The 107163-nt window shown below is 39.7% G+C and overlaps 6 protein-coding genes and 1 non-coding gene across 19 annotated transcripts in view; 4 read left to right on the top strand and 3 right to left on the bottom strand.

Moving 5' to 3' along the window:
• The window catches only part of zgc:113278 (Translocating chain-associated membrane protein 1-like 1-like), a 17450-nt gene extending 5260 nt beyond the window's left edge, over positions 1-12190 (bottom strand). The window contains exons 1-6 of the mRNA XM_023154920.3: positions 11783-12190; positions 10938-10998; positions 9987-10105; positions 9100-9216; positions 8958-9016; positions 6484-6568 (exon numbers count right to left, since the gene is read on the bottom strand). Of these exons, the coding sequence (XP_023010688.1) occupies positions 6484-6568; positions 8958-9016; positions 9100-9216; positions 9987-10105; positions 10938-10998; positions 11783-11902 (561 nt within the window). The 5' untranslated portion in view covers positions 11903-12190. The remainder of the gene's footprint in view (positions 1-6483; positions 6569-8957; positions 9017-9099; positions 9217-9986; positions 10106-10937; positions 10999-11782) is intronic.
• Positions 12191-13464: 1274 nt separating this feature from the next.
• On the top strand, positions 13465-30693 carry LOC101480753 (MYND-type zinc finger-containing chromatin reader ZMYND8). Of its 6 annotated transcripts, none has more exons than XM_012917765.5 (23): positions 13465-13495; positions 14690-14745; positions 14952-15128; positions 15227-15462; positions 20333-20403; positions 20981-21144; positions 23131-23274; positions 23575-23688; positions 23816-23908; positions 24071-24158; positions 24237-24292; positions 24394-24471; positions 24598-24713; positions 24852-25327; positions 25454-25582; positions 25701-25850; positions 26171-26683; positions 27404-27832; positions 27950-28095; positions 28205-28285; positions 28366-28444; positions 28585-28824; positions 29484-30693. In XM_012917765.5, exons 4-23 carry the CDS (start codon positions 15449-15451, stop codon positions 29657-29659), a joined length of 3357 nt encoding a protein of 1118 aa, XP_012773219.2. In that variant the 5' UTR covers positions 13465-13495; positions 14690-14745; positions 14952-15128; positions 15227-15448; the 3' UTR covers positions 29660-30693. The 6 variants fall into 6 exon arrangements, with proteins under 6 accessions (XP_012773219.2, XP_012773216.2, XP_012773217.2 ...); XM_012917762.5 differs by having other exon boundaries at positions 23053-23274; XM_012917763.5 differs by having other exon boundaries at positions 14952-15132; positions 23053-23274.
• On the top strand, positions 14011-14083 carry trnak-cuu (transfer RNA lysine (anticodon CUU)). Its single transcript has one exon. It is a non-coding gene; the product is annotated as a tRNA-Lys (tRNA).
• Positions 30694-36749: 6056 nt separating the features above from the next.
• On the top strand, positions 36750-67847 carry si:ch73-181d5.4 (uncharacterized). Of its 4 annotated transcripts, none has more exons than XM_004546210.4 (17): positions 36750-36854; positions 40114-40198; positions 40282-40363; positions 40445-41606; positions 41725-41956; positions 42124-42417; positions 42569-42746; positions 57470-58004; positions 58423-58582; positions 58670-58786; positions 58925-59029; positions 59189-59345; positions 59456-60068; positions 60175-60328; positions 60438-60527; positions 60632-60827; positions 60977-67847. In XM_004546210.4, the coding sequence occupies exons 3-17, from the start codon at positions 40315-40317 to the stop codon at positions 67021-67023; spliced, it is 10089 nt and encodes a 3362-aa protein (XP_004546267.1). In that variant the 5' UTR covers positions 36750-36854; positions 40114-40198; positions 40282-40314; the 3' UTR covers positions 67024-67847. The 4 variants fall into 4 exon arrangements, with proteins under 4 accessions (XP_004546267.1, XP_004546265.1, XP_012773211.1 ...); XM_004546208.4 differs by having other exon boundaries at positions 42121-42417; XM_076878432.1 differs by lacking the exon at positions 36750-36854 and adding an exon at positions 36880-37057 and having other exon boundaries at positions 42121-42417.
• Positions 67848-67987: 140 nt separating this feature from the next.
• On the top strand, positions 67988-73429 carry LOC101479216 (uncharacterized). Of its 5 annotated transcripts, none has more exons than XM_076878433.1 (8): positions 67988-68658; positions 69701-69787; positions 69887-70272; positions 70368-70524; positions 70627-70693; positions 70808-70964; positions 71854-71995; positions 72407-73429. In XM_076878433.1, the coding sequence occupies exons 1-8, from the start codon at positions 68596-68598 to the stop codon at positions 72527-72529; spliced, it is 1182 nt and encodes a 393-aa protein (XP_076734548.1). In that variant the 5' UTR covers positions 67988-68595; the 3' UTR covers positions 72530-73429. The 5 variants fall into 5 exon arrangements, with proteins under 5 accessions (XP_076734548.1, XP_076734549.1, XP_004546262.1 ...); XM_004546207.2 differs by lacking the exon at positions 67988-68658 and adding an exon at positions 68891-69385; XM_076878434.1 differs by lacking the exon at positions 69701-69787.
• Positions 73430-73478: 49 nt separating this feature from the next.
• col9a3 (collagen, type IX, alpha 3) lies at positions 73479-89596 on the bottom strand. Its single transcript, XM_004546204.3, has 32 exons — positions 89320-89596; positions 88495-88563; positions 87193-87228; positions 86567-86638; positions 86378-86431; positions 83243-83278; positions 82792-82815; positions 82550-82603; positions 81614-81667; positions 81392-81433; positions 81231-81287; positions 80668-80721; positions 80102-80155; positions 79917-79970; positions 79777-79830; positions 79593-79646; positions 79460-79513; positions 79322-79375; positions 79180-79233; positions 79033-79077; positions 78890-78943; positions 78718-78771; positions 77930-77983; positions 77776-77847; positions 77194-77229; positions 76955-76999; positions 76407-76439; positions 75647-75793; positions 75481-75535; positions 75178-75360; positions 74427-74504; positions 73479-74251 (listed from the first exon to the last, which is right to left on the bottom strand). Exons 1-32 carry the CDS (start codon positions 89383-89385, stop codon positions 74067-74069), a joined length of 2037 nt encoding a protein of 678 aa, XP_004546261.3. The 5' UTR covers positions 89386-89596; the 3' UTR covers positions 73479-74066.
• A 3662-nt stretch (positions 89597-93258) lies between these two features.
• On the bottom strand, positions 93259-101641 carry ogfr (opioid growth factor receptor). Its single transcript, XM_004546203.5, has 7 exons — positions 101340-101641; positions 100752-100817; positions 100574-100655; positions 100396-100474; positions 97830-97896; positions 96722-96870; positions 93259-96632 (listed from the first exon to the last, which is right to left on the bottom strand). The coding sequence occupies exons 1-7, from the start codon at positions 101463-101465 to the stop codon at positions 95525-95527; spliced, it is 1677 nt and encodes a 558-aa protein (XP_004546260.2). The 5' UTR covers positions 101466-101641; the 3' UTR covers positions 93259-95524.
• Between the last annotated feature and the right edge of the window lie 5522 nt (positions 101642-107163).

The following is a 107163-nucleotide window of genomic DNA, read 5'->3' as shown; positions in this document are numbered from 1 at the left end:
TATATATATATATATATATATATATATATATATATATACATATACATATATATATATACATATACATATACACATATACATATACTATGGCATGCCCTTTAGGAAAATATTATATATATATATTCCAACCAAAGTCTGAATATATAGAATGAAACTTGAATATATAGGATGAAACTTGAATATATAGAATGATCTTTTGAATATATAGAATGAAGCTTGAATATATAGAATGAAACTTGAATATATAGGATGAAACTTGAATATATAGGATGAAACTTGAATATATATAGAATGATCTTTTGAATATATAGAATGAAGCTTGAATATATAAAATGATCTTCTGAATATATAGAATGAAACTTGACGTCACGGAGGCGCTTGCGCCATCTAGTGTTTTCCTTGTTTGTACCTGCGAGGAATGGCACTATGAGCCAGTCCGCACGGAATTTTGTGGCTCAAATTCTAAGTAATGAGGAGCTAATTAACACCCTGGCAAATGCATGTTCTGGGCAACCTAATATTTGTACTAGTGTACCGCATCGTACTACTGATGAAGAAATTTATTCACTTTTTCGTCGTGGAAGACCAAATGCAGTGAACCTCTCCGGTCAGATAACCCCTGGTTATCCAGCTAACGTTACTGCGGTCAAGTGAGCCCTCACTTACGAAGTCGCAGTCAAGCTAGCCGCCCCGCCAGCCGCACCTAAAATGTTGTTGCACTACTCTTACGCATATTACGGTATAGGTGCCGACTGGCTTAGAAACGCAGTGTTTTCTGTCCTGACACTATTTTACTTCACAATCCACTCCCAGTTTTGGTTAATCTCCACTTTCACCCCTGTGATCCACAGCCCAAATTACTGTATGATTCAGAGAAAATTAACAATAAAATTTACCCAATTTACTCAACTATACTTTTAATGTCCTCATCTTTGAGCTCAGATTACAGGAAAACTGAAAGAGGTGACGCAGATATCTCACTGGATTCTGACTCTGGGTGACCCCCACTCTGCATGCTGTGATCCACAGCCAAAATTACTGTACAGTTTTTGAGAAAATTGATAGTAAAATCTTCCCATTTTGCTTTACTGTACTCTACATATTGACATCTTTGAGCTCAGATTACAGGAAAACTGAAAGAGGTGACGCAGATATCTCACTGGATTCTGACTCTGGGTGACCCCCACTCTTCACCCTGTGATCCACAGCCAAAATTACTGTACGGATTTTGAGAAAATTGATAGTAAACTTTGCACAATTTACTCTACTGTACTCTATATATTCTCATCTTTGAGCTTAGATTACAGGAAAACTGTAAGAGGTGACGCAGATATTTCACTGGATTATGAATCTAGGCCATCTCCACTCTGCACCCTGTGATCCACAGCCAAAATTACTGTACGGATTTCTGATAAAATTAAATCCTATTCCATTACCAAACAAAATGAGTTCATTGAAGTATTTGCTTAGCTACAAGAAATGTCTTTCCACACACAATTTAAATTTTTCAAAATGTCATTCACACACCACCTCAAGTATCAACTTCAGTTTTAGACATTATTTATTCAGTGCTTAATCACAACAATAGTCAACTTAAGGCACTTACATAATAAGTTAAACCTTACAATAATACATACAGAGAAAAACCCAACAATCATATGACCCCCTATGAGCAACAGTGGGAAGGAAAAACTCCCTTTTAACAGGAAGAAACCTCCGGCAGAACCAGGCTCAGGGAGGGGCGGCCATCTGCCTCAACCGGTCAGGGTGAGAAATTACATTTCTCAGATTACTGATTTCTCATATTACTACTACACAGTTTAGATACACTCAACAAAAATATAAACGCAACACCTTTGTTACTGCTCCCATTCCCCATGGGATGGACGTAGAGACCGAAAATTCATTCCAGATACACAATATAACCATCCCTCCCAAACAGTGGTCACAAATCAGTCCAAATGTGTGGTAGTGGGCACATCTGCCATATTGAGATAATCCATCCCACCTCACAGGTGTGCCACATCAGGATGCTGATCTGACATGTGTACCTCAGACTGCCCACAACAAAAGGCCACCCTGGAATGTGCAGTTTTTTGCGCTATTGGGGGTCTGGGGACCCAGAACCGGTCAGTATCTGGTGTGACCACCATTTGCCTCATGCAGTGCAACACATGGTCACATGGAGTCTATCAGATTGTCAATTGTGGCCTGTGGAATGTTGGTCCACTCCACTTCAATGGCTGTGCGAGGTTGTTGGATATTCGTGGGAACTGGTACACGCTGTCGTATACGCCGGTCAAGCACATCCCGAACATGCTCAATGGGTGACATGTCCGGTGAGTATGCTGGCCATGCAAGAACTGGGACATTCTCAGCTGCCATCTGCCCTGAACAATGTGAACCATGATTCATCCGTGAAGCGCACACCTCTCCAACGTGCCAGACGCCATCGAATGTGAGCATTTTCCCACACAAGTCTGTTACGGCGACGAGCTGGAGTCAGGTCAAGACCCCGATGAGGACGACGGGCATGCAGTTGAGCGTCCCTGAGACGGTTTCTGACAGTTTGTGCAGAAATTGTTTGGTTGTGCAAACCAATTGTTCCAGCAGCTGTCTGGGTGGCTGGTCTCAGACGATCTTGGAGGTGAACCTGCTGGATGTGGAGGTCCTGGGCTGGTGTGGTTACACGAGGTCTGCGGTTGTGAGGCCGGTTGGATGTGCTGCCATATTCTCTGAAACGCCTGTGGAGACGGCTTATGGTTGAGAAATGAACATTCAATGCACGGGCGACAGATCTGGTTGACATTCCTGCTGTCAGCATGCCAATTGCACGCTCCCTCATTGCTTGTGGCATCTGTGGCATTTTGCTGTGAGACAAAACTGCACATTCCAGGGTGGCCTTTTGTTGTGGGCAGTCTGAGGTACACCTGTGCACTACTCATGATGTCAGATCAGCATCCTGATGTGGCACACCTGTGAGGTGGGATGGATTATCTCAATATGGCAGATGTGCCCACTACCACACATTTGGACTGATTTGTGACCACTGTTTGGGAGGGATGGTTATATTGTGTATCTGGAATGAATTTTCGGTCTCTACGTCCATCCCATGGGGAATGGGAGCAGTAACAAAGGTGTTGCGTTTATATTTTTGTTGAGTGTATCTAAACTGTGTAGTAGTAATATGAGAAATCAGTAATCTGAGAAATGTAATTTCTCACCCTGACCGGTTGAGGCAGATGGCCGCCCCTCCCTGAGCCTGGTTCTGCCGGAGGTTTCTTCCTGTTAAAAGGGAGTTTTTCCTTCCCACTGTTGCTCATAGGGGGTCATATGATTGTTGGGTTTTTCTCTGTATGTATTATTGTAAGGTTTAACTTATTATGTAAGTGCCTTAAGTTGACTATTGTTGTGATTAAGCACTGAATAAATAATGTCTAAAACTGAAGTTGATACTTGAGGTGGTGTGTGAATGACATTTTGAAAAATTTAAATTGTGTGTGGAAAGACATTTCTTGTAGCTAAGCAAATACTTCAATGAACTCATTTTGTTTGGTAATGGAATAGGATTTAATTTTATCAGAAATCCGTACAGTAATTTTGGCTGTGGATCACAGGGTGCAGAGTGGAGATGGCCTAGATTCATAATCCAGTGAGATATCTGCGTCACCTCTTACAGTTTTCCTGTAATCTAAGCTCAAAGATGAGAATATATAGAGTACAGTAGAGTAAATTGTGCAAAGTTTACTATCAATTTTCTCAAAATCCGTACAGTAATTTTGGCTGTGGATCACAGGGTGAAGAGTGGAGATGGCCTAGATTCATAATCCAGTGAAATATCTGCGTCACCTCTTACAGTTTTCCTGTAATCGGAGCTCAAAGATGTCAATATGTAGAGTACAGTAAAGCAAAATGGGAAGATTTTACCATGAATTTTCTCAAAAACTGTACAGTAATTTTGGCTGTGGATGACAGGGTGAAGAGTGGCGAGATTCAGAAACCAGTGAAATATCTGCGTCACCTCTTACAGTTTTCCTGTAATCGGAGATCAAATATGTCAATATGTAGAGTACAGTAAAGCAAAATGGGAAGATTTTACTATCAATTTTCTCAAAAACTGTACAGTAATTTTGGCTGTGGATCACAGCATGCAGAGTGGGGGTCACCCAGAGTCAGAATCCAGTGAGATATCTGCGTCACCTCTTTCAGTTTTCCTGTAATCTGAGCTCAAAGATGAGGACATTAAAAGTATAGTTGAGTAAATTGGGTAAATTTTATTGTTAATTTTCTCTGAATCATACGGTAATTTGGGCTGTGGATCACAGGGGTGAAAGTGGAGATTAACCAAAACTGGGAGTGGATTGTGAAGTAAAATAGTGTCAGGACAGAAAACACTGCGTTTCTAAGCCAGTCGGCACCTATACCGTAATATGCGTAAGAGTAGTGCAACAACATTTTAGGTGCGGCTGGCGGGGCGGCTAGCTTGACTGCGACTTCGTAAGTGAGGGCTCACTTGACCGCAGTAACGTTAGCTGGATAACCAGGGGTTATCTGACCGGAGAGGTTCACTGCATTTGGTCTTCCACGACGAAAAAGTGAATAAATTTCTTCATCAGTAGTACGATGCGGTACACTAGTACAAATATTAGGTTGCCCAGAACATGCATTTGCCAGGGTGTTAATTAGCTCCTCATTACTTAGAATTTGAGCCACAAAATTCCGTGCGGACTGGCTCATAGTGCCATTCCTCGCAGGTACAAACAAGGAAAACACTAGATGGCGCAAGCGCCTCCGTGACGTCAAGTTTCATTCTATATATTCAGAAGATCATTCTATATATATTCAAGTTTCATCCTATATATTCAAAAGATCATTCTATATATATTCAAGTTTCATCCTATATATTCAAGTTTCATCCTATATATTCAAGTTTCATTCTATATATTCAAGCTTCATTCTATATATTCAAAAGATCATTCTATATATTCAAGTTTCATTCTATATATTCAAAAGATCATTCTATATATTCAAGCTTCATTCTATATATTCAAAAGATCATTCTATATATTCAAGCTTCATTCTATATATTCAAAAGATCATTCTATATATTCAAGTTTCATTCTATATATTCAAGCTTCATTCTATATATTCAAAAGATCATTCTATATATTCAAGTTTCATCCTATATATTCAAGTTTCATTCTATATATTCAAGCTTCATTCTATATATTCAAGTTTCATTCTATATATTCAAGCTTCATTCTATATATTCAAAAGATCATTCTATATATTCAAGTTTCATCCTATATATTCAAGTTTCATCCTATATATTCAAGTTTCATCCTATATATTCAAAAGATCATTCTATATATTCAAGTTTCATCCTATATATTCAAAAGATCATTCTATATATATTCAAGTTTCATCCTATATATTCAAGTTTCATCCTATATATTCAAGTTTCATTCTATATATTCAAGCTTCATTCTATATATTCAAAAGATCATTCTATATATTCAAGTTTCATTCTATATATTCAAAAGATCATTCTATATATTCAAGCTTCATTCTATATATTCAAAAGATCATTCTATATATTCAAGCTTCATTCTATATATTCAAAAGATCATTCTATATATTCAAGTTTCATTCTATATATTCAAGCTTCATTCTATATATTCAAAAGATCATTCTATATATTCAAGTTTCATCCTATATATTCAAGTTTCATTCTATATATTCAAGCTTCATTCTATATATTCAAGTTTCATTCTATATATTCAAGCTTCATTCTATATATTCAAAAGATCATTCTATATATTCAAGTTTCATCCTATATATTCAAGTTTCATCCTATATATTCAAGTTTCATCCTATATATTCAAGTTTCATTCTATATATTCAAGTTTCATTCTATATATTCAGACTTTGGTTGGAATATATATATATATATATATATATATATATATATATATATATATATATATATATATATATATATATATATATATATATATATATATATATATATATATATATATATATATATATATGCGCGCTTTGTGAAGGACAATGAGAAATTTGTCAAGCAAGTGATCTTTAAAGTATGTAATCCTTAATAAAACACATAAAACAGAACGCAGAGATTTGAAAGAGCACTGCATTAATAGCAAACATGTCTCTGTGGTGCAAATCACTGCATGACTCAGGACAATTTCAGAAAAACCAGTCAGTGAATCAAATTAAAATAAAGCTTCAGAAATGCTGCTTCATTCTTTGGGCCTGAGGCGATGTAAAACTCTGTCTTGTGGTCTGATAAATCAAAATTTGAAACTGCTATTGGAACTCAGCTCAGCTAAAAAATCCCCAACTCATAAAACCAAAATGTATTTTTATTGGAATTCGATCAGTTTTAGGAAGGAAAAAAAAAAAAAAAAAAAAAAAGGAAGAAGGGGGAAAAAAAAAAGGGAAAGACATCCTTACCTTCCGTACTTTTTGAAAGTACAGCTCAGGAAGTGCGTGGAGCCAATACGCAATTTGGCAAATGTAGAAGAACTTGACCTGAAAACTAAACAAAGGACAGGTTGTGTAGAGGACAAGAAAACCTTTCAGCACGGAGTCAACAGCAGTAGGGCACGCAGATAATTAATTAGGCATTACATCACATTCCCTAACTCAGACTGAAAAACTGAGAAATGTAATAAGTTGTGAGTTTGTCACATTTTATACCCATTAGGAACAATTATAACTACGCCCTTAAAAATGTATGCAAGTCCAATGCTTCTCTCACATGTGAATTGCTGTTTTACCAGTTGGACACAGACAGACAGCAAAGACTTCAGTAGCAGGATTGGAAAACATTTGAAGAAAAAGGTTAAATTCAGCATTTTGAGCATGATGATGTTGTCTTCCTCACATTTCCTCCTGGGGGAACCCAAGTTGTTCCCAAGCCAGACGTGATACAGTCATGTGAAAGGAAAGTTAACCAAGTATAACCTTACTGCTTCTGCAGGAATTAAGAGGGCGAGGAGCAATCACATAATGCTAATCAAATAAACTTAAATTAACTTATTATCACAAACGTGGACACCTCTAGAAATGTTTGGACAGTTGGCTGGTCTGGAACATTCAGCTATACGTTAATGCATGTGTTAAAACTCCATATTACTGTAAGTATTTATGGTAAAGGTGCTTCTACAAGCTTCTGGATCATAGTGTGTACTTACTTTCTCCCCATGACTGCATATAGCCCTATAAAAACCTTTTCATATGACTGAAAGTCAGATAATGATAATGAGCAGGTTCTGGTTTCCTCCCAGTTGAACATGTTCAGAAAACGTACAACGGGGCACTCAGGAGGCATCCTAACCAGATCCCCGAACCACCTCAACTTAGGGCTGCTCGATTATGGCAAAAATGATAATCACGATTATTTTCACTGAAATTGAGATCACGATTATTTGACGATATTTATTTAACCCTTTAAGACCTACTATAGAACCAAGTCCACCAGAGCTTATATTATTTTTTTACATGCTGTAGTGCCATTTGTGGGAGCATTTCAAGTTGCTATACATCAATACAACTGTTATAGCCCATATTTTAATAATATGTATGCATTAAGTCCATAGTAATTACATAAATTGCAAAAAAGTGCAATAAACTACAAAAAAAATTGAAAATCGCTTTTGTTTTGTTTACATATATTTCTACTTGGAGAAATTTAAGAGGTTTATCCCTCAAAACTTTAAATACAATAAAGTTGCAAAAAATAGTTTACAACAACAGGAAATTTATTTTGAGTGTCTTCATAGTTTTATTTTGGAGATACAGCAATTTTTATATACTGCAGGAAAAACAAAAAACAATCCTATGATGCAAATTTGCAAAGAAAACAGCAGGTGCATCATTTCACTGTGGGAAGTGTTACGAACAGCTGATCGGATCGGCAAAGCGTGTTTCTGGAATATTATGTTTTTGTTCCTGCAAGCGCTTTTTATGCAATTTTTGCAAAGCTATATGTGGAAGGAAACCGTGACCGAGGACAAGCTGATGGCATCAGATGTAAGTACAACTCCTCCGGTTTCATATGCAAAACAAATTATTGCGCTAGCTTACACGGTTCAGGTTCTACAGGGATTTAACAGTAGTTACGCAAAACGGAGTGTGCTGCTCTGACCGGCTTTAAAGGGTTAACAATGACTTTAAAAAAATAATATAAAATAGTGTGCAACACCACTGAAGTTTTTTTCTTTTAAACTCTCTTTTCAACCAACGGCAGTCACTCTCCAAATAACTTCTGCTTAGCTTTCCGAGCTTTCCGAGCTTCCCTCGGGTCCTCTTAATCAGCGGTCTCCAACCTTTTTTGCGCCACGGACCGGTTTATGCCCGACAATATTTTCACGGACCGGCCTTTAAGGTGTCGCAGATAAATGAGGGAGGGGCTAATAATCGGCTCAGTCATTTTTAATGATCGTTGAAAGCCCAGATCGTAATCGTGATTAAAATTCGATTAATTGAGCAGCCCTATCTCAACTGTCTCCTTTCGATGTCAGGAGAAGGAGTGGTTGGACTCTAAGCTTCCTCTAGATGTCTGAGATCCTCACCCTAGCTGTAAGGCTAAGCCCAGCTACCCTACAGGAAATTCAATTTGGCCGCTCGTATTTGCAACCTTACACTTTTGATGGTGAACCAGTACTCGTGGCGATGTTTTCCATTTAGGATTTCATCTACATTTCAACCCTTTCTTAGGTGGAGCCAGTCCACCTCATGCTCCACCTTCCTTGTGGAAAATGAATAAGACAAGTACAATACTTGATTAATTTTTCATATTATTAAAACAAAAAGGCTGAAAAGTCTCAATGAAAATATCTCATGAAGGTACGTTCTTCTTTAGATTAATCATTCAGCTTTAAATAATGAGTCTATAGTATGTGGAGGAGTGTATAACTACTTACACCATGCGAGTATGTGGGTAACCCTCCCATAAGAAAGTAGGATTTGTTGCAAAGTCCTCCTGCGTGAGAAAGAGAGACACTGCATGAGATGAGGTCTAATGCAGGCTGAGACAATGCACCTCTTGGTTTCTGATGCTGGTACCGCTGTTAGGATGCTGCAGCCCCAGATGAAGGAGAACAGATAGAACGCTGCGAGCTGCCCGGACTCATTGAACTTGCTGTGCTTGGTTTTTGACAGGTGCAACCTCCTGTTCATTTTCTGAAATAAAAGTAAAAACAGACAACCTAATGAACACAATGCCACAGACCTAAGTGTTAAATTAAAAAACAAAATTGGGCTGACACTTTTTAACTCTACCTGGTAAAGACAGGAGTCAGAGTGGGGTGACAAAGTCCCTGCTTCATAAACTTTAAGAGCATTAGGAGTGGTTCTGCTGACAGTCAGGATGAACTGGAGAAACTCTGTGATTTTAAAACCCGTTTAAAAATCATGGGCTATTGTTTTAAGAGGTATGAAAATTGCGATTCTATCCTTTAAGAGTAAAGGACCAGAAAAATTTACCCTTCTGTTATATCTGTTACATGTTGTCCAAAAGAGATTTTGAGGTAAAAATACATCTAACAACATTCTTTTCTCCTGCTGAGAACGATTATCAAAGCCATAAGCTGTCAGGAGAAACATGAGCGTTGTTTCAGTCACTGTGCTTTAATGAACGCACAAGCAAGGACGGAAGGATGGAATTTGATCACCAACAAAAAGAATAGGGACATAACGGAGGCGACACATGTGGCAGTGGAGACTCTGCTACGTTGATCCTTTTGAAATGAAACTCTAAAGACCATTGTAAAGTACTGTACGCACGGGTTCCTTCCGCCATTGTGATTTGCTTTAAAAGGGCATGTACACAAGCTGTTAAAGGGGAGACCGAGTTATTGTTAAGCACAGTTCTGGTTTTATTTACGACATCAAAAACAAGCCCGTTTTAAAAGAGGGAGAAAAAAGGTCAGGCATCAAGCCGATGTACTCACGTCGAGAATATATTCTTGTATCAAGGCATGAAGGATGACTGCAATAAGAAGGTAAAAAAACACAGTGGCCACGTCTTTAGGGCCATACTGGTAAAGGTTGACTGGGTCGCTTTTCTCATCTGCAAAGAGGACAAGAAAAGAAAAACAAGAAAAAACATAAATAAGGTGAAGCACTTAAAACCTACAAAGCAGTGTTTCATTTTATTCAGGTAATTTCAGGCTTAACCCTGGTTTTTCAGTACCACACAGGTGGAACACTTCTTACCGGGAAGTGAACCAGCTATGAAGCTAACCTGTTATGGAGCAGGTCAAGTTTCAGTTTAGAGATCAACAGGTATGAAATCACCACCTACTGACTAATGAATTCTCCAGAATGTACTGACTCTGTTCCTGGAAGACACCTTTGACCTATGTGCTCAGATAGCAGGATACCTGTCTTAATGACAGAGCTGTTATATTGATACGCGTGTTAAATTATACAGTCGTTATTCCAGCTTTCTTTCCTGGCTTTGAATGGGCCAAACTTTATTAATAGCGCAGCTGCTTTCTAGTTTTACTGACCAAAGTGCTGATAACACACTTTTACAATGTGAGTCTACAGCGCTTTTCTTCTCACACACTGCTGTTTTTTTTCCCCCCCAGTGTGCATTTTGTGTTCAACCTCTAGTTTCATCTTTCTTTAGAGTGTAAATAAATAAAAGTTTTTGCCAGAACACTTATAAACAGCTGTGATTGGTCAGATGCTGCCAACGTGTGACTGTGCAGGGGAAACCCTGGGTTAACTTAGAGAGTTGATAACTAGCTTTGTGGGACTGCTTAGCCTGGCTTCCAGCGTTAAGCTGAGTTAACCCAGATAACAGAAATGTATCCTGGGTATGTTGAACTCACTTTGTAGCACAGGCCTCAGAACAGTGAAAGGGTGCAATAATAGACAGAATAATATAGGCTCACCAAGAACTTGAGTTACGTTGTACTGAACTGTGATGAACATGATGGCAAACTTTGCTGTGACCTGTAATGACAAGAAAACACTTTGATTATTGATGAATTCATTGGGATGCAATGCAGTAAACTTTACCTCAATCAGAGGTTCACAACTGAATCGCACCAATGCATCTAGCTCACAGTTTTGTTATCAGCAGTGAAAAATGAAGAAATGTGAGGAGTGCTGCAGAGCAGCTACAGCATGTGGAATTCCACTTATTCTCATAATTGGGGTCTAGAGACCTCCAGGAGCTGCCTGCAGGGGCTCCCAGGGGTCTTCACCACCACTGGCACAATGACTCAGTATAGGTGCATCAGGGAAATTCAGCTAAGATGTTTTTAATTAATAAATCATAAAATTCAATATATTCACACAGAGTATTAAAAAAAAAGTTGATTTGGAAAGTGGAGAGACATTTCCCGTCTGGAAGCAGGGTTTGGGTGTGGACATGTTTGATGAAGGAAATCCATCTTAGTCCTTTCAAATATGGCTAGGTACTAGTCAGCTGTGGCGAATCAAAAGGCTGGTAATCAAATGTGTGGCACGCAGGCAGATATTTCCTGACCATCCTGTTGTCAAAAGCCAGAGAGAGGAAGTGCATTAGTCTAGAGTGGTGGTAAGATGACCTGTTAGCTGTGCCAATGGGCCTCCTTACCATCTTCTTTGGCAATCAGTTAGACACATGAGAAGGTAAGGAGAAAGACACGCTAGCGCCCTGTCACTGGAGTGCTGCTGTCATCCCAGCTAGCGAGAGTTAGCATCAGCTAACATAAATCGACTAAGTACAACAGCTCGTCCAGTCACACTGTACCTCAAACATCAGGCCAAGGAGGATGATCATGGCCAGGCACGACACCATATCGGCGTGATTCTGGATCACAAACTCGTGGCTCAGCACCGGTGGGCTCTTGTTCTTCTTGCGGAAACCCATGGCTCACCGACTCTGCCTGGCTCCGGGCTGCTGTCACTGAGTCTAAGCGGGGTTGGAGCTAGCTTCCCCTGCTGCACTGCTGCTGGCCTCAACAGACGGATGCTCGCTCGCTCTGCTCTGGGACGATCCCTCCGCCGTAGTCCGCAAGCACAGTGAACCGCTGCTCGTGTGTTTAGTAGCAGACATGAAGACGCATCGCACCGAGCCAAACACCACAGCACAACACCCACTTTATTCCTGCTGCCCGCTGAAGTCAGATGACGGGCCCTCCCACTTCGAAACCCCATTCATGAACCGCCCAGTGTCATTGACGTAGAAGGAGAACCCGGGCCCGTGGTGCCTTCACGTTCCCCACGTAAGCGCGCTCCAGGTTTCAGGAAATGCAGGCAGAGAGATGCTAAATCACCACGTATGGTGATGCATTAAAGACTTACTGTTATTTTAAATGATTGGCGTGTTTGAAAATTATACTGTCTACCAAAATAGCAGCTGGTGATGACTAGTTACACTCCCGGAAGCCAGCAGGGGGTGTGACCAGATTTTTTTTTAAGTCAAAGTAGGCCAAAGAATATGTTCCTGTGGACAATTTGACAAATGGTTGCAGAAAACTTTCACACAGTCATTGTGTGGGGCACGTTGTCGGGTTATCTGACAAAATAAATAGGTACAAATTATGCAGGATAGGGATTAAATGCATATTTCTAACTTCTTGAGGGCATAAGTGGAAGCAACAGTGTGCTTTATGGTTTGTGATGATTTTTGTACACTTTTGTTTTGCAGTAAGCGTTAAAGCTATCATCTTCGAGTTTCAATAGGGATGCATACCATGTCATCCTACTCTCTCAATATGTGTATGCAGTTTCAAACGGAGCTGGATACTTACTTTTGAATCATGTAATCATATACAATCAATTATATTCAATCTCTTTCAAGCATTCAACTCTGTCTCAATCATGCTTGGAACTCAGAGTCACAGGGGGATTTTTTTTATTGTTATGTGCCTAACATTATATTTAAAGAAATCCGAATTATTGTGATGCTGTGGAACCCCAAGTAAAAAGCATCTCATTCTGCATTTGCATCTTTAACATATGAAACAATCTGCTGAGTTAAAACCTCTGCACACCTTCAAATGACTGCTAGTCACAGATACAGCAGACACATTTCCTATATGCTGACCTAAATTGTGTCCTATAACTGCACTTATTGTTTGGTGTCCACTATTTTATGTAAACACCAGTAAATTTACATTGTGAATATTGTTTAAATTACAGTTATTTAAAAAAAATTAAATAAATTCCTCTTTTCAAACTGTAGTTGAGGATATGTAAATGTAAAACGCTTTAATATGGTGATGATATGTTATCATATTATATGAATTAATTCATAAGATGATTTATTAAGTAAATAATCCACTATATAAAGGAGTAATGTTGTGGTGAGGACAAATATATTTTAAATACATTTCTTACTTAAATCAAGCTTAAATCATTTTAAGTTTTAAATAGAAATTGTCGGAGAGACCGGAAGTTAAATTTGGTAAACGATGGTATAATCTGAAAAAGGTCAACTAGAGGTAAAGTCGCTTGCCAGGTAGTAAGTCTTTTGATTCTGTATTTAATGTTAAGAATATATTGTTTGTAATTATAATATAATTTCTTCTAATTTCAGAGGGATAATTTTGTGTCAGAGGTTAGCAAACATGTTAACACATGGTCGCTTACATTTGTGACAGCTAACCGTCGACAATTAATTTTAACCTTCATTGATTTTTATTTTTTAATTTAGTTTTTATCGGCGGTGTTATTCGTCTAAAGAAGCAAGTCCCTATATATACACAATTCTATTCGTTTTTTGTTCAAATCCAGGCGCTGTGTGTTTAACACTAACGTGTTTAGACTTGTTAGCTAACTTCCCAACAATTTAAACAGAATTCCACGTTCATTTTATCTCCTTGCATCATGGCACCAGAGGGCAGTATGAGACAGACCGGAGAGAACTGCACGTAGCCGTTCGAGTACAACGTGTGTACAAAAGATATAATGTCTAGTTCAGGTCATTTTCTCTAATTTGGGTGAAATTTCTAAACGGCGATGTGTTTCATCATCGCCCGGCTAGCTCAGTCGGTAGAGCATGAGACTCTTAATCTCAGGGTCGTGGGTTCGAGCCCCACGTTGGGCGGAAGTCTTTTTTTTCCTTCTGTGTGCTTCACTTCCCCAAATCACAAGAACACAGGCCTCCATTGTGCTTACACGGAAATCAGAGACAAGTTCATCCGCCGCGAGTCTGCTCTGCTTTATAACTAATCAAAAATTACTTGGCCATAGTTTGTGCAAGTCTTGGTTGTCTTTTCAAATTCATCACCCTACTTTACAATGTTTGAAATGTAAATTAGCCTTACTTGGAGGAGAAAAATGTTGCTGAAAAAAGCCCCCAAAGTGGTTAAAGGAAGTTCAAAAAAGATAATTGAGGTGTAATTTTTAGTGCTTGTAATACCGATAAGCAACATATGGCAATATTTATATATCAGGACATATTTTATGTTTAATTTAATGAAGTCCTATGCATTGAACACATTTTTCTAGTATTCAAATACTGCTTTGAATTCTACATAAGAGTATATAAAAATAGACTTTTCATCACATCAAATTAAAGCCTTACAAATGACCCAAGCTCAGACTCAACAAATGAGATAAAGCAAAAAGGAACGTGCATGTGTTCCTCAGAATGAATTGTTATATTGTATTGCCTAATAATCTATATATTTTACTCTTTATCTGGTCATAGATGGGTCTGCTGAAAGTCAGACGGGACCACATCTGGTAACTGATCAAGCTTATCAGGTAATCACTCGTAGACAGTATTTTTGCATATGGTTTGTTTAACTGGCCATTATTCATATATACATAATAAAAAGCGAGGGTTAGCTTCTTTAGGATTAAATACAAGTATATCATTTCTTATATAATTTTTTATGGTGTTCTGTTTTTTGATGGCTGAAATGTCCGAATAGAATAACAGCTTTAGCCTCTCTTTTCTTTGGAATAAGCCAAGAGGGAGGAGTTTAAACAAAGGCCCTTTCCACATAAAAAATGGAAGCTTGTGCAGAGAAGCCATGGTGTCCTGCTCTCAACACTACATGCTGCCGTTTCTCCTTCTAAAACCTTCAGCTAAGACGGTTGTTTCCTGATTCTGCTGTTGGAAGCTACAAAGCATTGTTCCATGGGTTTGTATGTCAGAAATACTCGCAGTAATCACAATATTTTGTGGTTTTAAGACCTAGCTCTGTGCTTATTTTTCTTCCCCTGTCTCTGACTCTCACAGTGCTGCCCCTGCCTGCACTGAACAAAGATAATTACTCAGGAAACATTTCGGCCAATCAGGCGCGGCCTTGCATCTTGCTCGTGAGGAAAGCGACCAGTCAGGATCTGGCTAACATCACCGGGGCCTGATCGCCTTGCCTGAAGAGCGGAGCCTTCCCCGACTGAGGGCTGAGAGTGTCCTCCATGTTTTATAAGTGTTGACATAACAGTGTGTCAGGCAGCCATGCATCCACAGAGGTAAGCTCTGTCTTTTTTATCTCAGACTTCTGATAACAACATGGCTTCCTTCTTCGTGTTGTGCTGACTGTTGGTTTCTAATGATGAATGCGCACACCTTAAAGTCAGTTTAGTGTGCAGGAGGAGGAGGAGCTGGGGTGGATTGGAGGCCTCGTAAGGCCTCTGTGCTCCACAGTGCTGAGGGTGGGAGGGTGGGGGTTGGCTAACGACTCTCACCCTTGTTCTCTCTCTATGTCTCAGGGTCACATGAGTGCCCCAGACAACCAGCCTGCCATACAGGAGGCAGAGTGGACCATGAAAAATCCTTTTATTTTTTTAGAATGCAAAAGAGAGTTGGATTTTAAAATGGCACACACATCTCCTTTCTGTTGTGGGAGTGTTTGTGGGTTTTTTTTTTAGAATGGCAGAGGAAGAATGGGGGATGGGCAGTGGAGGAAAGGGTGTATTATGTACTGTTTCTAAGTGGATTGGCTCTGTGGTGTTTTCTTGTGTCATGCCAGGATGGGGACTACATGCAAAGGGAAACAGAAGTGCATGCTAGGAGGGCAGAGTGCGCAGGGCATCACGTCATTGTAACATTTTTATGTACACATATGTGAAAAATATCTAGAACATGAAAACTGTAGCACAGTGTATACACATTTAGGAAAGCTGCACTAAGACTGGGTTTTCTACAGTCCATACTAGTCAGAGGCCACATTACATACAAACACTTTGTGACAGGGGTAATCCCCTTCCAGTTTTTCCAGTGTAATCTTTATAAACTGGTTGCCTCTATTTACACTCATAGGCCTGGAGTTTATTGCCCCTGGCTTCTGCAATTCCACAGTGCTGTTGTGAAACTGCTTCCTACGCTCTCAGCCAGGCAGTAGCCATTTTGTGCTGCTGTCTTCACAGATCACACGGCATAAGCAAATATAACACACTACTCGTGGAAATAACATAAGACAGACATATTTTTAAATGTTTCAAGTCAAATCAGTTTAATGTGAATAGCACATTTCAAACAGAGTCAAGCAGAATGCTTTACATAAGTATCAACTGCATTTGAACAGCTGCTAAAAGTGTCGTTAAGAAGGATTGTTCCTTCCAATAACCTGTCATGCTGTCCACATCATAGTCGGTACGTTGTGTTTTGTCATGTTGCACCATTTTAGCAGTCTCAGCTGTGCCGGGGAAACAAAGAATGATTTCTTTTTCTTGTGGCCTGACGCAAGGCTTTTTTTTTCATGTAGGCAACATTCAGAAGAGAGTAAGGTTATAATCAGGAAATTACTCGTAGTTTAAAAGATTGCTATCTGTGAAACCAAAACCAAAACCTTTACTACGCCACAATGCCTGATTGAGAATTTATGTTAAAATGTGTAATTATTAAATTTTAGATGGATATATGTGGGGCAAAGCTCTGAGCCTCTTTCTGTAGCATTGCAGGCTATAGAGAGGGTGACAGAGGTTGAATAGCACAGACACTGAGTTGTGCATGACAGCCACAAGGCTTTTTAAAAACATTAAAGGAAAACAAAAAGCCCCCTGGTTTTATGCTGTCATAATCACAAATTATCAAACAGAACCGAAGGAAAATAAATCGTCTGAGGCAGAGGGAAATCTCTGCATTGCAGCAAAAACGCTTTTTAAGAGGAAGAGGGGAGCCTGCATACTGTGATCTGTGTGGCATAACACAGCGACCAATAAAGTTCCACCCTGTTGGCCCTCCAGCCAATTGCAGCTGCAGTTGAGGTTAAAGATTGACAATCCGAGGGAGAGCAGCAGGGAGAGCAAGGCCTTCTGGAAAATTCCACAGCCATCTTTGATTCACCCTTTACAGCCTTTTATAAGATCCAGGTCATTTTTTTTTTTTCTTTCGTACAGAATACGCTGTGTATACTAGCAGTATACTGATTAAGTGCTGGGAGTTGTGCTAGATCAGGCACCTTAATTTACTTAAAGTCATTGTTTAATGAAATGCTTTTATTTCCCAGGAAAAGCAAAAGCTAATCCTATTCATTTCTTCAGTTGTCTGCATGTGTTTGTTGCTCTCATGAAAGCCGGTTGTTTCTTGTCGTATTGCTAAATCAAATAATCTCTCTAGGGTTTTGTGTAGCAGACCGTGTAGGATACCTTTTCTTTTTCGCAGATGTTTTCAGTGGCATCTCTAATATGATGCAATATAATGAGTGCAGTATGGTGTTCGCATTCAGTTGCATTTCTGGATTTCCAGACGGAGCCAGATATTTATCTGTTTAATGTGTGAAAATTGTTTATTGTTTTTACATGTAGAGAAGCTTTTCCATGCAGCTTTTCCAGGACCTGACTGTGGTTTTAGAGTGGTGGTCTGTGTTTCTTAAAAATGAAATCTAATTATTCCATGACAGCAGTATTCACACAGAAGGAGGGAAGCCAAGATTGAATACAGGGAACAAAAAAAACAAAAAAAACCCCAACACACACGGATGAGAGCTTCTGACTTTGCTGGATTTTCCTGTGTCTCCCTCCCTGTGTTTCGCCTCTGTCTCTGTCATTGGCCGTGAGGCTTTGCCCCGACATAGACCATGTTTTTTCGTAATGTTGGACTGTAATCTCCACAGATCTCTCTGGTCCTCCTGCATGGATGTGCCAGTGCCCGAGTCTCAGCCTTGGAGTGGGGGATGGGGGAGAGGGGGGAGGGGAGCAAGCTGTGGCCTCCATTTTCTGTGACGAGAGAACCCTGCTCGTCTCTCACAGGAGTGGAATCTAAAGACATTGATTCAGTGTTGTTTCCTTTTTGTCCGTCAGGTACTTCAGTACTTACTGAGTGGGAATACTGTGTTTTCTTGCACCTGACTATTATGGAATATATCTCAGAACCTGCTAAGGATTTATTTGTTTAAATCTTCTTATTTGATGGATCATAGCTCCTAATCTGAGAATGCACTTTGGATCTTCATACTTTTTTCTTTTTCCTTTTAACGTCTGCTAATCCTGTTTTCTTTGTAGTTGCATAAATGTCTTGCCATTGGTGTTGAGAATTTGTATTATAGGGTTATTTGGCAGCTCAGGGCTGCTTGGTGATGGCGAATGTTCTTTTATAGGGCTGTGGCACACGTAGCAGAGTGAACTGGCTAACGGTTTCTTATTTTCATGTGGGCCTCATTTGTTCACGCAGTCCGGAACAGGAAGGCCCCGGAGGGGTTGGGGTGTGTGTGACTGAGGCTGTGTATGTGCATTTGAAACTGCAGGCTAGATGATACTAGATACCCAAATGCCACGAGAAACTCTGCTCAACCCATGTTTGTCACTTTTTCAGACAATGCAAGCTATGCTTGTATTCTCTCAAGTTTCATATAAACCATCGGTGACTTGAATGTTTTTAGGAACTGCTGGTGATTGTGAGCCACAGTGTATTTTCTTTTGCCACAGTGACAAACTTTAATCTTAAACCCCTTTGTCGATACATCGTGGTTTACTTGGTGTTATGAGCAAATGTTTATGAGTAAGCGTAACATCCAGATGAACAGAATCAACTTTTTTGGATAACTGAGCATGCATCAAGACATTACAAGCATAGGTTTACTAGCCATTATGCTCATATGTAATCGTAATTTGTTTCATTGATCAAACTCGTAGGATTTGCATTTTGAACCCTCCTTGCCTCTCAGTGAGCTGACATTTGTTTTAACTTTTTAATGGAATGTCTCTTTAAGGATGGAGGAGGGGACATGCAGAGCATTCCTTTAGTTTCAGAACTGGAAAAAAAAAAAAGATTATCCCACAAATGTGGTTGACCTTTGAGTTCTACCCCGAAAACCACTCATCCTAGCGGGAAACCAGAGCTGTAGCCAAAGCTATGATCTGGTCAAGTGTGTGACCTGTCAGGGGTCTGTGGGTGGGTTTTCTTCTCTAGGCTTTTCAATAAAGGCTACATCCTTGGAACTAGGCCCTCTGTGGCTCTCACAAAGGAGGAGCCAAACACTCAAAGACCTTCATTTATTGCCAGACCCTCTTTATTCCTGTCTTTTTTTTTTTTCTTTGCCTCAGAGGAAGTGGGGTGCTACGCAAGAGCAAAGGGAAATCAGTCATTTCCAGTGTTGCATTTTTAGGTTTTGGATTTATTTATTAATTTAAAAAAGTGTTTGCCACTTTATAAACAAAGACATAAAATAGTGCCAGAAATGACAGAAGATTTAATGTGACCATAATTAGGATCTAGGCCAGAAAGGTGTTGTCAGATGAGCGTTTGAAGTTTATTAGATATATCTCTTCCTACTGGTCTCTAACAATGGGCCCAAATCCTTCAGGGGTATTCTGTTGTTACTGAAGGGGCTTGAGAGGTGCTGTTATTTGCCATGGGGGGCTGTCCCTTCAGTGGTATGTACCAACTCTCTGTGGATTTTTCTTTTCTTTTTTTGTTGCTACAGATCTATAGCTCTATACATTGTATGTCAAAGAAAGCACTGTTTGAATATTGTGACCTAGTTGGACTAAAATGCTATGACTGCAATGTAAGGACAGAGGTGCAGGGTAATTACAGCTAAATGGCCCTACGTGTTGTTGCAAATCTCAGCTTGTGCTTAGCGGAGATCAGCGTTACCATGGTGATATTTATCATCCTTTCTCTTGGAGCATAAAGAACATTTGCAGACTCCATTGTAGATGATAATATGGAAAGTATTTTAATTTCATGAAACAAAGTGGGAGATGTTGTAAAATCAAATGAAAACAACAACAATGGAAATCAGCAGAGTCCCTGTTGACAGATCCTCTGGGACCCGGGTGCCTTAGGTGGTGTTCCACTTGTTTACTGCTATGCTGATGTGGTTTCTGAACACCCTTTCTGACTTTGTGTTTGTCTCTCTTTCTGTGTTTCTGTGTGCTCCTGTTCGGTGCTCTGCAGTCTGGCTGAGGAGGAGATAAAGACAGAGTCTGATGTGGTAGAGGGAATGGATGCATCTGTGCGATCCAAAGGTAAGTCTCTAAGGCCGAGGACCTCACATTAGGAGCCAAGCATCCAACACAGCTCAGTTACAGTAAATAACCTCTACCTTCTCTGTATGTTTTGAGGAGAAGAATCTTACGGTAATACGTTTTGCTGGTCTCTTAGGATCCATTTTTCCTGACAGTCTGCCTGCTGAATCTACACGGGGTGTAGTTAGTTCTGAGGAAACCCTCTAGCCATTTATTATGATGAAATAGTAATTTGACGTGTATAAGTGTTGTCTTCAGTAACTGCTTTTCAGACTACTGTGATTGCTGTGTTAGATGGAATATTAGATGGTTAAAAATAATAGTGCTGAACACTGAATCTATTGTACTGCTCGCTTGAAAATTAATAACTTCAAAATACTGTTCCTCCCTCGGTTTCTCAAGGGAAGACGTGTGGGTCGATGACAGTGATGTATAATAGTTTTATAGTTTTGTTTTTTTTGTCCTCTTTTTGGTAATTATTTTTCTTAAGCTTGTGTAATGTGTTGGCTGTAAATACATTGAACATTACAAGCTTGACTCCTATTGTGTGATGACACAATTATCTTTATGTATTCAGTCCCTGATCCACCAGGGTCAGCAGAAAGATCAGTGGCACCACAGAAACGAAAGGTGTCGAGTCCCACCCATTCCTCCAATGGGCACTCTCCCTCAGACACCTCCCCCAGCCCTCTTAAGAAGAAGAAGAAGCCAGGGGCCTTGAATTGTAACAACAAAGACCAGGTAAGGGCTCTTGTAAGTGCAAGTTCATTTTGAAATCAGGTGTGTTCTCAAAGGCTATTTCTTTATCCAATTTCAATAATGGGCCATATACTTTCATAGAATGTTAAGGCCAGGGTTGTGCCTGAAAAGAACCATTTCATATGATGTGCTATCTGACCACATCAGAAATCAGATATGTTTATGGTCAATCTAACCGCTGTATAAACACAGCCATGATAAAGTGTATTTTCAGGGTCTTGAATGGGAAGTGTTTAGTGTTATTTATTTTTTGCCTCATGCTTCCACAACTAATGTGTACAATATATGGAAAAAAAAAATTGCACTGCATACAGTTGGCAGATTATACCTTCCACTTCTGGAAGTCTGCTAGGGTCTGTTCGAGTGACGTGAATTTCATCATCAGACAGTTAGTGGGAGGATTGATGCAGATGTCCGTGTACTTGCGTTACAAAGCACCAAGTACATATGCTTCCCAGGCAGCACAGTCCAAGTAGACGTTAAAGATGTATAACAGGATTGACTAGTTGGCTTTCGGGTCTTCAGCGGTCTGTGTAAATGCCAGGCTTTAGCCAGTTGTTGGTTTTGAACATGAAGGGTGAGACGGAGACCTCCTTGTCCATCATCAAAGGAGATGAACTAGGGGGAGGGGGTATCTGAGGGTATTCAACAAGAATATGTTACCAGATGTACTGGTGCTATAGTCCCAAGTCAGAATTGTCAAATAGACAACTCAAGTTGGTTTTGCAGCTCGGAAAGTCAGAGCAGCCCCACCAACAGTGACTTAACAATCCAAGGTGGCAGCTGTGAATGTAAACCGTAGTAAAATTTCAGAGTTTTATTAAACTATACTGCCACTGTTTTGTATTTGTGATTCGCCAAATAAGGTAAAGCAGCAGTATTTATTTTTAAACTGCAGAAATCAAGCATTGCTAGCTTGATGCATAAATGGCTGTCTTCCTAACAAGCAAAGCAAAGCCTGTTTTCCTTGTCTTTCCAACTTTACTGGAATGGTAGTGAGCTTTGACATTTTTGACCAGCGTTGAGTTTCAAGGTATACAGAACCCAGCAATAGTCTAATCTAAGTGCCATATACTGCCTGTGAGAACACACTGATTTTGATCATAATCTCTTGAATACTGGCCATTTTTAAAGTAGACCCACCATACAGGAATGTGAGCTGCCACAATTCACATGAATATATTATTTTGGAAACAAGTCGTTTAATGCAACGTGAGTCGCCAATGGTCATTAACGTTGACATTTAGTACCAAATAGCCTAGATGGATATGGTTTTTATTGTTTGCTTGGTGGATAATGTAGTGTTGCGTGATTCCTTTTAGTCCTGTGTTGATCTTACATGATATTGAAAGCTAATTTAGCCCCTCTTGTATAATTTGACAGGTATCTGACGTGCGCATAGTTATGTCTTCGTGGCACTGTTGGAATACATGCTTTGGCTCTCTGGGAAAGGTCAAATAAGTAGCAGATGGATTTTAACACCACTCAAATTGAATGCCAAAGACTTGAATTTGGGCAAAGAAAGACTCTTTTGAGCCATCTATCAACTTGTATTCATGTAGTAACATGTTAACACTAAGATACCATTTAGGCATTTACCAGAGAGCCACATCATGCAATGTTTACTCTTTAGGTTTAAGGTGAGCCATGTCTCAGCTTGCACTGTAGAACCTGTTTGGTTAGTATTGATTTTATTTGAAGCCATTACATGACTAGATGTTCAGACTATTAACTGATTTTCTTAAAACAATTTTTTTGGACTGATTGTCTTTATTACCTTCTATGCTGCTTACCCTGCTTATCCCAGCTTGTTTCTGTTGCACTGCACCTTTTTGTGTTCCTGCGTGTTTTTTGAAACCTGCCCCCTTGTTTCTCTTGCCTGCATTTCAGTCAGAGCTAAGACATGGTCCCTTTTACTATATGAAGCAGCCAGCACTCACCACAGACCCTGTTGATGTTGTACCGCAGGACGGCAGGAATGACTTCTACTGCTGGCTGTGCCACCGCGAGGGCCAGGTGCTCTGCTGTGAGCTCTGCCCCAGGGTGTACCACGCCAAGTGCCTCAAACTACCAGCTGAGCCCGAGGGCGACTGGTTCTGTCCAGAGTGTGAGGTATCTTGCTGTAGTCATGTGCATTTATGTGGGTGTACACAAGTAATTGTGGAACTGTGTGCCATGAACAGCAGAAACTACCTTTCAAACTCATGGCTCATGCTTCTGTGAGCACAAGAGACGACATTAGAAGATTAAAGTTTCACTTCTACGTGTATTTGTTACACAATTCTTCAATTTGGGATACACTAACTGAATCACAAAAAAGTGATTTAAATTTTACGCAGTTTTAGATATGAATAGTATGTCTTTAGTTTACCAATTATTGTCTTGTTTTTTTTTATTATTATTTTGTTGCAGAAAATTACAGTCGCTGAATGCATTGAAACCCAGAGCAAGGCGATGACAATGCTGACAATAGACCAGCTCTCCTATTTACTCAAATTTGCACTCCAAAAGATTAAACAGCCTGGGGTAAGGGGTTTCTTCAAGTCTTTATATGCCCAGTTGCGTGTTGCAGATTCAACCAAAGATTCTGGAAACATCCATGAGGAAAGTGTAATTCATGTGTGCTTATTTCCTGTTTGTCTAATCTGAGCAGACTGAGCCCTTTCAGAAGCCTGTATCTCTGGAGCAACATCCAGATTATGCAGAGTACATCTTCCACCCCATGGACTTATGTACTTTAGAGAAGGTACTCGTATATAGATTTTTTTTTTTTTTTTTTTTTCTGGAGAAGTATTAACAATAAAAAAACAAAACTAGAATTAGAATGAAACATGAGGTAAATATGCATATAAAATGCTGGCAAAAGTGCAGTTGCTTGACTGATATTATTATTTTCACTGTACTATAGAATGTAAAGAAGAAGATGTATGGCTGTACTGAAGCTTTTCTTGCTGATGTGAAATGGATCTTGCACAACTGCATCATCTATAATGGAGGTAGGCAACTTTGATGTACGTCATTACTCCCTTTACTGTCGTAAGAATATATAAATTAAGCTTGTGCGTCGTTTCCAGGCAATCACAAATTAACAGCAACTGCGAAAGTCATTGTCAGGATCTGTGAACATGAGGTAAAGCAACTTTAATTACTTGGTGACATTTTTGTAAATGTGTCTTATTTATGGACTTGCATCATCTTCATTTAATACTTTTTTTTCTTTTCTTTTTTTAGATGAATGAGATTGAGGTGTGTCCAGAGTGCTACCTGTCCGCATGCCAAAAAAGGGACAACTGGTTTTGTGAGCCATGTGTAGGTCTTTACATTAATTTAAATCCATAAAAGTAACAGATTTTTTTTTACATTTTTTTTATACGTTTTAGCTTGGATATCAGCTTTGTGAAGCACAGTATTTTACTGTTTTGCTCTATCCAACAGAGTCAACCCCACCCCCTGGTTTGGGCTAAGCTGAAGGGCTTTCCATTCTGGCCAGCAAAAGCACTTCGTGAAAAGGATGGGCAAGTAGATGCACGCTTCTTCGGGCAGCACGACAGGTGAGATGAACCTTTTGGGCACTATAGAGGAAACTCTCCTTGTTTTAGAGGTTTAGAAAAGACCCGAGTTGCTGTATCTCCACTGGATATTAAATGTATTAAAACATTATTTTGTTCTGTTGTTGCATTTCCACATAGGGCCTGGGTTCCCATCAACAACTGCTACCTCATGTCCAAAGAGATCCCTTTCTCTGTAAAGAAAACAAAGAGCATTTTCAATAGTGCCATGCAAGAAATGGAGGTCTATGTGGAAAACATTCGCAAGAAGTTTGGAGTCTTCAACTACGCACCCTTCCGCACTCCGTACACCCCCAACAACCAGCTACAAATGCTGGTGGACCCTTCCAACCCCGGTGCTGGTACAGTGAAAACAGAGAAATCAGATAAACTTCGTTTCAACTTTGATATAACCGCTTCTCCTAAGATGGTCCTCAGCAAGAGTAGCACACCCAGCAGTATGAATCAGCGGGTCTCAATGACAGACATGCCTCGGTCTCCCATGAGTACAAACTCTTCGGTTCACACAGGGTCTGATGGAGAGCAAGATGTGGAAAAGGGCAACAGAAATCCTGCACTCCATTACAGCACTGGAGAGGAATCAATGGACTGTACTGGTAAGTCTTCTCCACTCTGGTTGCATTAACTCTATTTATGTGATTTTTAACTTATTTTATTCACCATTATAAGCTTTTTTTCTTTTTGTTGCTTTTTAAAAAAATAAAATAATCTTTTTATTACAGCATCTCCTGTTTCAGGGAAGATGGGTCCTGCAGGCAGCGTGTCAGGTAGTCCAAAGCCCTTTAACCCTGGACTGGTGCCAAAGCAGGAGAGGACTGCAGGGACAGGTGGCATCCTCAATCTCAACCTGGGTCAGTAACAAAAAAGCAAAGAGAGACCGCATTTATGTTCTTACAAAGGCTAATAATCAAAAAGTACTTAATAATTAATGAATTTGTGATTAAACAAACATTTACATGTTCATTTCAGATCGAGTCAAGGCTGAAATGGATCTCAAAGAGCTGAGTGAGACTGTTCAACAACAGCAGCAACAACAAGGAGTCCCTGCGCCCCCTTCTACTCCAAAGAGACCCATCAGGAGCTTGGACAAGACTATTGAAAGCTGCAAGGCACAGCTTGGTACATACAAAACCAGTTTGTGACATGACTTGCTGCAGAACTCTATTCTTGTCCTGTACAAGTCATTTGAACTTGCCAATGTAATGATTAATAACAAATCTAGGAAATTTAAGTTGTGGATTATTTCTCAAGACTAATTTGAATTTGGCAATTTTACAAATGCATCACGGCAGTTCTGACTCTCTAATCAGTGGCGGTCATGTCTGTGTGACTGCTGCTGACTAGGGTTTATTAAGCTATTACCAGAGAAAGGGTTCATTATTTCTTTCTATTTGCTTCTGACAGAAAGAAATTAACACAATGTCCATTTCTTAATATAGGTATTGATGAGATATCTGAAGATGCGTATAAAGATGTGGATCACAGTGACTCTGAGGACTCTGAGAAATCAGATTCAAGTGACAGCGAGTATCTCAGTGATGAGGAACACAAGCCAAAAAGTTCAGCTCAGGAGGACAAGGACAAAATGGAGAGAAAAAGGTCTAAAGCAAGCACTGATGGAGAGAATAAGGAAGGAGCTGTGGCAACGGGGGATAAAGCCACCCCGGAACCCCCACTCAAAGAGAAGCAGGGTAGCAATGGCCCAGATAGAGACCTCAAGGACAAGCCCAGAACACCCCAGTCTCAACCCCTTGCTGACAAACCCAAAGCCCCAGAGGATGTCAAAGCAGCTGCTAATACATCAGCAGCTGAGCAGGACTCTGATTCTGAAAGAGAGCTTGTGATTGACTTAGGGGATGAACATGGAGGTCGTGACTCAAAGAGGGCGAAAAAAGAGCTGGGATCTTCCACTGCCAAAGCTGCCAAAGAGTCTAATGTTGCCAAGCTGGAAGGTGAGGCTTGTTGTTTTTTTGTTTTGTTTTTTTGTTGTTGTTTTTTTTGGGGGGGGGGGGAGGTTATACGAAACATCAGTGTCAGGTATGGGGAATTGCACAAGTTAAGGCATGATGTGAAAGACCATGAAAACCTTCAGATTAAACTGTGCAGTGTTTCTCTGCTAGGTGGAAGACTATGTAGGTGACGTAAGGGTAGTCATGAGCTTATTGATTGAGTTGATGCACAAACAGGGTCTACATTGAAGAATTGTCGCAATCTTAACTGCGATTATCACAGAAGTCGACCTCTAAAGTCTGCAAAACAACATCTGGATAAGCTGGAATTGTTTTGGAAAGAAGGGCTGTGGGCAGAGGAAGTTAAGTTTGAGTGTTTTGGCCACAATGACAAGCAGGAGGGTGGGGGGGGGGGGGGGGGGGGCGGAAATATAAAACTGTGGCTTTGTTTGGCAGTCAGTGGCAGAGAAACAGTACTAAATGGAGAGGACAATATATTCCAGTAATTATCAGGAAGCTTTGCTTTCAAATGCCATGCATTCAGACAAGAAACAAAGTGACTGGGTTCTATGTCTACATAGTGATCTCAATCATACTTTGAAATGCTCTAAATAAATATAATCTTATATATGCTATAAAATGTTAAATCTGTTTAATGTGGCTGATTTTGAAATGCAGAACGCCTCACCGATAAGAGACTTTTTTTTTTTTTTTACTGCTTAGGCAAACTGCCTTCATCTGCTACATCAGTAGCACCAGCACGTGATGTTACATCCAGCATGAAAGACTCGTCGCAGCCTTCTGTCACATCGGCGCTCAACCTCGTTTCCTCTGCCGCTTCTGCTCAGCCCAGTGCCACGACCACCACCAGTGGATCCACCAGTACACCTTCTACTGTCTCCACTTCTTCACCAGTGACTACAGCTGTAAAGAAACAGCGTCCCCTACTGCCTAAAGAGACTGCTCAAGCTGTGCAGCGGGCTGTAGTTTGGAATCCAACAAAGTTTCAAACGTCTTCTCAGAAGTGGCATATGCAGAAGATGCAGAGGCAACAGCAACAGGATGGAGAGCAGTCGGCTGTGCAGACGCGCAGCCCACAACAGCAGAACTCTTCTTCAAGCACTCGCTATCAGACCAGACAAGCAGCCAAGGGTATATACACCAATACAATTAGTCATGTCCACGTTAGTCACCATAACAAAATAAAAAGTGTACTTGAAGTTTTATAATTTCCCTTTAATTTTTTGTTGTCATCATCATCCTCTGCAGGGCAACAAAAAGACCCACCTCTGAGTGCATCCTCATCAACATCTGCCCAGGTCACATCTGGTAGCTCTCCTTTTATGTCTGGTGACTTGCAGATCCCCACAGTCTCAGCTGATGTAGCTGCAGATATAGCTAAATACACAAACAAAGTAAGTTGGAGCCTTTTCATATAAATTAAAATTCTACTCTATTAACTTTGTTTGCAAAGGTTATAACTGAGTTCAACAGTAATGTCACATTTTTACCAATACTTTGCAGATTATGGACACAATAAAGGGGACGATGACCGAAATCTACAATGATCTTTCCAAAAGCACATCGGGAAACACGATTGCAGAGGTAAAGATTGTCAGTCAAAGCAACACTTTCTGTGGTAATAATACGTAAGTATTTATCATCACAGTGTATTTTTACCACAGATTCGACGGTTAAGGATAGAGATCGAGAAGCTCCAGTGGCTCCATCAGCAAGAGTTGTCAGAGATGAAGCACAATCTGGGTAAGATACCCATTTACCTCTGTCACTCCGCAGAGCTTATTTGATCTTCAACCTGCCTTTTCCTCGCCATCAAATTTTAAACAGGTGTCGACATGGTATACAAGTTTCAAGTTTTTTGTTTTGGTGTCTTTTAAATGCAGAACTAACAATGGCAGAGATGAGGCAGAGTTTGGAGCAGGAAAGAGAACGACTGGTGGCTGAGGTGAAAAAGCAAATGGAGTTAGAAAAGCAGCAAGCGGTGGACGAGACCAAAAAGAAACAGTGGTGTGCTAACTGTCGGAAGGAGGCAATCTTCTATTGCTGCTGGAACACCAGTTACTGTGATTACCCCTGCCAGCAAGCCCATTGGCCAGAGCACATGAAGTCCTGCACACAATCGGGTAAGACAAAGCATACCTGGGATGATGGATGTAATTTTATTTTATTTTTTTAAAGCGTTAAACTATTAGTAAAACTAAGCTAAAAGTGACTATGGTGACGCCTTCTATATTTACCTGTCAGTCAGTCATTCGTTGGTCATGTAATCACTGCATCACACTTTTTAGAAGGAATAAAGTTGCCCACTGAATAAACAGACCTATAAATGACACAAAAGATTAAGAAATTGGTTAGAAGAAGCAGGGTAGAAATGGTTAGGAGCTTTATTACAACAGACTTGTCATCAGTGTTTTGTTTAGTTAATGTAAGTGCTCTTCAGTTTCAGTGGGATATTCTTTTTCTTTTGTATTCTTACATTGTATTCCTATTTGGTAATTTTAATGTGATGTCAGATTTAATGTTAGATTTAAATTCAACATGAAATCGTCTCCAATTTTGTCCGTTTTTCTTCCCCACTCTTATTTGGTAGCTCAGCCCCCTAAGGTACAGTGCAAATGTGAAATCATAAACACAAATGCGTTACATCATTCATGAGAATTGTAGACATTTTTTCCCTTCTTACCTAACCAGTGGTTTAAGAAACAAACTGTGCGAAGATGATTTAGACAACCTGTATATATTCTCTTCTTAAATTATTATTATTTATTTAAAATATAAACAGCCACAGCGCAGCAGGAGCCGGAGGCAGACCCCAACTCAGAGCCGTCAGTCAAACCATCAGGCCACTCTCCCGCCACGCAGACCGTGCCTTCAGGCTCAGGATCAATATTGGACAAAAGCAACTCTCCCACATATATGGACAAAAGCAAGGACAGTGCTGGTGTTACTGTGACCTAACTGCTACACTATGGGCACATTTTGGGAGGTCACTGTGGGACTCCTTGTTTCAGATGTGGTGCCGGAAGGCCCACACCTCTGTGACAAATCGCTTTTTCCCATTCCCTTATGTACACCTAGTTTTTGGTTCAAATGTCATTCTCAGTTTCCTCATCTATGTTCAGGTGGATTCACCTTGTGAAAGCTGTCTGTCTTGAGAAATAAATGTGAGTCAATATGTTTGCCATACTGTAGTTATGTTACAGCTCTCTCACCACTTTCTCATCTCTGAGCAAGATTGTATGAACCCACATAAAACTTTTGTCTTTATCACATCCATTGCTGCTCCTTCAGGGTTGTTTTTTATTTTGCCGACAGTTCACCATATTGTGAGACAAAACATTTGAAACAGCCATCAACATTTATCATGGTGCCATCAGAGATCTTTTGACTGATGCAAGTTTTATCTTTGGTATAAACCACCACTTCATGCCAACTAAGGTGTTTGGGTTTTTTTGTTTTGTTTTTTTAATTTAGCAATGCAAGTTTAAAAATGGTTTCAGCCATGTACTCTTCATGTCAGTGGTGGCATTTCTGTCTCCTACCAGTTTTGTATTGTAGTTTTATGTTGTATAGGACTACAGAAAGAGATCCAATTTATGAAAATGAACTAAAAATTTAAACTGTACAAAGTTTTTTGTAAGAAGATACCTGAACAATATTTATAGTGTTATATGTTTTTATAGTATGTTTGTTGGAATTACATTTCTATGTGTTTAAAAAAAACAAAACAAAAAAAAGTTATTGGAAAGTATATTACTTTATATGAATGTCAGCTCTAAGCAAAACCAGTTTGACCAGATATCCAAAGTAAATCCTGGTCAGACTGCTGCTAAGAACTGGGTAGACATTAATAGAAACTGCATTTTGGCTGGATATTACTGCCTGTGAGCATGTCTGTTTTGAGCTTGTGTCTCGTTCTTGTTTACATATTGTATATAAAAATAAATGGATCCGTGAAGAAAAAAAAAATAAAAAATCGTCAGTTTGGTGCATGAGTTGTTTTGAGTGTGATGTGAGAAAGATTTTGGTGGGGCGGCACCAGGGAATTATTTGTTTTATTCATTCCTAGTTCAGCCCCATTTACCAGCACAACCAGTTTGAGGTGGCTTTGGATTGAGAAGTCTGCATGACTTTAAATCTACTTTCTCCACAATTAGTTGTTTGTTAGTAATATTATATTACATATTACTCTGACTGCAACAGCGAAACTGCAAGGAGTAGATAAATAACTGGGGTCAATCTAAGGAGCTTGGAAAGAAAAGCATTTCCTTGAAGACGCTTCACCTCTCATCCGAGAAGCTTCTTCAGTTCTAAGAACAATTGGTGGCGAGTCCCAGATGACTGTCCACCAATGTGTCCTTCACAGACAAACTAGGGTCAATCATCCAAAGCAATAGACAGTGCCGCAAGAGAAGTGAAGAGAATGCAGGCAAGGTGGAGGGGGTCCTTTGAAGTATAGTTTGAAGAGGGTGGCACTGACATAAGGAGACAGAGCTGAAATGCCAAGATATTCACTGGGAGTGAACAAAATTAGGAATGAGTACATCACAGGGACAGCGGTGGTTGAGCCCTTTGGTGACAAAATTAGAGACAAGGCTGAAAAAAAAAAAGTTAAAATCAACACAAAAAAACCCCGAAACACATTCACTTTAGAAATTAATAGAAACCACACTGATAAAAAACAACAACATAAAACTCGTAATGGAAAACTAAAATAACAAAAGCATTAAACATATTTGACGTTATTTATGTTAGCACAGTAGACCTCAGTGTTGGACATCCTCTTCAAACCCATAGAGATTGAAAAGGTGACGTCATTCAGGGGTAAAACCGCTAAGGATTCTGGGAACGAGTGGCAAGCGGTACTAGCGCACGCAGGCTTTCACATGAAAACAGTCAGTCACACAGCGATAAAAAGAAACACAGAAAATGGCAAGAAGCTGTTGTATTATTAACTGCAATAGCCGGTCGCATGACAGCCACGGGAAGCCTACGGGTAAAGAGATCGGTTGTTATCGGATTACGTTGTGGAGGAGAAATTGTTTAAGCCGTGTTTCCAAAGCAACAAAGAGCTGACGGATGGCCTGGATTGCAGCCATTCCAAGACCAAATATAACGTTCCAGAACACTCCAGCTTACATGTTAGTCTGCTCCAAGCATTTCCACTAGTGATGTGCGGATCGATCCTGAAATATCGATTCCTCCGATACCAATCATTTATGTTCTAGAATCGATTCTCACATTAAAATATCGATATTTTAGTAATTTAGAGTAAATTTGTAGTTTATCATTAACAGGAAAACAGTGGAAAGAAACTATAACATTCGGATTATCTACATTCAAAGGAACTACTTCCTCTTCCGCCTTTCAAAGTCATGTGCGAAATACAGCGGCATAAATGTCTCGCAGCCCCTTGGCGTGCGCACTCACAATTGCTGATTGTAATTGTGCGGACGTATTTTACCTTCACAAACAGCTGAGACGTGGTTTGCCATACATGCGGCAAAAAAGTGCTCCAAGAGTGAGGTGTTGTGGCCGTACTAGGGAGACATTCAAAAGAGCTGTTGGGGGGGTGATAAATACATTTTACAGGGTTTATTTATCGGATAAAATACGTTAAATGTCACCGTTATTATTGGCCGGCCCGGAAACAGCTGGGGTGTCCAAATTCAGAGGCTGCTTCCACCTGAGGACCCGGCCTTCGTGGTCTAAAGAAAGCTGGGTAGAGCGATCATGGCTCAAGAGTTGGGAGTTCGCCTTGTAATGGGAAGGTTGCCGGTTCGAGCCCCGGCTCGGACAGTCTCGGTCGTTGTGTCCTTGGGCAAGACACTTCACCTACTGCCTACTGGTGTTGGCCAGAAGGCACGATAGCAGATGGCACGATATGGCAGCCTCGCTTCTGTCAGTCTGCCCCAGGGCAGCTGTGGCTACAACTGTAGCTTGCCTCCACCAGTGTGTGAATGGGTGGATGACTGGGTGTGTAAAGCGCTTTGGGGTCCCTAGGGGGGACTAGTAAAAGCGCTATACAAATACAGGCCATATACCATAGTACGTCATGAGCTCTGCTCCTTGCTATCTAAAATATAACCAGGCACTGACGTAAACTCTTCTGTTTAATCATTTTCTGTTTGACGTTTATTCAGCTGTGTGAAAACCCCGGAGGAACCCTCCCGAGGGATTAATAAAGTTAAATTTAATTTAATTTAATCTAATCTAATAACTTTAATCTCAGCCAAACCGATTTACTCACTAACAAATAAAACACTGAAAAAGCCAAACAATAACATTTTTAAGTTATCAAAGTGACTTATATATATATATTAACCCGAGTAGCGAAAGACCGCGGGGGTTTGAAAACGATGTGTCGATTGGCTCAGATATTTGAAGTTTACACAGCTACATTCTCACCTGAAAATATGTTAAAAGTTTTTTTGCGACCCAGAAAGAGAAATAAGAGTAATATTAAAACTAAGTCGCTGCCGCCATTGTTGGAAACCGGAATTGGCTGGGCCCGCTATGAATTCTGCAATATGGTTTTTCAATTTTGTTGTCCGGGTGGAAAATCGGGAAAAATTTGGGAGAATGGTGGCTCCAGGAGGGGCACTGAAATTCGGTATTCTCCGGGAAAAATTGGGAGGGTTGGCATGTATGGTTTATGGTTGTGGCAACATCACTAACCTTGTCAAACACCTCAGAGTAAATCATATCACAGAATATGACGAGCGTATGTTGAGGTGAACTGAAGAGGAGGACAGGGACAGGTGCTGCTAGGGCGAGACAGATGTCTCTCACGGAGTTCTTTAGTCCTGCTGGCAGGCAAGGTGTTCAAATAGCGCACAACTTCAGGTTTTTTATTTCTATATGATGAACTCTGCATTATTAAGTGATAAGAACAAGTAATCTGATGTCCTGCAATCATTATGATGCTATAATTTGAGATACAATAAATAAAATAAGTTTTTGTACAAAGTATCGGTATCGGATTAGTATCGTCGATACCACCCTGAATATTACTTGGTATCGGATCGGAAAGGAAATAAGTGGTATCGCACATCACTAATTTCCACCCTATGCTGCGTTCACTGTGGCTTTGCGGGATAATGTTTGTTGTGTTTTGTAGGAAAACCACCCTACAAAATGCTGGAATGCGATCCAGACTGGGCACCCTCTATCAACCTGGGTCATACCGAGTGTAAAGCTGCTACCACAGCGATATTTGATCGGTTAAGAGACAGAGCGATATCAAAACAAAAAAAAAGTATGCAAAAAATATGGAAAAGTCCCGCATATATGTGCCCAGGTGTTGTATTGAAGCAATCAAGTGATGAATAACTGTTTTCCAGTATGTTGTTTTGCAATGGGTTTTTTTGCATTGTTGATTTGTTATTTTACCGAAGCAGCTAATAAAGCACAATGGAATACAATTTTGCCTCTTTCTTGTAAGATTCTATAATAGAAAGAAACAATAATGCCAGTTATTAAAGACAATAAATTGAATGAATTACGACACACTCAAAATTTTTTCTATTAGATCTGAAAACGTTGTGTAATACTACAACCTGAAACAATAAATAGATTGCGTTGGCCTGTACATGAGATAAAGGGAAAGAAATTAACAACACCTGTGAAATGGAATAGTCCAAATCATCAAAGTCAACTGGACCTGGGCTTGTTGCAGGGATCTGAAGTTATTAAACATTTTGTGAGTGTATGCACTAAAACTTAGGACCATATAATAATAAATATGTGCGTGATGAAAGTCGGGCAGCACGCTAACGTCCTTACTCCACTCTGTATGCTCGTATGCGTCTAACCCTTTCACTAGGGTTGCCAACTCCCTGAAAAATAAATAAGGGACACCTCGTGGCCAGGGCCGGGCAACCTAGTTGTCTTCACCCTTCCCAGTGTGGTAGCTCTTTTTTGTGTGTGTGAAATTATTTTTTAACCATTTGACTTGAATTTGATTTAAGCAGATGCATATTCTTTGTGATATGACCATATGGGAAACAAATGATCATTTAGCCATTTATTTTTAGCTCAAAATGACAACATTAACACAGTAAAACAGGTCTCTTTCTTAAACAGAAGCCTGTCATGCTTAACTTTTGAGAATAAAAGTAAATCTTTCTTTAAAAGAACTCTGTCCTGCTTAACTTAAAATTATATAAATTAATAGAAAGCAATAGAACGAAAAATATTCTTGTAACTGTGCACATTTAGTGCATATAGTACAATTGGCTTCAGTTGAGGTATTATTTCAGCTTTTCTAATGCTAATCAGCTGCTCCTGTTTGTAAACCCACTTGTTCCCATGATTACGCATCATAACTCATCATCATTATTCATCTATGTATTACTTTTATGTATTAGTCATCTATTTGTTGTAATCATCTATCCTTGCAGTTGTTTATTACACAAAATAAATTATATTATCACTGCACATGCCCATATTAACCTTAACCAGAGGGTTTAAAAAACAAACCAGTGTTTACATACCATATCTGCTTCTGCCGTGGCCTGGTGGACAAGAAATTGGTTAAGGGTTCCCTGAGCTTTCACGCCCCTCATGTTCTTCATGTGCCCACCATTAGAAGCATGCCTATGGAAAAAGTGCGCCGGCACACAGTGCAGTGCGCTTTATAGGTGTTATGGTGACCTTTTCCAGCCAGGTGTTTCCCTTTTCCCATTCCTCCCTGTGCTTTTGCAGCCTTTTTTTCTTTCTCTGAGCGAACAAACATTGCTGCTCTAATGCTGGGCTTCTGGCCCATTTTGAGACGATTTTTGAGTCGTGCGACCGATTTGGTGATCGGCCCAATTTTGGCCTTCATCGTGCATCGTGTAGTATACGTGGGGTAACGAGAAGCGATTAACACCTCGAGCAGCTCCCGATCATCAATCGCTCGTGAGCCGCTCACACTGCTCACGCGCAAACACGTAAACGTCGGTGAAAAAGACGGAGCAGCACGGCTGTGCAGCGTGTGATCTGGACACAAGCGATGGAGGCACAACTTGTAGAACTTCGGAAAGCTCATCCGAGGCTTTTCGATGTGGCATCACAAAATTATCACGACCACAACAACCGTGAAAATAGTTGGATTTACACTGCTGCTCATTCACAGCTGCCTGATCAATGTTTTTCATTAGCAATTTAGCAAAGTTGATGGTGGTGGTTTGTGTGTCTGTGTGAGTGAAAGACAGAGCGACAGATTTTCTGTTATAACCTTCATGTTATGGAGGCACAGTGTGAGCACTCGGGTCGCATCAGAGCATCGGGTGGTATAGTGTGAGACCTGCATCGTGACCTACCAACTTCTAACCCCTGCGAGTCAATCGTGCAGTTTGAGCAGGAGCTGAATAACGCGACTGAAAAAATCACACAGTGTCTGCCCAGCTTTAGGTGTACTGTCGTCCGAGACCGCAGTGTCGGCGTTTGTTTCCCTGTTGGCCATGCTTCTTGTTGTGGTCATCTGTTGTCTTCCGGTATTTTCTCCGCAAGCGACCTTTCCTCGACCAATGAGATGAGCGGTAATCTGAATTGTCATAAGTGTGCTGTCAGCTCATTGGTCACAAAGCAGGAGAGGGGCTGGGAGTTATGCTTTCAAACAAAGCGTTAATTCCATTAACATTTATAGACTACTTTTGATTCTCACTGTATTACGGGACAAAGTGCGTCCCTTATTAGCTCAACACGGGACGTGTGCTTTTGTTTCTAAATACGGGACGATTCCGTTTTTTAAGGGACGGTTGGCAACCCTAACTTTCACTCATTTGATTTTTTTCGTTGTCCTTTTTTTTGCCTTTTCGTCAAGTCTGTCTTTGTACGGACCTGTCGTGTTCTCCGTCGTTTTGTACATAACTGTTTTGGGGCAAATAAAATGCAAGTAGGGATTAAAACCGCAGAATTAATGATTACCGGTGCTGTAAATACTAGCGCTTGATGCAGTGTTTTGATTTTGTTGCCACGGGTACCCACAAAGCAATGCGCGAAAGTCACGTGGTCTGACGAAGAAGAAACCACGTCGCTCTCCATGCGAATACTTCTCGCGAGAGTATGTTGCAGCAAGGTCCAGAAAATGGAAGGCTGTACTGTGGGTGCTAGCTAGGTTGCCGAGCGACTCAAACCATAGCTGGAAAATATATAAATTACATCGAAGGTATGATTTCCGTGTCTGTGTGCGGGCGTTCAGCATTTAATTCCGTAGTCGGTATCGCTAGTGAGACGTAGCGCTGCTGCGTAGAGTATTTATTAACAGGTGATTTAGAAGCTTAAGTTTAGCTTTAGCTACGCTAGCTGCAGAGAACAATGTCGTCGCCACCACATAGAAGACGCCTCTCTTTTACCTTTATGGAATAACTTGTGAGTGTTTGCGGGGTTTCAGGGCAAGGACGTTTCGTTTGCGGTTTTACAACTGAATTAGGTGTGGCAGTTAAATTAGTACGTGCTGTGGTTTCATTTGGAGTACAGAAACATTATGGACTTCCCAGCCACACTTCGCTGAGTTTTTGCATAAACGTATCGCTCCTAGCAGGCCAGTTTTGCAATGTGAAGCATCAGTGAACACAGCAGCTGGTTGCACCGGGTAACATTAGCAGCAAGTAGAGCTCAGAAATTAACCACAGTGAGAAAATGAACTGTGACTTTCATCACCATAAACGTCTCTGCGAGTTGCATCTCATAAACTGTTAATGCAGACTACAGCCGAGCTGAATTTTAAACTCAACAAAGTAATTTGTCTACGAAGCAAAACAGGGACACAGCACGTGTTTACAGACGTGCAGTGCTGTGAAAAGTGCAAACATCTTTTCCTTTACTGTGGCAGTATGGGAAGACTTAATACAAGTTAAATCCTCAAAAGTACAAAGGGTAACGTGATAAATTATACACATTAAACAACATTTCACCCCTCTTTTTATAACTGTATCCTACAGTTTGTTAAATTATATAGTTATTAATATGCAGTTTGTTTCTATTTAAAACTCCGAAAATGATTCAAAGATATTGTTAACATGATTGTGTGTTATGTGGTTTAATCTTACCTTATCTTAGCTTAAAGGTATCTGTAACCTTCCAACAAACCTACTTGAGCAAAAAGTACAGATTTTGCTACAAATTGTATTTAAGCTGAATTGTAAAATATCATTATTTCATGTACATTTTCCACATACACCCAATTCAGAAGTGGAAAACACTTAAATGCAGTGCAAAGAAAGCACTTGTACGGTGCTTGAGTAAATGTACTGACATCTTTGCGCATCAGATGGATTAAGCCCAATGTTGGCATTGTTAAAAAATCAAATCCAGTTGTTTCACAGTTAAACTATAGGATGATTTGATTGGCTGACTGTAAGTTGTGAAGTCAGATTTATTTCTAAGCACATTTTAAAAACACTTGCTGACCAAAGTTCCAGAAAATGATGTGGTTATGGGATATGGGTAAGAGATTGAAAAAAGAAAACACAAAGTGGAAAAAACATGATGAAAGCAGGACAGATAAAAAAGTAACTCAGTCTGGTTTAAAGCCAAAGGAAATAAAGGGTTTTCAAAGGGGTTTTGAAAGTGTCTGATGTTGGAGAGATCCATGTAACTAAGTGTACAGTGAACAAATGCTCATTTCAGGCATGAAATGCAGTCATGTGAAAAAGAAAGCGGACTCTATACAGTCCTGTGAAAAACTATGTATTCCCTTAATGTTTTCATAAAAATTAAGAGGGTAAGGAGAAGCCAGGTGGTGCTAAAAAACATACACTTGATTAACTGATCATTATCATGTTAACACAGTACCAGAAGTGGATGTCCATGCAAAATCACTTTAAGGTCAGTGCTCAAAGAAATCCTAAATGTTGATTCTGTTCATCTGGATGTGAAAAACATTTCTTCACTCAGTGAAACGTATCTTCCACTGAAAACGCTACAACTGTTTGGGATTTCTTCTGGGTTTGAACAGCGTGGCTTCCTTTGAATGTCAGCATTTCTTTCTTTTTTTTCTGGATGATTGAGCATACATCAAGACGTACTCAAAGAAATGCTCAAGCAATGCCTGAAGAAAAAAAAAAAAGAGCTACATCTCATGCTCTAAAGTCCTCAATATGTTAAATGTTCATAACAGTACAATAAGAAATGACTTATTTGGAAGGGTTGCCAAGAGAAAGTCTCTTTTCTTTATAAAAGTCATGGCAGCAAAGCTTAGGTTTACAAAATTGCATTAGAACAAACTCCAAGACTATGCTGACATGTAAGCACAAATTCCTCATACCCACTGTGAATCACAGCATTGGAGGGATGAGGATTTGGGGTTGTTTTGCAGCCATAGGACCTGGGGACCTTGCAGTCATTGACTCAACCATGAACTCTTCTATATACCACATACCTGGACTCAAAATTGAGGCCTTCTGTTTGTCAGCAAAAGGTTGGCTGACATTGGGTCATTGGGACAAGGACCCCAAACACACCAGCAAACCTACAACAGAATGGTTAAAAGAAATTCAGAAACATGGTGTTGCAATGGCCCAGTCAAAATCCAGACCTCAGTTTGACTGAAATGCTGTGGCGGTTCTTTAGGAGATCAGTACATTAAATAATGCCTGTAAACCTGTGAACTTAAACATTATAAAGAAGAGAGGTCTAAAGTTTCTCCACAATGATGTGAGAAACTGATAAAGTCATACAGAAAATTACTTCCACTAAATACAAGGTAGTTATATACACTATTAGGTCTTTTATTGAGTCATGGGAAAACTTTTACATGACTAACATTTTTCAATTCATAAATTGGTGACCCTCATGGTTTGTTCAGACATACCCACAACAGTCATGGAGACCACTGTGCAAGTGAGCTTGGAAGTGTGTATACACATAAAAACAGTATTTGTGTTTAAGCAACATGTCATGCATTTTAATGTTACTACAAGGTGGACAAATATTGGTGAAGAGTGGTTTTCCCCACATGTTGTTGCTCCAAATCAAGATGCATGAAGTTCAAGGAGATGGATGCATGAACACAATCTTGTAACTGCCTTTCTTTTAAGGCAACTGCATGAGGTTTAGACTTGTGTTAAAAATTATACATGAACATTGCATGGTGAGACTTTGTAAGGCTTCCACTGCTCACTTTCATAAATTAAGATGCAATCAGAGTATTGAATAGGAGTTCATGTCAAAGAGGCCCATTAGCTGGCCAGGAGCTAAAGTTAATACAGGCTATCAGAAATCCTTTTAAATCCTCAGTGTTGAAACTGTTTGTGGTGCTAATGAATAAACTATGTGATGTGGAGTTTATTGCAGTGCTCTTTCATTGCAAAGCAACAAATGGAATTGAGCTTTTTAACAAAATTGTTTTTTGCGTATATTTTTTTAAATCACCTGTCTCTAATGTAGATTGGTTTGGGTTTTTTCTCCATCCATGATTTTTACAGGTTCACAGCAAGAAACATTGGGATGACTCTTTACACACCCTAAACACATTTGGTGTTTGCAGCTGTCTGCATACAGTTTGCACAGGTACGTGTTTTCTGTTTTATTTCTTGTTTAACTTAGTGAATTGTGAACATAGTTTACAGACACTAACTAAAAGGATCTTGTAGGTTTGAACAGCGTGGCTTCCTTTAAATGTCAGCATGGACATGATGGACAACAGCAGTGTTGCTGATGATAATAATAATTCAGGTACAATCAGCCTGCCAGTTGCCTAAAGGTGAAACGTGGGTGTTGCTTTTGTTAAATCAATTTCTTTCTGTTTATCTGCAGACGAACGGCAGATGCCCTCAGAAGAGGCCGAGTCAAGTGTTAGGCCGACCTTGTCACAGGTTAGAAAGTCTTGGGGGTTTCGACGAACAACCATTGCAAGAAGGGAGTTCATGGAGGAGGTTGGAGACCTAACCTACAGTCCTCCAATTGTTCGACGAGGCAGAAATCGTCGGACCAATCAAACAGCAGCCCAGACCGCTACAGAGACCCCCACCACCCAGAAAGCTACTCGTACAGCAAGGAGTGTTATTGATGAACTTCAGTGGTCTGCCCCATCCTCACCTGTCTCTGAGAATAGCAAAACTGGTTCAGAAACTTCCGCAGGAGGCAGCCTTGATCCCAGCTTATGGCAGGATTTTGGGTCTGCTTTCCACACTGCCTTCACACTGCTTGGGGGCAGTGAGGGCCTGTCACTAACAATGTCAGATGAACTGGCGGTTCCTGACATTTTAGAAGCCACTGAAGCCATTGAGTCTCCTAATCCACAGGCTATAGATGAAACTGAGATGGCTGATAACATTGATGACATGGAGATTGCACAGCCAGTTGCTTCTGGCAATGCAGAGGGAGAAGAGATCCATGATGTGGTTTTAATCTCAAGTCATGAAGAGGATAGTGATGAAATGACTTTGTTACAGATTAAGGAACAGCTGGCTTCTAATAGCAGACAGGAAGACTCCAAAGCTAGAGGAGGGAAAGGAGGAAAGGGAAAGGCCAGAGGAAAGGGGAGAGGTAGAGGAAGAGGTAGGGGCAAAGGTAGAGGGAGGGGTAGAGGAAAGGGGAGGGCTGTGGAGTTTCAGTCAACCATTGCAGATGATAAGGACAGTGATGATGATGTGGTGCTGGTTAATTTAACTGAGCAACAGCATTTACAAGAAGTGGAAAAAGAAACTGATCCACAAAGTCCTCCTGAAAAAGAGGGTTCGGCTGCTCTCTTTGATACAGCCCTAAGTCCTGCTCAGCAATCAAACTCAGACTGCATGATCATAGACAGTGACTTTGATCAGATTCCTGAGCTAACTCCCGGTCAGTTTGATGAAGTGCCAGAGGAGGAGGAGAAGAAAGATGCTAAAAATACAGAAGAGTTTTCAAGGATATCACACAATGAAGGATATGACTCAAATGCTCTGTTCTGCATCTGCAGACAGAAACAAGATAAGAGGTACATGTTTATATGTAGTAACTGGATTTCTTAGGCTGAGCTGTTCTTTCGGACGATTTGCATAGTTCAGCTGTGTACCATTTTTCACTTCCTATTATCTATTCACTGCTTTTTAAAGGTTTATGATCTGCTGTGACAGCTGCCAGGAGTGGTTCCACGGTGAATGCGTCGGTGTCAGTGAGACACAAGGCCATCAGAGTATGCAAGAGTACGTCTGCCCGCCTTGCACTATAAAGAAACAAAGCCAGTCTGAGTCTCACCCTCAGCCAGACCCTGAGCTTAGCTTTCCTGAATGCTTGACACAAAGTCCTGCTGTTGAAGAAGCACAAGAGGACCAGCGAGCAGTTAAGGTTTGAATTTAATTTGGGTTGTCATCAATCTTTACACTGCCCATCGCCTTCATTTACAAAACCTTTAGCATTTTCTTTCATTCCTGTGTGACCACATACGTGTGATAGATAATCTTCATGAAGAAAGTTTGCTCTCTGAATTTAAGATGAACATCTGTTTTCAGCAGACTGTGCTGGTAGAGGAGGAAACAGAGGAGGAGGAGCAAGAGCAGGCTATTGAAGCAAGGCCAGACCCTGATGCTCAACCTGAAGCTCAACCTGAGCCTGAGATGGATAGCTCTCTTCCCTTGTGCATCGGACCTGGTTGCTCTAAACAAGCACTACCAGATTCTGTTTACTGTGGCAATGACTGCATCCTTCAGCATGCTGCTTTCACTATGAAGACACTCTCTGGCCCTAAGGTGCCCAAATCCAAAGGACGGGCACAGAGAAAAGCTTCCATGTCAAGACCTGCTGCAAAGGTAAGAAAAATTAGCTTGCAGACTGAGAAGAGTATTGAGGTGTGTGGGTAATAAGATTTTCATCTTGGGCTCATTTCTATAGTTTCAGGTAGTTAGTTTCAGCAACTGAAAAATCATATTTTTTCACCCTATGTAAACATTTCAATCATAGGCTCAAAGGTCAAGTCGGACATCAAAGAGGCTAGCAGAAAAAGCTGAGCTGCGAGGTGAGGAGGAGAAAAAGGAGGATGATGGTGAGCAGGAGGCGGCTGCATCTCCTGTCATCTGTGACCCCAGTCTCACAGAAGCTCAGGCTACCTCCACACCAGCATCAAACTTACACACAGCGTGTATGTATCATTCTATACTCACACACATTCAAGCAGTTTACACATCATGCACAAAGTGCCTGTTTTGGAATTACAGCTTTACCTTCCCCTTTTGAATCAGTAGAATTCGCAATGTGCGCGCACACACACATTTTTACTTATTCCCTGGTTCATAGCAGGGGTCAGCAGTGGGTAAGTATTTTCACTTTTATAATTCCCCTGTTCAGTTGCAGTAGCACAGATGTTCTCATGAAACAATCTTGACAAGTCAGAATGCCAGTCTTACCGAAGCACATGCATATAAAATCCGTGTCATAACAAAAATCCCTAAATGAGCAACACACAGCTGCGCTTGGTGACTGTGTTCAAACAATGCTTTGATCTTTGTCTAAACCTTTTGCAAATGTAAAACTATGAATGCAAGCTGGAACCAAGTTATTGTTGGGATGATCTCTATTTCTACAAACAAAATATCTATTGTGATGCAAAGGGCTCCTTAAGAAATACTATGTTAAATTGATGGACGAAACAGCACATAAAACGTACAGTAATGCTTAGCTCTAGCATGGTGCTCCCATATTCACAGCATTACTCATTATTTAATAATTTAAGCATTTTCGTGCATTCTGTTTTCATTATACTCTCTAAAATTCAACTATAACAAGTTGTAGCATCAGAAACTGAAAGTTTCCATTATAGATGTCTGGCCATGCAGTATAATGACGTTGTTATGAGATTTATTTTTTAGAATCACAATATATGATTCTGTAATTGATTGATGGTTACATATAAGGGAATATAAAGAAAAAATGCATACTCAATTTTAAAACTATGCAAGGGATTCATGTGAAATTTTGGCTCCAATGTCAGTTTAAAGTCACAAAATCAGTATATATTTCTGTTTTAATTTATTCCAACATTTTGCTAGTGTATAAAACATCTTTAGTTCTTTATATTCAGTTAGAAGACAAGTGCAATGGTCAATAAGTCATCTTACCAAAATCAGCATTCAACAAGACCGACGTCAACTTATAACAGTAATATGGTGCATTGCGACATACATTAAACACTACATTGCATATATTTTATTCCACACTATATATGACATTCCTTTAGGTCTTTGCCCAAAAGCTTGTTTTTATGAAAATTGATATGAGGCTTTCTTTTTTCAGTAGGTTTTTTTCAGTATTGAATAATAATGAGAAACTTTATTTATGCAGAACTTTTTCTGAACAAGGTTAAGTCTTAGACAGACAGAAAGAAATTTTAAATGGATAAAAAATACTTGTTCAAAACTAAATCAAAGTAATGAAAGGTTTTGGTTTCTGAAATAATTTAGCGCTAGTTATACAAGTTCTTCTTCTCAAATCAACTGCAGCCAACATATGATGGTGGATGTAAGGGTTGATTTTTTTCTATTTAACAAGTTAGGATACACTCATCTAAAATTACATGCATGTTTTCCACTCCTGTAAAAAAGCAGACCTCTTTTCAAGACCGCAGTTCAAACACTGTATAGACCTGCTGCAGCTGTCCTGCTGCTGGTTTGACCGTAGATAACATTAAACATTCCGGTTTTTGGTATTCCTGGGTTTACATGTATTAAACTAAATCACCTGCACACCAAACCACATTAAACCATCAATCACACACTGCTCCACAATGCCACCAAGTACACTGGCTTTGTGAAGTCCTCATAATGATGTCTCAAGTGCCCAGATGGTATAATTTTCTCAAAGTTGATCGTCTGTTCAAAGAAGTGCCCTAATATTCCAGCAACCCTGCCATAAGGATGCATTTTGCTTTCAGACATTGGTCTGATTCCTCCAACATGCAGCATCTTCCTGGTTTATTTTGTGGGCAGTCAACATTGGAGCATAATCTACCCTTTGTGTTAAATACACATGCACAAGTTGAAAACCTCTCTGTCTCACTGTCACGCAACGTTTTGGGTATTTCAAGGAAAACTTTATTTTTCCAACTTCCAATGCCTTCAGTCGTCAACACACAAACAACCACAAGCACACACTCTTGGATCAGTCATTTCACAGACACACCAGCCTTAAGTTGGATAGGATTTGGAATCAATAGAGACGCTGCAGCTGGTATGGAGGAGGAAGAGGAGGAGGGGACTGAAGGATTCATGAAGATTTTGAAGTGTCAGCTGGCCACTGTCAGCAAAAGGCTCCATTCCTCTGAGAAAAGTCTTCACACTGCTGCAAATGAAGAAAAAATACTTCACAATGCACGCACACGTGCACACGCACACACACACACACACACTGGGAATGAAAGAGGTGTACATCTTTTTTTTTTTTTTTTTTTTTTTTTTTTTTTTAATTTATTTTTTTAAACCTGGTACATTCATAGTGTTAAATAGCCTTACTTAGGCCATGTTATCCCACATTTAACTTAAAAATTTAAATCCCTACACTCTTTTTTTTGCTCTTTCAAACATGTACAAACCATATTTCTTTACAATTTTATACACATTAACAACAATAATTAATTAATAATTTTGTGAACTTTGGGCTCTGGCCCAACTTGACTGGATTGTCAAAATTAAAATTTTTCAAAATTACTCAACAGACTAAAAAACACAAAGGTGAAAACAACAAATGTCGAGATTAAAATAGTCTGGTTATGACAAGATAACAATATCATGTCTTTCTCACATTTTGAAAGATATAAATAGGTAAAAGAGGGAGAAAGATGGGAGCATGAAATTTAAGCTATATACTGATGGCAAAGGAAGTCTACTCTACACACTTGCACAAACACACAAAACAACTCAAGAGATCAAAACAGTAAGTTTCTTGAAAACATGAACTCAATTTACAGTAGCTACCCAGCAGCCCATCGGAAACCTGGTTGATCACTGGTGGTAGCCACTGCTTAATGCCTCATGGAGCCTCTGAATGTGTGGAGCTGTGTGATCACTGGCACAATTCTGGCAAAAGCTGATGGTTCGGAGTCATATCTCCAGCTTTTGTTCTGTGCCACACAGTGTCTCAGTGGGATAGAGATCAGACAGCGATGCAGGCTGAGACATAATTTTTCACCAGTTTTTCCTCAGGGTGATTGTGATGGCAGCAGTCAATTATGACCTGTTGAACTGTGGTGTCACTTAATGTGATGATATTCTGCACAATTCATTTGCTGCAACATGAGCCGACTCAGAAATGGAACGTTGAACTCATATGGCTTTTACCTTTGTGTAAGGAGGAGCTTGTTGAGGATTGCCCCTTCCCACCATCAAAGTACTCTCAGGGATCTCTCGCTGTGGTTTCTAATCATATTAATTATATTGGTACTCCTAAATTAGAAGACAAAAAAATTTTCTTTGTTCCTACTTGGTATGCAGAATTTCTTTTACATCAGTGTATATATAACAAATTGCATTTCTAGCTGTCCCCTCAATAAGCATCTGCACCTTTCAGAAAGATGTAACCTCTTTCATGTAACCTAACAACCAAAGGAAAGAGCATGTTATTGCAAAGCTGAAAGCATGGTTCATGGACGTTGAACCTCTTCATAGTTGCAGAACAGTGATGGAATGGATGGGGTTTCCTTTGGATAGTAAATGAAATCAGATAGGTTTTCCAATCTATGTCCCATTAGTTTTCATTATTGGTGATACAGTACATGGAACAGCAATTTAGCATTTTTGCTCTCAGATACACCAATCCAAAAAGGTGGTCATTCGTATCCCATTTTTTCTTTGGAATTTTAGCACTGCTCCGAAAAATGCATAGTGCACTACCAAGCAAATTAAACCGCATAATGTTTCACAAACACTCTCAAAAGCAGGCGAAATAGTCTAGTGTCTGTACGCTGAACAGTAGTATTGCTTCGTGTATTGATAATTCTTTTATTTTTGTTTTGGAAAGAGATGAAAGTTCTGTGTTAGAGCCAAAATGCTTTAAAGAAGTTTTTCTGTACTGCTGGAAGTCAGTGCATGGCATTGTTAAAATGAAAAAAAGAGAGAAAGGGTCCGTAGTTTGGGTGTCTGAAGGGTCTGTTTTCACACAGATACATTCATAGAAAAAATAATAGTTCTTAAAACACCAAAGGAAACAATACAGAACCAAAATGTGACCAGCTATGATTTTTTTATTTTTTTATTTATCTTGAGCAGCGTTTATCACTGTTGCTACACATTTGATCAACTTGACCTAAGACCATATTCATCGCAAAAAGTTTGCTATTTACAACAGGTTCTGTCTCAAGTTCATTGCTCAGTAGGCAGGGAAAACAACAAAGCATAAAAATCCATTTTAACATATATTTCTTAAGTTAAAACGTTTAGAATTGGAATTCCTTGTTGAATTATAAAATACATCGAATAGATGTGCTACTTCTGTAGGTGCCTCTAAAATAGTACACACTATGAAAATAAGCAATAAATAAAACAACATTCATACAATAAATCGAACTCTTTCAGTTGAAGATAATTATGACTATGAAGACAAAAAATGCTATAGTACATTGCAGTAATTAGTCTTGATTTAGAGCAGTGACTGCATCTGGATAAAAAATTCTTTACCTGCTTTATTTTTCTTGTACAAATGGATTTGGCCTTTTTTTTTTTTTTTCTTTTCAAAACTCTGATGGAGTTGAGTGGTCTGCTGCAGTAGTCCCTGTCATACTTGTGTCATAGCACATCTTGTCACACATGACAAAACACAAAACCAATGAAGCTGAAAATGCAAAGCCTTGTTGGATTATGATCAGTTTGGAGTTGCAGGAAGGGACAAGGTCTGTGGTCTCCATCCATTCTTTACACTTGTAACCTTTAAGAGTATGTAATAATATTTCCCTGAATAACCTTTCTGATTGGAGAAGCCTTTAATTAGTAATTATAGCTTTTCAATTGATCGTGTAGCTGCACACACATATGATGTGATGGATGAGTGATTCAATGGGTGTCATGATTTTTGTGATGATGGTAATGAATTGTATCAGACGTTATCTGAGTGAAGCTCTTGCTTAGAGTATATTTCTTACTTTTCCAAACTTCCCAAACCAGCACCCAACTTTCAGCCCACTCCTCTGAACACATGTCACGAAGTAAGCATGAATACCAGATATTTCGTATTCATAGAGCTTGCACATGACAAATGCTTTCATATGAGACCTGAATGATTTTCTGGATAACATACGGGCATGCAAGCATTTTTCCCCCACAGTATTTCTTAGGATATTACCACACATGTTGCCCAGACAGTTTCAGGAGAACGAGGTCCAAATATTATCCAAAGTTATCCTTTATTCATAAGTAGCACTCAGCAGGCTTCATGTATAGTCATAGTTTGCTTCATGCTTTCTCACTTCTGAAAATATTCTGCTTGGTTTGGACGAAGGAGCTGCCTGGGAATGGTGTACACAAACATGACACCCACTCACAAACTGTGAATGCATTTAATCGTTGCCTGTGCCATTTTCACCTGCCTGCAATCAGACATCACACAGACTTTGGAAAGGGAGCTGGCAGGCTGAAGAAAATTTATGTTCAATCCAGCTGTGCTGGACATTTATGTGCATTCTCCCATCCACCTCTGCTGGGCTGTGTCAAGAAAAGTTTGGGAGCTGCGCTGCATGTGTGAAAATTATAGCTATATGTCCTCATAGACTTCACTGTTTTCAGGTTGAGCACCAAGCTGCAACCTTATGGTGTGTAGTGTAGCTTTTGAGGGAAAGACTTTTGATTAGTTTGATTGTTTACACCAAGAAAAGAGGGGGCTGTATTATATTTAATTTGAATCAGAGCACAAATACTTGATTGTTAAATTCCATTTTGAGAAATTTTGCCTCAGCGGATTGAAGTTTTTTTTTTCATTTTTATTTTATTTTCGGGGCTGCATCTTAAACCTCTTTAGTTTTGTCTTGCATGCTTCGAAAGGCCTGTATATATTCAGTGTGTTTTTTCCAACAGTCGAATCTTTTTAATACCATCTCAAACCTAATTGTAAAACACAAGCACCCTCTACTGGCCAAACAAATAATGTGCAACCATGGAAAGAACACTGCTGATGTTCTGAGTAGTTCACATTTTTGACATCTGCTCAGTGTGGAGATTTCTTGACATTCTTGTGTGATAGCAGAGAATTAGTAACCTAGAGTATTTATTATTGAATATTATTCTAAGTAGTATCATTTTGAAGAAATTAAATTATTTTTTTCCATCAAAAAACAAACATATGTGCTAGCATACCTATAGTTGCAGTGTTTGAAGCGTTCACTATTTTCTCCTGAAGGTGTGTGTGTGTGTGTGTGTGTGTGTGTGTGTGTGTGTGTGTGTGTGTGTATAGCAGAACAGTGCTGAATAATCTCTTATTTATGAAAGGAGATATTTAGAAACGCAGCTTACAAACATTTTTAAACTCTTTTGGGTTTTGGGGTTTTTTTGTTCAGTGAAATTTGGTGTGAAGTGCTCTCAACCTACTTTACCCCTATTTTGATTTTGTGTTGGGAACGTGAAAAGATCAGTAACATTATGCCGTCTTAGTTTTAAAAAAAAAGTTTAATGACCAGAAGGGAATAGCTTGATTGAAAAATAGCCCAGCATGTTATTCATCATTAAAACACAACTTGATTATAAATGTATTAAATTACTGAAATTCTACTCTCAGTGAGTCTTAAAGATGTGAGGAGGAGGTTTACAGTTTAAATTTTCTTCTGGGTCCAACTTAATTATGTTTCTTGCCTCATAAAATCAAATTAGGGTAGTGTCATTTCCAAAAACGTTGTGATTCTTCTTTAATCTAATTTATTTGAAGTTGAGAAAAAATATTTGATTTTAAAACTGGAAACTAACGGAAAATCATTTGATCTTTTAATTTTTTTTAAGCTGCCACACTGCAGAGGAGACATGCTGTTGTAGTACTTGCATAATGTGACTTGGTAATGTCTTACTGCAATGAGCAAGCCTCAAGCAGTATATGTTGCTGCAGAACTTTCAAATATCGGTCACAGATGTGTAAGTTAGCCACCCATTGTGCACCAATTTACCCTTTAAGTAGAAGCTGACCATTGATAAATATGACAGTTCTAATGGATGCTCTATGTCTTCGTCCAAAGCATGCCAATTCCATGATTCACATTTATTTTTTATTTTTTTTAAGTTAGAATTTTTTTTATTTTTTTTTTTCGTATTTGTTAATGCAGGGTCAGAATATGTTTGCTTGCAATTTGGGTGTGACTCTGATCACAATATTTTGCACTATGGAATATTTTTGATCCAGGCAGCCAGAGGATCTGAAGATTAGTATTGGTTTTTAGATTTGTCCCCTGTGTACAAAGATTTTCTCTGAACTTTTCAGTTATATGTATCGTAAATGAGAAAATCTCCAATCTTTGCATTTGGTTCATAATTTGTTCAATCATTTGCCACACAGTTTTTAACACATTGGAGAACTCATCACTGTCGCCATTTCTGAAAGTTTCAACTCCTCTTGGATGTTCTCCCAACAAGGTGCTAGAAACTAAATTAATTTTGAGGCCTCAACAGGTTTTTTTAAAGACTGAAACACATTTTCAAGATCATCATCCGACCCATATCCAGACGTCTTCCCATGCGGATGCTATTTTCAGTCCCATTTAGTTCCCTAGCACTTGTGCATCTGTACTCCTTACCAGTTCTTTGTCCAGTATGTCAGCAGTATAGGGTTATGGTGATGGATGTCAGAGATCACCTATGGGCAAAGTGAGCAGCTATAGCTCTCAGGTCAAGGCATTTTTTCACAGATCTCATTTCCCAAGTAATGCATTAAATTATCATTATTATAAGATTCATAAAAAATTGAGTCTGCCTCGCTCTTGGTTCATTTTGCACCTCCACATATAGCCGACACTTGCAACACAGGTATCTGAGCATGCTTGGGTGCACACAAACAGGTACATGTCTGGACTTCTGTGCTGCTTTGAAGTCACTGAAGCAATGAAGCTCAACCATCATCATCAAATGAGAAAAGATCTGTATTTTTCGACTGCTGGACTCAGCTGTCTAGGACTAGGCAGTTGAAGAATGAAAGTGTGACAGATGAAATATTTTACACACAAAACACAAGCTGGACCAAAAATGTACTCCCGGTGTGTGTGTTTCTCTTTCACCTGTGCCCTCTTCTCCTGCTTGGGCTACACAGTGTGCATTATTGAGGGTATGCTACTGGCCATTAGCAATGCCGAAAGCAACAGTATGGCATCTGGACTGTGGAGGAAATCAACCAACCATATTACAGTTATCCTTTAATTTGATTTTCATTTTGTGGAAGTGCATAACTTGCAGCGAGCAAAGATTGTGTTGCTTAAAAAAAATGTGTACTGGCACATAATGGCGTGCAATTATTTAAGTTCATTCCAGAACTCTACGTGTTGATGGTCACAGTCTGAATTTGTAATACATTAATGTTTAGAACCTGGGTTCAAGTTAAAACATTTGTATATCACAAATGTCAACATGCAAGTGGTCTTCCAACGGGTGACTTAAAAATAGCAGCAGTGCTGAAAACCCAGAGATGTAAGAAAAGAGAACCTCAAAAAGAAGACTGACCCAATTTCAATAACAGGATTATTATATTTTTACTTAGACTAATTGGTTAATTTAAATAAAAAGTATATACAGTGTATGCAGTATATTGTTTGTATCTCAGCTACTCAAAGGTTTTATTGAGAAGAAACATTTGGTTTGTGCAGTGGGAATAAAGCTAAAGCAAAAGTTGATTTTACAGATAACACTTAATTGCATTGTTGTAATAATTTCTTAGTGCTGGAGTCATTGCAGGAAAAAAAACTATAAGATTTAAATTCATTTCAGTTTTGTTTATATATAGCGCCAAATTACATCAATAGTTGCCTTGTCGCACTTTATGTTGTAAGGTAAAGAACCTACAATAATTATTTAAAAATCATTACATTCATTGTTATTTTATCTTATTCTTTGTGCATATGGATGGATTAGATCATAGGTGTCAAACTCTGGCCCGCGGGCCAAATTTGGCCCGCAGCCTACTTACATTTGGCCCGCGAAGCCATACCAAATTACTATCAGAGCTGGCCTACTGGTATTATACAGCTAATATATATATTGTTTAGTATTAAACTTTGCTTGTTCCATATTCAGTTTTTCAGCAAAACGTGTTTGAGTCCATAAGAAAAGATTCATTCTTATATCTGGAGGAATAAATATATTTCAATAAATATATTTCAATAAATATTAACGTTAGCCCGCGACTTTGTTCCAGTTTTGAATTTTGGTCCACTGTGTATTTGAGTTTGACACCCCTGGATTAGATGGATTCGTATGCTTAAGAATAATGCTGTAAAAAATATAGTTAAATTAGAAATCGCACTGTTTAAAATAAAAAAATCAGATGCATCCATTTTGACAGGGCCTTGTGATGGATGAGTATATCCTGCTTGGAAAAATTACAAAATGAATAGAAAAGGAAATTATTACACCAGTCTGGCTAAAAAAGAAAGAAAAAAAGAGTGGTACAAAAAGTTATGATAATAACTTGGTAAATCTGTTGCTGTTAGTAAATACACCAATCAGGCATAACATTATGAGCTACTGCCTAAAGCTGGGCATACACTGTGCGATTTTGAGACACTGGCCCATTTCGAGACTATTTTTCAGTCGTGCGACCGTTTTGGGGATCGCCCCGAGTTCGGCCTTACTTGTGTGTCATGCATCCCATGTTGTATACATGGGATAACGAGAAGCGATTAAAACCTCACGATCAGCTCCCGATCAGCAATCATATGGTCACAAGAAAATCAAACCTGTTTGAAATCCTGTCGCCCCCTCGTGAGGGTTTCAACGCAAACTCTCACACTGCGCACGCGCAAACACAGAAATGGAAGTGAAAAAGACGGAGTAGCATGGCAGCGCAGCGCGTAGAACTTTTCGATGTGGCCTCACAAAATTATCACGACTGCATCAACCATGAAAAGAGTTGGATGGACATTGCTGCTCAATTGCAGCTGCCTGGTCAATGTTTTTCATTAGCAATATAGCAAAGTTGATGGTGGTGGTGTGTGTGTGTCTGTGTGAGTGAAAGACAGAAAGAGGGGGAGAGCAAGTGACAGATTTTGTGTTATAAACCTCATGTTATAGACGCACAGTGTGAGCACTCAGGTCGCATCAGAGCATCGGGCCGTATAGTGTGAGACCGTGAATAGGGACCCATGAACTTCTAACCCCTGCGATTCAATCGTACAATTTAAGCAGGAGCTGAATAACGCGACTGAAAAAATTGCACAGTGTATATATAAAATAAAATGTGGTTCATCAGATCAGGCCACCTTCTTCCATTCCCCTGTGGTCTAGTTCTGCTGGTCACGTTCTGTTTTTTGGCGGTGGAGGGGGGTCACTACAGGCACCCTGACTGGTCTGTGGCTATGCAGCCCATTACACAACAAACTCCAATGTACTGTACGAACCAGCATGAACTTTTTCGACAATTTGAGCCTCAGGAGCTTGTTTGTTGGAACAGACCACATGGAACAACTTTCACTCCCGAAATGCATTAGTGAGCCTTGCCCTCCCATGACCTGTTGCTGGTTCACCACGGTTCCTTACTTTAATCACTTTTGATAGATACTGCCTGCTGTAGACCCAGAACTCTCCACAAGAGCTGCAGTTTTGGAGATGTTCTTACCCAGTCATCTAGCCATCACAATTTGACTTTGATCAAAACTCAATCCTTACCCTTACCCATGTGTCCTACTTCTAAAACAGCAATTTTGGGGATAAAAAATGTTCACTTGCCCCCTAGTTATATCCCACCCACTAACAAATGCCCATCATGAAGAGACAATCAGTATTATTCACTTTGCCTGACAGTAGTCATGATATTTTGCCAAATCAGTGTATATTAAGTATTCTACCTCAAGTCCATTGACAGAAAAAGGGGGGACTGCTGTCAGGTTGTGTTTGGGTATGCCTGTGGTGCAGCTTTCAAAACGACCTCATGGGAGCTAGATACTGATTCATTGCTATTTAAACTTTAAGCCAACTGCAGTTAGCTGCCACATCGACACTCTGTGTTTTTCACAGTGCAATAACTGATTTCCTGACAGATTTAGTACATCTGTCAGTAAATACACCAGAAAAACAACAAAAGCAATATTTACAATTAACACGTATAGTGAGCAGGGAAAAGTAAAGCTGTTTTTACTGAAGTCTGCAGCAAATATCAGTTGTTGACACCTGGCCCACTCTTGTTTTTTCACTAATAGTAGGACACTATGAAGACACCTCATCTGATAGTGGTTAGGTTAATCAAAGAAATAGTAGATGGAACCTTTGCCTTAAGTCCTCATGAGGATCCTGAATGTCAAGGTGTTAATCGGTTGGTGTTTGTGTTCATTTTCATTATAATGATGTCTGACGGTATGGGACAGTGGAAATTATGCAAAGGATGAGAACAGGATTAAAGCAGAAATGTACCTTCAGAAGACCAAAGTTTGTGACTGAAAAACTCCCTTGCTGAACATTTATTGAAACTTCAGCACAAATACCTAAAGTGACGACATTCTTAATTTTAGTCAATAAATAAGGAGTTTCATAGATATGTGTTCTGAACAACTGAAAAAGATTTGCATCATAACTTTGCACCTACTCACTGTGGCAAATGCTTGTTTCTTTCTCACTTTGACTCACATACACAGTAGCCTAATCACACAAATAAAGATTCTTCATGATTTAGCTCATAGAAGTGACTCACTTGCATGTTTGTTCCTTTGCTCTATCCTTATTTTTTTATATTGTTCATTTTGTCTTAAGCCTTTCTGCTTGACAGTGGACAAAAGAAAGCAGTAAAATCTCTGCAGATGACGCACTAAATCCCTGATCTTTTATTTTCTTGCTTTTCCAAATTCTTTTTACAATCTACGGTGCTTCCTGTCTCTCTGAAGATGTGTCATTGTTTCCTCTTTCTTTTAGCAATTTGGGTTTTCTAACCATAATGTTCATCATTTCTGGAAGTTCACTTTTTCTGTTCATTTAATTTTTATTGATGTAGTGCAAACTCACAATAAGTCACCTCAAGGCACCTTATAATCCAAGGTTAAGAGCCTACATTACTCATACAAAGTCTCCTTGATTTCCTTCACATTGCATTGATTTAAGCCTCCTGCTTCATAATAATGGTCATGCCATACACTGACCTAAAAAAGCTCATCTTTCCCATTCTTGCTAAGCTGAGGCTACACTGTGCCATCCGTCCTAATCCCACAATAAATACTCAAACACTTCCACATGTGAACATTAAGACTTCCAAACCACACCATACAACGTCAACAGGACTTTGTGTGGTCTTGCAGAGGTTGGATGGTATTTGTCTGATATTCCAAATGGGACCAGTGTATTATATGTTATGCATAAAATTCATCAGTTTTATAAGTGGAAAGGCTGAAAAATGCACGCATTATTTGTGTTAGGGTTCAAAAGCTGTGTTTATAAATAGCAATTTAAAAAGTTTTGCCTAACAGAGTAGTATGCAAAGCTGGGATGTTTTATTGCACTTGTGCAGTTTATCAATTTATATATGCAATACAAATTGCATATATTTTCTTTTTTTTGGTGTTTTAGCTGTTGAACAAAAATAATTTACTCTCACAATAAAACTGAAGTTAAATATGTAAAAGTATAATAAATATAGTAAAATCATTATCAATCATTTTTAAAAATTATTAGCATGGTTAAATATGGGATTAACTATTTAGAATAACCTGTAATAGTCACATTACCTGTCCTCAGGGGCACTTTGATTATACAGGTTTACACACAAGCCTTTATTGTTGGTTGTCTTTGGTTGAGCTAACATAAAATGTTGTCATTTCATTCAGCTGTAATTCATAAATAGCAACAATTAACTTTATATCAATACCAAGTTCAGGTTTTGGGCTGGATTATTAACGTCCTTTTGGAAACATCCTCATCAATACAACTGGCTTTATATTGTAATGTTTTTGCTTATTATCCCAGTGGCTCTGCACTAATATATCAGAGCTATTTGTATGTGTCTTATGCACAGACAGCTATTTACACAGCAAGTCCAATACACAGTAGGAGGCAGTGTGATTTATGAAGATCTGATGTTAGTTTTTCTTATGAAATTTTATTTGGAAGAACTTGTGTTATTATGTCAGGCACAGGAAGTCAGTAGATTATGATTTTCCTCCTTATAGCAGAACTCTAAAGCACATTTATCAAACATTTTGTGTGCATGTGAAATTTGTAATCTAAATATAAATGATACATTGGGTCTATTTTTCAGTAGTTTGGAATCACAGAACTATGCCTGTGTGGTTAATTCTCATTCATAGTGATAAATGTGAAGTGTGTTCATGAGACTCAACACGCTTTTTTAATGCCTCAGCATTCCACAGTAAACAATAATTGCTGATAAATTTTAAAAAGCCTTTGAGAGGAAAACAAATACACCCCAGGAGTGCAGAGGTTTTGGAAAGTCTGTCCTTTTTTTTTGTACAAGAGTTACCAAACACATAGTACTGAAGTCATACAAAATGTACATGGAATATAGATGTATACAAAAAAGGATCTTTTTCTTTTTCTTCCACTGAGTGGAACCGGAAAACAATAACTGCACATATACAGTTCACTTGCTAGCATTACTCTGGATAGACAGAGTAATATAGTTATATGCCAGAATGAAAGTATTCATGGAGCAATGAGCAAACAAAGACTTCTCCACAATAGATTTCAAATATCCGCCTATACTGGGCTTTATTGTGAACTCAGCATCTACAAAAAATAAATAAATAAATAAAATGGGTGATTGCCCCAACAATAGCATATAAAAACACATTTTACTAAGGTTTGATATTTGATTAACCAAAAATTAAACACATAAAACTCAGTGTATTCAGAGTTGTTTGAACTTTAGCTCAGTTTGTTGTTGTTTTTTAATGCAAAACTAAAAAATAAACAAATAAATTAAGATAAATGCAAGACTTCTCACTGCAAACAGTGAGGAGAGTAAAGCCAGGCAGTGCTAATGATGCTGAAAAGCAAATATTAAGTGTAGCTGTACATGCAAATTTAAAATGCCTAAACTGCTCTTGGATTAATCATTGTAGCTCCAAAGTACAACATTTCACCTTGTTATCATTTAGAGTATGTTTAACCAGGCTGAATTGGTTAATCTAAAAAAAACAAAAAAACAAATTAAGAAGTGCTATAAATTTCCTTAATATCATTGTAGGGAAGCATTTGATGTATTATACAATAAAGTTTGTGTTTTTTTAAACAGCAGGTTTATGTTAAATGTTCATGAGCCTGTACTTGTGAGTCTCTGTGCCTGTAATTCAGTTTTTGCCTCTTCTAATTTTACAGTCATAAAATCACCAAAAGGAATTTTTTTAAATCACCTAACCTATTATTATCTGGCCGTATAAACTACAAGTTTATTCACACATCTGGCAATTTGAATCCGAATCTTATAGATGGGACTCTGAATCTGATACAGAACTTGTAAATCTTTATATTTACTGTTTAGTATCTGAGCAGTTAATGGGGTGCAAGACCAGTTTTTATTCATGGATTTGCAGTAAGAAATTGTGATTTTTTTTTTATTTATTTTTTTTAAAGATGCCACTTACTTGTTTATCTAGTGTGCCATGTTGGTTCTTATCACAGTTAGATTTATTTGATAGACTGTTCTGAGAGATTTCTTCATATTTACAGAATGGCCTCTTGTGCTTTTTTTCCCCAACAGCTAATAAGGACAGTGAACAGGTAGAGGCTGAGAAGGAAGCTGTATCTCCTTCAGCACAATCTCCAGAAGACCCTTCACTAGATGCAAGTCTCCTTTCTAAACCTACCACTGAAGCAGCCCAGCCACAAAGCCACTGTGAAGAAGGAGCAAAGGAAACTGTAAACAGTGACTTGCCAAAGCATCAGTCATCAGAATCAGATCCCCTAATAACACCCGCCCCAGAAAAATCTAGCCCGACTCCAGCCACATCGTCCCCAACCACCTCAGCGCGCAGACATCATGAGACTGGGGCTCTTATGATAACGAAGACCACATATGTTATACCAAAGAAGCAGTCTGGATCTCAGTCTCCATCAAGCCACACATTAGTCTCAGCATCATGCCAGAAGCTGTCTTCAGCCCCCACACCCCTGAATGAAACCCGAAATCTGCCGGTGCCACCCGCACCCAGTGCACCCTCCTCCAGGCCCTCTCAACCCAATAACCAGGTCAGACAGAGTATCCAGCGCTCTCTCACCAGCATCCTGTTCAAAAGGTGAGAACTATATCACTGATTAAATGAAAGTCACAGCCTTAGGTTTTTTTATTGCACATATTCTGCTTTTTTGGGGGAGTAAATGTAACATGAGATTATTAAAAACATATAATAATAGGTCTAGTAGAAAAAAATGTAAGTATAGTATCTTTTTGTTTTTTAAAAATGACACTTGAGCATGCAGTAATGAACTGCGCTGAGGGAACCAACATTTGTTTTATTTGCCTTCCACAATTCAGAATCATTCTCATCTCGGTGACTGGTTATTAAGTAGCATTACCAACACAGTGAAAATAAGTGTCCTAGACAATTTAACAGTTTTCTCAAACTAAGCTTTAAATTTTTTCAGTAAATGTCTCTCAGTCTTGAAAAACAGCATATTTCTGGACTAACTGTTTTTCTTTTTCCATTTGCTAAGGGTGTGTGAATGTGAGGATTTGGAGATGTCTGAGAGCGAAGCTGCAAAGCTTGTTGCAAGCATTGAGATGGAGATGTTTGACATATTTCGCAACACAGACAGCAAATACATGAACAAGTACAGAACTATAATGTTCAACCTAAAAGACCCAAGAAACAAGGTATGTTGAAATTTGTTAACACCAATTTTAGTTTATGTACATATAAATATAAATCAAATTGACAATCTACTTCTTTATGTCTTCTAGGGCTTGTTATACTGTGTGGTACATGGCGATATCAATCCTTTCAGACTAGTTAGGATGAGCCAGAAGGATATGCAGGCTACCAAGGCACCTGAGCCAAGTGTGAAAGAAACAACAGTGGTAAATAGTATTAGTCATAAACCATATCAGTGAAATAAAATTGTATTGTATGCTTCTACTTGATATCAGGCCCGATAAAGATCAGCCAATGCTTTTGTCATAAGTGATTATCTTAAATGGTTGCTTATGTCTTTCTAGGTTAAGGATACAGCTGCTAAAATAAGTTTGCCCAAGCCTGAAGCAGTTAAGGTTGATTTACCCTGTTTGAATCCTGCAAAATCTGACAGAAAACCTGATAGCATGGTACGTACCTATCTTATTTAAATTAAACAGTTGGATACACAGTTTTTATGGTGATTATGCTGTGTCTTTTACATCATATTTTTTTTCATGACGCATTACATCAACATCGACTAAGAATTGTTTTTTTGTGTTCTTGTGTTGGTATATGTTGCTTTACAGGAACAGAAGAGAAGTCTTCCTGCTCCTGCAGTCAAGCCCAGGGCAAGCCAAACAAGCCTGGCCAATGCAGTGCCAGATGTTCTTGCCTGCATGCTAAAAGACACAACATCAGAGCACAAAACTCATCTATTTGACTTAAAATGCAAGATATGCACAGGTAAATTTAAAAAACGATGAGAATAAATGTAAAAACTACTAGACATCATTGTCTGCTGATTAGCTGTTAAATTCAGATTTTTAAAAGTAGTTTGTCGTTCCTTCCTAAAGGCCAAATGCAACCTATGGAAGAGGAGGAACCTGCAAAGAAAAAATCCAAGCTATCTGTATCCAGAGATAAGCACGAACCATCTTGGAGAAAGTCTGCAGGGGGTGACTCCCCACTTCTGGCACCACCTGACTCTCCTGACATGGATTCTCCAGCATCCAACCTATTGGACCCTTCATCCCATTTCAATATTGATTCTGCTGCACTGACTATAGTGGAATCACCTGCTTCTCCTGTAATGGATTCTCCAGCCTCCCCCACTTTAGAATCTCCTGCTTCTCCTACCATAGAGTCCCCTGCATCCCCAACTCCAGATACCTCTAAAGCTACTGCACCAAAAAGACCATATATACCAGTTTTGGTTCCACCTGTTTCCACGGTAACCATTACACAGCGTCGTGATCCCCGCACTGCAAACAGGTTCTCAGCTTCGTCTAGTAGCACCTTTGGTTCCAGTAACACAACTCATAAACGGGCAGCTCCTTATGCTCTTGTTAAAGAAAACATTGCATCGAACGTAGCATCATCACTACCACCAACCAAAACAGTACCTAAATCCATCTTAATGAAGCCATCTTCCACTGCTGATCCCAGACTTTATGGACCACGCTCGAGGTATAAAGAACTCCAAGCCAATGTTTTTTTGCTTTTTGTTTTTTGTTTTAAATTTGTCCAGAAGCTGGGCATTGTGTACATGTGATTGTTGTGGTTTCTGTTTCAGAACCGTGATCTCTGAATCTCCAGCTGATGGTGAGACAACTCAGTTCCTGGCAAAGCAGGAAATACTGTGGAAGGGTTTTCTAAACATGCTCACTGTAGCCAAGTTTGTCACCAAGGGATATCTGGTGTCAGGATCTCCTGAAAATCTTAAAGCGGTATTGTAATGCATGATATTAATTACATTTTTTACTGGCTATATCAAAAGGATTTATAATTGTCACTGGGTGGAGATATAAAAAGCATTTATTTTTGTGGTTTGTATAGGATCTACCTGACACTATACAAATTGGAGGACGAATCATGCCTCAAACAGTGTGGGACTACGTTGCAAAACTAAAGACCTCAGTTACAAAGGCAAGCAGAATATACTGTATTTCTTTTTGCATCTTACCACATATAATAATGTTGAGGCTACATCAGTATTTTACATGCACTTTTGTTTGCTTTGTATTTGTTAGGAGTTATGTGTGATCCGGTTTCACCCTGCAACAGAGGAAGAGGAGGTCGCCTATGTCTCCCTTTTTTCCTATTTCAGCAGCAGAGGTCGTTTCGGTGTGGTCGCCAATAGCAGCCGTTCCATCAAAGATGTATACCTTGTCCCACTCAGTGCAAAGGAACCAATCCCATCTATGCTACAACCTCTTGAAGGACCAGGTGTGAAATGCTTTGACTGCTGCCTATTCATAAATAATTGACATTTTTCTGTTTTATATGTTTGAATATGTGAGGGTTCATACCAAAACCATACCAGAGAGTTGTTAGACTTAGTGTGTTTTCTAATGTGTTATCTAATTTTTTTCCAGGACTTGAAAGAAACCGCCCCAATCTTCTTCTTGGTCTAGCAATCGTCCAGAAGGTCAAACGTCCAGGAAGTTTGCCACAGGAAATGGAAGACAAAAGACCCAAAGTTCATATGTCCAAGGACCCTATGTGGATCCCAAAACCACCAGTCCTTTACGGTTCTGACAAATTGGAGATATTCCAACCCTATGATCCAGAGACTCCTGCTAGTACCACCCCTCCTGGTTCACCATCATGCCCTGGGTCACCAACAGACTCTTCCTCCTCTGGCTCAGTCACCATACCATCTCTATTAACTTCTGTTAAAGCGGCACCTTATGTTTCTACCTCAGCCACTATTGCTGCAACACAGTCCACCTTTAACAGCAGCTCTGATAAAAATCCCATTATTGCATCCAGTGATAAGACACCACTACAGACAATCTTGAGTACCTTGTTTCGTAGTAATCAGGCTGACTCCACTGTCTCTGATGGACGTTCTACAAAAACAACAGTAACTGTTAAGAAGAACCCAGTGCTTTCTGGATCAGTGGTGGATCCAATTGTCCAACAGTATGGACACAAAACCAAAGCCAAGGAGATTGAAGATGAAAATGACTTTGACCGACCATATGACCCAGAGGAAGAATATGATCCAGCAATGGGATATGCAACCGTTGCTCCACAGACCACAGAAAAAATTAAAGCTTTATCAAGCTTTGTGGAAGATGATGTGGCCTATGATCCAGAGGACGACACTATCTTTGAAGATATTCAAAGTAATACTCCTGTAGCAAAGCCCCCTGTTACAACTCAAACATTTGATTCTCCATCATGCCCAGTGACGGTTTCCACTTCTTCCCCAGCACAAACTTCTGCTCCAGTTGCAGTCATGCCACAACTCCCTACGGGCACAGTGGTTGTCTCAGCTGCAACACTAAGTGAACAACAGAGGATGCTTGAGGAACTCAATAAACAAATTGAAGAGCAAAAACGGCAGTTAAAAGAGCAGGAGGAAGCACTACGTCAGCAGAGAGAGGCTGTGGGAATGTTCATGGCTCACTTTTCTGTTTCGGATTCACTTATGTCTCCCCCACAAAAATCTTTGCCGCTTAACCAACTGTCCTCTCTGCAGAAAGGTATTATAAAAACAGAGTCAAAATCTTCAGAAACAACAGACAAGGCTACCCCCCTTACAGAGACTGTGGACAATTCAAATTTGGATTCACAAGCTGTGAAAGTAGAAGACGCAACACCTGTCAAAAATTTAGGAAATGATACAGATGGTGTTGCAAAGCAAGATGAAACACAGAAAGGTGTGGAATCTGACAAATATTCATCTGCTGGAGAGATTGAAGATTCTGATGTAGCTTATGATCCTGAGGATGAATCACTTTTCAATGAAATTCAAGATGATGTTTTTAAGGGGGGAACTGTAACAACTATGGACTCTGTGTCTAGAGCAAGGTATGGTGGCTCTCACAAGGGTATGTCTCCAAATTCATACCACAGTAGAAAACGAAGGTCATCACCAAAAAAGCGGAGTCATCGGGAAAGGGACCGCCACAGAAGTCCTTCAAGACAGTCACAGCATCGTTCTCGTTCTCGGTCCCGAAGACGCAGAGAAAAGGATAGACACAGAAAGAGTGAAAGAGACAGGTCAAGACACAGAGTTAGAGATCCATCTGAACGGCAGGGACGCCATCGCAAAGATCATACCACACGCCGGCATTCTCTTGGGCGTAGAAGATCCCCATCTTCTTCTAGAAAAACAGAATCTGTGTCAGTTTCACCAAAACTGAACAGAGGACCCTTGCCTCAGGTCCCTGAGAAATCAAAACATGCAAGTGTTCCATGCAGTTCTCTAGACTCTGCTGGACAATTTGAAGAGAGTAACATATCACATGTTACAATCAAAAGTGATCCAGATGGACAAAAATCAGAGTGTAATCATGTTGAGAGCTCTGAAAAACACTCACACGAACCTCTATGTAATGTGAAGCTTGAGATTTCCGAACCACCAAAATTTCAGGAGCTTCAAAAGATTTCACTGAGTGACCATGATATGACACAGCAAAATAAACTCTATAAACAGGACAATTTGTTTCACAGCAAACTTGACAGTACAATTCCTCTTAGAGAAATTGATCCACCTATTCGAGATTCTCCCCAAAGCCCAGATCCAGAACCACAGTTTGTGAAACCTAGCAGCATAGAAAAGAATGACTCTGTTAGAACTGATGAAGTCAGCGATTCAAGGGAAGATATTAGAGTCTTTGAAAATAATTGTTTGCCAATTTGTGGTCAAGCAATGGTGTCTGTTGGAGATGTGATCTCAAATATTAAAAGCATGGATTTTAGAGCATTGAATCTGAAAGCTTTTGGTGCCAAGGGACAAGGTCTGACAGAGACACATAATGAGACACTAGCAGACAATCCTTGCTTCAAGCATTCAGAAACAAAGGGTCAAGAGGGAGGATATTCAAATCCAAGTACAATCTTAGGAATGAGAGAACAAGGTATTCAACATCAAAATACTGTAATAACTGGTTCATGGCCAGCCTTGAGAGATTCAGAAATGAGAAGTGAAGCACTAGATAGTAATAATGCTGGTGTGCCTTTTATTTCTGGTGTAAATCCAGAAATAAAATGCCCAAGTCCTGATGTTACACAAAATATTGTACCTACTGTTACAAATTTGTATATGGGAGAGGCAAGCCTCCAGCGCAAAAGACAAGTTAACATCATGAAGGGCCCTTTGTCTGACAGATCTGCACCTGGTAATGTTGGTCCAGGTCCAAGGGATTCTTTATCAGCTGTGTATCATCTAAATACAGATATGAGCGGGCTGTTTGAAGTTAATGAGAGAAACCAAAATGTTAGTTGTGTGCAGGAAGGTTTACAGTGTCCAAAGACAAATGAACATAGATCAGAGCCAGAAAACATAGATATCAGGAAAGATGTGAAAAAAATGGGAACAAAGCAGTCATTTGGGGGTCCACAGGTAGAAGCTATGGCTCCAGATAGTAGTGGAGGTGGTAGAGGACAAAAAGATAAAGATGAAGGTCAGATTTTTAGATCTGATGTAAGTAGTGGGATAAGGGAGTCAGGTCCATTGTTTATGGGCTTAGGAAGACCTCCAAAGACAACACATGATGGCAGTATGGCTTTTGAAGAAAGGTGCCCCCGTAAAAGTACTCTTCAGCCACATGGCACAAATGCAGATTTTGGCAAGCTTGGTGGCAGTCATGCAGATGCAGTTAATTCAAACATGTTGAATTCAGATTGGACAGGTCAAGGACTAAGGGATAAGGAGAATCAAAATAAACATATAAGTGCTCCAGATTGGAATGGCCCAGGATCAGACATAAGAGATCATTGGAGAGGGTCAGATTCAGTCAGGGAAGCACCATTGGTACAAGATGAATGGAGTGTCCATTTGTCTGATAGAAGAGGTTCAAACATGGAAAGCCAGGGACCTTACACGGGAGGGAGTGGAGGCCCAGAATTCGGACAACCAGGGGCTGAAATGAGAGGTCCAAACATGCAGTATCCAAAGCTTAATAGTGGAGGACCAGAGGACTCACACCTCATGGAAGAAGGACTTGAAAGGATAGACCCCATTATAGACAATCAAGGACCTGACTTAGGAATACCAGGGGCTTCAGATTTTGTGGGACCAGAACCTAAAAGAAGAAGTGTAGCCATGGAGGTTGCTGGACCTGACAAAAGAGGTCCTGTGGGTCCACATTTTAGAGGATTAGGACCTGAGAAAAAAGGTCCACATATGGAGCAAAAAGTACATGACATCAGGGGTCCTGGCGGTCCAGATTTCAGGGGAACCTGGGGTGAAAGGATGGGTCTGGATATGGCTGGTCCAGGGTCTGATAGTAGAGGTCCAGGAATTGAAAGGAGAGATTCCATGGAGGATCCTGGGACTAATAGGAGAGGGGCTGGGTGTCCAGAATTTAAAGGACCAGGGCATGAGAGGGAAAGTATGTCTATCGAAGGTCCTGGACATGAGAATAGACGACCTGGAGGTCCTGGGTTCAGGGGACCAGGACCTATAGAAGGTTCTGGGCCCGAGAGAAGAGGACCTGGAGGTCCTGATATCAGCAGGCTAGGGTCTAATTGTAGAGGTCTTGCTATGGGGCCTGGCAGAGTTTCACAAGGTCCAGATTTTAGTGGGCCAATAAATGAAATACCAAGTTTTCCTATGCATAGCCAAGAACCTGAAAGGAGAGGACCTGGAGAAATAAACACAAGTGGACAGGGTCCTGACAGGAGAGGTTCACATATTGGTGTTGCTGGGCCTGAAAGAATTGGTCCAGGTGTGGGAGATCTAGGGCCTCACAACAGAGGACGAGGTGGACCACATTTCAGGGGTCGTGGAAAAGAAGTTGGGTATCAAAATATGGAGATTCCAGGGCCTCATAGGAGGGGTCCAGAATTTGGTGCACAGCGGGTGGAAAGGCCAGGTTCTGATGTGGATCCTGGGCCTGACAGAATAGCTCTAGTAGGTCCAGACTACAGTGAAAAAAGATATCCAGATATGGAGGGCTCAAGACCAGGTTGGAGAAAATCAGATGGCCCTGATTTAAGAGTTCCAGGCTACAAACATGAAAGTTCAAATACTGAAGATCCAAGACATGGGGGAAGGGATGACTGGGTAGCGTGTGAACCTATTCAAGAAAACCCAGATTACCATGCCCCAGAACCTGATAGATTGGGCCAGAGCTTTAGAGGTCGAAGGCCTATGAGGAAAAACATTAGAAGACCAGGGCCCGGCTTCTGGGGTTCTGCTCCTGAGAGGAGAGGGCCAGACACAGAGGAACAAAGGTTAGATGAAAGAAGGACCAATATAGAATTCTTAGGACAAGACAGAGAATGCTCAGTGGATGACTGGGAAACATATGCTAGTAGAGGATTTGGACCTATCCAAGAGGGTCAAGATGAACAGGACCAAGAAGATATTAATCAAGGCCTATTTAGTGAATGGAGAGGCCCTGAAAGTAGTGGACCAGGTCCCATGCAGAATAGACCCAGTATGTTATTTCAAGGACCTGTAAGGGGTCGTAGACATAACTGGAATGCTCCTGGCTGCAGAAGTGCAGGGCCTGTTGAAGAAAATCCAGATATGGTATGCCCAGGGCCAAGTAGGGGAGGTCATGGAAATGATTGGACAGAGCTTGATAGAGAGGGTGCTGGGGAATTCTTTACAGGAGAAAGAGATCTAGACAATAGAGGACAAGACAGAAAAGCAGGGCCAGGATCACATATGCACAATCATCCAGATATGAGAAATGACTGGAGGCTGCCAAATGTCAGGGGAAAAATGAGAGGGCCAAACATTGAAGGGCGTGGGGCTCTCAGAGGAGGTCCAGGCCTGATGAATTCATGTCTAAACAGGAGGCAATTTGAGATGGAAGGCCCTGATAGAAGACCTCCAGCAGGTCGAGATCTAGGACCCCCAGGACCTGCAAACAGAAATCTAAGCATTGAAGCTCCAAGGTGTGATGGGAGATTTTCAGATAGTGGTGATCTAAGATCTGAAAGGCATAATGTAGAACCTGAAAATCCTGAACCAGGTAGACAAGGATTTGATTTCAGAAGGGAAAGTAGAGGTCCAAAAATGAGAAGTTTGGGGCCCAATAAAACAGACAGCAGGGGGCCATCACCTCAGCGTTCAGATTTTAGAAATGGACCTGGTAGGTGGGGTGACAACACTAGGTCTGAGCCAGATCCAAATAATGACATGCAGGTGTCAGATATAAGGGGGGCAGGTTATGTTAGTAGGGGCCCAAATATAAGGGGGAGAGATCCCAGGCAGAGAGGTCATACACCCATTAATGAACGAAGAGGTCCTCGTCCCATTGCAAGATTCCAACATCCTGGAGATCAACATTTGGCACAGTTTAATAGGCCCCGTGGCCCAGGTCCAAATAGCGGAGGAAAACCATTCCCTGGTTTTGAAAACCCACAAAATCAGCAAGCCATAAGACCTCAAAGACACAGAGGTGCCTTACTTCCCACTCCAAAAGAAGGTCTCATACGTTTCCCCAAAATATGATTGCTTGGATTTTGGCATGAAACTAAAACACATTTCCAACAGACAGAGCGGAGTAGATGTAGGTAAATTGATAACATGTAAAGAATGGGTAAAACCTGCTTGTAAGAAAGAAGAAAGAAAATAGCACACCTGAAGGTCCAATCATAAGGGAAGAAGAAACAAAGGATAAGGTCAATTTGAATGAAAAAATAATAATGGGTTTCAGAATTAAAAACAAACAAACAATTAACCTCTATTATCAGTGTTGGAAATTAAAGCAATGGTGAGCCAGATTAGTCACTGGGAAAAACATGCAGACCTTTAAGGACCTAAAGCTGAAGAATCAGACATCTAAAATTGCTTAGCATTGTTAGACTTGACAGAAATACCTTATCATAATGCCCAATGAATGTATTTCTTTTCTCACTGAGACTGACTACCCATGTGCTTGTTAAATTTTAATATGACATACAGGCAAAGCCATGCAAAAAATCCAACTTTGTAACTTGATAGAAAAGCGCTCAGAGATTACCATTTAAGTTTATTGTGTTGTAGTTTTTCTGTTTTCAAAGTAGATGCTTTTATTATTGTTTTTTTGATTATTAGTAAAAGTCCTGCTAAATATAATTTTCAGTTGTAAATTTAACTTTATTTGTATTTGTAGATTGACAAAGTCATAAATGTTTTGTACAGAAAATGTACAGTTTTTTTTCTGTGTTTGTTTTTTTTAATAGCCAGACTGTCAATATGGTAGCTCTCATCTTCTTTTATGTAGTTCTGTTGGTTAAAAATGACCCGTTCCATTTCTTTTAGAATGCAAGAAGTCAATAAAGTAACACACTTTATATGAAGTCTTATTTTGTCACATTTAGATTGATAGCTTAAAACCAGTTAATTTAACAAGCAAATCTCATATCAAAGAAAAGTGACAGTTTTACTACCTTTATGGCAATAAATTATTCTGAGACATAAAAGCTGGATTATTTTATTTAAATACAAACTGCTAAAACTATTCGGTGAAACATTTCAGATCTTCTGATCACTGTAAAGATTACTCATGACTCTGAGGTATTAATTGTTACTGGTTGTCTTGTAAAGTGGGTGCTGATTCACACACACACAATGGATTCAAACTTCAGGCAAATTAAGGCAATACTTAATTCGTTTTTAGGTTTTCGAGGCCTCTTGCTGGGTAGTGTGGAAATCACAATATGCGAAAGTGGGTCTACATATTTTCTGTAACCCTCCACATGTATAAAACTTGTATTGCAGGAGTCTAGTTTAACTCAAGCATTGTTACTGCTGTTCTGTTGTTTTCTGTCATTTTACTTAGGATTAATTTCTCTGTTTTCCATAGTAGTGTTATTCTCAGGTCTTAAGAGATAATCTGTATAAAGTTTGAACTGCAACTGGAAATAATTTTTTATTTAAAATAAATAAGGAAGTCATTACAGTTTTTGCAATGTGAATGAGTATTGTGGAACAGTTTTTGTTATGTAGAAAAGTACTATGTTGGCCAGTTGTGCTGTTAGGGGTGGTGCTTAAACTTCTTTTTCTTTGTAATATATATTTAATTCATTTTCTCAACGACTTATGGAAGGTAGGGTCATTTGTGTGGGGGAAACCTATCCCAGGTTGCTCAGAGCAGGAGATGAGGTAAATCTGGAAAGTTCATCAGACCATAACAGGTTTAACACATGAGACACAGTCTGTTTTGGACCCCACGAGGTTCAAACTAGATAGTTATTTTATATATCTAAAGACTTTAAGATATTTTTTTATTGTGCTAATTTTTTTTTAGGTGCAAATGCTTTTATTCATTTAAAAAATGACACTCTTTCAGTTTTTATGAATCAAATAATCAAAACAGAAAATCTGGAAATCTATCTATCTATCTATCTATCTATCTATCTATCTATCTATCTATCTATCTATCTATCTATCTATGCGCATGTATAAATGTAGTTGTCTAACCATGAAGTTTCAAGAAGCTGCAATCAATGTATTTACATATTCTGTTTTTTGTATAAAAATGTAACATATTTAACTATTTTTGATCGCCAAAAAGATACTGAATGACAGAAAAGCGTGGAAAAAGTAGGACTATTCCGCCCCCTAACTGATCAATAAAAAAAATAACATTTTCTAATTTGACATAAGTAATTTATGATGACAGCTGTCGGTTTTCTTTAGGACCTCTCGTATATTTTCCGCTTGTTTTTGTGTTTAAAGTTCCGCTTACGAGCTTAAAGAAATGATTGTATACTGAGATAATCGGAGGTTTATCTGTGACGGGGAGAAGGTTAGCGCCGGTAACTGGACACGGTCGTCGTTACAGCCTGAGGCCAAGCATTAATACGTGCTAATCCCCGAACAGAAAGCGGTACAAAGACTTTATTAATTCAGTAATAATAACCTTTTATGCATTTGTATAACTTAAGACTGATTGTTTTAAATGCCCTGGAGTTTCTAATAGTATTACAAGTTTTAAAATGGCGGTACAGCCTGTTGATTTTGCCCAGGTTATGCCAACGTCTCCTTTGCTAATTGTAGCTAAGCTAAAATTCACGACAACGTACCTTCACGACCTAAATTATAATTATACAATTTCTTTAGCTAACATTAAGAGTAACTTTAAGTAACAAAGTATTTAGAGTAAGTGGTCTGTATTATATCTAATATTTTTCCTGATCTGTAGGGAAATATGTCCTTTTCTTCAACCTGTAAAAACATCAATGTGTTACCTTCATCGAGAGAACAGATAAGTGACTCTGCTGGAATGATTGTGAGTCAAGGTGGATGCTTTACCCATGAACATGGGGAGGTATTGGGCAGTGAGCTTGGGCTGATGGAGATGACAGAGGTTGACTGTTCTCACCTTCAGCATCTTCTCCAAGCCCATGTGGAGGCACAGTCAGAGTTTCCAGATGTCAGATGTCACCTCTCTACAGTGATGGTCAAAGAACAGGCCACATCCACAGTGATTTCTCCCTTCAGAAGCGCTCAGGCTATTGATCTATCAACTTCAAATGAAGACCACTGTATAGTAATGCCTGGAGAAAAGACACCAGTGTCTTATGGAGAGGTGCCAGGTTTTGTGCTGGCCAGAATTAGAGCTGAAGAAAGCCCAGCTGAACCTTTTACCAGTGACAAGAAGTCTGTACAGAATCGCACCAGACCAGCTGCTAGAGTTTGCTTAGAGAAAAGATTTAGCGCCATGTGTGCTGAAACCACAAGACAACAAGATATACAGTCTGCAGTTCTCAGCAAGTAAGTTTCAGAGATATGTATATACTATATGTGACTATCATTTTATTAAAGTATAGCATACATGTACTCATTTTGTGTGATATGTCATGTTTCAGTTTTTTGACAATACTTCAGCAGTCTGCAGAGGTTCAAGAGACAGTCACGCATCCTCCAAAGCAGAAGTGGGTGAAAATGGACAGAGCAAATTCTTTTGGGGTGTCTAGTTCATATATAGAGGGTGTTTATGGCCCAGTCACCAACACGTGTGGACAGGTATGCTGGGGGAAAAAAAAACAAATCAATGTGCTTTTAATATTTCTTAATGGTAAAGCAGAGCCCACTGTTTAATCCTTGGTTTTTCTGATTTAATTTCAGGTTATGATCCCCAAGAGCGTTTTAAATTTTCACCCAGCAGAAGAGCTGCCTTTGGTTAATCTAGAAAGTAATAATTAGTATTCTAATATTTCTTCATAAGCCATAACTGTGTTGTTGGCTACAATTATGGACTGAAAGGCTGTGTCTAACTTGGTCTCACATGCTTGGGTTTTTTCCACAGAGGATGCGGTGATACCTGCTGCGGTGATACCCAAAGCTGCTAAAGCCGGCCCAGACTCTGCTGGAGAGCCACAGAGCAGCAGGAGGAAAATTGCTAGATCTAGTATGTTGCTCAGCCAGCGCCGGGAGAGACACAACAGTAAGGAGAGGGAGCGCAGGTGAGCAGCCGAAGGTTACACATGGAAGCGTCCCTGCATCCAGTGTGCAACAAGATAAACATTTGCATTTCAGGAATATCCTGGGATGCTTAAAGTGTGTTAAGTGTGCTTGCTTTCAAGGTCAGAGATTTAAAAGGCGTTGCATTTAGGCACAAAAAGAAAACTATTTACAAATTTTAAACATTTTGTCCTCTATTTCGGGTGGAACAGTGGTGCACTGGTTAGCGGTGGCTGTAGTTGAATATGTGTGGTTGTCTGTCTCTGTTTTAGCAGGTCATCTATTAATTGGAAGGTCGGTGGTTCAATCCATGGCTTGTGCAGTCTGCATGCCAAAGTATCACCGGGCAAGATACCGAACCCCATATTGTACTCTGATGCATCCTTCAGTAATAGAAAGTGCTTGCGTGAATGGGCGAATGTTGTATAAAGCGCTTTGAGTGCTTGAGTAGAGTAGAAAAGTGCTAAATAAGAACCAGTCCTTTTACCAAAAGTGCATTCATAGTTTCTTCTCAGAGCCTCGCACTCACAGTGTGGTGATGGCATGATTTAAGTGAACTCAGTCCTCGTTTGAATATATTCAGATAAGTAGTGCAACAGCAACGCATCAGAACTGAACATCTTTTGGGTTGTGATCATTAGTTTTAGCTGCTTTATGTGGAAACTTGATTTATTTTGATTTAAAATAAGAGTGTCACTGAGGACTGAAAAGAAACCTGATTCCTATGCAAATGCTAAATCAGTTTAAAACCGATACACTCAGAAGTTAAATGGTTCATGATTTGAAACTGCTGACGAGTTACCAAAGAATTCTTAGTGACTGATGACTGATTATTAAATATACAGGACTGCATCGCTCAAAATCATCTGCATTGTCTGCGCTGTCGTACAGGAAGAGGATTCGTTTGTGCTGTGATGAACTGAACACGTTGGTGCCGTTCTGTGACTCGGAGACGGACAAAGTCACCACCCTGCAGTGGACCACAGCTTTCCTGAGATACATTACTAAAACGTATGGAGACACTTTTAAAGAGGTGGGCATGTGTAGAAAAGTGATTGATGAAAAGTGTCCTCTAACTGAATTATCTGAGACTAGAAAGCTGTGGCTGGAAGATAAGAGTTAATTACATTTCCCCTTGCTGCCTGTCTAATTAGTGAAGGAAACTTTGTGACTTTTGTTATTTAGAGTTCAAACTAAAGTCTTCACATTTTTACAGTTTAAAATCAAATAAACTTTATTGTTTTAACTGAGAGAAATCATCTGCTGCAGTTAGATTATGCTGAAAAAAAATGTACAACGCAGCAAATAAAATCACGCCATACTTACAACATGCACTACCGCCACCAGAAGGGCGATCTAGACAGCTACAGAGTTGCAGGAAGATAAAACATCTCTGGTACTATGTGTCATGAACCACTTCAACCTCCAATTCTTCTGTTTGCAGGAGTTCCAGAAAGTCTTCGCTCATGAGAGAGAACGCTTTGGTAAGTCCAGCTCAGGTCAGGACCCAGTGCACCACAGGATGGATGAGACACTGAGCAGCATTTCCCTGGCAGCAGAGCAGTGACCTCTCCTCATTGTTTTCTTCTATATGTCAGCCACTAAACTAAATTCAACTGTCAGAGTAGCTCAGGCTTGCCCAGTGAGGTGTGGGTGTGGGGTTAAGATGAAGTATTGTTGACATGGTAAAATATATCCTTTCGATCACACTGCAACGATCTAGAAACTGGAAGGATTAGTTCAGGTAGTGTGAGGGCCGAGTTTAACACATCAACCTTTTGGAAAGGAAGGGCTTTCCACACACAGATGGCGCTGTTTCTCTTCGAAAAGCACAGGCGGCGCTCTAGTTGGCAGATGCCGTCCCTTCAACTATTTTATTTTGATAATATGTGCAGTATTTATACCCTGTATTCAAAATTGCACTTTAATGTCTTGTTTTCTGTTGGTTTTTATTCATTCAGAATGTTTTCTACTGAGTGCCTGCCAACATCTGTTCTGTATTTGGATATTTAAGCAGTTTGGTATCAAAGTAAGTGTTACTTCCTAGTTAGTTAATGGACTTTTTTGATTTCAGTGTTTACAGCAGAGTATTCTGAAAAGCAGACTGTTCATTTGATATGTAGAGAAGAGTAATGTTTTACTGAAAAGTGGCTTTATTTGTTCTTTCTTACAACATGTCGCTGTAGCATCTTACTGTACATACAACAGTCACCCACAAATAATAAATAGTATTTAAAGTCATGTATATTTAATAGTTACAGCACCGGTAGTACATAGTGGATGTGGTCATTGCAGATTGGGAAAAAAAAATAAAATACTTTGTTCCTAATATTCTTAAACTGTATTTTACAATGTGTGATTTATGCTTTCATGAGTTTATTTTGCTTTTGATTCTGAAGTCTGAAGAATCAAATTCACATGTCATAAAAAAAACAATAACAGAAAACAAGCTGTAAAAAAAAAAGAAGACTCAAATCTTTTTTGTCTTGCATTAATCTACACAATGTCTGGGAACCTGGATTTTTGTTTTTTTATTCCTTTTACAGTACATACACAGCTCCTCCACAGAGGCTTTTATGCTTCTTGCACTTATTTCCATGTTGAGGTAACATCTGTGATTTACATAATGGGCCATGATAAATGCACATTCACATCAGAGACAGTCACCATTTTTTTAGTGTTATCTGCAGAAGGATGTTAATCAAAGTGTTTGGGGCGTTGAAGCAACATGTACAAAGTTTTTATACACAAAGGACTCATCATTCACTTTCCAGGTGTTTGTAAGTCAAGTCTTGTCATGTGATAGTACTTGGATCAATGCAGTTGTTCTCTTGCACTTCTCCTTACCTCTCTCCATTTCATATCATAAAGTTGTTTGTTTGTTTTTTTGTCTCTCAGTTGCACTGATGTTCATGTCACTCGCTGGATGTTCCTCTATTTTGTCAGAAATATCACACCGTCTGATGTTACTCTTCCCAACTTGTGATGCATGTATTTAAATAAAGAGGACTTTTTTTTGTGGCCACTCTCTTCTTTCATTCCTTTTATCCTCACTTATAACTCTCACCTCGGAGTGGATGGTGTCAGGGTGCAGGAACTTATGCTTAATTGTTTTTGGGGTTAGAGGATTTCCCAGCAGGTGATGTTCCCTGACAAGCTGATGTGTCACAGATTCCAGGAGGTCCTTGGTGCCCAGTCCTGCCTACTCTGCCTGGCTCTCCGGGCTCACCTGGATCTCCTGGAGAGCCATCGCGCCCATCTTTAACAATTCCAGGTACCCCTGGAAGACCTGTGGGAATGTGCTGTAGTTAGAAGTTGCAGGAGTGATAGAAGACTTATACACTTATGTCTGTTTGACAAGTCAAAGTCTGAGATGAGTGGATGTTTAGAACAGTAGTTCAAATGTAGGTATAAAAAAGAAAATGACTGGTTCAGATGGAAGTTCTCCGTATGAGAGCACATACCTTGGTATCCTTGGTCTCCGGGAGGCCCATCAATGGCTTTACCAATGAATCCCTTATCACCTGCCTCACCAACATCACCTGTTGTGAAAGCAGAAAATTTCAATCGGTGGTGGAAACAAAGTGCATTTACATAGGTGTTGTGCTAAAGTACAGTTTACATGTTTCCTTTTTATACCAGTTTAAACTTTACAGTGAATTCAAACCTTTGTGTCTTGCTGCCTCTTATAAAAATCCCAGTGGGGCTTTTTGTCATGACTAATTAGCTTTTCCACCAAATATGGCTCTCTCTTAACCCCAAAAACTCGGGATGGTTTTATGGAAGTAACTGCTCGAGGCTTAGCTAGATCAAATGATCCAATATTTTAGTAAGGAAAAGCAAACAAAAGTAAGAAAACAGAATTCATATTTGGGTAGCAAGAAAGTTTTTTTAGCCCAATAATCATCTCACAATCTTTTGCTGGTAATCAGCAGCCTTAAATATCTCATGTATTGTTTCTACACTGAAGTAATGAATGATTAAATCTCTTTCCAGCTAAAATGAATATTTTTATTTTTGAATAGTTAAGTTGTTATGTTGCTAATATGTCTTTTAATACAACGTGTTTACTGGTACTTGTGTACTATTGCTATTTGAGTGAAGGATCTGAGTATGTCTTCTATCATTGATGTTAACCATCTGATTATGCAACCGTAAGGCTAAACAGCAGTGAAATTATTTTTGTGCTCCTGTGACATGTTTTATTTTTCATACCTCTGGGACCTGGATCTCCAAGTTCTCCTGGCAGGCCTCGGTACCCTGGTGGACCTCGGGCACCTGGATGCCCAATAGAGCCTGCAACTCCTGGCTTTCCTGGCGGCCCTGGAGGGCCGGGGCGGCCCACCATTCCAGGTGCCAGGGGTCTTCGCAGGTTGGCAGCCAGTTGTGCAACCTGATCTACATGTTGGAGAAGCACCAAAAGGTAAAAACCCCACATTTAAAAAAATATATACCGGTACATATATATATTTGACAATAGAATGAGTTACACGTGAAGATTGAATTAGGATCTCTCACCATCAATCATTGGGCCACATAGCTCTCTGATGTGTTGCTCACTTGCCAGTTTACCCTGAAACACCAGATTTGAGGCAGTTTATATGAAACCATTTACATCTATATGTTCTAACCAGGTAGTTTTGTGCAGTCAAAAAAGAAAAAGAAAAAAGAACAGCACACTTACAGGTACACCTCTCTTTCCTGGAAGTCCAGGCACACCCTGTTCCCCTTGGAAGCCCATTGGGCCTTCTTTTCCTGGAAGCCCTCTTCCCCCAACCTCTCCTTGTGGACCTGTCACGCCTTTAGGCCCCAGTTCACCTCGCTTCCCTGGCTACAATCAACAACAATTATCTGTTAAATCGCTCATTATGTTTGCAAAAACAAATTGATTTATTCCAAACTGAAGCTGAAAACATCCATAACATTTGATCGCTGACTAAACACCAAATGAGGAGCAAAGTGGGTCTGTTGAAACAACGCGAGGGTGGCATCTTGTTGCTTGATAATTACTCCAACTAGCACAGCAAACAGTAAATGAGACTAAGAGAGGGTGGCTCATCAGTGCTGTCTCTAATTACATAAATTGTGCTGCAGCTTAATGTTACTCGCCTTTCCCTCGTGGCCATAGCAGCAAACAGGCCAATAAAGCTAAAGCAGCAATACCTATCTCTAATTAATCCTATTAAACATGGAATGTGAGGCTGAATCATGTGCAGTGACTCTGATAAGTAGGCAAAAGCTCAGAGCTAGGTGCCAGTTTTAAATGTTTAGTGAGGGAGCAGAAACAGAGGGAGTTTGGAACAAACTTGCTGCTAATTACACCCACACACAACATCTGATAAATGTTTGGTGTTAATAGATGTTAATAGTTTGGTGATAAAAAGCTGATTTCTAAGATGTAAAAGCACAAAACATTGCAAAATGTGACAGGAAATATAGCTCACCTGCCCTTTTTGTCCCACTGGCCCAAAGGGACCCTGGAAATAAGGACATTGTTTTAGATAATTCTGAAAACGTTATATTACAGAACAGTATGCAGCATTCAAACAGTCAAACATTGTTTGGTACAGCATCTTTCATGCAGCTTTGAATAAAAAAAAGAGGGGATAAAGACAATAGATAAGAGCCCAAAGTCATGCTAAAATACAGAGAAATACACTATCAGAATAAGTAGATTTAAATAATTGTTTATAATTATGTACAAATATCCATATTTTCAGTGTTTTCTGATCCATTGGCAGCAAAAACTAAAAGATACCTCCCTAAAACTTTTTGTCCAGCACCATAAAACCCGTGTGAAAGGACCCGTAGAGCCAAATACACTTGTACAAAACAATGAAGTGCGTTAAAGACATGTGCATGTACTTGAGTAGGTGGAATGGTCTTAGCCTCTGTACCAAGAGTACAACTAACTACTGCAAACACAGTAACTGCTCTGTAGGTTACGAACACCGCACAGTGTTAGTATTCAGACAATGACGAAAACACTTACAGGATCTCCGTTCTCTCCTGGTAACCCATCACTTCCTGCAACACCCTGAAATGACAACGTGAGATCTGAACTGCATGTGACATAACTCATAACTGAAGAAAGTCTTTCATCTTATAAGCTTATGAAAAATCGATGTATTTGCAGGACTATACATATAAAATAATCATTTCTTTAGTTTACTTTTCAAAAAGCTGGATGAAAACTATCACAGGACATCAGTGGAGATGTTGGTGACTTACCATGTCTCCTTTAGGTCCAGAAGCCCCGACTGGGCCCTATAGGATTGAAAAAAAGAGAATGAGAGAATAAATAAGAGGCATGCAGAGATATTTATTGAAGGCCGGCTGGCTGGGAAAAGGATGGGGGTGGGGGATGAAAGGAAGCACGGTGGGCTGGTTGAGGGGAACCAGGACTGGTATAAAGGCTGGCTTTGTTCTGTCCTCATGTTCTGAACAGGAGGCCACTTTGTGTCTGTGCTGGGCTGCAGTTTGAGTTTATACCACTAAGACTGAGACAGGATGGTAATACAGTGGGATACAGTGTCCTAACGTGAACACAGCTGGACAGTCACACGTCTCCACTGTGATTGTGTGGAGATACGCGGGGACACACCCACACATGTCCATGTTTGTTTTATACTGGGGTTGTTTTTTTTTTTTAGCAACAAATAAGTCAGTCACTCCATTACTTTACATTTCTTGCTGTCATATTCTACTTCAGCTGTAAACTGGTCACATTTGCATTTTGGACTACTGGGGTGACAAAATAGACATTTTAAGATGTTACAGGGACATCATTCTCCTGAATAATTAAAAACCCACCCTGTCACCAAATTCTCCACGAATTCCCGTTGGTCCTGGAAGACCCGGATCTCCCAAGTCTCCTTTGACTCCCTGCAGCACATGACACAAAGTCATTAAATTAAGAAATAGTAATAAGAAAAAATGATGATGATAAATCATTTAAAGCAACTACCTGGAAGCCTTTCACTCCCCGAGGCCCAGGGTTGCCCACTGGTCCAATACCTCCCTGTCAGAAAGAGACATAGTCATGTCATTTTTCTAGAAAACATGAAGCACAAAAAAAAAAAAAAAAAAAGCACTGGAAATTAATGATGCTTCCTTCTTTTGATTCGGGTAAGAGAAACTAAACAAATGCAGGAGGTCGTTATGTGAGGCAGGATTTATTATGCAGTGCGTTGTGTGATAGTAGGGCTGTTAATTCCGTTGCGAGTTTTATCTTTCTTTCCTTGCTGCAGGCTCTGATGTGAAAAACAAAGATCTCTCTGTTTATAAATTCTTCCCTCATGAATACCTGCTCTCCCTGTAGGTATCGCTCCATTACTCCACCTTAGTAAGTCACTGAATCAGAGAAAAATACTCCTAGCACTCTTCGAGATTATCATTCACATGGAAGGCCAGTGGTTCATTTAATTCCAATTTAGTACCATGTTGTAGACTGCTCCTCGTTTTAGCCTTTTACTTTGGGCTCTGTTAATCCCATCTCTTTTTCAGCCATTGTGCTTTAAAAACTGCCTACTGGTCATTAAAGAAGCAAACTTTAAAGTATTGGAAACTCCTAAGCCTAAATTCTATAAATGGGTTATAATCAAAAGATGTGCAGCAGGAATTTTAATAATGTGGCAGAGCTTATATTGAGGCTTTTTCTGATTTTTTTTTTAAAATAGCAATGCTAGAATTTCAGCAATGCACCAACAGGTAGTGCACGATTTCACTTAATATACAGCGTGATCATTAACTTACCGCCACTCCTCTTGGACCTGCTATCCCCCTCTCTCCTGGGATGCCAATCTCACCCTGAAGAGAAGTGAAAGAAATTGCAAGACAAGTCAGAAAAGTTTAGAGAGCTCACCTGCTGGGTCAAGTGACACATTTATTAGACTGTAACTCCCTAAAAGCACCATCAGATACATACAGGAATCCCTGGCTCTCCAGAGGGTCCCATCTCCCCGGGCTTTCCTGGATCACCCTGGTGTAAAGGAACGAGAACATAACAGTTTTCCTCCATGTTTCTAATCATAGTTTTAAAGTTAGAATAGATTTTGTGGTGATACTCACAGCTTCTCCTTTAGATCCTGTTGTACCAGCCTTTCCTGGCAGACCCTAGAACCCCCCAAAAATGACATGAATGTACATCATAAAGCACAGAAAGTGAAGGTGATTCTCATGGCAGTGATGAAAGTGGTGATTATTAATAACACTTACAGGAAGGCCATTTGGTCCTTTCTCTCCAACTACCCCGTGGCGTCCAGGATCGCCCTGTCAGCAGACAGACGTCATAGTTGGTGTAAAATCTCTTTAATTAAGCAGTTAAAGCAAAAGATTTAAAAAAAAAAAAGCATCTTACCTTCTCACCATCCAACCCTGGGGTTCCGTCTTTGCCATCTCTGCCAGGAATTCCCTGTTGAATCCATCAGATATGACTCGCATTGTTCTAACAGGTTATATAAATATAGAATCTTAAATTCTGTATATTTGCACTTACAGGCTCTCCTTTGGGCCCTGGTCCACCAGAAGCTCCTTTGGGACCAATTTTACCCTGTTAAAAGACACATTGAGACTTGATATTTACATCTTATGTATACGCTCAAATCACAGATCAAAATTCTTTTACATACTATTTCTCCTTTGGGTCCTTTGAATCCCTGTGGTCCTTTTTCTCCGCCACCACCCTGGAAACATCAGATTAAACACACACACAGCTATTCATTGATGGGATCTGCCATTTATTTAAGCTGTGAACTACTAACCAGGACTAATAAACTCTTTCTATTTTTGTGATATAAACATTGGGAGACTCACTGTCTTTCCAATAATGCCAGGGATGCCAGGCTTGCCTCTGAAACCAGGGAAGCCCTGGGGACAAACAGAGAACGAGGTCAAAAGAAACACCCTGACACAAATCTACATCTACTGAGTGAAAACAGGTAAAAGCTGCTTACTCTGTCGCCTACAGGTCCCATTGGGCCTTGTAAACCTCTTAGACCACGTGGACCCTGAAACACAGCATTTGAACATTTTGAAAGCACAACAAAAGACAACAACAACCTATTATCATCAAATAATTCTTCAGAAAATCCTTTTCGTAGTGCATTAAATCAGCAAAACTTATGTGGGCAAATCTCACCTGCAGACCCACAGTGCCAGGAAGACCTGGTGGACCCGGTGGTCCAGCATCACCCTACAGACAAAACAGGGCAAAATGTAAACATTAAATCACAGAAAGATGTTGATTCTCTTTTCAGCCATCCATCCATCTTCATCCGCTTTATCCGAGGCCGGGTCGCGGGGGCAGCAGCCTAAGCAGAGAGGCCCAGACCTCCCTCTCCCCAGCCACCTCCTCCAGCTTATCCGGGGGAACACCAAGGCGTTCCCAGGCCAGCCGAGAGATATAATCTCTCCAGCGTGTCCTGGGTCTGCCCCGGGGCCTCCTCCCGGTGGGGTATGCCCGGAACACCTCACCCAGGAGGCGCCCAGGAGGCATCCTTGTCAGATGCCCGAACCACCTCAGCTGGCTCCTTTCGATGTGGAGCAGCAGCGGCTCTACTCTGAGCCCCTCCCGGATGGCCGAACTTCTCACCCCATCTCTAAGGGAGAGGCCAGCCACCCTTCGGAGGAAGCTCATTTCCGCCGTAATATAAAATAATAATAACAGAAACAGGAAAAAATCTTCAAGCCATATATCTAACTCACTTTCTCTCCATCTTTTCCAGGTTCTCCCTTGTCTCCTTTATGCCCAGTGTGACCCTAAATGAACACAAACACACACAGAAGTGAATGCCGTCATAGGCCGAGTGCTTATATTTACACACTGGGAGATTTCAGCAACATTTTGGGTTTACTGTGATCTAGATCTAATAAACTGTATGACAATAACACCTCTGCTTCTTCTTTTCACCACACAGCTTCCTCTGTGCAGTTGTGATGGACTACGGATCATTTAAGCAATGCTCCCACAATTCAGCTCATTTTAAATTTAATTTTAATGGAATGCCAAACATTTAGTTTTGTGCATTTTAACTCCATACATTGTTTTTTTCATGAGCAATGCCATGCTACATTGCTGTTGGTAGGTTAGTAGATATAGGCTGTAGCAGCAGATGCATTCTGAGAAGGTCATCTTACATTTCTGAAACACTTTTGTTAGTGCTACTTAAATTGCTTTTTATAGTATGACTCTTTCCTGTCGGCCACCTTTGGTCTAGCATCGTGCTTAAAAAACAACACAAAACAAAACCCCCCAAAACTCTGTTTACCTTGAATCCCGGCATTCCCGGAGGACCAGGCGGGCCAGGGGGACAGATTGCAGGACACTGCAGAGTACAGAGACAAAAAACTGAGACCTCTACAGCCAGTGCATGTAGAGAGCACATCTTCATTTTTCTGCAATCACACCGTTTTCACAAGAAACACTTACCAGAAGGTCTCCATTGAGATCATGAAGTGTACCGGGAAGACCCTGAAAGATTGAATAATGACAACACACACAAGTGAGAAATACGGCGACATTTACTTTAAACGTGACTTTGCTGCATTCTTTGTTTTTTAGTGCTTTTCCTGATATCCACTGGGTGACTGGGAAAATATGACAATGTGGCTACTGTACCAACACCAGATATACAATGATAACTGCACTTACTGGGAGTCCATCTGGGCCAGTAGGTCCCGGTAGTCCTGGAAGACCCTCAGGACCCTGAGAAACACACAGAGGAGCATCAGGGGAAGCAGAAGCACCTTCAGCATCTCAGGATAAAAGACGTGATTATTTAATTTGGAAGGTTGTGATGGAACTAGATTAAAATCAGGAATTTTCTTTGTACTATACTCAAAAAAAAGTGATTTTCTTGTTTTCATTTCACACTGTTGTTTGAGCTTAACTGTACAGAGTGAAGTAAACTTGAAACCTCTAGAGCAATCAGAATAATTTAATTTAAAAAGGAAACGTCTTGCTAGACTTTTTTTGTAGAAAACCCATATCAAACACTATTTATGATTATTCAGTGAACAACCGATGACCCGTTGCTATAGTAATTCTGAGAGTAGCCTGAACATTGCACTGACGTCTAACAGGCCTGCGGGGTCTTTGGAAACCTACTGAGCTTTTACAAATGAGCTGAGTTCAGCCTAAATAAAGTGTGACCCAGTAGAAACACTGACGATGTATCCTTCTCGGTCAGTGGTTATTCTTATCCTCCTGCTACAGTATACAGAAATTTAGGGCAATGTTGTCGTGGTTGATTTGAAGCTGAGATCACAGGATCTGTTAGCTTTACAACAGGAGATAAGATGTACCACAACGTAAGGAGTGCTCTGACACGTTGATAAATATGTTTTTTTCCTTTCTCGCAGTCGATTAGATGAGATGATAAGGCTGTATGAAAAAATGTTCCTATTAAGTTATTGTTTCTGCTGCAGAGGCTCGTGTATACATTTTCTGCGATTATCTTTTCACATTAAAAATCAAGCGGAACATAAGAGTTTCCTGTAGTTACAGAAATGAAACAGACTACCTCATTCTTATTTGAATGAAGAAATCACTTAATGATGACAGGAGATCTTAATTAGAGACACTCACCACTGGGCCCTGGGGTCCGGGTCCGCCTGGCAACCCGTTGGTGCCGGGAAGTCCCTAGAAACAAAAGAGACTGGGTGTTCGCATGCCACCAGAGTACATATGCCGCACACTGTCTGAACTACATCAAAGAATAACGAGCATCTAATCGCAGAATGCAAATAAGCAAAAATGAATAAATAAAAAAAGGACACCACAGGTGTACTCCCCCAGAACAACATAAAAAGACAGTGCTGTGTACTCACTGAAGCTCCTGGTCTCCCTCTGCCCTACGGAAGACACAGGAAGGCAAATTAAGTCACAAACACCTGGGAAATGATTAGATTCACACACTGAAACAATATCCACCATGAGAATATTTCTCATGGATTGTTGCTTTGAGGCTAGTGTGTGCTTATGTATATGACATCTGAGTAATCCTAAGACAAAATGTGACACTGAGTGTCACATTTTGTCGCGAGTCAGGCAAGAGCTGATCATAAACCTGACTTAACAGGAGCACAAGTACAGAAAGGTATTCTCTCAGCATGAAATAATAAAGTTGGAAAAAAGCAACTGCTGTAGGTTTAATAATTACTGTGGGTAAAAGTATTTTAGGGAAATATTCTGTGTAACAGTAGCTTCAGTCATGCGCTTACTTATAAGAGAAGAGGAAAATAAAGGCTTGTTAGGTTTTACACATGTGGGGTTACTTACAGGAGTTCCAGGTGGCCCAGGAGGACCTGCTTCACCCTGTAGATACACAAAATCACAATCAGCCTCTCAGGCATAATCACACCTAGCAGAAACTTTTAAGGCCCATTCTATTCAATTCAGTTCAGTTTATTTATATAGCGCCAACTCATAAAAACACTCACCCCAAGGCACTTTATATTGTAAAGTAGAGACGCTACAATAAATGCTCACATATAGACATAACAGAAATTCCGATTTTTTTCCTTTTTATATATATACTTTAGCTTTAAAGTAGCCTGTCTGCAACAGTTTGTGTTTTATGTGTTAATAAAGTCTGCTATTCCAGCAGGATGAACAGTACTGGTGATAAACATCAACTTATTCTAAATGAAAAAAATAGTTTCAAACAGTACAACGTCTATCTCGACGCAAGCTTCCATAGTTTTGGCAATACATTTCAGCCTAGTGTTAGGTCAGGAAGAGCCAGCCCACAGTTCTGGTAGATCATCTGATCTTAACAACAGAGCTACATCAGCTGAACACTCATCTGATGCCACTTTATGCATCCAGTTGGTTAATATCATGCAGTGCTGAATTTGTCTTGGTCTGTCTGCCGTTTTTGTGCATTTGCAAGCCACTTTGCAACCCGTGCCCACCCAAACACCTGCTGTCATGCTGTATCAGATCTGTGATCTGCTACTATTTATGGCATATAAATGAAAAATAAAGGTTGGAGGACTTGGATGGGTTGGGGATGGAGTAAATCATTTCACTGCTCATGCAAGGGGCCTAAATTCAACTTGGTTTAAGTTAGGCATTAAGAATTATTACCTTGGATTTAGAAAAAGGTTATTGTCTGGGTTCAAATTCAATGGCTGTGATCTCTTTTAAAGGTTTGATTTCTTGTTTGCAATGATGGTTCCTTCCTGCTTTCTCTGGACAAAATATGTGCCTCTGACACAACAATTACAATACAATACAAACAATTACAACAATGCAATACTCTTTTCTGGCATCGTTGTATTTTTACTCAGTTGTATACAGCATTTGTATTCTATTTTTATTCTATTGTATATTTTATTTTATTCTACTGTATATAGTATTTTATTTTATTCTATTCTGTACAGTTGTGGACTTTATTTATTCTTATTGTATTCTAATTTTTGCTTCATAACTTTTGCACTGTCCACTTCCTGCTGTGACAAAACAAATTTCCCACATGTGGGACTAATAAAGGTTATCTTATCTTATCTTATCTTATTATCTCTAAATATGTCACTCAAAAATTTGTGCTCACATGACAAAATATTAGAATTAATGTCCATGAACATGAACATAGAAAAAATATGAGATTCTTGCACTGAATTGGAGGCGTACACTGAGCAACGTTATGTACCTGAAAAAATGAGATCAGCTAACTACCTGAATATGTGGAACGACCTGGTTTTTCCATCAATGGATTTTTTGTTCCCTGATGGCAGAGGCATGTTCCAAGATGCCAGTGCCAGGATTCTTCTGGCTCAAACTGTGAAAGTGTGGTTCACGAGGCATTAGACATCATTTTCACTCGTGGATTGTCCACCACAGATTCCAGATCTCAACCCCAGAGACAATCTGTGGGATGCACTGCAGAAGACTTTAGCAGATGGACTCTCCCATCATCAGTACTGGAAGATGTCGGCAAAAAAAACGTGTGAATCGTGTGAAATATGTGAGCTAAAGGGCTTTTTTGGGCTGAGCTATAAAGACTGCTTTTTTGTGAGCATCTCGTGTGTCGTTATGACACTTTTTCACACGTGCATGGGAGGACGGGGAGGTCTCAGAACAAAAGCATATCGTCAAATATTTAGTATTGCACATTACAAATAAAATATTATTTGAACTCATGTGTAATATTTATACAATGATGCCCTCCCAACTAAACAAACAAACAAACAAACAAACAAACAAACAAACAAACAAAAGAAAGAAAGAGCAATAGAAAGATAAAAACAGATAATCTCATTGGCTGGGCCTAAGTTTGGTTTTCTAGCCAAGATTTAGGCTAGCTGTGGAGGACACAGTGATAAGATGCTTTTTCAATAATTATTTTTCAAGTTATTGGACTAAATGATCAAACTGTGGTCTGCTGAGGTGCCCCGTCTTCTTTTCTTTTAGTTCTCCTTTGTTTACTTCCTCCCAGCTGTATTTGTGGTGCCTCAGAGGACGATTGGCAAAATGACTCCAAACAAACAGATGTAACACAGCAATGTTACACTAATTCGCTCCATTCCTCAGCGTGTAATAGGACATACTGTCACACAAATCATAAACAAATGGTTGTGATGTTGCTGTGTATACACTCACACAGATTTTACTTTGTCTGATTCAGTTAGTTGTACTTTGACTCTGTCAAAGACTTTAGCACTTTAATCCTGTTTGTCTTTGCATGACTCTTCAGTACTATGAGCCAGCAGTAACAGTGTAGTCGTCTGAGTAATCAGTGACATGGGTTGACACAAGCTTCCTCATTAAGTTGGCTAATTAGTGGAATTGCTAAGGGGTTTGGAGAGTGAGAGCATTATCTGTCTAGTTGGTCACTTTGAAGCCATTTTATAGTGGCCACACGGTCTTTATCATATCATATGTTATATTCATATATTCACAATGGTAAAGAAAAGCCTTCCTGTTTCATTTTAAGATGCAGCAGCAGTTGATGTCATAGGTGCTGTAATTCTGTCTTCTCTTGTGCCTCTGATAGGATAATACCAGTTTACCCTCGGCATTGGGGCAAGAGTTCATTATCTCCCATGGTTTCACAGATTGGTGGGAAACTGTGTGCATTCCTAGCCGGATTATGGAAGCAGTAGAAATAAATCCGATTCTGATCCCTCATTAAAAATATTCCCACTAGGAGGCTGAGCCAGCTTGACAAATCCAGGCTGACAGAGAAAGCACAGACCTTGTCCCTGTTAGGCCTCTTAAGCATCTTCATGCAACAGAATCAACATGCAGAGTTTGCATGCATACGTTCCTACATGTGTCTTGCAAGTGGCTGACTTCAGCTAAATTATGAAGGCCAGTGTGAAGTAGATAGGAGGTCTTTAAACCCAGCTAGTGCATCTTTAAATTTATTCGCAGTGTCCCAGAAAGCTCATAAAACTGAGAAAAACTTACTGGTTCTCCTGGGGGTCCATCCCTGCCAAGAGGACCATCGGGACCTGTCAAACCCTGGAGAGGAAGTGCAATGATGTTTTAAACAGTAACTGGTCATTTTATAGCATCTCTATGTTTGTGTACAGATAAAAACAGAGCTGGTGTCCTGTTAGTTTAAGGACTGGCTGTGTTTGCTTATCAGACACTTACATCGACACCTGGAAGTCCCGGCAGTCCTTGTTGTCCTGGTCCCCCTGGTTTTCCTGCTTTCCCTTTGGGACCCTACAAAAGCAGAGTGAGTAATTTACATCCCAGATAAACAACTGATTTCTTCTTCTTGTGTCACAAAATCATCATCAAACTAAAATAAAGGTAAACACGTTAAAGGGAAAACCTAAAAGAAAGACTGTAAAGTAACACATTTCTGATTTCAGGTTATTTAAGGCACCAAGGTGATGTTTTCTTTTGACTGAAGGCAGGTTAGTCTGATTACTTATGAAGCAGTAGGAAAGACTCCTAATAATGTTACGCTTAATTTATTTGTTTTGCACATCTAGTTAATTGTTAGTGAGTTGCATATTCACTATTTAAATTTAAATGGCAGCCTTTCTTTGCTCCATAGTTCATGGATATGCATTTTACTTCAAGTGGAGGAGAAACAATTCTGTCTCTGGATCATGGTCTTTAAACAAGTTGCAGCTATTTAACACCATTTTACAATAATTTGACCTATTTTGAGGAACTCAAAAGGTGCAAGAAAAACACTTACAGTTAGGTGCATGCTTATAGTTGTGGCTGAATAAAACGCACTTTGCTAAAATTGTTGGAATACTTACTGGTTTCCCTGGCAGACCGGGAGGTCCTGGTTTACCCTGTTAATCAGATTAAAAAAAAAAAGAAGTAAATTTGTTTTCAAGCTAATCTTGAAAGAGACAAATTTCAAAGCCACTGCTACACAGACCCAAAAACTTTAGTGTTTTATTGGAGAGCTAGCATTAGCCCATCTTTAATACTCATCAGTAACTTAGTGTTGTAGGTAACTGAAGCAGTGAGACTGTGGGTTGCTTCACTCTATACAATGTTTAGCTTCTGCTGTGACTGGGGAAGAGCAAACACTACCAAACCAGTCAGCGACCTGATGCTGACCGGTCACATGACAGTTTGGTTTGTATAGGGGAGGGGTGCTGAAGGTGCAGGCAGGAGGTATGAGGTGTAACTTCAGATGGTCTCACGGGGTTGGGGAATGTATGAATGGGCCCTCTGTTAGCCTAAGCTTCACTGGAGTCACAACTAAAAGTTTTCTGACAGGCATGGACAACATTTGCTTTCAGTGTTTTTCTTTTTTTAGTTTAGTTTGACAAAAATCAGAAAGGATAAGGGAGTACTCTGCAACGTTAGCAAAGTTGTTCTTTTTACTTAGCTTGCCTGTAATCCAATTTCCTCTTCATCCCTGTGCAAATAAAGCCTTGTTTTATTGTTTTACTCTCTATTAATTTTTTTACTATAACATCATATGCTTACCTGCAATAAAAACCTTAAAGGCAAGGCATCAGGGGAATGTAAAAACATTGTCTGTATTCTCTGATTTGTCTAACTACATGATATAATGGCCTTAACACTGTATGAGTCCTGTAATCATCTTAAGGAGCACTGTAGACAAAATAAAATGTTTTTTTTCAAGAAAACATAAGTTTTTCTAATTTAGAACAACTCTGTTCACAAGATAAACTTAAAGCCTGCCTACCTAATAGCCATCATTATTATTTAATACTTGTAGGAGGGGTTGTGGGAGGAGTCACTCAAATAATGCTAATAAATAATATCACCTATCCACACCTAAACACAAGCAAACCATAGTATACCATACGTAACTGAGTGTGAATTTCTATATAAACTAAATTTTCGGTTAAAAAACCCCCAACATCTGTCTGTATTCTTATTCTGTACTTTTACTCCCAATTTTGCTTAAAATATGAAAATAAATCTAAAATAAATTAATATATGTGGGTTTATTACCCACAAAAATATAAGTGCTTACCATCTACTCTTAACTCCCATCGTCTTGAACTTTGGTGCATGTTTAATAGTCTAAGTGACAGAGAGGTGTTTTTATATGCAGACACCCTTGGTCTACTCACGTCAGTGCCATCCCTTCCTGGTGGCCCTGGGGGTCCTTGTAGGCCAGGAGCTCCTCTGAGGCCTGGTCTCTGGAACATGAAATTAATGAGAATCAACCCTCTTTTGATGGAATGCAGTAAAAATTTGGAGGCAACAGAAAGTGGTGATAAATGTTTGGCATATTTTGACACAGTGACTGTGAGACTGAATAAGAGAGAAGGAGAGAGATAGAAAATAATACAACTGATATTAACGATGTAACGGCAACCATATACATCACGATGAAAATCATTATTCAAATCAGTGCTGTAAGAACACTATGAGAATCCTCTTCAATTAAACCTGTACTGCTATGATCACCCAATACAACAGTTTTGCTCTAAAGACTTGCTCCACAGCTCAGCTCAGTCAGGGAGTGAACAGAGGTTTCATTGTGCGCACTGATCTCCAATCCGCGCATTCCACAGGTTCGGCCTGACTTCACTAACTAGCGCAAAAGAGAGCCACCTGCACACAATTACACTGCAGAGCAACAAACCTGCAGAACCAGAGAGACCCCTGTTCATTTTAGTCCCTCTTTAATTTGTCAGGATTAATTACAATATATGTACAACTAAGGAAAAAGGTTTACAGAAAGCATCAGGTTCTCAGGTAGTGTGTAAATGTCTGCCTGAAACCTGCCGGAAGAGAGTCACTTCTGTCATCATCATCATCATCACTGTCACCAAAACAAAAGACACACTTTTTAAATTACTGGCTTACTACATGAGATCTGCAGGTAAAAAACAAACCCATCACCAATGACGCGCAAAGAAAAAGAAGGGTAATAACTTAGTAACTCTTACCTGGGCTGAGGATGATATCAATAGTTGGGACAATAAAAGCACCCAAAGCGCAGAAAGCACCGCCATAGCTCCCCACTCGCCCTCACAAACCCGAGTTTATACAGAAAAAGTCAAATCCCCGGCCCTCGGTCCTCTCTCGCTCCCCCCCAGCGTCCAAAACGGAGCCTTCCTTCACCTGGCGGCGCACAGCTCCTGAATAGCTTTCTCTTTAGTTCCAGATAAACCCGAGCCTCCAGCCGAAGGGGCTGAACTCAATCTAGCTGGCTGAACACAGGCGAGAGGGGGGTGGGAGGTGGAGAAGGTGGTAGTATGCAGAGGGGAGACAAGATTTCGGACTCTGAAAATGTGGGCCGAATTACCCCCCAGAAACCCCCCCCCCCCCCAAAAAAAAAAAACAACTTCACACAGTGAAATGTATGTGGAAGAAACACAGGAAATAAAAAAAAAACCACTGGCCAGCAGGGGCGACACCTCTGGTTGTTAAAAGGAGCCTGATTATCCAGAAGTAAACGGGGAAAGCTCTGCTGCTCTCCTGATGTATCCAAACGTTTTCCATGAGTTTTTAGTTTCTTTTTAGATTCTTGTCTTTTTAGGAGTCGAATAGAATAGTTAACAGCTGGTTGAGTCTTCACCCTCAGCATCTGAGAGAACAGCTGTTTGATACAAATACAGGATTCTTGATAAATTTCAGTCTGGCTTTTAGAGCTTATTCCACTGAAACGTGTCACCAGTGAGTGACCAAGCTATGGTTGATAGGTTGAGATACTGGGTGGGTGTATTGGGGTCTGCTTTGGAGTGATTCTCATCAATTTGACAAAAATTGCCACATGGTTTTGTTTTGGGGCCTTTAACATTTCTGTTATATTGTTACGGCCCTAGCAGGGCCTCCTCCTGAAGGTGCCTGTGTGGGCGTGTCCCACCACCTCTTCTGCCTGAGGTGCCACCTTTCCCTGTAACACAGCTGACTCACATCAGTAATTAAAAGTATTTAAGCCCAGGGAAAGGTGAGCTCTGGGCCAGAGTGCCATTTTTTGTGGTGTTTGCAGCTAGTGAGCTGTGTGTGTTTTGTGGTGTTTGCAGCTAGTGAGCTGTCTGTGTTTTGTGGTGATTGCAGCTAGTGAGCTGTGTTTGTGGTTTCCAGCTAGTGAGCTGCGCTTTCCTTTTGACTTTGCTTTATTGACCAACGCCTGAGTTTTGTTTGTTTTTCTTAAATGGTGATAGCGGCTTGTCCGTCTCTCTTAGTTGAGCTACTTTAATAAAACTCTTTAATTTAACCCTTTTGCCTCCTTGACTCCTTTTTCTGACCTGGACACCTTTTGTTACTTCCCCCTCACCGCCTAGACCCCTCAGGGGAACGTAACATATATCTTCTGTAGCACATTTTGAACATTTTAAGGACATTTCTTATCAATACCGATCGATCGATAGATCGATCGATAGAGCTATTAAGTCCTACTACAGATATTGCACAGGTGCTTAGACTATTGAAACTTGGGTATCACTTTATGTCACACTAAGCATCAGTAAGGTGCAAGTACTTAATTCATCATTTATATACCATTACTCCTCAGTATGTTATTCATAAATACAGACATTTATTCATCTGTTACTCCATGTACAGCTATCACTGCTAGTAATAATCATAATCATCATCATAATAATAGTATCTGTATGTAGAAGTGGCATACTACGGAGGAGTATTGCTATACAAATACTTACTAATACCTTAATGATGCTTAATAGTTTAACATGATTATGAAGTGCTACCAAAAGTTGGATGGCTAACAATTTTCTCCATCTTAATGAAAACAGAAATCCTCGTTTGCGCTGATGGTAACAGAAACTCTAGATGCCCTTGCTACTTTTGCTAAATCTTCTATCAAGAACATTGGGGATAAGTTTTGACTCTGCTTTCCCTCTGGATGTTCTCATTCTAATCTCTGGTTTGCTCTTACTTTTATTACTTCCCTTTATTTCATCTCTGGGTTTTATTTTTAAGTCATTGTGCAATTAAGAAAACTTCTTTGGAGGTTGTGAAGTGAACAAAACATTTGCAGGTTTTTCAGAATGCCCCTGCGAGGCTTCTAACCAAATCTTCTAAGTACTCACATGTCACATCATTGCTAATTCATTTTTACTGCCTCTCTATTAATTCAGAGTCCACCTTAAGATTCTCCTTATGAGCTTTAGATCCCTGCATTGACAAACACCAGTGTATTTTTGCATTCATCCATCCATCCTCCACAGGTTTCTGAGATCATGTGATCAGGGTCATTTCAGAGGCAGGAGACTGCAAGCTGATTGCACATAGGTGCAATATTTTTGGTCAGGCAGTGGTCTCCAACCACTGTTTTGTCTAGTGTGACTGTAGCTGGAAGGACAACAGTGGTTGAAGACCGTGGCATGAACAATGCAGCAACATGGTGATAAAATGGCACTAAGTTGGAATCAGTCTATCAGTCTGCGACTGAATGAAGTCAACTTGAGTTACTTGTCTTAACAAAGCTTCCCTGGAGTTTTTCTTTAGACAAATGAAGAAAAAAAAGTATTATTATCTGTGATAATACAGCAATTAACTGTGATGAGCTGGAGAAATGGCAATATTGTGGTCTACATTCACAGAAACTAACATCAGCTACTTTCAGAGTTCAGCCATAACCTCACAATGACATAGTGGCTGCAGGATGGCGATTTAAGGCAAAATGATGTAAGCACTAGGCAACCTTGCTCTTCTATAGAAGTGTACTCAAATACAACCAGTTAACAACCAAATGAGTCAATGGATGGAGCCCAGCAGGCAAGCTAGCCAGCAGGCTGTCACAACTACTTGAAATCAGTTGCCAAATGCAAAATCGGTGAAGTCACTGGACAACCAGTTTAACTATTTGCAAGAAGGCCGTTGTCCTATTTTTACTCTAGTGTGACTGAGCCATTACAGTTTACAGGGGCACAACAAAGCGCATCCATGGTTGAGCTATTCACGTTAACCACTTGTTGAAGCAGAGAACAGTTCGATGGATATAAACTACATTCTCGCAAGCTATGGACACTTTGCTATATAGAACATCAGGAAATGCACAGAAAAATAAGAATGAACAACCTATTTAAAATGAAGGTTGTGTAAATGTTGTTAAGACCCAAAGACACTCAAATGATCATCGACCAACAGTTTAGAAAGAGCATTAAATCCTCAGAATTCAGTTGCTTGAACAAGTAAATATTTGGTATTTAACCATTTAAGCCATTAGGCGTTTCAGCCCCACTTCAGATAAAGAACATCATCATATCTCATCAGTGACATAGTAGCTAACACTCACAACCAGCCAAGATTTGACAGGTTATCATAAAATGTGACCTTGAGAGCAATTTGGTTGAATAACTGTTTGGCGATCGCTGTGTGTGACCTTCTCTAAAAGATTTGACCTGTAGCATAAGAGAAGTAGTGACTGTTGTAAATTATGGACCGACACCATCAGCTGGATGAGCTAAAGCAGCACAAAATTAGTGACACATTGCAAGTTTTGTGTAATTTAAATGTAAAATATTGCATTGAGGTATGTCTAATATTCCAAAGAGGGGAAGGGTATATGTAACGACTGAGGGTGGGCATAAAAACAATGCTGAAACTCCAGCAGTGTGTACCTCTAGCTCTCCCTTACGCCCTCGACTCCACACTGCTCCTGAGTCCTGAACAAGTTGTTGTGCATCAATATCCATCCTTTTTCTTCTTGTCGCTGCTTTGAGTCACATCTTTTCACACAGCCAAATTTGTATACTAAAAACAACTCATATTTCAGTCGACATAACAGTTTCACAGAAAAAGCAAGGGTCTTGGGAATTGGCGCAAATGCTGTCTGCCATCTCGGTGTGTTCTTAAGAAATGCAATTTTAACACAAAATCTGGACTCCGACATCAGAAATGCATTTCAAAAAAAATAATCAGAAAATAGTACAGCTTTATTCTGCTTCATTAACGGCCAGGTAAGTCAGGAGGGAAAAAAAGGAATATATAAAGTCATAACCATTTCATTTTGCAAATACAGTAACTTGAACAATAACAGTGGAAATTAAGTGCAAATATAAAAAGATGCATCGATATAATCACCCTGGCTTGTAAGTTCACAGACTGTACCCATTTCAAATTAACATACAGCAGACTTTAAATTATATCCAAAGCTTTATCAATTCTGCCACAAAGAATTACACATTGTACAATCAACCAGTCTTATCACATTTTTGGCAAGGATTTCAGTTGTTCAAAAGTCTACCTCCCAAATCCGCATGGAGACATACAGACTGTGCAACACTACTGAAATATAACTTAAATGATACCGAGTATTAATTCCATTTTAACAGCAGGATCCAGCAGAAACACAAGAATCTCTCTCTCGCACGCACGCACACACACACACACCTCAAAGAGGGGAAAAAAGCTCTTCAAATTCATTATTTCTCAGTGCAAAAAAAATGTTCAAAATTCAAAGTATTAAGGTGTTAAAAACGCTGAAAACTTCATTTCATTGATATTCAGTAATAATAGTACTTTATGAATTCTGCAAAATTATTAAGTATCTGCTGCTGACAGTCTTAGTCATAACGACTTTAAAGGATAAGACAGGCCATATTCTATATTTTTACTGTTGACAAAAAGCAGAAGACCAAAAATAGCAGTAGATTTATCCAACTTGCATATTGCAGTCAGGCTCTAGGTGCCAGAGAGCTCCACTGTCATTCTAAAACTACTGAAAATGCATCAGTGACCCACCATTTCAATCTCCCAGACACTCTCCTGCTACTGTACATAACATACAGTATACTCAGAGTATATAAATTACTCAGAGTCTAAGACCTCAGTCACACAGGCCTAGAGACCAGTTGGCGACCAGCCTGATCTCTAGGGAAAAATATATATTACCTGACTGGTTGGTGAACAGCTGCCGACTGTTGCTGTGTGAAATTGGTTGTAAAGAGCGTGGTGGCATCAAAGAACTCCTTGTGATTGCTTTGGGTGCTAGCACACCAGAAACTGAGAAGGTTTGTATCAAAGTAAAAGTTGCATCTTGTTGGTTTGAGCATCAAAAGGCACAACTGTTACTTTAAAGGCGAATGTTCTATATTTTGCGTTGCAAGCCAGCGTCATCCATGCAAACTACTAGCGACTGCAGCAACCTGCTAGTGACCAAAGCACCCGCACACAAACCTTTGGTGCAGCACTGTACATCTCTCTGCCACCAGCTTCCTTGAGCAACAGCAAGCAACCTCCTGCAACCACCCATCAACTTGTTGCACATTTACCCGTTGGTTACCAGAGGGGGTCTCGAGGTCCCCCTTGTTCATGAAAGTGGGCCTTTCATTAACAATTTCACAGCAACTGCTTGCAACTGGTCAAGCAATACTAATTTTCCTATAGAAACCACTGGTTGCCAGGCAGTTGCCAATCGGTCTCTAGGCCTGTGTGACTGAGGCTTAACTAATCACACACTTTGGTGACGCTTTGGTCCTTTTTTTTGGGATTGGTTTAAAAGTCAAAAATATACAATACGTCGTGTTTATCCTTTAATATTGTCTGATGGCCATGTAGAAATAAGAGTCGAATCCGGTCCCACATTTAACAAATTAATCAATTCATATACCCATCAGCCACAACATTACAACTAACTACATAACACTGTGCAGGTCCTCCTCATTCCACCAAACAGCTCTGACCAACCTCATCCAAAGCATGGACACAGTCTGGTGGTGTCTGACATAAAGAAGTTTGGGTCCTGATCATTGAGAGTTGGGTCCTTCATAGTCTGGGCTCCATCTGGCATGTTGGATTGGGTTCTGGGGACATTGGTGTTGATTGGGTCAACACTATGGGTGATTTGTCATTTTTCCTGAGCAGTTTTTGTGGTGTGTTGGGTCACGTATCCTGCTGGGTGAGGAAGTACATCAACTAGGCATGTACGTGTTCTATAACAATGTTTAGGTAGGTGATATGTATCAAAATATATAAAAGCCAGGACGTAATGTTTCGCCGCAGAAACTGTAAGATCAGTGCTATTTACTTCAACCTCAAAGTGGTTTTAATGTTGTGGCTGATAGCTGTATAGTCCTTCAAAGTTAACATCTTAACATTAAATATAGTAGAAATAAGGCCTAGAAAGATTTTAAGCCATACTTTGTCCCTATATTACATTTTTTCCATTTAATTTAATATGAATCAGTTCATTAATGAGTTCCCCACATTCTGGTCTGAGCTCGTGGGGTTCGATTCCATGTCAATATCCTCGGGTTCCTTCCCATTTGTCTGTTCATCCACACCGTTGTCGGTTTTCATCAGTGACCCGTTTGTTGCAGACATACTGTCCTGCAACATTTCGTCTGCTTCTTTTTTATGTGACACTTGATTAAAATCAGTCCTAGGGATTTTTTCCTCCCTTTCTGAAGACAGAGAGGGCGGGTGTTTTGAAGTCTTATGAGGAGTTTGCACTGACGGGCTCGTTTGACCAGTGGCTTTACTAGGAACAGCTTTTTCCTCTATCTGCCCACCGGCTAAGCCCCCAGCCAGGCCATTGCTTGGCAGCACCTTGTTATCTTCTCTTTTCTTCTTCGGTGGTTTTTCGGGTTCTACATCCTCTTCCGTTTGCATATTGATGTCTCCATCCTGGTCATTTGAGTTACTTGTAGATTTCAGCTCACTGTCTGCACAGGACTCGCTTTTCCCTGTCACAGTGTCGTTACTGGGCGAATGTTCCATTTCATTAACGTCATCTGAAGAGTCATTTCCATTACCCAAAATTTCATTATTACACTCAGTCTCCACACTTCCATTTTCGATTACTTCAGACTCTGGTTTAGGCTCAGGGGATGCCTCGGATGGTTTGCTTTTGTCCTTAACTGCAGTTTTAACAGTTCCTTTCTGAGCCTTTGCAACACTATCCAGTCCATCTTCCTTCTGTTGCAGGGCTGCTTCTCCATCTTTGCCTTTAACACGTGAAAAGACTTCCTCCTTTCCATCACCATTCCCTATAGTGTCAGGTCTCTTCTCTGCCTTTCTGAATAGCTTCTGAACCTTTCTGGGACACCACACAAACTTATCCTTTGGCTCAAAGTGAAGGTAAGCAAAGCGCACAAGCTCCTGACGTTTATGCTTGTCCAGCACAGCAAACAGAAAGTAGTCGAGCACGCTCCGTTTAACACTGCTCAGAGTCTTTTTGACCAGAGTCTCCTCCAGGAAGAAGCGCACCAGAGGAGCCTGATAGTGCTCAAAGCCCAACTCCCCGAGGCTTTTCAATATGCGAGTTATCCGCAGGTTGTTGTGCATATTCCTGCAAAGGACAAGGCAGTTGAAGCTGTAATCACAAAAACAACTACTACATATGCGGGAAATTACTGACATGAGAATAATAATACTTACCGCTCCAGATTTCCAAAGCGCTCCTTCCAATTTTCTGCACGTTTCACTTCACCCGTCTCTTTGTTAACCAAACGGATTCCATAAAAACCCAACATGAGTTCATAGGACTCGACTAGTCGCCTTTTGGCATCTTCATTCTTCTTGAAGGCCTGGTGAGAATTTACAGCACATTTAAAAAGAAAAAAAAAAGAAAAAAAAGAAAAAGGAAAATAGATTTACTGGCTAGAACTGTATCAAATATGAAATGAAATTGTCAAATTTTCAGTGATGCATCTTATTTGACCTTTTGACCTCTACGGTAACCTTTTATTGGGCGCTCCTAGAGGCAGGAAAGCCACAATGCTGCAAAGAGGTTACATCACATATTTTGTTTCCTTTTTCAACATGCTGTTGAAAGAATCGTAGAACTTGCCTAGTGACATGCATATAGCCACTGCATTTGCTCTTTTGTTTCCTTACAATGTAAAAGAATTAAATAAATTTGGCTGTGGAGACACCAACAGACCTGTAGCCAAGTGATAAAACCAATGCATCAACCTGCAGCCATATTGTAGACACTGACAGTTCTCATGCTACATTTTTTTAGGAATAGTTACCAAACAAACAGCCAACATTACTATGTGATGAACTTATTATGGAAAACATAAGAAATTTAACCTGTCCAACAAACTGACTTTGTTTCACAGTTAATGGTCAAACAAAGTGGGTTGGGGGGCTGGAACGAGAGGCGGGGTACACTCTGGACAGGTCGCCAGTCTGTCGCAGGGCTAACAGAGAGACAACTAATTATGCTCACAGTTACACCGACGGTCAGTTTAGGATCGCCAGTTAACGTAACCCACCTAACTGCATGTCTTTGGACTGTGTGAGGAAGTCAGAGTACCTGACCAAGACAGTAATTTTAGGAAAACTATAGCAGTCTTTTGGTTGATTTAACCTGGCAGTTCCAGTCCAGATTCAATAGACTTCATTTCATTCCGACTTTGGACTCTGACAACTTTATGGCATTAACCTTAATTCTTTTTCAGTTGCTTTGTGTTGTGATAGAAAGTCACTGTTGACCAACTCTGCTACTGTTTGGTGAGAGCGCTTTCCATTTTACACTTACCTCAATTTCCTTCTTGGTAAGTTCTGAAGCCATGTAATTAACCCCTGGTTCTCGCAGTGGAAACAGCCTTGCAACAGCAGACAGTTCAAGAGAGAAACAACAGAAGACCAATTAACTTCTAATGACACGACACTTTAATTCAGTGGTGCTGACGCCAGATGTCCCTGCGAACAGTTTATGACCCAAATATAATATATTCTAGTGCCTTCATCCAATACTTTAAAAGAACATGTATATCCTATAATTTCATAAATTGCCTCGTTCTTAAAAACATTTTTAAACAAAACACCACTGTGTAAACAAACGTGACATCCTTCAGTGTATTAACGTTTATTTTTTGGCAGTTTACAGTAACAAATGTAAAAACTATTAACGTGCCACGAAAGGAAAGGGTATATGTAACAATTCTTTTCCCACTGTGAACACTCCATCTATTTCTGGTATGTACTATGGATGTGGAAAAGCATTTGCTACTTGACATCTTGTGCACATGTAGAGCGTAGGCATCTCTCATTTCTCCGTCTCCTCAATCCTCCTGCCTGTGATCTGGAAATCGATCTCAGTACTCCATGCTCAAAAATATCTCAAATCCTAAAACGTGTCAGGAGAACAGAGGCGTATCGATGTAGCTATAACTGAGGTTGTACAGGTGTGTCCTAGGCACGCAGCTGGAATATACAGTACTTTGCAAAAGTCTCGAGTCAGCCCTTAGGAAAATAGGTGTTAGCGATTTACTGAAATGTGCAAACATGCATGGAAAATCAGTATATAAAAAGCAAAAACTGAGTTTTTTGACAGTCAGCATCTGGTATATAAACAAACTTTCTTGTAATTTATTTAAGTAGTCTTCAGGAATTGTTTTCCAGGCTTCTTTCTTGCCTGTTCAGTTTTCTGTAAAGATGATCTTGCACTGCTTCAATGATGTCCAGCCTGTGGGAAGGCCAAAACATGACTGATAGTTCTCCACTACAATTCCTATCCAGGTACGCCTTTAGTGCATTTGCACTGAGTTTGGGATCATGGTGCCAAATGAAAGCGTTGCTTATAAGACTCTTTCCAGATGGTAGTTTATGGTGGATCAAAATCTGAGGGTACTTTTCTGCAATCATCCACCTATCAATTTTAAAATCATCGCTAACAGCACTGACTAAAAGACAGCCCCAAACCATGACACAGCCTCCACTGTATTTTGTAGACACTCACCATCGAGTCTGTCTCCTTAACTCATCCATAGATATTGACATATTTGAACCTTAAGACCCATTGCCATTGATTTTCAGTGCAGTTCTTGTGTAATTTGGCATACCTCAGCCTTTTCTCCCCAATTCCCTTTCACTGAGGCCATTTCTGATAAGGTTTCAGTGAACAATAGACTGACCAACCAAAGCACCAGATGCATCTCCTGTGCCAGGTCTTTGCTAGATTTGTTTCATATTTTGTAAAGGCATACTTTTATGATATAGTTCACCTCCTACTGTATCCTTCACTTATCTAGTTTCTTCCAATTTGTTTTTAAAAACACACACACACACACACACACACACACACACACACACACACACACACACACACACACACACACACAGAGTGAAGATATGCCAGGCTTCTGGCTAATAGCTCTCTTTGTTCGTTGCAAAAATACAGTTTTATGCCTTTCGAATTGTTATTTTTGGCTTTTCCACTAGATTCAACAAAATAAATAGGAAAAAAATCTGTTTTTGTGACAGGCTGTGAGGACTAAAGTGCTTACAGATACAATTCAAAATTGGTTCTTTGCTGAGTTGTCTGCTATGTGTAGACAGCAGTAGATCACCCCTTGAAGTAGATGCTTTTTTAGGCTTAACAAATAGACTGATTCTTATATTATTTCTACTCTACCGGAGCACTCAGAGTGCTTTATACAAAATGTCTCATTTGCACAAACACTTTTTCTATGCTTAAGTACTTTTTATCTAACATTCAAACTCTGATAGATGCTAGGAGATTAGTATCCAGCCAAGGATATTCGCCATGCAGACTGGAGCACCCAGGGATCAAACTACCAGCCTTCTCATTAATAGATGTCCTGCTCTAACTATGTCTCCTTAAAAGCAAAATATAAAGAAATGACAGGTGGCTTAGGACTTTTGCACAGCACAGATGGAAGGATGCTACAAACAACTAGTCCAATCAGTATTCATGAGTAGTGTTAGTTACTTAAATACAGTAGACTGTGTAACCAGCTTTAGTGAAAAAAAAAGAAAAAAGAAAAAAAAAAGACAGTTACATCTGACATCATAAAATAAAGCAGAAGTTGGGCAATAACAGAAAATAATGCAAGTGTGGCTCATGTCCTATTTAATCAACCCTACTGAGAATTAATAATGTCTCTTCCTGTTTGCGAGGAGGGGAAGCAAGGAATGAAGGAAGTACAAAATGAGAAACGAGTGAATGTGTTTGTGTGCATGCGTAACAGGCTTCAGACTACAAGTTCATCAAGATGGCAAAAGTAAGCTGTGGTCAGTTCTGTTGCCGTTAGGCTGGATATGGCTAAAGTACAAAGTTCAAAGTGTCAAACAGTACATACCACTGGATGTACGAGTGAACTCTCTCCAGCCGTTTGTAGTCGTTTTTCCATTCTTTAAGAAAGGATTCAATGTAGATATCTGCGACAAATGAGACAAAATATTGGTATCATCACCACAAGCACGACTTTCACGCATACAGCAAATATTATATTATATGCAAACATATGAGTATTTTACCATCAGGAGCAGAGGGAAACTTATTGAGATAAAACTGCAGATTGTTCATTTTGTCCTCTGAGCACTCCTCGTCTGCAAGATTCTGTCCAAACAGAATAAAGGAGACTTTAACATCTTTCAGCTATGAGCACGATTTTTTTGTTTTTTTGTTTAAGAGATGAGCTGAGGTGTAACTTACGGGGTATCCTCTCCTGTAGTTTTGCATGTCCTTTGCTGCTCTCATGTTTCTGGGCGTGTGGTGCCACTGCAAATATTAAGCATACATAATAAAAAACATTGATATGCATCAGGCGTCTCACATAAATTAAATACAGGTCTTGCATTGTATTGCATTAAAAGTATAAACAACCTGAACTGATATACTACAAATCAAGGGGTCATTAATAATTGTGTCACGACCTATGCTGTTCCTGATAACGTCATAGGAGTTGCCATATAAGGTCGGGTTAATAAAATTCCCACTGTTGCAATGAATTAAGTCTAGATGTTAATTAATTCCTCCTCCATTCTAACTATGACTCACAGACTACTGCTAACTGTGAGCAGGCCAGAGTAAACATTGACGACGATTTTCAACTAAAAAGTAAACTAGCAGCAAGCTAGGCTAGTTAGCAAAGTCGCAGCAGTGATGCGTAAAGCTAACGTTAGCTTTCCACAACAGGCAACAGAAAACGTAGCATTGCATGTAAAAGAAACGAGCTACACTAAGGTACAGTAGGGTTTTTTGTCCTTTGTCCTCTGGCTGAGTAATAATAAAAGCACGTACTAAAGCCCAGCTCGATTTGTTTTTGTCTTGATTTGACCGACGGGTTTGGCTCTCTCCGGCCGGGTCGTCTCCATCACTCTCTGTGTCCCAGGTGGAGTCGTACTCACAAACACAATCGTCCTCCATGCTTTAATAAAAAAAAAATGCGACTAGCTAAGGCTAAATTGTCGAGTAGCCTGGTTTAGCGCTGCAACCGTTGCTGAATGAAGCTACACTTGCATGTTCAGGTTAGACGAGGACGGCCCTGACCATCCGTCTTTCAGGTCTACCATCATCAGATAGCGGCTTCGCTGGCGGCTGCAGTCCTAGTGCTGCTTTCAGGAGCTTCATTTAAAAATCAACCACGTGACTTAACTACGTTTACTAGCACTTTAATCCACCTATATTTTATATGTATTAATTCTGGAAGCTATGCATTGCTAAAAACCCTCTCTTAGTAATTGTTATCATATAAATCTAACTCCATTTTGGTGTTATTTGCAATCGTTTGGGTTTTTAAATATACTCATTAGCAACGCGCTTTTCCGATACACCCCGAAGACATCAGCTTACTGAGCTGGTTGGCGGTGTTAAAACCCGCAAACCAGCTGAGTCAGACAGCATATCTTAAATGCAGAAAAAACTTTCACTTTACTGTTATATAATAACGAAGCAACAGGGCAGGAATGAGAGATGAGGACTGATTAACGCATTAATGAAAAAGAAAAAAGAAACAGCTCTACATAAAGAAAAACGATATAAAAATAGGAAAACTAACCAGACCAATAAACCTAAAATGTGTCTCACTAATTTATCTCATTTAATTTGTAGATGACATGTGAATCTAATGCCCCTCCTGTCTGGTAGCTGAATGTCTCAGATATTAAAGGAAGGTCAAAAATCCAACAATAGTGATCTGGCAACTTTTATAAATGTGAAGGTTTGCTTAAAATGAGCAGTTATTTGCAATCTTGATTATTATATATATTTTTGAGCAATAGCAACAAAAAAGGCAATCTTTCAATTTCCTACTCACTCACAAAGCCATCTACTTCTGGGTCAGGAGGGAGTTATTCTGTCTATAAGGATGCACACTTTTCCTGTTGTCATTGGGGCAGGGGGGCAGTATATCACACAACAAGCCAGACAACCACACACACACTCACACAACAGTCCAGCCAATTTAGAACCACCAATTAACATAACAACAAGCATGTCTTTGGACCGTAGGAGGAAACCCTTGCAGGCATGAGAACCCACTCAAAAATCCCTCAGCAAACCAGGAAGTTTGAAAACTGGGAACCTTCTTATGGTGAGATGATATCACTTACTACTATTACTATTTGTCTGACCAACAGCCTAAAATCCCAAGTTAATCTTTTACTAGTTATTAAACAGTGCAACTTTGTTTTATTATTTCAGCTTTAAAAAATGACATTATCAATTAGATCATGACATTTTTTGTCTACTAACTAGTTATTTAATTGATGCCAGAAAATGCACACTGACAAGTTATGTGATTGTGTATTTTCTTTCGTGCAATATCTTCAGCATAACGGTCTAATAACTTGCATTTAGGTTTCATACAATAAGAACCTGCAGCATAAACAAGGATTAAGAGGTGATAACATATAATTGGACCATTATATCATTTTTTGACAGTAATTGGACAGAGTTATTTATACGAGACGCCAGTATTTCAGCATTAGAAGGTATAAATAGAATCATGTGTTATCACAGGGGATTCAGTGTTGAATAGCCGCTGGTGTGGGTTACTATTTTTGGTCTCAGTTACTGTGGAAACCAGAGGGCTCTGCAGGCATCCAGTATTTGCTGTTGCTATTTAGTACCTCTGCCTCATAAAACAGATTCTCTGTCGCCTTTTCCCCCCCAGCAAGTTCAGTACAGATGAGAAGCTCTACACAGAGATTAGAAAAAGCATGTAAGCCCATCTAGCTGTGTTTGTCAGAGATTTGATAGTAATATAATGCCTAACCCTTGCCACCCCTTCTGACTATGAGCTTCCGGCAACAGGCTGGTGGTTGGAATTAAGGATCATCTGCAACAGAACAAGAAGACACCTGGACCGGCTGAACATTTGTGGCTACTTCTGCAAAAAGCACCATATGTTTAAGCCAATTTTAAACTAATTTACTTAACTAGAAATGATTAAAAAAAACCCCCACAAAAAACACAAATTCAATAAATCTGTTGCACTGCCATCCAGAAACATAAAGGCATGCATGCAAGACTTTCTTTTCACAGTAAGTACACAGATTTTCTTGGGCAACAGCACTTTTACCAGTAGTATATATGGTCATATTTCCATTTGTGATCGATCTGCAAGTTCTTCTTTTTTTGTGTTGCAATACTCCTGTTTGGTAACTTTAGGTAGTAATTCAGGTGCTTAGCAGCTGGAGGTACATAATTAGTCCTGACATGTCTGTTTTTCAGCAAGATTATGCAAAATGAAGCTGAAATTCATGAAACCTGGTGGAAAGTAGAGTGGAGCAAAGTTTGCATAGAAACTTCTTTTAGCTAATTTGCTCCCTTTTTTTTTTTTATTAATCCTTTATTTATTCAGGTAAAAAATCTCATTGAGATTAAAAATCTCATTTCCAAGAGAGACCTGGCATCATAGCAACAAAAGTCACATACCACATAGGTATATAACATTTAAAACAAATACAATATCCCATACAAACATGTGTAAAATATACAATTACAGATCAAATTAAGAGTACATTAAAAACAATCACACTGAGTAAAAGAGCTGTTCTCTCGTTCCTTTAAGACAGACTTAAACTCTCCCAAGGTAATCCAACATGTCCAACATAAGCAGGCACACAGCTCATGGCCCGGCTGCCAGACCACTGACATTTATGTGTTTCTCTTGATCCCTGCATGGCTCATAGTTTGTTCACCAGTGGCTATTTAATGATCTTACATCTTAAAGCATAGGACAAATGCACACAGTCACTTCTGAAAACCCATCTGAAAACCTACTAATAAGGACCTAGTGGCTCTATGACGTTTGTGTGGATGGTTTACAGCAATTAAAGTTTCAAATGGGCACAATCATGGTGTATGTATTTATTTTAATTGTCAGTTGTTGACTTTACTATGGTTAGCCAGGCATTATAAGTCTTACAATGAGGAGAAGATAATGTGCCTTATGGACAAGTTGATATCATTAATACACAGCTGTTTCTGTTTCCTTTCCTTCCTCATACAAATAATGTAAATGTTGAAAAATGTGTGCCTTTATGCACAAACCCTGTATCTCTGATAAAAACCCAGTCCCAGCATTTTAAAATGTAGTATTTAATTTATTTATGGCATCTAAATATAATTATATTTAGCATTTACATACTCATTTATGCACTGTATTCTACACATGTTAATGGAGCACTGAAAGATTAAGTTTGAGTGCATTAACTTTAATAATGACCTTGCTGTTATAATAATTCTGACATTAAATGTGGTCACCAAATGATGTGCAGACTTTGTGTGTTAAAATGTATCGACTGCATATTATCAGAATAAATCAAAATCCTAATTACGTGCAAAATATGCTTTCGCTGGCCATTTAAGAACTCTGTGCTTCAAGTGTCAAAGGGCACACTTTATAAAGTGTCCATCAAGAGTAATACAAATGTTTGATGCCTTTTAGGTTTTCACAAAGGAAATGAAGATTTAGCTCAACCTTTATTGAACATCTTTAGTTCTTGGTGCCTGACTCTGTGGAAAAAGAGAATCCATATCTCCCTCAGCTGTTTAACAGGGAAAGCCTTGCAGAGGTATTACCATGAGTCATATTTTTTTTTCAGTCTCATCATATCTGGGTGCTTTTATTTCAGGGAACTGGGAAAATGGGAATCAATAGTATGCATTTACACCTGCGGTACAGAATTCACAAAAATGGTTTAATTGCTGATAAAGCACACGGAGGAAAGAAAAGTTATTCATTTTAAGCGAAGAGTAAGAACAGGAAAAAAGAGAGCTGCCAAAAAAGATCAATTCTCATATCAGACAGAAGTCACAGACTGAAGGATGAACATTCAAAACTATTCTTGGAGAGCTGCATAGACTGTGACTTCATGTGCAATTTCCCTTTGGAATTAATTAAGTAAGAGAACTGATGAAATCAGGTATGATCAAATAGTCTGTGTTATGCATTTAACCCTTGGTCTCCCTTGTGTACAGCACAAAGATGACAGGCCTGTGTGTCTGCTACACCCCAGCAGTTGTTATAACTGTAAATTAGAGACATATCCAGGGGGATAATCCGTACTATTGCCTTCTTACCGGCTGTGTTCCTCTCTTGAGATAAAGGTCAAATATTTTTAATGCTGGTCTTGTGTCACTTTGTGGAATGCAAGTATTTTTAGGAGATTCAGCTTACCTCCAGGAAGAAAGCAGCTCCCGTAACATTTTGTAAATATGTGTGCAGAGTACCCTGAATAAAAGCTTATATTTTGATTGTTATCCTGTGATAAAATTCTTTCAGTCAAGTTTTCAGCAAGTGTTGAAGAATTTAATTTCAGATCACTCTGCAGATTATTTCCATACCTGGGCTATGTGTGTCTATTTTGGCCCTGCTGTTGCAATAAAAACTTTAATATAGACTTACACTACTATATATATATATATATATATATATATATATATATATATATATAGGTGCAGGCTGTGTAAAGATGCCCCAGAGACAATCCAGCACATAACAGCAGGGTGCAAGATGCTAGCAGGCAAGGCATACATGGAACGCCATAACCAAGTGGCCGGCATAGTGTACAGGAACATCTGTGCCGAGTATAACCTGGAAGTCCCGAGGTCAAAATGGGAGATGCCCCCAAGGGTGGTGGAGAATGACCGAGCTAAGATCCTGTGGGACTTCCAGATACAGACGGACAAAATGGTGGTGGCTAACCAACCGGACATAGTGGTGGTAGACAAACATGAGAAGACGCCCGTAGTGATCGATGTTGCGGTTCCGAATGACAGCAATATCAGGAAGAAGGAACACGAGAAGCTGGAGAAATACCAACGGGCTCAGAGAAGAGCTCGAGAGGATGTGGAGGTTGAAGGTAACGGTGGTCCCCGTGGTAATCGGAGCACTAGGTGCAGTGACTCCCAAGCTAGGCGAGTGGCTCCAGCAGATTTCGGGAACAACATCGGAGATCTCTGTCCAGAAGAGCGCAGTCCTGGGAACAGCTAAGATACTGCGCAGGACCCTCAAGCTCCCAGGCCTCTGGTAGAGGACCCGAGCTTGAAGGATAAACCGCCCGCAGGGGCGTGCTGGGTGTTTTTTTTTTTATATATACATATAGATCAACACACTGTTTTATTCTTGCAGTGTATTTTCTTTATTGATAAAGACAGTATGTTATACTGTGCTGACACTGATTTAACCGATGTGACTTCTGCTCAATCAATTCATTGTGACACAGCTCTCACATATAGAATTTATATAAGAAGGTTATGTCAGCATCTCTTTTTTTTTTTAAGGGTCATAATTTAAATATTTAATAAGACATAAAGAAATTAGAGTATGACATGTCCAGGCTGTCAAGCAATCTGATTTAGATTTTTTGCTACAATTTCTTATTTGCTGTCCTAAATCGCCACGCTATAGAAACAAGAAATTCATTATCTCGATTCAAAAACCCACAGCTGTCCGTGTCTTTGTGTCTAGCTGCTTCTTGCATCACACGTATTGTCCCTAGATAATTTTCTTTCTTCTGTCCTTGCAGCCTGTTAAACAAAAAGACCCTGAAAGTTTTTTTTTTCTTTTTCTTTTTTTGTAGAGGAGATTAATTTTTACAATCTCTCCTCCAGGATT

Source organism: Maylandia zebra, linkage group LG20, assembly GCF_041146795.1.
Source record: "Maylandia zebra isolate NMK-2024a linkage group LG20, Mzebra_GT3a, whole genome shotgun sequence".
NCBI lineage: Eukaryota > Metazoa > Chordata > Actinopteri > Cichliformes > Cichlidae > Maylandia > Maylandia zebra.
Note: the sequence above shows the minus strand (reverse complement) of the source record. Positions and strands in the feature narration are given on the sequence as shown.

Coding starts and splice junctions, on each gene's coding strand:
- ogfr (XM_004546203.5), bottom strand. CDS start 101,465: ATGGAGGACGATTGTGTTTGTGAGTACGACTCCACCTGGGACACAGAG. Junction 100,656..100,751: donor ACTACAGGAGAGGATACCCC/GTAAGTTACACC, acceptor CTGTTTGGACAG/AATCTTGCAGACGAGGAGTG. Junction 97,897..100,395: donor GTTCACTCGTACATCCAGTG/GTATGTACTGTT, acceptor TGCTGTTGCAAG/GCTGTTTCCACTGCGAGAAC.
- col9a3 (XM_004546204.3), bottom strand. CDS start 89,385: ATGGCGGTGCTTTCTGCGCTTTGGGTGCTTTTATTGTCCCAACTATTG. Junction 87,229..88,494: donor CAGGAAGGGATGGCACTGAC/GTGAGTAGACCA, acceptor TCTGATTAACAG/GGTAAACCAGGACCTCCCGG. Junction 75,794..76,406: donor CAGTGGGACAAAAAGGGCAG/GTGAGCTATATT, acceptor TGTTGATTGTAG/CCAGGGAAGCGAGGTGAACT.
- LOC101479216 (XM_004546205.5), top strand. CDS start 68,596: ATGGAAGGTAGGGTCATTTGTGTGGGGGAAACCTATCCCAGGTTGCTC. Junction 70,694..70,807: donor GCCTTTGGTTAATCTAGAAA/GTAATAATTAGT, acceptor TTTTTTCCACAG/AGGATGCGGTGATACCTGCT. Junction 71,996..72,406: donor ATGGAGACACTTTTAAAGAG/GTGGGCATGTGT, acceptor TTCTGTTTGCAG/GAGTTCCAGAAAGTCTTCGC.
- LOC101480753 (XM_012917762.5), top strand. Junction 21,145..23,052: donor ATTGTAACAACAAAGACCAG/GTAAGGGCTCTT, acceptor CCTGCATTTCAG/TCAGAGCTAAGACATGGTCC. Junction 24,472..24,597: donor ACTGGTTTTGTGAGCCATGT/GTAGGTCTTTAC, acceptor TCTATCCAACAG/AGTCAACCCCACCCCCTGGT.
- si:ch73-181d5.4 (XM_004546208.4), top strand. CDS start 40,315: ATGGACATGATGGACAACAGCAGTGTTGCTGATGATAATAATAATTCA. Junction 58,005..58,422: donor ACCAGCATCCTGTTCAAAAG/GTGAGAACTATA, acceptor CCATTTGCTAAG/GGTGTGTGAATGTGAGGATT. Junction 60,069..60,174: donor CTTTATGGACCACGCTCGAG/GTATAAAGAACT, acceptor TTTCTGTTTCAG/AACCGTGATCTCTGAATCTC.